The following is a 144,179-nucleotide window of genomic DNA, read 5'->3' on the forward strand; positions in this document are numbered from 1 at the left end:
AGTAACACAATAGGAAGGACTATTTCTGCTTTGTATTATGCTCAGTCTCTTTTTTCCTCAGCAGCTGGGATAACTAACTTGTGATAGAAAGATATATGCACTTATTTCACTGGCTTCACATGTGTCTGACACAACCAGATCACCAGATTTGTCCTTGAATTCAGAGAGTGACTTTGAAAACAGACTTTGGAAATATGGGTCTAGCTCTGGTACAGCTTGAAAAAATGCCATGTTGCAGGGACATTTTGTACTGATGTCAAGTCTGCTTGACATCAGCACGAGAGTGTGAATGCAGCCACAAAGCCTGTTCTCACACCGGGGGTGCATACTGGGAACGTGCTGGAGAGCTGGGGAGCAGCCCTCCTTCTCTGCAGCCTCCCTCTCTGCTGCTGCGGCAGCACTTCTGCCCTGCTGGGGCCCGTGCCAGCCTGCTCTCAGCTGTCACTGCCCTGCCTCCTGCCCTCGGCTCCAAAATTAAACTGACAAATCACCAAAACTAAACATATGTGGCCTGACTTGCAAAATGGAAATAATTGTTTGGATGAAGGATTGCTTCAGCTCTGTGATGTTCAGGGGTGTCTAAGAGTCTGTCTGCTGCAGATGTGAATTTCTTGGGGACGTTCATGCTGAGTGCCGTGGTGCAAGGCTCTAATCCATCAAGCTGAACAGCAGCTTGAGCACAGCTGGACTCTGGACCACCACATAACCCAATGCGTCCTTTCATTTGAGCAACAGCTGAACACAGTCTTGGCTTCTTATTGCACCCTGGCCAAAGCAAAAGGGGCAATCAACTTTCAAAAAAGAGTGAATTTCCCAAAGCTGAAAGTATTTATGAGAAAAATTGACGGTGAGAAAAAGTGACACAGATAAATGTGAGCAATATTTGGAAGTTAAAATCACTTTACCATGTGGTAAAAATATCCCACGTTACCATATGGTCCTAAAACCATTATGCCGCAAAAACATTAGGAACCTATAGATGTAGCTTAAAAAAGCCATGTGGTGTAGAAAAGAGGAGAAAGAGAATAAACACAGAAGGATGGAAGTTATCTACCTAATTTAGACACCTGACTGTTGGCAAATAACAGTAAAGCATCCCTTGAATCAACCTATTTCTCACTGCTTAGTGGGGGAGACACATAGCCACCTCCTTCAGGGGGGTTTATCTATTTACTGCAAATTAGGGGACCCAGATGGACACCCAGCTGGCTCTCACAACTGGAAAAACATTCAGTGGTTAAGTAGGGAGGTTATAGAAGTGAAGATAAAAGCAGTGAGGAAAACAACAAGAGAAGCAGAAGAGAGCAGTGAGAAATTGGTGTCCAGTAAGAATAATAAGGAGGATGTCCTTCCTTCCCATCTGAGTGGTCCTGGCATCCATCTTAAACTTAAAAATGCCTCAGTGCAGTGCTGGACATCTGGAACATAACATCAGTAACAACTCAGACAGGATGCACATAGTTAATAAACTCTGCTGGGCTGTATTTAGATTATACTTAGCATCTTGTATTGATAGGAAACTATTTTCTGTCCAGCATTAAATGAGAGGGACAGTTAAACAGTAACTGCTAACAGATTAAAAATTTGGTCAGTATAGCTTATATCCAAAAGATTGAGGTGCATTGGCACTGGTAGAGCAGGTGTTACTCTTGAGTAAATCTTTGATACTAAGACAGGTTCCAGCACAGAGCCCTAAGGATGAGGCTGGAGCAGTTCTCAGAAGGGGGAGATAAATAGCCAAGCAGCTTTGCTAACACCACATGCCTCTTGTACAAAATGATGGAATACCCACCTCCTCCCTGCAGCCTCCAAGCACACTGTAAGGAACAGAGAAATACCAGGGAAAATCACACAGGCAAAATAGTTTCTGTCCCAAATCATCAGCCCTATTAATCACCTAGGAGCTGTCCCCTTACTTAGCAAAACAAGGGTGTAAGAAGTTACTACATTTTTCAGGGTTTGTAATGGATCCAAGGGATCCATAACTATTTTAGTCCTCTTGATTTCACTTGTGTTTGTTAGCATGCGCTACACTATGCTGCTAGTGCCATATTAGCTAAAGTGGCCTAAGTTCTGTATTTTGGAGGGTGTTCTTTCCTGGATGACCCTGATACTGACTTCTTTCCAAACATTTCTTATGTGCTTCATTGTTTCTCGATTGCTTTTGTGTATGCATGCATTTTCCACATTTGTATATTTGGATTCTGTTTTTTTCTTTGCATCCATTTTTAGAAAGTAAATTTGGATTCTGTTTTGTTCTTTGCATCCATTTTAAAAAAGTAAATATCATGATTAATCCAAACATTTCCATATTCTCAACAGAGACATTTTAATAGTGATTTGAACAATTTTCTCAAGAGAAAAAGCAGAGTTGAGGCTGTTTTATGTTAAAGCTTTCAGACACAGTTGTTTACCTTCTTTTAAGTGTCAGAAATTTATTCTTTAAATAAAGGAGAGCTCCAAAACCCTAATGGGAACTAGAAAAGTACTTAAGTGTACTGTTTAAATGTCACCTGTTTCCATTACACATATCGTAAGGAATCCATGCAGGCTCTGCAGTAGCTGTGGTTTATGTCCTGTGGTGCCACGTCCCGCTGTGACACGGGCACAGAGGCTCCAGAGTGCACAGGAGCTCCCATGGTGCTCTCTAGAGGCAAGGACGACATGTCTTCTAAATTACATGTGCCTGAGGACCACAACTGTGTGTTCCAGATATCCTCAGCAGGCAGCCTGATAACAGGCTGCTGACAAAATAAGAAGCAGAAGGTGCCTTTAAAGAACACGTACTCCAGTTCAGAATGGCCCTCAGGTGTTGCTTCATGAACTGGAACAGGTAGAAAACAGCTGATGATGGGGACAGAATTTTCTGGACCTTGCCAGTACAATACTACTTCGCCTCACGGCTAGGATCTGTTCAGTCCAAAATGTTGTGAGACACAGGTGTGATCCAGGGAGGGAGAGATACAGGATAGACCTTTCTGAAAACCTGAAAAAGGTGTTCATGGATCTGCTGGGATACCCCCAGGAATGGTCCCCCTCTGGCTGTCCACCAATGTCAAAGATGGGTAGGGAAGTCTAAAGTGATTAAACACCAAATTTTAGGTGTCCAAATTAAGTGCTTAAATGTAGGTGAGATGATTCTGGACAAGGGCAACCTTACTGCAAAATGCAGGCAGTTACCTAACTTTTCCCAGCAGATATAAGGAATAATTTGATAATAAACCCATAAGCAACAGGAAGCAGCACTTTCCTGTACCTCTTCAGCTGTGAGCAGAGTACTGAGCAGGGCTGTCTGTAGATCTTTGCTGGTCAGGGCTCCCATCTCCAGACTGGTAGGCCCTTTCACAGTCTTGATGGCTTCCAGGCCATTTTGCATGGCACATTAACTAAGAAGCAGATTCTCATGCTTTTATTCTTGATGAGAGATGCCATTCTTCACACACAGCCCCATGGAGTTATCTGAAATAATTTTTGTTGACAACAGCCTCAGTAAGCATATTATTTCTGCATGTGGAAACTGCAATGAAATAAGAGGGTGTTTTTATCTCCTGACTCTGAGACAGGCATCAGCCTTGGAAACTCCATGTACCATTTGATTTTTGCATTTCCTTGTTGTATGTGACTCTTCTTTGGCTTAGGAAAAAGGTGCCAATCCTGATTCCAGCATCTTCTTTGCTTCTGCTTGGGCCTGTGGGCTGGAGAAGGGGCTGCTGGCTGTGTGTTTGCTATAACATCATCTGCCTGATGATACAGATCAAAACCTCTTGACTTCCCTAGCATTTTACAAACTCATTCTCTCAGAGTCCTGCCCCTTGGGATGTCAAGAGTGGCAGGTTAGTGACAGACTCTGGGTTTTTTCTTTTAATCTGTCAGTATTGTGATAAGTTATTTTAAAAACACAGTTCTGGCAAACGGTAAATTTGCCAGAAAGTATGATCCCACACTATCTTGGAATTAAGCATAAAGTTAATTCACTAGAGGACTCCACTTGGAAAAATATTTGTCTGGTTAGGACTTCTGTAATCAGAGGGCAAGATGCCACTATGCCTCCTGCATCCCAGGGCACATCATGTTCCTCCAAAATACGCAGTCTATATTTAGTGACCCCCTGCAGCCCGAGGGAGTTGAACCCTGCCCATAGACAGCTGACTGAGAAGTGCAAGGCAGGGAGCCCTCGGGGTGACCCGGGGTGATGTGCTTGCTCTTGGTGTGGGCAGTACTCGACCAGGGCAAGCACAAGCAGTGAGGTGTGGAACAACAGCCCTGGTGGCCTTCAAACCCTCAGTGCAGGACAAGTGATGGGCACTGGGAACCTAATTGCTTCTCTTGGCTTTAAAGGGTTTGTCTTCTATTTACATGTGTGTCAGGGCTGCTTTATTGAATTCCTGATGTCAGCTTGGGGCCAGACAGCAGCTTTGGCTGGGGGTGGGCTCCTGATAGCCTGTTTGGTACCTCCTGTACTTTATTCCTCCCCTTCCTTAGCACTGCCTCCTGAGGATGAGCTGCCTGCAGGAAGCTGCACTGGGGATGCAGGGCAGCCACTGAGCAGTGACACATGAGGCCCCGCTCATCGAGGGTGGATAGGACAGAGCTGTGCTGCTTTGGCACCCTTCTCAGGGAAAAACCTCTCCATTCACCCCACAGGTTTTAATAGGCAAAGAAACGACACCCATGTGAAAAATAGCTGCTCACAGTGGGGTAAGCACAGCTGGCTGCAGTGAGTCACTTCTCACACCTGTGTGCCTCTGCTGACTTTCATGGAGAGCGTTCAGATTTACAGCCGTGCTGTGGAACAGAGCTAGTATGTCTTTATCTCTTCCCGGGTGTAATCAGCCCTAGCCACTGAAGTCTCTGCAGCAAATCCTCTGGATGAGATGAGATGAACCATAGCTTGGGGCTGGTGATGACCAGCAGTGTCAGTTGATGCAACTTTTTCTGTGGAAACCGATTGTACCTCCTCAATTCCCCAGCCTGTTCCAAAAATAATTTAAGAAAATATAAAACCTAAGCTGCTTGAATGGCAGAAAAAGCTACAAGCACACTCCACCCCCCCACCCCCCCAAAAAATAAGAAATACCTGAGATCTTTGGCACACCCACAGCTGCCACCACTGAAAGAGCAGGCTTTAAACCAAACACCTTAGGCAAAACTCTCACATAAAACTGACCTAAGCAAGTGGCATAAAGCCCTAAGGAACCTGCCCAAAAGAAACAAAATTACAGCTCTAATAACTACATAAACTTTACCTAAGGTGTTTTTAAAATCTTCCCCTTCCTTGTTTCTTGAACATGATTGGCTAAAAGACTCGCTGATACAATAATTACTGAAAAATAGCCTGTTATATTGCTGTCTAATACAAAGTGACAAACAGAAACACACAGGAGGTGATGAAGTCACCCACAGTTGGTCACAAACAAGTCCTCCACGTTGAGCAAAGGACAAGTTAGGGATCCAGCAAAATCCTCCACCCAGAGTCCACAGGGACAGGTGGCTGCCAAAATGCCAAACAGCAAAAGAACCAGTTTCTTTTGTTCTACAACATGACCAGGAGCACACAGCGCTCCAGGAGCAGAGATCTTGTCCCAGACTACACACTTTTTATGTGCTGGGTTAGCATAAGCTGCTTTGAGTGAAAACAAACACCAAGATAGGTATGTTCTCGCTAGAAAACAGCCAAGGAAGAAGTCAAGGAATGGCTGGATTTTGGTTGCGATTTTTAGTTTTATTAAATCAAACAGGGTCCTACTACAGGCTTGCTTTGTTCCCACAGTGCCCTCATCATGTGCATGTCACTAAAACTTACCAAGCAAAGATAAAGTCTGATGGCAAGGAGGCTTTACAGAATGTTTTTCGTGTAACCATATCCCTGGAAATGCCTTTCTGTTCAGATCAAAGTCCTGCCTTGACCTGCAGGGGTGAATAATGAGAGACAGGGGAGTATTTTTAACTCAGCAGCTGGAGCTGTGGGTTCATCCCAGAGAGATGCCCAGAGCAACCAGTCTATAAAAGGGATGGGAGAAGCAGCCTGGCCTTGAGCTCATAGGGCTGGGGGCCATGACCTGGGTCTGCAGAATTCCCTCAGCCCCTCCCCAAACAGTGACACCACTGCAGCAATGGGAAGGGGATGCTAATCTTTAGACAGGAGCTGAATGAAAGACCAAAGTGAGAAGGCACTGGGGAGGTGACATAAATTGTTATAGAGGTGACATACATTTCATTTCTGACAAAGAAAACACACTTGTGTGTGATACACACTTGGAGAGGTGACTTGGGGTCCCAGCACCACTGCTGGTTTGGAATCAACCACCCACGCTGCTGCAGTGACTCACACCTGATTTGAGAAAGACAGATACCTAAACACAAACTTCCAATTTCATGTTTAAACATCTAAGTATGTCACCCAGAAAAGCTCCTTTTGAGCTGCCTGTTACAAAGCATCCCAGAAAACCAGTTTAAGTGCCGTTGGTATGAAGTGTGAAATTAGTGTGAAGTTAAGGGTCTAATTGTTGGCACCCAAGTTATGAAAATCTAACTTTCCCTGGTCTAATCCATAAGGTAAAATTATTATTTTCAGCTTTTGTGAGATTTCTCTCCTGATGTAGCTACATCTGAGTAGTGTCATGTATTTCATTCAATCTGTGAGAGAATTTGCAATGGGAGCTAAATGTTACTTCCTAATAATACTAAACTGAAATGCTAGGAGCACTTTAGAAAATAAATGTTATGAATAGGAGAGGAGAAAACAAAGAATAGGGGAAAGAGTGGATGTATTTATAACAAAGCAAAAATTGAGACAATACACAATGTATTGTACTGTTTTTATTATTAATGGGACAAATCAAATGAAATGCAGATTTGCTTTCCAAGGAGCTCACTGTGTGAGTCTAGGAGTGCTTACAAGTGCATGCATTTCTCATTCCCTGATGTCCTGGAGGTTTGGGAATTGGTTGATTTATGGCCACTGACTCAAGCTGCAATTCTCTTTCATGGGTTTTATTTCAGGGATATGGGCAACACTAAATTCAGTGTGGTCATAAATCGTGTGCTGGTAATTCAGTGACAAGTGGTGATGCTTTGTCAGCCCTCATCAGGACTAGCATGGTCCCCACACACACTGTACCTGCAGCCCTGCTTGCACTCTCCACCCTCTCTCAGAGGGTAAAGCAAGTGTCCTGGGGAGGCAGCCCTTCTGGAACAGGGAGGGCACAGCTGTGCTCACAACAGAGCTGTTTTTTCATGAAGAAATGCTTGATTACAATATTGTTCTCACTTAACATGAGAAATTAAGATCCTTTGACGTGAGAGATATCCTAAGCACGGTTGCCCAGCTGCCCCCAGTAAAGCAGGAAACAGCAATTTTATTCTAAGGGATCTGACTGCAGTATTCATTTTAAAAGTCTTTCTGCCCTTAGGAAAAAGCTGCAACACCTTCCTTACCATACTCATCTAGCCCCATGCCCAATTGTTCCAATGCCCTGTCAGAAAAAATCCTTCTCTAGAATAATGACAGAGCAAATGACTGTGGCCAAAAGAGGGATCCCATCCAGAAAACATATCCTGGAGATCTGTCATGGACTCCATGAGGTCTGCTCACCTTTCGTGTTTAGTTTGAAAGACATTCAGCTGTGATGCACTGGGGGGCAGGGGGAAGCAGTGATGTGTTCAAAAAACTTTAAATGAAAGGGTGATGTAAAATGGGCCTAAGCATCAGAGGCTCAGCCTGATGAAGGTGTCTCATCCTTAGCAATCCAAAGTACACATCCCATGCCTTGTGCCCTGCTGTGATGGGCATGGTGCCACAGGTCCCCCACACAACCCACCCACATGAAACAGAGAGGGGTTTGCTCTTTGGAGATGCCTCATTATCTTGGAAATTTATATTTAATTATCTTAACAATCAATTAATTAATTGTCTTAAAGTTGCCTTTACTAAAGAGGAATCTAACTTTTGTCAGTTCACATTAGATGAGATAAATGTCCCTTGATGTGTTTAGCTCAGATAAACATATTGCAAGCTCCAAAGTGTTAATATTTACAGTAAGCCGAGAATGCGAGGCTGAGACAACAATCACTGCAAAAGTTTTAAGCATGGTCACACAAAGGTACTGAGCTATAAACAGAGCATCAGACTCCCCCACTTGAGGTTGATTTGGATTAGAAAGTTTTGAGGAGATAATATTTCTTTTTGTCTTAAAAAATAGAAGAACCAACACACAACAAATTTCTTCTCTTTGATGAGATGTAAGATTACATTCCTTTCAACTTCACATTTTATGATATGCTGTCACAGCAAAGGGGTGATGAATGTCCTGTATCCAAACTCTTTCCAGCTGTTGATAAAACCATGCTGACCAGTGTCTTGCCCTGGCAGAATGCTGTAGGCAGCCTCTGCAGCCAGATTTAGAGCAAAGTAGCTGCTGCCTTTGTTCAGCTCAGGAGGGCAGTTTTACTGATGGGCTTTGCTGGGGCACACAGAGAACTGACTGAATTCAACCTAACCCACCAGTTCTCTGGAGCTGGGGTTCACCTATTTTTTAAATCCGGATAGTTCATATATTTCTTTAGCACTCTTCCTTCATGTCTTTCTTTGAAAGCATAAGCAGACCCAAAATAATGCCCTGCACCACCCTCTCCTGATGGCTGCTGGCTCCCAAGGTCACAGAGGAGATGGGTTCTGCAGCCATTCATTTGATGCAACTGGAGAAGAAGGAGCAGAATGACTTTTCATTGCAGTCCCCTGTTGCACAGGGCTGTGTGAAGGAGCTGTGGCGGGCAAGAGAGAGCAGTGACACCACTGTGCACAACGGGCTGTGTTGACTGGCTGCTTTTCCAGGTGCAGGGCCAGTGTCTAGTGGCACAGGCAGTGAGCAGAGGAGTAGGAGCAGAGGCTGCCCGGGGAGGCACTGCCTTGTGCACTGCTGGAACTATTGAACTAAACAGGTCAGAGGAATATATTGGGAGCAGTGGTTGCTCCCCTAGGGCAAGTGGGATGAACTAGCAGGAGGCAGAGCCTATACCCAGAAAATATATCTCTAATAAAATACCTCATGGGATCCAGAACACAATGTTTCTGAGATCACTAATACGTCTTTCTTCTCCACTAGTGCCATTGCAGCTGGGGGTAATGAATATGTCTACTTAAGTAAATAAGTATGTTTGATTTTATTAAAGACTGCAGAACTGGAAACATGAGATGGAAAGTGCTGCAGTGTCTTCAGTTTAACTCTTCCCTTTAAATGTACCAGATCCCATTTATGCTGTTAACAGGGAAAAAAAAATAATAAAAAAAAGAAGCCAAATTATTTATTGTTCTTTGAGTCTGTCTGCCAACAGTGATACCATGTTTCTTTTCCACACTTTTGGAATGATGCTGTCCTTACTTCACCAATCACAGCTGTTTTTCCAGGCTGTGCAGGATTCACAGATGTCGACATGCAGGTCACATGCATTTCAATGACTCAAGGCTCATCTCCAAATAAGTAACTGCTGGCTGGAGACACTTAGTTTAAAGTAATAGAAGTCTGAAATTCTGTAAAATATATCAGGAGCTTGAGCAAGACTGACACATAGCACAGCCATAAGACAATTCCTCCCATCACTTGGAAACCAAAGCTGGCTGTATGCTGAAATTTCTATACTAATTCTTTAAGTATTTTTGAACAGCAATCATACTTGCGTTTTTTTTTCTTGCAGTTCACTAATGTGTGCATGCACATTGGTTGTGTCCTGACCCCCCTCTGGTGAGCTTGACATCTCCACTGTTGGGTGATGGAGATCTTTCACTTCTCTGTTTTGATAAATTATTTCTGACAGGGAAAATCTGAAGTCATTGTATCGCAAATGCATTCCCCTGGGCCTCTTCTAAAGAGCAGTGGCAGAGTGGAGAGTCTGAAGTACATCTAAGTGATTGCTGCCTGCTGAAATTTATTCAGAGTTCTCTGGTCTGGAGAAGAGGTTCAATATGTCATGAGAACGAGATGTTCAGTTCTTACTGAGCTTTTGGCCTGGTCAGTAATAATTTAAAAACTCTGTCATCCTGTATATAACCTTATCTAGTCAACCTGCCAAGGCATGTGTGCTGTGCTTATTACACTCTGGTATTAGAGTGCTCTGGCTGAGAAAATAATTGCCAGGAGAGCCTCAGAGTGCAGGGCAGGATATATTGGAAGAGACAATATCTTCTATTAGACCTATAGACAGAAATTATTAAATGTGGACAGGCCACCCTTTCCTTGGAGCTGAAATAGGGTGGGGGTTTTCCCATCTTTTCTCTGGTGACACCTTCTGCTCTCCCAGATACTTTTTTCTAACTGCCTGACGGATCAGCATAGCCAGACTCCACCCAGAACAGTTGCTCTGGACTTCTATTGTATTCTTTTGCTGTGCCTGTCCTAAAGAAAGCACTGGTTTCTTCAAGGCTTGTCTTCTCCAGCTGTGTAAAGATGGTGTTAGCATTGCCTTGATTTGCCTCAGAAGGGGAAGATCCTTCAGGCCAGAGATCAGCCCAGGGCATAGAGAGGAGTAAGAAATTAAAGTCACAATATATAGCAATATGCTGTCCACTGGCTTGACCTGTTACAGTGATTTTGCCTCTACTTGCAGAGCTCTTGACCTTGTAGATAGCAGCAGGTTGCTCTTTACAGCTGGCACAGGGCAACCTCACCAGCAAGGAGCACCCACAGGCTCCTGGATGGGGAGCAGCCCAGTGTGGTCATCCCATCCTGCTGTCCCTGAGGAAGCTGTCTCGTGTCTGCAGGCAGCAGTGACACCTGTGTGCCCCCATGAGCCATCCCACCAAGCACCCACATCCATGGGAGCTTGCACTGGGAGTAAGAGACGGGTTTATTTCAGTAACCAGGTTGTGCAAACAATTCCTTTAAGAATTCCTCTTCTTCTTGTCACTTCTCAGGGTGTTTAATTATTCTCTCTCAGCTTTTCTTTAGACTTTATATGCACGGTTTTTCTTACTGATTCAGACATGCATGCCAGGATGAGCTATTAGAACATCAGCAGGAGCTGTAATCTGGGTATAGCTGTATTCATGTAAATGTAATAATAAATTACACCATTATAGTGCAGTGTAATGCAGTGCACTTACACCACCATGCCAAGTAGATGCCATTAAATATCAGATGCCTCCTTCAGCCACAGCTTATCCCTGCCCTCACAGTTACATAGGAAAGTCTTGCCCAGACTGATGCAGCTGAGATAGTAATGAAAATTCATACACAGCCTGTGCAGACAGGTTGTGCTTTGACAAGGATAAATTATTTTATCTGGGCAGAACAGGCAGCAAAGACAGGAGAGAGTCTGACCCACCTGCTGTAGGTCCAGCATGTATACTGCTAGCAGTGCACTAGCAGGGTGCTCTTTACACTCTCGTGGCCAGGGAGTGAGCCTCCTTTGAATGAATTTGCTTAGAGCACTACAAAGTTACAGTTCTTTCAGAAATATGTCTTCTGGTGCAGTGATGGAGCAACGCTCGTGTGCTAGCACACATCACCTGGCAAGCAGCATTCATCCCATTGTTTGGGAGTTCCAGCATGGCACAGGCTCCTCTGTGAGCAGCAGAAATTACTGGAAGGACTTTGTTTTCTATGTAAATGCTCATGAAAATTCATACACACGTATGCATCAGATGGCAACACTTCTATTTACTGCAGTGGGTATTGCATGCCTTGCAGGTTCCTGTTACTATTCCCTTGGAGGTGGAAGTCCAGTCCGTCGGTGTTTTAGGCCAATAAAAAAGACATTGGTTCCCTATTTCTTTATCCAACCTCTGTCTTTCTTTGAGCATCTGTTTCCTAAATGTATCCCTCTTGTTCAGCACTGGAAACTGGTTCAAAAATAGGTAGGAGGTTTGATAGTTGGATTTCACCCAGGGCTCTAATTTCAGGGAAAAAAATTGAATAGAGGCTTGAAGGTGTGGGCTGCTTCTAACTAGAACAGAGTTTAGGGGAGATATGCCCAAAATCTGATGATGCCTCTATCTGGGAGAGGAAGGATGGCTCTAGTGAAGCTGTGGGAATTGTGCAAGATGGATTGCCTCTCGCACATGTGTTTTTGTAAACTTAACAGGATGCTTTGCCTCACTTTCCCATCTTTACATCAAACCTTGCTGGATAGGACGTAACATCAAACATGCATTGCCCAGATACTGCAGGACTTTGTTCATCACTGTTGGCAAAGCACATGGAGGAGCAAGTGTTCCAGGCATGCATAGACAAATCTTGATGTCAAGTGATGATTTTGGCAGAAAACATGAACTGCACCACTCTTGGTACAACCCCTTGTGCACATCAAGTCCTGCTTCCCCTTCCACGTTGTTGCAGCCAGGCATGCCAAGACTCAGTGCAATTCTTTATGGACTGCCAAAGAAACAAATTATTATGCATTACAAAATGAAACTGGCATTTTAAATCTAAAACATATGACATCATCATTACATGTGGAACGAGTACCATCAAATCACATGCCACCTCATAAATATTCAGGCTGGTGGGGCAAAAGAAATGAGTGGTGGATTGCTGGACAGCAATGTTCCCCAGGGTGTACTGCTTCATAAAAGGCTTTTAAGCAATATAGGAAGTGTACATACAGCTCATGCTGAATAACCCATGAGGAGCTGACTCTACAGTGCTTGCAGATTTGCCTGGGAGGCTTTAAGAGGGACCTTTTTGCATCAGAACACTGGGATGGCTGTGTGCATCCAGCACAAGGCCCATAGGAGGGGACAAAGGCCAAGTAGCCATTAGCAGGGACAGAAATCTTCTGGCTCAAAATCTCACAGGAGTGCATTGCTGCTCAGCATCAGCCTGCTGACCTGATGGTACATGTGGGAGTTTGTGAAAGCACCTGTTTGCTGCCCCTTCCCTGAAGCATCCTGCAGAACATGGAGGAATTGTCCCCAAAATTACCACTTGTAGTACTTGCTGGAAGAGAATGGGGCTTCATGTCTGCCTTGTCAAGACCCCAGAAAACTGATGTACAAGCTGGAAATTGTGGTTTAGTTTTGTTAAATCAGCCCTTAGTGCAACCTCCTTGCAAAGCAGCTTCCAGATATTTTAAAACTAACCTGAATAAACTTAGCATTTTATTAAAATATGATTCACCAGTTTTTATGGGATTTTTTTGGTAGCATTGGAAAAAAATTAATTTTCAGAGAAAGAACTCATCCAGAATTCAAAATGGCTTGGTACATTAGAAATTTAATCCTCCCATTATCTCCCTGCACAACCTTTGTGAGAAACTCTATTTAAATCCAATTTACATATTTCTAAGAATAGACTATTCTGCTCTTAGTATCCATCCATCCTGAATTTATTATGAGTTCAACAAATATTTGCCTTTTTTTTCTGAATGTGAAAATGATTTGAATTCAGACAAATCTCACAGCATAACTGGAAGCTAAGCTTACAGAAGATTTGGAAAGCATACTTATTATAAGGCACTTCAAAATTCCTCCTAAGGGCCATGACAGGGCTCTTCCAGCATTTTTGATATCACCTGTGTATCAAATATATATCAAATATGCTGCAGTAATAACCGTTCCCTGATTTTTATACTTTACTTGTGGAGGACTGTTCTCCCAAACTTAGAGCTAACAAATAGAGCAGAGTGCTTGAAGAGAGGATGAATCAGGGTTTTCTTTGCTACTGAAAAATTCCATTGATCTTCTGCTACAAGCTGTGGCAGGGAATGGCTCCCCTAATAGTTCCAAAGAGAGGCATGGAGAAGATGTGTGTGCCCCCTGCAAGAGGCAGGGTGTTCCAGCTGGGCACCTCACTGCAGAGACCTGGCAGAGCTGTCACAGCCACAGCACTCCCACATTGGTTCTGTCTCCAAAGGGGAAGGCAGAAAAGCTTTCCAATGAACAAAGCTGCACAGTGTCTGCAGCCCAACATCCTCACACCAGGTGGGTGGTGTGTTTCCAACAGCTTGGATGTTGGATGGGAGTGGAGATAGGAAAGTTTGAGCTAAAATTTAATGCCAGAAAAAATGTTTGATTTCATCATGAATGATCTTGCTGGAATTTTGCAGACACTTTTGCTGTCTCTGTGTTGTTATAGGACAAGGAGTTGTGGTACCTGATTCTGCAATGGTGGGCAGGAGACTCCTGTATGAGTCCCTGCTTAGACAGGAGTTTAATGTAGTTCTGAGGGATGTGCTTATCTGTGGAGTTAAATAAATCGGGCACCCAGCTGTATAGTGGGGCTGCAGGGGATGCTGTGGGGTCAGTCCTCAAGGCATTGCTCCTTAAACAAGTTCCTCCGAGGCTAATTGCCAGAAAGGGCTGCAGCACACAGCAGAAGGTCCCTCAGACAGAAACACTGGGAGCATGAGAGCTGGCTGGGATGTGCCATCTCTTGCACAGCCATGGGCAGGAGAATAGCAATTTTCATCTCACTTCTTACAAACAGCAGATCTTCAGTGCAACCATTATCTGGATAGCGTGACCTGCAGAGGGTCAAACACCAGAAGGCAGGAACAAGAACCTGCTATTCATAGTTTTATGACACTTAGAGCCAGCCCGTGGCTGGGCAGCAGATCCATGCTGTTTGGACAGCCGGGGCTGGGAGCAGGGCACAGGGCAGCCTGCACCAGCCCTGGCCTGTGAATACTTCTGCCCCACCCCGACAGGACCTCTGCCTTTCTAGAAATGAACACTCAGGAGCAATTAACAAACATAAGGGATTAAGGTGCACAGCAACAAGTGACAAGCAATGAACTCGCTTCTAGAAATCATTACAAGACAAAACAATTAAGCTTTTTTCATTTACATTTTGCCTTTCAATTTACATTCGGTTGGCTTACAAATGTAGGAAGAGTCCCACCTCCTGATACTTTTTTTTTTTAAATTAAAACCTTTTCTCCTCTTCTGCAACTGTACAACAAACCTCTGAAGAGGGAGAATGACTGTAGATACTAAGGGGCAATAGATTGCTACAATGAGAGAGGGCCGTCCGTGTAAATGCACAAACTGTGGTAAAGGGAGCAAAATAACAAAGACTTTTACCTCTTCTTTGCTTTCATTTATATTGAGCTACAGCTTTATTTCTGGCAAGGGACAGTAAGTACTTTACAGGCAGAGATGCAGTAATTTTAAAATTGACAGTGCCCTTGTGAGTACTTACTTGTATTTCTAATAAATCTACTTAGGACAAGTCAAGAGAAAGGCGGTGACTTTTTTGTAAATATGGCTTTTTGCTATTCTCTCAGACTTCTGGGTTCTATTATTTTCCTTGCAAGGCAAAGGGCAGAATGGCTTTTCCCCTCTCTACTGGTAGAACAGACAGAAACTGAAACTGAAGTGGCATGTAAAGAAAATTATTAAATAGAACAGAATAATACATATTAAATTGCCATCACCTTTAACAAGGACAGGGAGGATTACAGAGGTTAATAAGGATGTATTTTAGAGTGTCTCCTTATCCTGAGTTCTACTCATTGTCAGTGCAAATGTTGTTTAACTCAAGTAGGAGGAGCACAGCCGTTTTTGATTGCACTTGATGAGAAGAAGCAACCAGAGAAATATAAGAAACAATAAGATATATCCTATGCCACAGTTCTGCTCACCTACTTTTTTGTTACTCTCTCTCATGAGCATTTTCCACCATTTGTTTCTTAAGTTACATCTTATTTAGGAATATAAGGCCATATAAGCAAACTTGCTTACCTGCAGTTTAGATTTTGACTTCCTCCTCTTCCCTGCCCATGGGCACTTGGAGGTTGCTCAGTTCAGGCAGGCTGGGTGTGTGATTTATAGGGGCTTCCCAGGCTGTCACCTCCTTGTTGACGTACCGGAGCTGGCGAGCCACAGCTGCACCAGGGTTAAGCTGCTGTAACCAAGCACTGAGCACATCTCAGCCTGTCTCTGCTCAGGGGAAAGGAGGACATTTGGTGAGAGGACTCGTGCCCCAGGAATCTTGTTCCTGTGTGACAGCTTTGGGTGAAGCCTCCTGCAACATCTTACTGAGGCACGTGGCTTTTTGGGGAAGGGGAGCACACACATGACTGTGGGTGATATCCACAAGTATCACAATGCTGATGAACCTCTTGGCAGCTCACACCAGGACCTGGCTAACCCTGCCCTCAGCTGGCTCAGGGCTGGGGTAACAGGTGAGGGGCAGGGATGATGACCTGGGAAAAAAACTCCCATTGCAACAAGGGGAGTGAAGCTCTCCCAGCACTTGGGAAACATCTCTGCATTGCTGCTGGTGCCAAGTGAGCACCCTCTGAAGGATGGTGTCTGCACACTGTCACTGGGGAAGTTGGCAATGCCTTATCCTGCATATAAACACCATTACTGTGCAAAGGAACACCACCAGTCTGCCCCTCCATACAGACACAGCATGCAACACTCTCTGCTCGTGAGGCTCTTTATTTCCAGGGAAACAGAGAGTGTCTGTGAAAATCAAGGTACAGGGTGAGGCTGTGGCTTCGTGCTCTGGCTGAGTCACTGCAACCTGTGACAAGAGGGACAAGTCTGGCTCCCTGGCCCCACTGCAGTCTGTTCCTTGCTGTGAGAGAGGGGAGCACAGAGGAGCAGAGGAGAAAGGACTGCTGGGCTATTAACAGGTTTTACACTTCAGCATCCACACATCTTGGTAACACAGCATGATGGGTACTAGTAGAAATAAAGTACACTTCTGTCTGTGGCAAAATTTACTGCAATACTTGTAATATTTCCATTTGGCAGTGACGACATCACACATACTTAGTATGGAAAATGTGCTTTTCCCCCAAATTATTCCATTACATACTGGTCTATGGACTGCCTGACCAATTAATACCAGTGGAAGTCTGCAAGTTGCATTTATAAACTCCTTATTTTTTTAAGCTGCTACTATGTTCTTAAAAAATACAAAAATCTCTAGGAGTACATGTGATGCTGAATTGTCATGGCTTGAAGGGACCCACCTACCACTATCAAAGATTTAAATTATTCATACCTGCTTCAAGATATGTTTTTAATCACAGAATAATTTGGGTTGGAAAGAACTTTTTAAGGCCAGCTAGTCCAATCCACCCTGAATGAGCAGGAACATCTTCAGGTTGATCAGGTTCTTCAGAGCCCAATCCAACCTCATCTTCAAAGTTTCCAAGGATTTGGAAAAGTTTTCCAAGGATCTGCAATCTCTCTGGTCTGTTTGTCACACAAGTTTTTTTTTCACAGAGGATGACACAAGCATACAGTGAGTCCCTTCTTTGGACATCCCTACCTGAAATAAAGGAAATTTGCCTTTTTGTTTTCAGATAGGACAATTTAAAAACATGCTAGTTTGAGGTAAGAGATCCTAAGGAAATCTTGATTAGGATGGGTTATGTTTGTTAGACAGCAATGGAAACTTGTCCTGTTCCTGGATATTAATATACTAACAGGCCCAATTCTTCTGAATTATAGAATGTTTATTAGCTGGTTTTGCTTGTTTTCTTTTAATAAAAACGGATTTAAAAGTAAAATATATTGGTCTAGTGGTGCATTGCTGCTGATTCCAGTGGGTAAAAGAGTGTACCTGGGGTTCAATAGCTTCATCAGGTGTTTTTCAGGTGTAAAGTCTTCTCAAAAGTGATTATGCCAACTCCACAACTTACAAGATTTCCATTCTTTCATCATCAAGGGATATATCTGCTTGTCACTTCCATGCCTCAGGGCACCAGAATAATTTTTCATGGTAGAACTGGATGTTTCACACTAGGATGCATACAAGACAAACCTCAAAATGAACTCTAGCAATGCATGATTCATCCCAAAACATCTCATCAGTGAAATGAATAATGAGGAACTCCTGGTACACAAGAGTTCTCTTAGTGATGGCATGTTGCCTAGAAAGAGCAGTTTCCAAAACAGTTGTGAACTTAAAACTCCAGAGTATGAATATTCCTTTGAGATGCTAAATTAACTACAAATATGATAGTCTTTGCTTTTCCCCTTGATTTAGCTTCAATATTGACCTTCATTCTAGAATAGGGGACCAGGTGTACAAAGGGGTGAATATTTTAATTCAGAATGAACTACTCAAGGAAAAACCATATTTTTTAAATCCTGTCATTTGGTTAATGTTGCAGAATATTATTAATTAATATCCTAAGTTAAAGATGAATTCATCACCAAGAAAAATTAATCAAAAGGAATTTAAGCTGCTATGCTATTTTTCAAATCTCAGTTGTTTTGTGCTATTCCAAAATCAGTATGTTGCTTAGCTCCAGAGCTGGATGAAGACTCTTGGGGAATGGCATGAGCTTGTTTGGAGCTGGCTGTTTTGAGCGTTTTACAACTTTCATATTCAATTATCTGTATTTCTGGTAGCCAAGAGCCAGCCACACTTCAAATTGTGATTATTTGTCTGAATCCGAAAGCTTTTTAAATTATATTTGTTTTAGTCACTAGGTATCTGGAAATGCTGCAGAAGGTGTTATGGTACATTTTTGTCCAAAGGGGCTTGCAAAATCCCTTAGCTTAACCTGTCAGCTGGCACACAGCAATGGGCTGAGTATTCAGAGCTGAGTAGTCTCTGCTCAGGACAATGGTTGCTTTACCCACCCGTGGTCAGAGGTCAGCTGGGTAGGATCATTTTCATTATGCTCTATGACATACATGACATTTTCTTATATCCTTTTCTGCAAAACCCAAAAAGGGTTTGCAGAAGCAAAAGCATTTTTGCTTCTGCATAGGGCTGCTTAGCAGACCTCTCAGTCTGCCTTTCTCTCTGAATTTGCCTCTGAAAGGTGTACTGGCAAGTAGCCTGCTGTCAGAAAAGACAAATCACTGCGAAGTTGATGAATAAGAAATGTGAGTTAAACCAATTGATTTGATTTATCCTGCTTATCACAGTGGCTGCTACTTTGGGGCTGACTTTAGACATGACTCATATTGTACTTGCAAAATACCTGCCTTGAAAATATTTTGATAGGTATCTCAAGTAATTGGCAACATTTCTGCTAATGTTATATTCTGCGAGTGCCAGCTAGCCTTTACAAACACAGTTCAGGGCAGGTAGAGAGGAAAAAGAGAATTTGGACTAATTTTGCCAAAGCTGAAATACATGACAGGAGCTGACACAAACCCACTGATCTGCCTGACCAGATTCTTGTCGTGCTCTGCCTTGCCAGGACATCTTGTCCTACAGGAACCCAGTCTTGCATGAGGTGGGGGGCATTTTGACAGTTAACAAATGGCTGATTAACATGAGCTACCTACCTAATTAATCATGAGCCTCAAATTAAATGACTGAGGGACTGATTCAGGTCAGGAGCTGTGAAACTAAATGAAGGTTATTGGGGTTACGGGTGCTGATTTGCAGTGGAAACTGTTCATCACCGGAGGCTGGAAATCAGTCTGGTGTTTGAGATCCAAGCGCATCACTTTGCCAGTTAGAACAGTTTTTCCAGGCAAACAAATAAAAATTAAAAATGTGATGATGAGGATGGTCTGCAAACAGTTATCACTGGTGTCCAGTGAACTGAGCTACTGCATCTGTGTCCCTGGAACGATGCTGACTGATGTTCCATCAAGATCTGATGCTCTGACCTTCAGTAATCTTCATTATCCTATTTTACAACCTTGGCTGGTGTTTTGCAGCTCCTTGAGCCTAATGAGACAATTGTTAGCTGTGAGGGGCTGACTGCAGGCAGCACACCCAAGGGGCACTGTGCCATGGCAGCCTGCAGCCATGGCCAGCTATCTCACCCCTTTGCTCTTCCCAGGCAGGTTCTTTTGCTGGTGTCTGAATTTCGTAAGTGAAAAAAGGAAAATAAAATGTCTGGTCTGATATTTGGTAATCTGTTGGCCATGCAGAAAATGATGAGGAGTTGAAAACATGTCAATATGCAGATCTTACCACAGTGTGAGTGTATGGCTGGAAAACTGTTTCTGTTTTTCATAATCATTTCTCTCAAGTGTCCTCAGCCTTCCAACATCTCAGTTGTTTAGGAATCATAATATGTGAGTTGCTTGGGTGACCAAAATCTGCCTGAACCCCTATATCCAGCTGACTGGGAGACTCCACATTTCAGAACATGGATCAGTCCTGGAAAGAAACATTGGCTGAATGTGACATGGCTTCCCTGCCATGGACTCCAACAAGGTGCTCACAGTAAGCTGGGAGCCATGTACACAGACCACCTCTGTGTGAGGAGATGGAATTGAACTATTGCAGTACACGCTGGTTGTAGGGTTTGATACTCTTGACAATATTTGGCATCATTCCACTGTTTAAGATGACATGGGTCATCTTAAATGCTACAGGCATGAGGAGATGTGTCCTTGGGGACGGAATGAGGTACATCAGCCAGGTGTGCACTGTGGAAGGAATTGTGCTCTGGAAAGGAGTAAGAGACAATCTAGCAGAGTTCCTACCATGAGATCACTGCTCCTTCCCTGTTTCATTACAGCTCAGACAAACCTGCAGGAAAAGACCCACTCTGTTGTGCTGCCCAGTCCCTCTGCTTGCAGTGGTTTCGATGCATGTGGGATTTTGTCCATCCTCTTTGAGAGCTCTTCTGGACTTATCCTGGACCTAGAGTTCTTTATCCTGCTGCCATTGTGTGCCTGACCTCCATGCCATCCTCCACACACTTCTCTGTTCTGGTGAGAAAGCATCAGCCTCATTTGAGAAATGGGGACAGAGATCAAGTATCATCACAAGACACTGAAAAATCTCTCAAAGGGTGGGGCACTGAGTGCAGGAAAATACTGGAGACTCAGGTATGACCTAAATCATTGGACTTTTGTTAGATTCTGCTCTGTGCTCAGAAATGAGGCGTTAAACTCGTTAGGAAAAGGCATTAACCATTAGCTTCACTGAAGTTTCTAGGAGCTTTATTCAAGATTTCACTGGAACCAAAAACTTATCCAGCAAGATCAGTAATAACCAGAATCTCTGTGTAAAATGGATCCTAAAGCATAGTTAGATATATCTTATACAGCAATTGCACGATTCTCTTAATTTATATTGGATTTTAAAAGCACAGCTGGATTTGTGAAGACAAAATCCTGAAGTGCCTACATAGGCACAATGGTACAATGCCAGGTGGCATTGTGATCCTGCAGCATGTTAACACAGCTAACCTCATAATCTATATCCCCAGATGCATCACACACCCTGCCAGACTCCTGTCTTATTATTCTGTCTCAAAATCACTGCCATTTCATTATTGAAAGGTTGAATTTTCAAATAAATTTGGCAGATAGCAGATAGCATTTTTTCCTGACAGATTCAAAACTAGTTGCACATGTCCTTTCCCCATAAAAAAAAAAAAAAAAAAAAGCAAGTCACTGAACTTTTTCCCAGAAACAATTAAAAAAAAATATTTGGTAATATTTTCTACCATGAACTGTTAGACTATAAGGTACAATGAATAGAACACTTAATCTTGGGAACAGAGGGCATGAGCAGCTCCCCTAGTGCTGGACTGGACCTTCATGTTCTTTTATGCAGGTTTAGAGCTCTAAATTCTGATTTGGTGATTGTATGCTGGAAGGTTTCAGCATGTGGCCTGAAAAGACTTCACCAGAACTCTTCTCTCTCTGATTTTCTGAATTGATGTCATTCTGCTCCTTCTTAATTAATCTGACCTGTTGTGCTGTGCTACCGTTTTTGCAGTTAGGGCTTTAACTGCTATTTGAAGTGTGATGAATCATTTATCTTTTCCTGGAAATGTACTTGAATCTTCCACAGAATTGTCTTCAGTCCATCTTGTCCCTTCCTGTCCAAAAACCGGCATATGTTTCTGCTGTGCTCTTCAGCTGGAAAGTGTTGCTGAGTTCAGAACTGACTTGATCTGAGCAGTTCTAACTGCTTATAATGCTTAGAGTTGTTATAACACAATGTTCTTTTGAAAAATAATTGTTTTCCCTGCTTTGTCTAAGAAGACATGCAGTGATACCAGGAAAAGTGTGAGCTCCTTGCTCCGGGTGTTTGTCCTGCCAGAGTGTTTCAGCCGGGCAGGCTGAGGGCCTGTGGCAGCAGGTTTTGCACGAGCATGGCACAGATGGTCCTGATCCAAGGCGCTTACCAGCTAATTGCCTTGTCTCTGTGCTCATTAGCGTGTGGGCACTTTTCCCAGCCCGCGGTGCCGGGCTGTACGTGTGCCTGGCCAGCTGATCCACATAATCACAGCGGCGCTTCCCTGCTTCCTCAGCGCCGCCGCCCGCAATGCTGGACTGCAGCCACCAACCTCCAGAGCCGCCTTCGCAGCTCCTCCGTTGTCCCAGGGTCATCTCCTGCACATGAAGCTGCCACACAGAGCTCCTCCAGCCCTGACTTCTGCCAGCTTCTCCTCCTGGGACCGGTGACTCCGGCAGCCACAAGGATGGACTCTGCTGCACTTGTCAACAGCAAGAAACACTTGAGGACTTACCTGACAGCATGCAGATTAACCATGGAAGTGTTCTCTGCTGTTACTGCCCCAAAAACATTAATGTTTCTTCAAGTGGTGGTAGCATCACATAATAACTGAACATGTACTTACCTAAAAAGGCACTTCTTTTCCCATTTGAAGAGAATTGTTTCCCAAGACTCTCTTGCCCTCCTTTTATGGCTTCCTCTTGCTAAGATGGCTGTCCTATTTCTCTCTTGTTTTTCACACTTCTGATTTGCTTTCTCTGAAAAATATCTGCAAGTAGTTAAATGGTGCTAATATATATCCACCAAGGGATGCTGTAAAATCTTTAAATGGTGATCGGGTGTTTGGCAGGCAGAAGGTGAATTGCTCTGTCTTTCCATGATCTCACATGTCGCATAAGGGTGAACAAGGAATTTTCTAAACTGCAAAGTCCCAGTGCTGCTGTCATTCAGCAAATGTTTGAGGCACACACACTGAACAGCTCCTATTTTTACTGGAAATATTTCACTACAGCAAAAGGGAGTTGAAAACCAAAATACCATCCTGTTTCTCAGCCCCAGAGGTGGAACACTCCAGGTCAGGGTTGAGCAGCTCTGGAGGATGCTATGGCTGGAGAAGTTTGCACTGCTGTCCTGGGAGAATGAAATTCACTCCTAAATACAGGAATCTTTAGGATATGGTTAGCACCAAGGTCTTATGACTTCCTTTTTTACTGACTTGTTCCTCCCTGCAGGAACAGAAGCTATCATTCTTCAGTGCCTTCATTCTGAAAAATCACGTTAATAGTATGTAGAAATAAACACACACTCTGTGTGTGTTAGACCAGGAAGATACTGCCACACAGACTGTCGTGCCCTTGCTGTCACCCAAGCTCTCTAGCCTCCCCAGGACCAATAAACAAGAAAAAGTGACACACAGCTAACTTTCCCAGTCTTTCCAGTTTTAGCCACTTCTGTACAGAGATTTATCTTCTGTTTTCACCTGTTCTGAAATAAACTAGCAAGGAGTGAGGACAGAATGGCTGTATTTCAGTGCTTGAGTCTGGAACAGCTTCATGTTGATGCTGAGCACATGTTTATGTTAATAATAATGACATGTAAGTCTCATTCCTACAGAGGACCATTTCCAAATTAATCCCATGCATACAAAACCAAGGGAATAACTCATCATACATAGGCCACTAAGATGATAAGCGAGATGGAGCACCTTTCCTATGAGGAAAGGCTGAGAAAATGGTGATTCTTCAGCCTGGAATAGAGTAGACTCTGGGGAGATCTCATTGTAGCCTTCCAGTACCTAAAGGGGGCCTACAAGAAAGATTGAGAGAGGCTATTTACATGAGCATGTAGTGACAGGGAAAAAGGAAATTTCTTCAAACTGAGAGTGGGTTTAGATTAGATATTAGGAAGAAATTCATTACTGTGAGAGTGGTGAGCACAGGTTGCCCAGAGAAGATGCCCCATCCCTGGAAGTGTTCAAAGCCAGGTTGGATGGGGCTTTGAGCAACCTGGTCTAGTGGAAGGTGTCCCTGACCATGGCAGTGGGGTTGGAACTAGATGGTCTTTCAGGTCCCTTCCAACCCAAACCATTCTATGATTCTTTGAGGGGATTAAGGATGCATGTATCTGTGCAGAAGCAGGACTGTGGCTCACAGACAGCAGGACATGTTGCAGTAGCACGCTGTGTGGTGATGCTGAACCTCTGTGTGCCACCCTGAGCCTGTGCAGGCCCTGTGGAGCTCCTCAGGTGTGGTTTTGCTGCACAGAGAACAACCTGCCCCGAGGTTCATGCAGCATTTGCATCCAGCATTGCAGGAGTGACAGCCCAGCCAGCTGATCTCCCACTGGAGATGGCTACATCCCAGAGTGCAGCTTCCCCACCACCAAAGGAAAGCTTTCACCTGCTTCCAAAAAGCTCTGTCCTGGGCCAATCTACTACACCTTTATTGTCCCTGTGGAGCTGCACCTGCTTCAGCAGTTTCTGTAGCTGTGCAGGGCAGAAGCTGGAACTGGGGAAGCTTTCTGATAAATCTTTGCTTGCTGTGCTGAAGAAGGATTGAGAAAGGGGCACAACAGATCAACAGGTTGATTCCTGGGGCTTGCCTGAAAGTGATTCCTCAGAAGGAAGGAGAAAAAAAAAAAACTTACTTGGTCCTTTTTTTTTAATGTAATCTGGTACATAGCAGCCCAAGTTACCAGCATCTCATATTGTGGGTTGCTTCATCCACGCTAAATATCACCTCTTTTCACAATCTGTCCTGACATATTTCTCTCAGATTATCTCATTTTACTGTGTACAAATGCATCTGTGGCTTTACCTAAAATTAAAAAGGAATTATGATAAAAATGGGTTATTCATGCCAAAGCAACAAGAAAGTAAAGCTTTTTCTTAATGTCTAAGCACAACATTCTCCATAAGTGTCTTTGGTACTAGAAAACCAGTTTATTCAAGTTAAATATTAAATGTGGGTCATGATTCATCAAAAGACATTCATATCTTCCAGTCCATGACTGTCTCTATAGATGTCTAGTGAAAAAACATCAGGATGTGCTGAAACCTTTCTGAAAACTTGCATAATTTGGGAATAAGTGCCTTTTGTGCCCTTGCTGCTTGAGTCTAAAAAATCTGGAAACATGGATCACAGTTTTTAGCTTTGGAAATTGGTTTCTGCATGGATGTCTTTAGCAGGCAAGGTAGAGAAAACTTTGAAGGAGTGGATGCACAGTTGCAGTGGCCAGCAGCTATAGTAGCCCCACACTACACAATCTGTAGTATCACTGACACACTCTGCCAAACCCCCACGCTGCAGCGTTTCCAAGGAGACATTAGACCATGTTAGTGTCTCGTAGGAGTTTGAAACCCACTCCATCTGATATAGTATTTAATATTTCCATTAATAGAGCTTGGTGAAACTACCAATTTCTGGTTGAGCTTCTCTCAGGTCAGAGGCCAATAGCTCCCCTTGCGCATGAAAGGGAGTTTTGGTGTTCACATATGAAAAAAATGTGGGAGAAAGTAGAAAAGAGAACTTGGATATACTTTGAGGTTAGAGAGGGAACTTGCAGTGAAATTCCCAAGCCAACTCATTGGTTTGCAAGGGGTTAGAAATGAGAGCAGGGACTGTCAGAAAACTCAGGGAAACAAATGAAAAAATAGAAACATTTTGTGCTTTGTAACACTTCAGTAATCATGTGTTTTGGAGGAAAATGCATTAAAAGCTGAGTTTTGCTACTTAAAATTCACATTGTTTTCTTTCTCTACAGGGACATCACATCGAATAGTCATGAGCACAGAATATATAAGTGACATGCCCAGGGCAGACTAGAAAAGCACACTCCTCCCCTGGGCCCATGGGGAGAGATGAGTGGAGCAGCACTGCTCACCTTTGTGCTCTGAGATACTCATTTGTTTTCCCATCTATTCTTGCTCTCCAAAGAATCTGACTGTGTCAATAAGAGTTTCACTAGTAAGGCAGTAATGAAATACTTACTTTGGCCTGGATTTTGACCCTGAACCCCTATAAAATACCAATGAGATCTCAGAACTCTTCTTATCCATTGTTACATTACCTCCCTGGGGATCAGACTGGCACAAAAGTGGTAGTCAGCTATATTTTGCAGCCAGAGACATTTAATTTTACAGCTTTCTAATTAGAAGGATGATTAAAAATTTTTCAAGACAAGGTCAGAGAAACATCCGTCAGGGACAGTCTGGATGTCTTGCAGCCAGTCTCAGTGTGGGGTTTGGATCGTGTGATGTCCCAAGGCACTTTGCAGCCCTCTGCTTTCACACCTTCTGGTCTGAGCGGTTGGACGGCTGCAGCCGGCTCAGCCCTGGATGCAGCACCCTGCCTCAGCTGCTGTGCCGTGTGAGGCTTTTGCTGACAGGGAAGACGGGAGCCTCTCCAGGTGTGAGAACATTAAAAGCAAATATAATCTTCCATTTTAAGTGGCAGAGCCGAATGCCGTTCCATCCTTGCCCGAATCACTCACGTGTCACCTCACCGACATTAATTTTACTCTCACTTCATGCTGGAGAGCTGCACTGGGTTATGGATGATGGCTGAAGAATGTTACTGTCCTTAGTAAAGCCTTGGGGCTGCAAGGCTGTTTTCCAGCCTTGTGAGAGGCTCACTGTTGCTACCCAAGGAGAGATGTGGGTCAGACCTAATGAACGTGCTTACTGAATTAGTGGACAAGAGAGAAACAGTACAGGTCATCCAGCTGCCAGGGGTGCATTTAATACTGCATTGCACAACAGATTGATTTGCAAGGTCAGAAAGCATGTCATAGAATAGGCAAGAAAATGTTGAAAGGGATTAAAAAATGGCTTAAGGGCAGAGAAAAGGCAAAGTCATTAATGAGGAATTTTTTTATTATCATATGCCTCTGTTTTTTTTTTTTCTTTTGTGCCAGTTCTCTTGTGGAAGATACTTGGAAAACAGTGAAGGGGAAGGATGGTCTAGCCTGGCAGAATGGCAAAGGATGCAAATGCAGAGTTGAGGTGCCTTCTAGCATCCTCCTTTTTGTCCTCAGGAACTGGGTACCAGTTTGCATCAGATTCAGATTGAACCCAAAAGCAGAAGTTGATGAACAGAAAAGTCAGGCTGCTTCTGTGGGAACCCAGCCTCCTGCCTGCACACACAGCAGGACTGAGTTTTCCCCCTTTGCTTTCACATCTTCTCCCCAAGGTCCCCTATGGTTTGAAAAAAGTATATTTAAGTCCTGGGTTTCAATTAACAAAACAGATAAATCTTTTTCCCAGTAATGCCCAAGATCTTGTCTTTGCCACTTGGATGGCCAGGCCAAGCAGTGCTGAAGTGCTGGAACATGGAGAGACTTCAGAATGACCCTACACAGCTCCAGATCCTTTGCTTTGCAAGAGTCTCTAAAAAATTTGTTAAAATGGGTCACTACAGCTACCTGAGCTGTAGCCCTCTTTAAGTTCTGAGACCTTCTTGGCTTGAGGCAAAAAGGTGAAAGTGTAGGTTCCTGACACCAATTTCATATTAATTTCTGTATGAAGTGACTAGAAAACATGGCTGTGATGGCATTGCTTTTGGAAACTTAGGCCTTTTTTCCCCTGCTTCTTCCTGGTTTTCAGATTTAACACATTTTCTTTTTTCAGCTCTATGCTAATTAACATCAAACGTAATGAGATAGAATAATTTAAAAAATAACTTAAATGAGCCAAGAGTTATAAAAATAACAAATCCTGTGGGTAGCATCCAAAAGATTTTCTATCATGCTGACTGATTAGAAGACTCACTGAATTGTCTGTATGGAAATCTTTTGTCACCAAACCCTAGCATTCAGAAATTTTGAGATTTTAAAATTAACAGATTGACATCACTTCTATTTGCTTTTTGACTGATTTTGTAACTTCTACACTGCAGGCTCCTTTGTTTTGATATGAGGATTTTTTTTTCTGAAAAGTCAAGGAAAAGGAGCTTTTTTAATTCTTAAAGGAAAGCTGAGATTCTCTGATGTTCACTGGGTTTCAAAAACAGTGGTCTTAAAATATTGCAGATGTTGGGCATGTCAAAAAGGCTATAAGGAACTGTAGGAGTAATTATTTTCAATATGAAGAAAATACACAGATTTCAGTTTCAAAAATTTTCTTTTTAAGTGTTAAGACATTTTTGTCAGAAATTGGACTGACTGTGTGCTGTTGGGTTTTCACTAGGCTGGTGCTGAAAGGTGGACAGCCTGGTTGGAAAAGCAGGCCACACAACATGATTTTTTAAAGGTTGCATCCTGGAGGATTTAAGTTCTTCATTCCTAAAATTACTGGAAAGGGTCTGATTCAGGTATACCCATCACTGTTTGTCACACACACTGGGATGGTGCCCCATTTGTTTGGGTACAAGAAGTGTTTCCACCTCCATCCCACTCCACATCTCAGTTGAACACTTCCTGCAAGCCAGGGCTGGAGTCTCTCAGTAGCTACACACATGGGGCCAGGAGATGGATCCCAGGGAGATCTGGATCCCCAGGGAAGATGACACCACGTTCTGCTGGCAGTGCTACATCGTGGGGGCTGGAGCCCTTGCAGCACTGCTTCCTGGGGCAGAGGACTGAAGCTCTGCGTGGCTGTTGCCTCTGGGGAAAGGGATGTCAGGAGCACCGATGCTGCAGCACACATTTCAGGAGACCAGGTCTGCTCAAGGCCCTGCTAACTGCAACCAATACCTTGGGTATTAAGCGGAACTGGGAGACAACCAGTTTATCTGCCAGCTTCTTCCCTCTAGCTGAAGACATGTGTGATAAGCCATGGTGAAGAGTTCATCATCCCCATTTCAGAGGGTCTACTTAAGGCAGGGTCTGACTTGAGCAGACAGGCAATGCCTGCAAGCTCAGGAGACAAGAAAAAGTGACACAGGAGGGACAGAGCTGCATCCTCATTGCTGGTATCAAGCATGGCTGTGGCCATAGCTGAGCTTTCTATATAATAGTGTTGTTTAGAAACTGTGCTCAGGCCAGGCTCTCCTTGATTAAGAACAGCCAGATGGACACCATAAATCAGCTGGAAAACTCTGGGCCAAACTCCATGCTTGCACTGATTCAAACAGCCCCATTTAATGTCACAAATGGGATCTGTGGAAAAGAAGCCCAGAGCAGAATTTGGCCTTAAATGTTTGTTTAGATTAAGAAATTTGGACAGCAAAAGCCCACTTATATTCTGGCTAGCAGGGTAGGTATCAGAGCACTCAAACAGTGGGAAGCCCAGACAGATGGTTACATGAATCACAGAGAGGCAGGTCTGATTATCTTGATATTTTCTGTGAGATAAAGCAGGGGGATGCAGTGCCATATGGTGGAATATGGCTGAGGGACTCTCAGCAGCTGGGCAGGATGTGAGCACTTTCCAAGGCAAGTTGAAGAGTTCTCAGAGGGTCAGACAAGGGAAAGGAGGCTTTCTGGGACATCCAGGAGATGCTGAGCCACTGGAGCAGCAGTGTCCTGAGAAAAGGATGAGAGAATAAAACCAGACAGGTTGGTCAGTGCAAAAGCACCACAGCATGGAGGGAAACAGAGAGGAAAAAGTTAAATTGGGAGGGTGAAGAAAGAAGGAAAGAAGTTTTGCACGGAGGAAGAAGGAAGCCAGTGGCATTTTTGGGGCTGAGTGCCTACAGAAAGGGCAAAGGGAACAGAAGAGCAGTGCTGCTGATGTTCTCTGTCTCCAGAGGCTGCTGTTGTTTTGCTGAACCTCACAGTTAATTCTTACAGGCCTCCCTAGAATATAACGGCCAGTGCATCTTATCCTAAGGACTGCAGCAAAAAGGAAATTGAATAGAAGAAGTGGATTTCCACATACATCTTAAAAAAATGAGCTTGTGCACAGTCTTTTGGACTCACTTTCATGAGCTGAAAGTGGCTGGTTCTTCCTGATTTTGCTGAAAGTGGCTGGGATTGCTGGTTCAAGGCTTTCTGTTTTGCTTGTAGCAAATCTATTTGCAGAATATCCCATTTTAAAACAATATGCTACCTAAAAGCAAGGAAATTTACTCCTCTGAGGTAATCAAAGGATACAGTGGGTTTATTTTTTTGAGCTCAAGTAACAAGAACTCTCTGGCAGACAGTGCTTAGGGGCCTGCAGGTGCACCAGGACAGTGAGTGCCTTTCACACAGAGAGTGTCAAGAAGATGACACAGTGCGGCAGGACCTACCAGAAATAGCTCTCCACATCAGTAGCAAATCCAGAGCATACTGCTTAAAAACATACTGAAGAGGTCAAAAAGATTTTAGCTGCAACTCATTGGAAAACCAAGGGTGCAAGGGGCTGATCCAAGGTCTGGATGCCCAAGAGTAGAGGCAGGGGCAGGGACATGTGTGGTGCTGTATCTCAGCTTGACCACTTTTTCTCAGAGAAGATGATTTGGGTTTGTTTTTGTTTGTTTTTTTTCTAGTGGCTGGCAGGCAAATCTCACATGTTCAAATTGGGGAAGTGACATAGATGTTGTTTGGATCTGGTCAGGAAAATGAGGAATGAGTTTTCTTTTGTTTGGGTTCCGTGGTTTGCTTGAAGCTGGCTGCATGTTTAGCAAACCTCAGAAGTAAGGTTAGATAGATCAGTGAGCAAGTGGAGAAGTACTGGGGAGGAAGTGTGCAAGGGCTGTCTGGAAGACCACATGGGCTGGCTGGACCAAAGATACCTCATGGCTGGCTGGATCACAGGCTGGGCGAACCAAAGCTCATGTCCCGCAGTGCTGAATCTGGCTGAGGTCACGAAACCCACAGGACACAGTCTGTGAGCCCTGGTGATGCTGCAGCAGGGGCCCCCTGCCTCCAGGCTTTTCAGCACCGGGAGCCAGCCCAGCCTGGCAGGACAAACTGGAAAGGCAGCATTGGAAACCACTTTAAGGAGCAAAGTATCAATAACTTGAATTGTAAGAAAACAGCAGACTAGATGACTTGCTGGAAGTAAAATAGGACAAAGAGTTTCAAACCAGGTGCCTAACTTTACTTATCCAGCATGCAGCTAATTGCTCTGATTTATTAACATTAGCTGATATCCAGCAGTACAATTCCAGAGGGAAGCCATATTTCACACCTTTTTTATAACTGTAGGCATCTCAAAAAGCTACTGGTAGTACATGTGCAGGCAGTGCAGGGACAATTTTTAGAGTGAATTACATGCTGTGCTGTTTTATTCTAAGAATAGGAAAGGGACTGTATGTTTTTTCAGCCAAGTCATTGCCCCATAGAAGGGATGATTGTCTCTTGCATACTAAGGAAATAGCAAATGTCTCTTTTTTTTTCTGTCAGAAGATCAAATAGATTGCACAACAGAGGAACTGGACCCTTTGCATGGAGAAGTAGCAGTGTGAAGTAAGTGACAGCGTTTTGAGTCAGCAGACAGCTTCATCAAGAAATACAGAGTGTATTTGCAGGGATGTAAAAGTGCCAGTGTGTGGGCAGCCTCTTATCAGAGGCAGGTAATACAAGAGGCCCAGGGGAATGGAAGTAGTGAGGGGCAACCTTATTATGCTCCCAGGGTGGGGCTCATGTCATGACACATGATGTGAAAAGTAGGAATGATTAACTGTGGATGTAAAAAAGCAGGATTTAGGGTGAGAAAAGGGAATTTATTTCAGATTTAGTGTCTGAGGCACTTTCACAGAATGGCTCTGGCAATTTGTTAGCCAGATCAACATATTATTTCTTACTTCGGAAATGTTCATCTCTGCTTGACACGCTGACACAGGGATGGATGTCAGTGGAGACAAGAAAAAGGACGACTTTGCCTTATCTGGCCTCTTTTGCAAATGTCTTCACTTTCAGCAGTTTATAGCTTCCATCTTGTCCACATAATTCAGAAACATCTCCAGACAAATCCTGACTTCAGAGGCCAAGCCACAAAATCCCTTGCCAGTCATGACCCAGTATGCAGCAGAGCTGTGAACCGTCCTCTGCTGTTGCTATTGCCAGCAAAGGCGCAGTGAGAGGCGGAGTTCTCCTCCCAGGAATCCTCTGAGCTCAGAGACAGGCATTTGAGGGATTTTGGCACACTCCCAGCTGATAGGGTCTTCATGCAAACCAGCTGTCTGCATGTGCTGTGCAAAGCCAAACTCTGGGCAGCAGGACTGAAACGGTTTCTTGGAAAGTGATGCGGACTTGCTACTTCCCTGGAGCTGCTATGACTGCAGTGCAGCACCATGTGTGCACGGATCAAATGGCAATTACCAAGTTTCAAAGCAGAGGTCATGGTCATTAATGCCAGTGACCCTTTCTGGCCACAAACAATGCAGTAAATAACAACATCCATCCAGCCTGTGTGTGGAGCACGAAAAGCACAGTCCCAGGTTTGATCTTGAGGATGCTCAGCCTTACCTGGGGACTGTAGCAGCCCTTTCCCAGTCGCGCTGCTCTCCTGCTTGTACCACCCATGTGCTGGACTCATCTGTCCTGTGGAGATAAAGTTGTGTGGGTTTATGAAGATCATACAGTTTGGATTTTATGACTGCAGACATCTCCTGTCTCTCCAGCTGCAGGAGGGCAGGATACATGCTCTCTTCCCAGCGGAAAGCAGAGACCACCTGCTTGGCTGCTGTTGTAGCTGCCTGTGGACAGGCTGAGCAGGAGGAACATGCAAGGGCTTTCTGAGAGGGTAGGGCAAGGGCTTGCACTCTTGGACAGTGCTGCCCCACAGGCAGCCAGAGCCCTTGGCTGAAAACTGCAGTATGAAACCAGAGCAGGCAGGAAAATAATTGACAGGAAAATGATTAATCCATCCAGGTGTCTGTGCACATGAATGTGTGTACATGTGGCAGAGGAAAGTGCAGAGCCAGAAATGCATAGAAGCAAACCCTCCAGGACAAGGACAGATTATAGTGCCTTTTGATTTACTCCAAAGGAGACCTTCCCATTATGTCATGGGGGAAAGCAACATGTTATTATTGCTTTATGGTGATCAAGGTAAAAATTTGTTGATCTGCCACTCTTTTGATTCAGAAAGCCTGAGCTGGTGTAGTGTGATACTGAGTTTGGACAGATGAGGAGAGGGAAGATGAGCAATGCATGAACATGCTGTGCTACGGAGCAGTCACACTTAGAAAGGACAAGGGAAGCATTCCTTTATTTTCTGATGGTGGGAAGTGGGAAGCTTGCTATAGACAGGCACAGACAGAGGTGTCATTTGCAATCACCTTTCCCATAGATAACAACAATCATAAACAACTGGAAAATATGTGTTTCGTTAGGTTTACACACAATTACTGTCTATTTTCCACAAAATTACTGCCTATTTTCTTTTCTACATTTGCATATTCATTCCAAATCCTTTCATACACAATTTAAAACATATAAAAGAAAATCTCCCTCAAAATTCTTTGTTTTTACATAAGAAGCTAAACTGTCAATAATAATCACCTTTTCCAAAAACAGCTTAAGCAGCAGAAAACTTGTGGAAGGGCATGGAATTTACTTTTTTTGTTGTTTGAGTCACAGTCTTATTTAATAAAAAATTTCTAGAGTATTTGTTTTCTATAAATATGTTTTGGTTGTTACCTTGTGAGATTATTTCCCCCAACAGCCATCACTAAGGTGGGAAGGGGCAGACCCACAGCATCCCTAGTTAGGGCTGTTCCTGCAGGTCTCCAGGGCTGGTGACCACAGTGTTGCTGGGAAGGTGCAAAGGACACTTGAGACTCCCATCTACTGAAGTGCTTGTGAGATACTGTACCAGAATTCTTGATGACTTGACTCTTTCTGAATATTAACCAAGACAATGTGTCAGAAGATGCATGGTTTTCCACAGCTTCTACCCATGTAGCTGTATTTTATTAGTGAGGCTGTATTTTAGTAAGTTTTTAACTAAAGTGATGTTCAGAACCTGAAAGATTTTAAACCTTGGCTTATTTGAGATGTTTTTTACATTTTTAATAATGAATTTAGTGAGACAGATTTCCCTCAAACTTGAGCCTGATTATCCCCAGTTACTTCTTCTACCCTGGACATTGCCCCTTCCATTTTCAGCTGGGAACCACTGTTTCCCATTTGGCTGCTTCTGATGGTACCATGTGAGCTGAACTAATTTATCTAAGTGTTATGATTTCAGAACAGAAAATAGTATTGAGTTAATTTAGAGGCTGAGTTAAGTTAAGATAAATTATCTTCAGCAGTTTTTTGGAGGATAATTTAATTTAGAGACAGGATCTGAATTCTCCATCCCTGAGGTATTGAAAAGTAGCATCTCTCTCGCAGGTGACTCACTGCACGTCTCAGCCAAGCCCCAAGTCTGCCTGTCCAGGCATGTGGCATGGTGATCAGTGTCACATTTGGCTTCTGTGGAAGTGCAGCAGACTCAGTCAAAAATACTGCTGGGGCAAACTTACAAAAATGCAGAATTGCAGATAGTTGCTAACCTTGCCCTCAGGACAACTGATATAAAATAGTGGTTTAGAGCTTGTCTTTAGCAAAAATCCCACAATGAGGAAAAGAAACAAACTGCTCCTGCCTTGACATTTGGTATGATTATTGCTGCCATGCTCTACAACATGGGTCTCACCTTTCCAAATCAAGTGGACACCACAAACTCTGAATCAAGTAACATTATCTCTGACGTTTTGGCTATTATAGTACCAGACCAAGTAGTTACAGCTTGTCTCTGCTGAGGAGAAAGTCACAAGTGGAATTTGGTGTCATTAAAACAATTTCTTTCTCCTTAAAACAAACCCTGTTCAATATGGTGATTTAGTTCAACCTATCTCTTGTCCTTACCACCTGACGCTCAGAGATGCCTAGTCAGCTTTTGGCTAGCAAAATAAACTTCTCTAACAAGTCCCACCAGTGTTCTCATTCTATCAAGGCAAAAATAGAGACTCTAGATAAAGAATTTCAACTTCAGACATATCAGAAATTTGAGCCACCCCCTTCCAAACAACAAGTTAATTTGCACATTATATACTGAATACACATCATTCATTTCTTCAAGGAAACATATCTGTAATATTTCCAAAGGCAAAAAATGTATACATATATATGCCATCAGGCTCATAGAAACCTGGAACTGTAATGTATTAACCTGTCCTTGTCAGTTCTCTATCATGTGTATATGAGCTAATTTTGAAGCCTGCTCTCCTTGCAGTCGGTAATAACATATGCAGAAGTAGCTGAGTACACCCACAGTAATCACAAAATCTGCAAAGAGAAAATTCTTTAGTAGAGATAATATATTTAAACCTTAGGAACCTCCATGCTTATGTACTCTACATTTTCAGAGACACAACTATACCTAAGAAGGGCCAGAAAGGTATAAAGGTTAAGGTTGAAAGTGGAGTTATCAAATTTGGACTAGTTTTTTCCAGTGTGTCAACATCCAAACGCTTCCTGTTTGTCACCCTTTTTTCCTTCTTGTAGGGAATATGTGTAAATAACTTAAAGAATGGAAGTAAATGGGAAAATTGAGAGAAACCGTTGCATCAAATCTCTCCCAAATCTCTCTCACATCCCCCCTTTTCATATCCCATGTACTGTGTTTTCAAATTGGTCAAGACTTGGTTTAGTAATTAAAAGCTACGCCTCTCTCCTAAATTTTGATGAGCTATGGTGTGGTGGCAAACCAGCTCTGTGTATAGAAAGTTCTTGAAACCATTATTGTGTTGGCATTGTTCATGCATTTTACAAGTATTAGGTCTGCAATGCAAGTTATGAGAGAAATATTTTTTTGTTTGGAAAGTAATAAACATCTGGGGGAAAGGATGACCTTCTCACTGAGAACTAATGACAAAATAAACAAACAGCCTAAACCACATGGAAAAATAACATAGCTCCCTTGCATATGTGCTGTATTATAGGAAGTGTAAATGCATAAAAAAATGACTGGTCAGGTATGAAACAAGTGTGTGTGTGTGTGTGTGTGTGTCTCCCTTCCCTTCACAATAATACAACATTAGGACTGAAAATATGATCATGAAATATCAACAGAGCAGTGGAATCATGTGCAATAAGCCACATCTGTTTCTAAATGAAAGATCTTGCCAAACAGTCTTGATTACATTTTATGATGGCGTTTTACTATTACTGGACAAAAGCAATGACGAAAAGGAAATATTCTGGGATTTTAGGGAAGCAAATGATAGGGTGTCTCACACCAAAGAATAATAATCAAAACTGGCCTGGAAATTAACATTGTCACATGAATTAAAAACTGGATGGAAAGGTACAAACACAGAGCTATGAAGCATAACAAAACATTTAGTAGAGAAGCCTCATGATCAGCCAGCCTTCAATTCATTCTGCAGAAAAGCAGGACAGGCTAACAGCCAGAATCAGTGGTAGCCAAGCTGCAGGTCAGGGTGATGTACAACCCAGAACAAAATCTCTGGCCTACAGCCTGATTTCTGCTGTCAACTAGCCTCAAAGTCCTCCAGACACAGGCAGTATGTAAGCACCACTGAGAACAAATGACTAATGCTAGCAATTATTCAGAAAGATGAACGAACAACAAATAAGGGTGAAACAAGGGAAAACAATTTGGTTTACACCTGGGAAAATATGCCTTGCTATGGGTAACTGTAGAAAGCAAAGAGGGAGAAGTGATACTGTGGCAAGAAAATTTTGAGATCAGACAAATGAAGAGTTCTTAGAGGTTTTTGGATTCCACCATCCTTGTCATCCCTCATGCAGGGAAGCTAAGACACCAGTGACTTTTTATCAGCCACAATTGCTCATCTGAGCTGTACTTCAATTCTCATTTTACATTTATTGCCATCCTATGAAATCTTCTACAGTGTTGTGAGAGTATTTTGCTTCAGTAACTCTATGGTCCCACTCATAAATGAACATTACAACTTTACTGGTAAGCATCATATGAAAATGCTGACCACAGCTGATATAATGCTACAGTTTACAGGGACTGTGTAAAATGACAGTGCTTTATGCAGAGAGCTGAGTGGCTTGTGGACCAAGAAAGCTCCTGGTTCAGATTAATTCCCACTTGAGAACAGCAACAACTAGTAGACAAAATGATACTCACTCCAAATTAATCAATATATAGAACAGAAAGAAAATAACTTTTTTAATGAAAATTCTACCATAATGTCATTTAGATATTAATTTAGCAGCAGGGTATTATTATTCCCTAACATGGTATTTATTTTACTGACAGATTTGATAGTATTCAAAGCCCTGACTAAAAGAAGGAACTCTCAGTGATGATTGTTAGCTTTCTGGTGTGACTCTCTGGAAGAGCAAATAATTTGTTTTCCCCATTGCCATGCTCATAGCTCATTACCTAACACTCTTACGACAATTATAGTTCAATCCATATATGCCCACTAGGCAATAAAGCGGCCAAAGCAGTCAAGCTCACCTTATTTCCTGCAGTCTTTAAGACACGAAGCTTGAAGAAATACTTTTTTGGGTTGGGGTAGGCAGCAGCTGTAGGCAGAGCTGAAAACACTCATCCTCTTTGCTGAGGGCCATTCGGTCTATAGCAAGAAACACAGGATAGCCATCCCAGACTAGAGGGGATGGATGCAAGGGGAGACAAGGATGGAGCATGCTGGTGTTGTGGGATAGCCAGGGCTGCCTGGTGGGCTGAAATACCACCAGCAGTGCTCTGTTTTCAGAGAATTTGAAAGAGGAAGAGGCAGGCAGCTGCAATATTCTGGAATACTGATGTCTACAAGTGACATCAATCTGTGGGACAGTGTCAGGGGCTATGGTCTAAGAGACTGGTTTTATGTCACAACTTAAAGAACTGACGTTATACTTTCAGCTGCAGACTTAAGAGGCACAGGAGCAGCTCTCATGCCCTGTGTGCCACCCCACCACTTCACAAAGCACCCACCACATTTCCCAGCAAAGTCCTGCAAGGCTGTGGCACAGCTTTGCATTGGAGTGATGGCCTCCTCCCCTGGCCCAGCTCTGGGAAGGGGTCTTAAAGGAAAGGCATCTTTTGGGTGGGTATGGAGCCTTTTATACTGCTGGGGTGGTCTGGAGGGGCTGGTGGCAGATGGGAAGCAGCAGGGCTGTGCTGCTTTGGGATCCACATGGTGGAGCAGCCAGGGCTCTGGAATTTGCAGTGTAAACTATGCATGAGGTGTGATGCAGGACTTTTATTTTTCTGCCAATGGAAACTTCTGAAATAATGAGAAAGGGAGAGCTCTTGCACTGATGTAATTCCAAGGGTTTCAACTGGTAACACTGATGATTTGCAACCACATATCAACCTCCTTTCCAGCACCAGCTCCTTCTCAGACAGGGTGCTACCCCAGAGGTTTCATTAACCCCTGTTAAGGAAAGATGATTTACAAGCATCTTGAGTATGAATGCAAAGGTGGAGGGTTCCTGGACTGTTTTTAATGGGTTTGCATTCAGGTGCAGGAAAAGGAAAGGTAAGCTAGGAAAGGCCTGGAATGCTGATGAATCTGTGGGTGAAATAAACTTCCTCTAGCAGCTTTGTACTTTTCCTTACTGATCCAGTGAGGTAACTGTAAAATTAGGGTATCCAAAGAAAATTGCAACACATTAAATAAAGTACAAAACAACAATATATTATAGAATAAGTGGATCACGTGACATCAGTGTCAGCTCAACTTTTGAAACCAGCAGAATTGTCCTGGAGGCATAAAAATAGGTGTCATTATTTCATACTGCAAAACACTGGAAATCCTGCAAAACCTAGAGTGTACATTTTTATACATTTTAATTTCAGTTCAATTGAAACAGATTTTTTGCTGCCTTGGTTACTGAAATTGGCCTGGTAAGCACAAGACTCGGCCAAACCCCATAATTCACTCATTTTTCTTGACAGGCCTCTCAGGATCAACAGTTTCCACTGACCTGTAAGTCTTCGAGCCAAAAGAAAATCTCTTCAGTGCAGAAATTAATCTGTGAACCTTGAACAGCAGCAGAATCAAAATGATAGCCCTATGATAACTACTTCAGATTTATTTTTAATAAATGCCAGTACTCTCCTTGACAGTAATTTTAAGCTGTTTTTTTAAATGTATTTTTTATTTTCATGACCAAGTATACATCCCTACAGGCATCCTTACAGGCAACTATGTTTTGACAACTACAAATACATAAGATGTGACGCTGGTAGGCTTGCCATGTTCCCCATGTTCCATGAAAATGGTCCAGGACCACCTAACAGTGATTATCTATGCTACATGCTTTATTTCTCAGAAATGACATTAGCTTATATCCCAGTTGCATTAAAATAATTATAATGCGTTTCTATATTGAAGTTGTGTGCAAAATGTTGTAATGTGTGGCACTGCTGTATTGCTGATGCTGCCCAAACCCACGTTAGAGAGTTCCCTTGAGAGAAAACCCCCTATGAGATATAGATCATCTAAGTACAACATTTAAATAGAGTCATGGGGGGAAAAAAGCCATGCTCCTTTAAGAAAAATCATGGCTTCCAGTGAAGTAATTTGAAAATGCAACACCCCTGACGTCTCTGCGTCCCCCCTCACTGCATGTGGCTTTTCTTGACTCAACAGCTCTGTGGCTGCCAGGTCTGAGCATCTTCTTCTTCTCCATCTATTTCCACCCCTTCCAGTCCTCTCTGCTGTTACTCTGGCCCAAATCCTCTGCATTCATGGCAATGAACATTTTCACTCTTCCAGCTATCTGAAGGAATCTTTCTTCCAAAATGTGTTAACCATTTTTTCATATTTTGGGTTTCCCACTTTGTGATCTAAAAAGTTTAATTTTTAACAAAACTTATGAAAAAGTCTTTTGTTGGAACTCAAAATGTCTCTCAGACATTTTTAGAGGTTCCAGGCCTTGGTCAGAAGCATTTTAGACCCTGACAGGCAGCTGGAAACAGCTGTGATTTTGAGTTTGAGCCATGGAATGAGTTACCAACTTTGGAGGTGGAACAAGCAGTCACAAAAGGTTAGATAGTATAGTAAAAGTAGTTACAAAACAGAGGGGAAATTTTTTTAGTATTGTACAGGGGGGTTTTAACACTTGTACAGGGGGATTTTTACTTTGTACATGGGGGTCAAAAGTTCTAAGATGGAGGAAAGTGGGCTGATCCTGTTCTTCCTCCTTCTTTTTCCTTGCCTCCATGTTTTTGGTGATGCTGGCACTCACAGATTGGTTTAGAGTAGAAAAGTGTTTTGTAATATTGGTAGTAGGTATTGGGGGAAAACTATAAACATGTAATACGTAATATATCATATAAAAGATAGCAGCAGCCCTGGGCGGGGGGAGAGAAGAAGAAGACAGCAGATAGAGAGGATGTCAGTGTGTGTGTGCCTCTGCCTGGGCCACTGACCAAGCAGCCGCAGCCCAAGAAGACAATCTTTGAGATAACTAACAATAAACTGCCTTGAGACCGAACAGCAAAAGCCTGCGCAGTTTTTCTTTGGCAGCACAGGTTGGAGGAGAAATTTCACCACCATATGAGACCCCAAAATAAGGCCGGGGTTCTCACAGTCTTGTTTTGAAGGATCTGGCATTAATGGCAGAGACATTGAAACCCACTGACCTTTAAGGTCTCTCCCAGCCCAAACCATTCTATGGTTCTATAACAGTAACAACTCTTTATTTTTCCTCAAGCTGGAATCCTAAAATACTTCAAGCCTACTATTGTCCTGCAGCTTAGCTTTCCACCCAAATGTGTGCACCTCAGTAGTGATAACCTTTCTGTCAATTTAAAAGCAATAACCATTTAGCTTTGCTTGATAACCAGGGCCCATATCCTGCTGATTCAGGAGAAATGCTGGGTCACAGCTTTCATATTAAGTGTGATAGGAATATCTGTTGGAATCTCATCTAGACTTAAACTACCCAAATATTTTAATAGCTTTGCATATATTTTCTGAGTTCAAGAGTTATAATGTCACTTAGGATGTGTAAAATGAATGTATTTTACTTTGCTAAATGGCTTTCCATATCATGGAGAATAACAAATATTTTTGTAAAATATTAAGGATTGACTGCCAACCTCCCTGTACCTCTCCCCACAGCTACACCTGTCTTCAGTTAATAAAAAAACAAGGAAACATTTGGGTTGGAAGTGGGGTGTGAAAGGAAGAGAAACATGTGCACATCATCCTTACAAACAAAACATATCCTGCTTTGGAAATGATGATTTAGAAAGGAAATGTACCAAAATGGAAAGAATTCAGAAAACAAGATGGATCGGAGGATCAGGAATCATGGACTGCAAGGAAAGCTGAAGGATTTGGTATTGTTTAGTCTAGAAATAAAGGTTGTGGGGACATAGTGTCCAAATATGTAGAAGGTAGCTCTGAGGAGGAAAGAATAAACTCAGTTCATATCCCCTGGGGTTAGGACATGTTGTCATAGGCTTAACTGAGGAGGAGATGGATTCATCAGGGAAATAGTTCCCAGCTGAGGTGATAACGAAGAGACAGACTCACAAGGGAGGCTGCACATGCCCATCGCCCCTCATTTCTAAGAACAAGTAATTGAGGAAAGACAGAGGGAAAGCTGCCTGCTGATGAGGTTAGGTGATCTTCTTAAGTGCTTCCTAAGTCTGTTTCTTACAATTACCATGTTGGAGTTGGGACCAGCTTGGATACACTCTGAAACTGTTGGTTTTTTCCCTTAAAATATTAGAATAATCTAAGTAGCAGTTGTGAGGCAGAGTGACTGTGGTAGGAGCCTAGCAGAGATTTTGAGCACTCTGCCTTGCTCCTACGAGCCTCCCCTTTCTAGAAATTACACGCTCTTACAGTGCAGTAAAAGTCAAATTCCATTTGGAGGTCGACAGTCCTTATTGTCCATATCAGACAGAAGATCCAGGAATTTCATCCCTCACTGTATTTGGTTTGTGTGGTAAGGTTTTGGTATTTTGTGTGTGAAGGCTACAGGGGTGGCCTTTGTGAGAAGCTGCCAGGAGCTTTCCCCATTTCCAAAAGAACCGATGCCAGCCGGCTCCAAGACAGACCCACCACTGGCTGAGGATGAGCCCATCAGCGACAGAGAAGAGTAATGGAGTGGCTCTTCAAGCATCTAACATCCAACCAGGGTCAACCCACCCCACTTGTGTAACAGAGCATTTAATCTCTAAAATGCTGAGGGTGCTGTTATGGCCAAGACAGGCGGGAGAGCCAAGACCTTGCTCAGTGGAATGCAGTGAACTCTGGGCTCTCACCTTGGCTTACAGAGGCTGAAGATATGTACATCAGCTTATATGGAGTAATTCAACACTCTTTAAGAAAAATAGAGCTGTTTCCTTTTGGATCCCAAGTGAGTGGGAGGATGTCTAGTTCATTTTTTATTCATTTGAATCACTTTTGAAAGTATCTTAGTCTTGCAGTGAAAAATTTTGCAGTGTGTTATGAAAGGACACCTAAAAATCTTGTCCATAATTTTTCTTTAATGTCTGTCATTCACAGCTTGGCAGTCCCACAAGCTATTAGGAAAAGGTAGTCCTCGGTGGTGAATGGAAAATGGTAAATCCAGAATTTACTATTCTGGATCAGAAGTACAATACAATCCATCAGCATGTTAAATACACAAAATGACAAAAAAATACAGCCCATAGGGTTCTTAAACACACTCAAAGTAAAAAACTGTCTGGGTTGTGAATTAGAGAGACAGAGAAAGTGATGCCTGAAATGGATACAGAGCAAGGAAGATAATGTGACAATTTTTATGGATGAGTGTATGTTACACTCGAAAGGGTCCCTGTCTTCCCTTATGTTTCCCAAAGAGCCAATGTCAACAGTCCACTTTCTGCTTGCAATAAATTTAAGTCCCATCAGTCATAAAACAAAGATGGCCTATTCTTAGTGAACCTCAATAACTTCCCATTCTAGTTACTATAAATATTTCTGTTATGAATGCATAATTCTCACCAGTCCCTTGCATGCCAACCTGACTCATGTTACCTAATTTTTCACTCTGTGCCTCAAACCACTGAAGTGGGGATTTGGCTGTCTATGTGGCCAGTGGTTTGTGGAGCTCCAGGGAGTCTGTTGGCAACACCTGGCTGTAACACAAAAAATAGTGCAAGTTATTTATGATCTGTATGCTGATAACCATGTTTCTCAACTGTAATTTTGGGACAAGCATCTGAAAACACCCTCCTCCAGCAAATTTTAGGTGATAGAATGTCTTTTCTCAACAATATCTTAAATATGAATAGAAAGAAACCCTGATGCTGAGAATCGCTTCGAGTGCTGAGGACCGTGGGCTTTCCAGGACTCAGGTAGTGTAATGGGCACATTGAGAGTCAATAAGGCTCAAGCTTATACTGAAGAGATGTGTGTTCTGCCCATGTCTAAACACTTAGTAGAAGTTTTCTAAGATCAGTCTCCTTTGTCTTAATGGCACCTAGCTTTTGTACTCACGATTAAACTGCAGTTCCGGTTGTGTGTGTTCCCACCACTACCCACCGACCTGAGAGCAAAGTTAAATGGCTCTAGGCACAAGCGCTCAGATTAAGTTTGGAAATGTTGCACACAAAGGGAAGAGATTAGGCCTTATCTAAAATGAAATGCTATCCTTTCATGTCTGATACTTTGCTCCTTCGTGAGGTCCTTGTGGATGAATATCGAGTTACAGACTTTCAACTTTGCCTCGCAATTTGCAATTGAAAGACTGAACGCTGGACAAGGACAGCAAGAAAATCTTCAGTGCAGAGAAACAAAAAATAAAAAATCTTATGAGGGTATTAGTGTGAATGAAAGATATAAGGCATTAAAAATGAGAAGGAAGATATAGGAAAAACAGGGAAAATGTGTATGGTAGGAAAATTCAAATGTCACTTGCTTCTGGGAGGTGTTGATATTGGGCCGTACACACATCAAGATACTTATGCCAGCCATATTTGCTCACAAGCATAGTACTGGTTTAACTACACTGATTAAAAAAATCAAACTTAATTAAATCACAGCAATGTTTGCATGCAGAAAGCATGCAGTTCTTCAAAGGCAAACTTCTCTTTGATGTGCTGGACTGAATTTCACAGAGCATAAGACTGAAGGGAATATTAAGAATTGGTAGAACCATTGGCTGCTTCGTTCATAAGGCTGGGACATAAAAGTCTTCCCTCATATCTGGGCATTAGGCGTAACCATGGGAGGATGGCCCTAGATGACCACAGTGGTGGTCCCACGTGGAGCACCCCACGCTCAGACTCTCCCTGTGCTGTGCTGTGCCTGTTCCTACACTGAGCTGTCAGCTGGGCTCCCCATTCAGCTCTACACTCGTGCCTGCTGCTGGAAACATGCCACATACTGCAAACTTGGACTCCATATTCACATGGGATCACCTGTACTTCTGGGGTAGAGAGAGAGGGTAGGTCTCTGTTTATTTGACAGCCTTTGGCAGAACAGCCCAAGTGAGGTGTTTCCCAGCCCTTAAGGAGCCTTGAGGCAGAGCATCTGGCACAAAAGGCCCTGTAAACTTTACTGCTTGGGAAGGGACAGAATATGGTGCTTCCTGTTAACATGATACTATCTGCACAAAACATTAATAACTGCAGTGGCCTGAACCCCAGAATGTTCATGAATTCCACTTAACAGCTACTCACATAGCATTTAGCAGTTTTATTAGCACTTTGCTATCAAAACAGAAGGGCAGGACTTGGTACCTGGGCTACCTTCTACCCAAACCCTTTGAGACCAGAGCACAGAGGATGCTCAAAGTTTACCACAACATTTTTGGGAAAGAAGCAGCACTAAACACCATGAGGATGAGCAACGAAGGATTCACGTTGTAGGGCAAATATCTGCCTCTAAAAGCTCCCATGCCGAGTTCCAGCATCCATTCCATTAATCTGTGTTCTCCAAGTTTTCATTTCAGCTCAGCTTTTTTCTTCTGAGTAGCTCCAATCTGTCCAGGATATGGTCCTATTTTTAGCTGTTCACAATGCACAAGCAGCACAAGATTCTAGGTACTGGGATATTAAAACAGAAAGTCATTGGATCAGATCTCATTGAAATACAACTGCCCCTGGAGTTTCCAATTCAGCTCAACTTCATGTATTTAATTGCATGGGGCACTTGTGCGGTTCATAAAATTAGTGCTCAGGCAACTGTGCACTTTTGGGGCAGGTTTGATAGAATCATGTATTTTTAGTGCAGGTTAAGTACTGTTCATTCATTTATAGCCTCACATAGTTCCTCAGATATCATAATTTCCTTGGAACGGAATGTCTGCTAGTTGCTAATGTGCTTGGAAAGCTCATAAAACCCAGAGGTAGCACCAGCCTGTGTATCTTGCATTTGCTAACAGCTCACTGTGGGTTTCTCTGATGTGGCAGATTTAGAGGGGTCATATTTCCACCTGGACGAGTTTGCCCATGAATAATTCTCCCATCTTGTGTACAAACATGATATTCCTACAACACCCATATATTTCTCTGTCCCAATTCTCCGTGTCTCTCTGGTATTTTTCTTCTCAGCACCCCGTGGTCAAGGCAACAGAAGGAAAATCTTTTTATGAACATGCATATTATTTTCTGAGCCTTCTATGTCTTCTTTGAGGGGGGTAGGGCTCAAGCAAGATTTTAGCTGGTGGTGATAATGATGCAGTTTAAGGATGATTTGGTGCAATTATACACCTTGTCTTTTCATTGTTCCGACCAACACAGGCCAGAAATACCCAGGCTGATGTTAAAACCCTCACAGCATGAGAAACAGCACCCAGTAGGTGCCTCACAGCCTGGGCAATGTCACAGTGTGCCTGCTTTGTACTGTGGGGTGGCTTAGGCAGGAATGGCCCTGTCCTCATGCCTGGCCTCACACCAGCCCATGTGGGATTTTTTTCATCCTTGGACAAACACTGAGGGAGAGATGGTGATTTTCCCACTGGGAGACTCTGCAGAGAGGCAGGTCAACCATCAGGCTGAGGCAGTTCTGGGAATTCTGCACAGGCTGCAATTGCATCTTGTCCCCAGCCTTGATCACGCCCCCAGTTTTCAAAGTTCTCTCAAAATCCAAATGAAAATCAACAAAGCCCTGATCTACCAGAAAGAAACTGTTGGTTAAACTCTGAACAATCTTTTGGGAAACGCTGTTTTTCCTGTTTCCCATTTTTGACAGTTCTTAGCGGGTTCATTTATTTTTACCCTTTGAGATTAATCACAATAAGGCATGAGACCCACTTGCTGCTCATGTCACATCAGGCAAGGTGCCCCAGGCTGCCTGGAGATTGCTCCTGTACACTGCATGCTTCCTCCTGGTCATTTCTGCTCCAGCAAGGGGAAGGGAGGCTTGTAAAACCCTGCTCCCTCCCAGTCACTCCTGCCAGTTTACACCTCCTGCACTAAACTATCTGTCCACTCTTCTGGCAGAGAAGGTTAAGGAAAGGTACGGAAACATTGGCTCCAGAGAACTGAAGCTAACAAATGGCTCCAGAGAAGAACTGAAGCTAACATGTTGGCTGTATGTTTGCATATGTAAACATATTTGTACTTCGAAGAGAAGAAAGCTTCTCCATCTTGGTCCTAAAACAGCAAGATTTTGATCTATTTGCCTCTGTGAGTAGGTGAAAGAGTCAATATTCAATGAAGAGCATAGGAAATGCGCTCATGGTAGTAGATAAAAGAACACCTCTATGCACGTGCAAGCATTTCGGAAAGCTTATGCAACGTTTCCTTTTCAAATAAACAGATATGTAAAGCCCTGTTTCCAAAATGTCACTGAGAATATCACTTGCAAATGTTTTTGGAAAGGAGGTTGCCAAATTGCTAAATATATTCTGTGCTTTGAATAGGCATTTTGTACTGTTTCCTTTCTACTCTGATAAATCTTTTCTTAGCCCTCCCACAGAAACTAGACCTGCCTGGGGATGGTATCCTTCTGGGTTGGGTGCTTGTCCCCATGTTATAGAGCTGGGTGCTGTGCCAGGGGAAGCCTATGACCCTGCTTGTGACCCTCTTGATGCCAACCCCTTGCAGGACTGCCAGGGTGGAAGAGGACGAAGGAGGAGAAACAGGGACATGACCAAAAGGATGGGAGCAGAAGGGCAGAAGCTGTGGGAGCACAAGAACAAGGTCTGCACTGTGTGGGGATGGGTGCTCACAGCTGGCCTGATGCTGGCCTGCGCCAAGGCCCAGAGGTGCAGAAATTAGCTGACATCACAGTTTTCAGAGACTCATGCTTTAAAAATTCAGAAGACTTTTTTATATACTACTTTGCCTCAGTGATGAATGGCCATCTGTCTGTAAATTAGTACAGATACCAAGAATGCATCATTTCAAGGTTTCTACACTTCAGCTGAAAAACCTTACACATACAACGAAGAGGAAATGGTGCAACTCCCGACACATTAGCACACACTGCATACAAACCTCTGCCCTACTCATCCACTGCTTTCCCAAAGGTATCAGGGGCAGCCTGCTGGACTTTCTGAAATCAGACACAGTGTCATCCAAGAGCTATTTCCAGGTGGCAATAGGTATCTATGATTTTCTTTTTATTAATCAGTCATACAGTAAGGAGTAAAAGTCAGGTCAGATCCACAAAACCCCAGTGCTTCTGAGGAGGCAGAACTCATACTGCATTCCAGACTTAAATATTTCATCTTTCCTTACTTACATGATTCCACCAACTTGCGAAAATGAAGGTACAAGGAGAGGTCAGATGCCCACATCAATCTCAACAAAGAGATCACTGAAGTAGTATTACATGGACATGCTGAGCCTAAATAATGCATCCAAGATAGCTACATAACATGGAACCAAATTAATCATTTACTATTTTAGTCACATATGGCCAGAGCCACCACCACCAAGCTGCAGAAACAGCACATCCATATGTGTCTCCAGGAGAACCAGCCTGGGTTATCCAGATGTAAAGTAATCTTGTTAAAGCTGAATCTCTTCCCAATCCAATTCACCACAAGGATGCAAAAACTCTTCTTGCAGAAGACAAATGGTAGTTTCAAAAAGCTCTACATGAGATGGTAGGGCCTTTCTTTTTCTTTTGTGATTAACGTGCGAGAAAATGCATGTACAATCTGTAACAGCTAGAAAGGCTGGAGATAAAAATGTCCCTCACAACACGTAGGAAGGGTTAGAAAGAACCTCCTGGGCGATCAGGAGTAGCCGCTCACTGTTGAAGACACCACGTTTAATGAAGGCACACAGTAATGTACCAATATGACAGCTGAATCAAGCCAACACCATTTGGAGCACTACACCTTCTGCTCCTGGCTGGAAGGGATCCTCCAGAACCTCCTCCTCTTAGGATCATTACGATCAGTACGCTTTCTTCCCTTCTCCAGCTGAGATTTATTTATAGCCTACTTACAACCATTTGTTCTTGAGCCAGCACCATCCATTAGTGGAACTAGTGGCTCCTCCTCCTTATTGCTCATGGCTTTCTGGAGCACGACGGCACCCCCTTGGCCTCCCCCAGCGCACTGGGAGACTGTGGTACCCTGCTCCCTTGTCCTCTGCACCAGGACGCCCACACCTGCACCCACCTCACCGCCTGCTCCTCAGACGGGCACCCTCCGGCGGGAGGGCTCTGGGGAGAAACCTGCGCGGCGCTGCCCCGGCTGCTGCAGGGACATACGGGGGACCACGGTTCTGGCACGGCACAGCGCCCGCCCCGCTGCCGGGACCCCCCAGCAGCTCCCGGTGCTCCGAGCCCGCAGCAGCCACCACAGCGCCCGCGGCACTTCTGGGGCCCAGCGGCACGCACCCAGCGCCCTGCCTCCCGGCAGCCCTGCCCCGCAGCCCTGCCCCACAGCACCCGGCACCCGCAGCCCTGCCCCACAGCCCTGCCTCCCGGCAGCTCTGCCCCGCAGCCCTGCCCCGCAGCACCCGGCACCCGCAGCCCTGCCCCGCAGCACCCGGCACCCGCAGCCCTGCCCCGCAGCTCTGCCCCGCAGCACCCGGCACCCGCAGCTCTGCCCCGCAGCACCCGGCACCCGCAGCCCTGCCCCGCAGCACCCGGCACCCGCAGCCCTGCCCCGCAGCTCTGCCCCGCAGCACCCGGCACCCGCGGCCCCCGACCCCGCCGCGCGCACACGCGCGGGACCGGAGCGCGCGCACTGCCGCCCACCGCCGTCCCCCCCGCCGCGCCCCGCGGAGGCCGCGCATGCGCGCCGCCGCCCTCCCGCAGCGGGAACCCCCGCAGGGCGCGGGCCCGGAGCGGCGGAGGGGGCGTGGCCTCCGAGGGCGGGTCCCGCGGGGCGTGTCCCGCGCGCGGGGGGCGTGGCGCGGCGCGGCGCGCCCTGTCCATGGTGCGGGCGGCGGCGCGGCTGTCCCCCCGGCGGGAGCGCGGCGGTGCGGGGCTGTATGGACGTGATGTCCCCGCAACAGGAGCACCTCGGCCCGGGCCGCTCGTCCTCGGTGAGCGGCGAGAGCAGGGGCTTCGCCGCCGCCGACAGCAAGAAGGTGAGGCCGCCCCCGGAGACCACACGGGAAAGCGCCCCCCGATCCTTGTCCGTGTCCCGGAGCTTCCCGCGGCGGGCACCGCAGGTCAGCGCGGCCCCACCGCTCCGCCGCGCCATCTCCCTGGGTCCTGTACGCCGGCGTCGGAACCGGGGTCGGGGGAGCCGCCGGCGGAGCCGGGGCTGTCGGCGGGAAGGGCTCGTGCACGGGCTCCCCGGGGAGCTGGGAGTGCGGCGGTGCCCGGTGTGGCCGAGGGGCTTCTGGCGGGTGGGTAACCCGGGGCCCTCAGGGGGTGGCTGCACGCATGTCCCGGGAGCGCAGGGAGGCTGCTGCCTGGATGTCCGGGGTAGGTACGGAGCACAGCTCGGGAAGGGTTTGCTGGGTGCTGTTCGGTGCAGACACACAGCTTTGCTGCATGGATTTCCCGGTGATCTGGTGCGGAGGGTGCTGCTGCATGGATGTGCTGGATCGACAAGGGGGTTTGCTACATGCATTTCGTGGGGAAACCTAAAGGGCGTTCTGCTGTATGGATTTCTAGAGGTTTTGCTCGGTGGGTATCAGAGGGAGCTGGGGAAAGGTTTACAGAGCGGTTATCCAGGGGACCGAAGAGGGATCTGCTACATGTGTGCCTGGAGAGAGCGAGGGAAGGGCTCGGTAGAGATGAGGGTGTTTGTTGGCTGCTCTCGCACGTGCTTTGTGCAAGAGAAATATAAGAAGCTCCCTGAAGAAGCACCTTGTGAAAGTGTGTACAATTGATAGCAGAAGAACCTCATCCCATCTTCAAAACTGGTTGTAAAATCTGATGTCTCAAATTGCTTTTCAGCATCTGACACAATGAAGTGCAAAATGCTTTCTTCTGCATACAGCCAAGCACTTGTTTCTGCCTTTTACTTAAAGCGAGCTGTGATAACCAGATCCTTCCTGCTGTATAAAACAGGAATTCTTCTTTTCTCTCGGGTTTAGCAAGTGCTGAAGTGTTTTTATATCCAAAGTAGAGCTGGTACCTTGCTGCCTTGCAGATTTTGCTTCACAATAACATTTGAATCTATTCACTGCCTTGTCTTTAGAGGTGCACTTCAGACGGCTGCCAAATAGGCTGGCAGGATTAGAATGACTGGCCAGGTTTCAGTGTCCCTTAGTAAATCTGTCCACCTGGTGACAATTTAGGATGGTAGTAAAGTCTGAGCTTGTGTCCAATCCTGTGGCTAAGCAGTCTCTGGGATTTTGCTGGCCGTGGCACAGGAGTGCTGATGTGTCTCTTTGGACTGGGAGGTGATGCTGTGTGTTTCCATGTGTTGTGTCCATGTGTGCTGTGTCTCATCAAGCCACATAGTGCTCCAGCCTGACTGCAGCCCTGGGGACCTCTTCTAATGGCAGCTACTGTCAGTGGTGGAATGGTTGCCTGGAGAGAGTTTCACCAAGATTTCTACTACACTTTGCTGCAGTTAATACCTGATTGGTTTCTGAACTGGGCATGTGATACACCTACACAAGGTGATGGAGTACCTTCTGCTGCCCAGCTGGGCAAAATGATGGAATAGATACTCACCCTTTCCAAGTGCTGTGATCTAATTTGAGTTGGCTACATGTGCAGCTTTGATTTTTATCAAACATTTATTTCATTTTTACTGAAGACAGAATACCATGTACCTTCCAACCTGGCAGAGCACTGATGTTAGGCACCCGCCTGAAATGAGAAGTTATGTTCAAGTACTGCGAAGATGAACATTTTTATTGTGCAAGTTCCACTTCATTATTCAGCATTCTAAGGACAAATATTAATGGTAGCACTTGTGTTTCCTATTCTTGCTCCAAAGAGCCCACAGTTAAAGGAATGCAGACCTTGTTTTTGCCAACACTGACAAGAGAGCAGGGATATTACTTTTTACGGATCTTGGCAGCCCTTTTGGAATTCCTCAGCGTGGAGGCACATGCAGTGGGGGTACAGATGGAGATCCTCCTGTGGAGAAGCAGCTTGAGACCTTGGCTGGGCCCTGCAGCATATGGCAGCTTTGTACACCATGCACAGCCAACACAGGCAGCCACCAACATCCAGCCAGCGACTCAGCTGCTTGTCCACAGTTGTGGTGCTTCCTTGAGACTGCTAGCATGTCACCTCTTTTTGTCTCTCTGGGGAAGAAGATTCCTACTTTTATCCATGTCCAGGAAAGGAGTATTCCAAATTCTGCCTGAAGCTGGATCTCAGTGACAGTTGAAATATTTCTTTTACAGTTTGTGTCCTTTGGACTCTATATACCTCTATATACTTCTGTGTTGTCTTCCACTCAGTGCCAAAGCATCATTTTTACACAATACAGAAAGTTGGTTTTGGTAACAGGGAGCTTACCTTGTTTGTATTGGTTGCATACAGTGAAATGGAAGAATGTGTTGGCAAGAAATCAGTTTTGATACTGGTGACACAGCATGTCAAGTTAAATAATTTCGTTGCAAATATGTATTTAACATTAACTGTTTTGCTTTCTGCCAAAAGTTACCCCTAAATATGTGATGCTAGGCGACCAGTGGACCTTTCTCCCTTTTCATTATCATGACTATGTTTTCCCAAATTAGCTGAGATTTGCTGCATTGTTCTATGGTTTTCTGAACTCCTACTTCATCTTCCTCTTGGCTGTCAAAACAAAGCTGAAGGATCATGTGTTTGATCACACCACAGAACCAGAATAGGGACAGAAAATGTCTAGGGATTTTTTAATGTATTTTATGTGACCATTTAAACTAATATCCTGGAAACATTTCTGTGCCTATTCTTGGCATGCAAAATAATTTGCGCTGCTAACCTGCCTCACAGTCTGTGGGAGGTTCTCTCTGTTAAGTGCTTACAATGCTCTGCTAAAAGGTGACATTGAAGTGCAGTGTTTTAGTTCCTGCTTTTGGAAAATTCTGGGCTAGTTTCCCTCCTTTACTGGACTTACTGGAGTTACTATGTGTGATTGACCTACAGAGAAGTTTTGTATTGACTGTTTAGCTTAGAAACCAATACCAGTAAATTGATGCAACTCTGAAGTAGATTGCAGTAGCATGAGTAAAAGTGATTCTACTGATAGAGCTAATTTCTACAAATTTGTCAAAATAAACTATGCAGCAGAGATGTCTTTTATGCCAATGTAACTGTGTCAGCAGTAGCAGCTGGGTCATTTAACCATATTTATAAGTTCCTGATGTGTCACTTCTCTCTTCTCAGAGGGGCTAGATTCCAACCAACCCTGAAGATTTTATGCAAAACAATACCTGGTAGCATAAGGAGTCAGTCCTAGGATTTTTGCTGCCTCCTTGAAGATTTCAAGTAACTGCTTAAAATGTTTTGGAGGCTCAGCAGTTTTTAATATTTACACCTACAAAGTGTGCAAAAATGTAACTATTTTGAATACTAATCAAAGTAGCATTTATGGTTTGAGACTTGAAATCTGGCAATTCTGTCACTGTAAATATGTGTTTCTTTGTGATTCTGATCACAAGTGCAGCAACAGTTTACTGGCAGGGAAAAGGGAGTTATAGTGTTCCTCAACAGTGTATTAAATGGATAAATTCAAGCAAATTAATGGCATTGGAAGAGTAATCATGCATAATCTTCATCCCTTGTTTTACTCTGAAAAGGTGAATCAAGTATGAATTTACCATTATATTTTATGATACCTGGATCTCATGCCAATATATGTATGTTTTTTTAAGATAAATCTTCTTAAGCAGAGATTTCTTCTTCCAGCAAGACTGTCCTGTTTACTATGGTCCTGGCTGAGGATCTGGTGGGTTGGTTCTAGAATCACACCTGGTAGTGCTGGAAATTTTGGGCACATAGGAGCACTTCTCGCACTATTTAGTGGAGTGAAGAACAATTCCTATCATCCTGCAGACATATCCTGTAGCCATTTTGTCTCTGATGAGGACTGAAAAAGCCCCTACTTTAATGAAAACACTTGCAAAGTGGGTCATTAGGTTAAAATCACCTTGGTGGGCTTGCTGGCTTGTGGTAGCTTCCTGTGTTGTGTGCCTCCTGGTGCTGATTTAATTCCAAACTAGTGTTAGCAATTCTTCATTTCTCTGTCCATGAGAGAAACTGAAAATTATGCAGAAAACAATGTGTCTAGTTCTTGAGTCTCCTGTTCCTGGGAATTCTGTCTGCACCTCCTGGTTGCAGTAGGAAAGAGAGGGGCACGATAGGTCATGTGGGATGTAATACTCAAGAACCACAAATAATAAATTATTGCCTCTTTACTTAATGTTGCTTGAAGTATGCATATGGAATGGGGGGAATCTCCTCTCTCTGTCATCTGTAAAGTGCTCCTGAGAAAGTCTGCATGTACAGAAACTGGGGCAGAATTTTATCCATGTGTTAACCTTCATGCTTTGTGGCAAGCTCGAAAGGAAACTTTGGGCTTCAACAAGACCACCACAAACTGAGTCACTGGTCTGAGCAGTGCCCTGACTCACTGTAGGACCCACAAGCAGCATACTCAATGTTCTCCTTCTCTAGGATGCATTTACTAATCTTTCACATCTTCATCTTGTGATGTAGATGAGTGGAATCTTTTGAAGACATCCTTAGCAGTGCTTCCAAACATTTGTATCTTTTGGGAGGTATGGTGAAACATGTTTTGCTCTTAGCTTCTTTTATCCATTTTTCTTTCTGCTCTGAGATAGCCTTCAGTCTTTGTTGTGCTCTCTAGCAGCAGCTGTTTGTTCCATGATGATGTGCTTTTGGTTCCACTGTATTGATAGCTCTTTTCTCTTGTGCCCCTGCAATTGTTTTCTCTGCAATTTTCCATCCAAAAATGGCTTTCTATCTAAGAAGGTCCTTGTAAGTAAAAGTATTCTGCCAGCATAAACAAAAGCACATAGTTTTGTCACCTGCTCTGCCTTTATGGTAAATGGTCTCTCTGTGGGATCTACGTCTCTGCTGCTTGAGCCAGCAGTTCAAATGCAGTCATCTTCTCACCCTGTTTATGAGGGCTCAAGAATGCTATGGGTCAGCATAGGTCCATTTCTTGCTTTAACAAAGTATAAGAATTCTTGTTATTTTTGGTACTTTTTGACAACTCTAGTCTGTAAGTCTAACAAATACTGCATTATAATATGTAGGAAAATATAATCTATTACCTCTCATAAGTGGCCAGTCATACAGGGGCAAGAGCGATGCCCAGTTGTCCTGCAAAATTGACTGCTATATGCTGAGGGTTGTTGTGATTTTTCTGATTTTTCAGGCATTTAGCTGAACTTTGCCTCATAGTTTCTGGTAAGGATTTGTTGTCTGTGCTTTGGTTCATATCTAGCTAAACCAGGAGTGTGTGCCACATATATGTTTTGTTGCTCAGACAACAAGAGCAGAGTTTGCATGGGTGAAATCCCTCGCTGTTATTAACTTAAATACGTTTAGAGAGTAGGATTTGTTAAAATCAGACTTCCTTTCATTAGAAAAATAAAGCAGTGAAAGGGAGAGCTTAGCCACTTGAAAGCAATCCTCAGCTGGAGGCATTGGCACATCTGAGGGTTGTCCCTGTCATCCAGTTAAATGACCCAGGCAGATGTCCCAGCCTTGACCCATTTCTGGAGTGAACCTGTAAATCAGGAGCCTGAAATCCTTCAGTGTCTGGGGAGGCTTTAACAAGGTTATCTGCACATTGCTGAGGAGGCATTTCTGCTGTGTTTACCTGTCACTCAGGAACTAAGTAAATTTTTCAACTGTTTTGTGTGTCTGTTCTTAAACAGACATCAGGTAACATTTTCTCATCCTAAGTTCAAACCACTGCAAGAAGACAGTTTTCCCTGTGTTGCTGAGCATATACATTTTTCTGTTCTCTGTCTTTTGCTCAAATAGCAAGGAGAGGATTGATGATGATTAATTTTTTTGGCCACCTTACTTTTCTTTTACAGTCAGTGGAGAAAAACTTATTCAGACAAGATGAGCCATGCCCTAAATTGTCCTTTTCTCTCTGTCAGCTATAAAAGGAGAACAGGGCAGACAGCTCAGGTGTGTGAGTCAGAGGCTGGGGAGAGGAATCTTCCTGCATGTGTCTCACCATGGCATGGCTCAGGTAGCACAACCTGGCAATGTGGGCAGTGTGCTCCCAGGGAATCACTGCACACAGTCCCTATCTTAGCCTGCCTGCTCTGACCAGTAGCTGCAGCAGGGTATCCACTTAGTGCATAGATTTTAACTTCTCAAGACACTTGAAAATATTACAAACGCTCTATATGTATTACTTAAGTTACTTGTCATCACAAAATAAATTGTAAGTACCGTTCATTTTTTTTCATACATTTTTTATTTAATTCACACTCTGCCATTCTCTTTAGAAGCATGATATAGTAAAGCTATATACTTTACTTCCAGGTTTTTTTGATTTTACCACATGTTACCTTTTCCACAGTGGAAATCAATATTGTGACTTGGCAATATATTAATTTATATACATTTCATATAGTACCATCATCCACCTCAACTGCGAGGCAAAATTAGTTGAATGCTGTCATCCAGGAATAGATTTTTCCTCCAGCTGATGACTTGGGAGATACTTGTGCAAGTTTTACTGTAATCCATAGGGATTCTGGTTCCTAAGGAGATACAGCATATTTTCAGTGATGTTTTGCAACCTTTCTGTCCTCAGCATGGTGGGCTGGTCTGCTCATAAACCACCTACCATCACAGTTTACAAAACAGTGTGTCAGATTGTAGGTCTGATTGATATCTGGTGTAAATTTGTTCTTTTCCAGTCTACAGGACTATGACTTTTTTATACCAGGTAAGAAACTGGCCAAATACTACCACCAGTCCAACAACTGAAAATGCAAAACCTTTTTGTTTCTGTTAAAAAGTCAAGACAACCACAACCAGAAATGCAGAAAGTATGAAGTTGAACCTGAATCGGTGGGGAAGGGGCACCAACTCAAGCTTTTGGATGTGAGGAAGACAGAAATAGTTCTAGTTTGTCCTGACTGATACAAGATTATCATCTTTGCATCTGGAACACTGTAAACATTCATTATAAATACTGATTTTATGATACATTTCACATGCGTGTGAGTCAGCCAGCAAGTATGAGAATTTCTGTCTGTGTTGACCTTTCTAATATTTACATGAAAAAATGGAAGGTAATGATGTGGGACACATGTTGAGAAATGCTTCTCTGCGTCCCATGCTTAGATAATTGGTCAGTGCATCTCCTTTTCCTCCCAAACATCTGCTCTCACAACAGCTGTTCAGGATATATCTCCTCTTCTCCACATTGCCATCCTTGCACATAATAAAAGCAATAAAAATGAGGATAGCAAGCAACTAGATCCAACTCAATGAAAAGTGAATTTATCCTCTACCTTCTCAAAGTTAATCAAGTCAAGTTGTCATGATGGTCACTTATTTTCTCTTCCCAAATTCTGTACATAGAAAAATAAAAATAAAACACCCCTTTCTGCCTGTAATCAATGTCTCTGTGTAATGTGTTTATTTGCATACAGCTGACCTGACTCACTTGAGTGCTGTGAAAATTTTCCTTTTCTCATCTGTGATCTTTTTATGTTTTGGGGCTACATTTTTTCTGTTAAAGTCTGCTTAGTAGCTGTGCTAAGAGTTTGCCCAGAGAGGCTGTGGAATCTCATCCTTGGAGGTAACACATACCTGCACTGGAGGTGGCCCAGAGTGGCCTGCTTGAATGGGTCTTGCTGTCAGCATGTTCAGAGGGGCTGGGTCACAGACCTGCTGGGATCCCCTCTGACTGGGATTATCTCTGCCAGCTATTTCAGCTCTTGCTAAACTCGTTGTAGTCTAGACTTTATTTTGGTCTTCAGACATTTGAGTCAAGACTAGAATCTTGCTGGCACAGGTGTTATTCAGCACTGCTAATCCAAGCATGAAAAAAAAAAATCTGTAATTGCCATAGATTTTCAAATACTGCAGATTTTTTTTTCCCTAGCGGCTTTCTTTTCAGACCTGAAGATCTCTTTGAAAATGTAACCAAACTTCCACTGCATTTGCAGGAGCTGAGATGCTCCAGTTTTTACCCCCAAAAGCTACCTGCCCAGTAATGTGTAAATTGCAGTAAATTTCCCACTAGGAATTGATGCTTTATATAAACTCCTGAAATCTGCCTGTTGTGTGACATATGTGGCTGGTCTTCTGTAGTATGTTACACTGCATTGTTACACAGATTATTTTTTGTCTTTGTATTTAAAGGTATGCTACTTCTAAAAACTCTAATAGCTTTTCAGATTTGCGAGCAGTAAGACAAACAGATATTGTTCACTAGAACAATTTACCTTATTTAATAATTTTAAAAATACCTATTAAAAATGGGCATCTCTTTTATTAGTAATCTTTTATTGTTCAGTTATAGTCCAATTGGAGACAGCTAAATGTTCCCAGATTTAATTTATCAGTCTTGAGAGGGTTATTTTTTGATAAAATAGGGAGGAGGAGATAATTTTTAAAGGCGAATTGAAATTACACAATTGATTTTATAACAATTGCTGCACAATAGCTGTAACTGAGTGACAAAACAAACAAGCATGCTCTATGTCAATAAAGAGGATGAAAAAAAGACACAATAACAGATGGACTGCAGTGAGTAAAATAAATGCACTTGTCACAAGCAAGTAAAATATGTAGAGTTCAGTTTCTCCGAGGGGAGCACACTGTGCACCTGCCCAAACAGAATGTGTGCCACATCCAGCACATACATTGGCAGAAGAATCAGTTGTTCTGACTGTCCTGACATATTTGTCCTGGTAGTCAGTGGTTATTTTTGGTATGAGGGAAGAGAGTCATGCTTTGTGATTAGCTGAGAATAGGGATTTCATGACTGTCAGAGGTTCACCTGTTTGTGGGCTCTCAGTGATGGCCAGGGCGCTGTAAGGTACCATTGCATCATTGGATATTCTCCGGTCAGGGTCTCAGGAGGAGTTTGACCCTGGTTCTTTTGTTCACCAGTTTATTCTGAAAAATATTTGAGATAAATAAGATAACAGTCACCCTTCTGGTGGAGGGTCAGTGAGAGGAGAGGTCATGCACCTTGGCAGCAGGCTGCACAACCGGTTCAAGACAGCCCTCCAGGGTTATGGCCAGGACTACTCAGTCCTGCTGGCTGCAGGAGGGAGACTGAATGCATTGTGGTAAATGCATTTGCATTCAGCAAAATGTGTGTTTTTGTCTCCTGTGGGTGCTTTTGAAAATTTCTACCTCTGGGGAAAACAGTAGTATTTATTTGCTCAGTATTTTTATTGTAGCATTCAACTTCACTGACTGGAAATCCATGATCTCTTGTTAGCTACTGACATTTTCATCTCTTCCTTGTGCTTTCTTTTTTTATTTTCCCTGTAGTGTTCTCTGTCTTTGAGGGTCTCCTTTTTCTCATTCTCTTCCTAGTTCTGTGCTAACAGCTGTCTTCCCTCTCTCTGTTTTATTTTTCTCATACATAATCAGCAATGAAAAAAAATGTCATTGTTGACTACTGAGGGGCAAGATATGGTCCACATTGAGTAGCAGGATAGGAAACTGCTCTCATCTCTAAAGATTTGTTAAAAAAGGGTAGCTTAATATAATGCATAAGGTCAGGCGGGTAGAATCCAAACTTTAATTTATAGTAGATGACAGGTGTGACACAGAAATGTATGAAGCATTTGAAATTTAAACTACCACCTGGATATCTGATAAATTTAAAGTACAATAAATTACTACAGGACAATAAAGTGGGTGAGGACCAGCTCTAGGTGTTTATTTCATGTGTGCAGGGTACCTCAAGTATCTGTGTATGGACATTAATTTTCAGCTTTTCTTTTCACTGGCTTTCTGGTAATGCTACTGCTTTTCTTACCATATTTTCCCCCTCCAGGGGGAATTTCCCTGTGATTTTTTTCCCCCTCCAGGGTTGCTGAGGGCAATAACTTAGCCTTTTTCCCATGGCCTGTAATTGGAGTCTGGCTGTGCCCAGTCTGTATGTGTGCAGTTACTGTTCTGAATCTCACCTGTGATTTAATTTTCTTTCTTTTTCCAATCAGAAGATGAAGAGTTTGGCCCAAAGACGCCAGTCTGCACCATCTTTGATCTTTGTCAAAGCACTCAGCAGATCTAGATCGGCCTCAAGGTGAGTCAGTGACTTTTGCTGGCTGTACTGTTTTGCAGTTTCTCAGCCCAAAACTTGAAATGTTTTTGAATTATTGTCCACACCAGGTTGTTGGACATAATTCAGGCTCCTCGGTAGCTGCACAGCTATATAGGCTGCTGAAAGATGTGACAAAACCAGCCCAGGCACCTGGTGGTCTCCTAGAGGGCCTTTCCCCAGGGCTGCCACACTGAACTGTTTACCTGGCTGGGTGGGCAGGGCTGCTCTGCAATTTGTAACTGGACATGCGACATTTGGGCTGCTCAGCTGTGAACAGCTTGTGACTGGCTGTGATTGCCTCCTGTGGAGATGGCATGGGCAGAAGGTGATGAATGCGTGCTGCCTTGGACACTGCCACAGTGTTGGGCATAACTCAGGATTGTTCACTGTAGAATTGCACAATTTAATTTGAGCTAAGTTTCTTCTGTCATTGCCTGCTGCATGGCACAGGCTGTCCAGGGCACTGGAAGTGCCTGCTGATTCAGGATAATGCTGTGGACCAGGATCTAGGGATTACAGCCTTCCCCTGTCCAGTATTAGCACTTGTGGGGCTGAATTTGTGGGTGTTAAGCATTCAGCCTTTTTTGACCTTGTCTTCTTTCAGAACTGGCTATCCCCCTTCCCTCCCTCTCTCACTCCCTCTCTCCCTCCTCCAATGTAAAGCTGCCATAGAAATGGAAGTTTCTGTGGAGCTTGTTCCCTGTCCAGCCCCAGCCCTGACCTGCCATTTGAACCACTCTGCATACATAACTTTTTTCTCCCTGCACTACAGTTCATTAGACTTTAAACTTACAAAACGTGTTTATCGAGAAGTGAGCCATCTGGTCGGCTGTTAATGCTTCCAGCTGTGTATTGCTCTTTATGAAGAAATGTTATTGAGGGAAATAAAAGTATGGCTTGGTAAGGAATATTTTTTCCTACTCTGTGGTGCATTAAGTAATCAGTACGTGAGCTTTGGAAAGTTTTTTGTCTTTGATCTAATTAATACCTGGTTTAACATCCTGCAGATTCCCACAGTATTTCAGAAACCTGTGAAAGTATTCTGTGAAAAAATCAGAGTTGCAAACCAGGAAAGTCAAATTTCATTTGCTTGCTGGTATTCAGACAATATTTTTCTTCAATTCTGCTTTTTAAATTTATTTTTTAAAAAATTTAAATGCTTTTTATTGCCTGCTCCATGAGTATCAGAAATCAGAAATAGTTGGAGAGACACCGAGCGTAATACACACTACATTTTCACCTAAGAATTTTATGCTTTCTTAAGTGTCTTGCTTGTGTAGCCCAGATCAGAATTATTTTCAAATATAGTGTGTGAAGGATTCTTTCGTAAGACAAGTTGCAGAAACTGTGTGGTGGAGGGACATAAGAGGGGAATGCATTTCCTTGTTCTGCAGTAAGCAATGCCTATCCTACACAACAACTGATGGATGCGGCCTCAGTCATGTCTGTCCTCTGCCTGTGGCATGCAACAATTTAGCTGCTTTCTGTTTTCACCTGAAGTCTGTGGCCTTTATGAGCGGTATTGGGTGAAGCCTGAGGACTCTGAAGTCAGAGCTGGCAATTTTGTAGCTTCAGAGTCTTTCAGTTTAGAGTGTGACACTTTGGATGGTGTTTATTATTGTTCACAGGAGCAGCAATTCTCACCTGTGCCTGACTTCCTTGTTTGGCTGTGCAAAGCACATTCCTCTTCATCACCAAACTGATGGATAAGTTTGATCTTTCCACTTGGTTTGCTGTGTAAATGCTTAACACTGGTGAAGTGCTTTCTCTGAAGGAGAGCTGAACAGCAACAAAATGACTTCTCATATTTTCTAATCTCCTCCAAATGTTTTACCTCAGACCTGTCTCTGCTCTTAGTTCTTATAGACACAGCCAGTCTGCAAAATCTATCATTCTTCTCTGGCCGTGAACCTTAATACTGCAACTCCATAACACTTACTTGTTAATGGTTGATTAATGATTTGTAGATAATAAAGCTCCTATCTGAAGTTAACAAACATCTGTGAGGGATTTATTGGAATACTCTCACCTCAGCAGCTGGCTCACCTCAATATTTGTTGAAATTAATGAACAAGTGCAAAGTTTAAAAGGGCAGGAAATACTTAGAAGCCTAGTCAGTTTGTATTTTTATACCACTTTATATGTCAGGTGTCCCTGGTTTATACACAGAGCACTTTCATAAAATGTAGTGGCACTTTGGACAGACTTACTCTGGGGCATTTTAAAGTTTATTAATGCTATTTATTCAAAGAAACCATTGTGACATCTGGAGATGGCTATTTAGCATTCAGAGGACTAAGGGTTTTGATGGTAGTGTTATAGCTCTGATGACACATGGATGTGAACAAGACAAGATGATCTATCTGGAAAAACCAGTGCTTGTTTGTGACATTGTCCTGAAAGAGAAGCAAGTCTGAAAGTCTTGTGTGCTTAAAATCTTGTCATCTTTTTCTTCATCTGTATCATTGGGTTTAATGAACATTCAGTTTTCATTACAAATTTTCCCTGCCTTGTCAATCCTATAGAAGGAGTCATGTGATATTTAGCCTGTTGAATTCTGGGATGGCTGTGTGGCATGGTAGTGCACAGAAGGGAAAGCTTGCTGTAATCCATGCCTCATTTGACTTGTACATGCCAGCAGAAGAGAAACATAGTAAATAGTACAAATATTATAGTGGAATTTGGGCCCTTACATCCAAGAGATGAAGATATGCAGACCACCATTGCCACATTGTTCTTTTTTCTCTTCCTTTTTTCCCTGTACAGGTTCTTTTTCATCACAAAATTGTGATGAATAGCCATGGAAAGACTCTTCACATCATCAGATGTACTCTTCAAAAGCACTTTGAGCAAGGTTATTGTAGAAATACATTGAAAAAGTAAGCTTTTGGTATTTTTCTTGGCTCATATTCAGGTGCAGAAAAAATAAATTTGATTGTTAACTCCATTAATGTGTAGGAAATCAGCAAAGGATTTGGGTTAGTTATATTTGTCCATGGATTTGTTCCACAGTTGTAATCTTTGTCTTACTTTTTCTTGGTGTCTTTCAGTGAAACTTGCACAACTTAATGATACAGTTCAGTGCAATACAAATTACATGCTTGAAACAGAAATATCTGAGGCCTGGATATAAAGCATGGGGTATTGTCATCCCAAATAATTGATACAGAATAATAAAGACTTGTTTCAAGTAAAATTTTCAGCTTTTGTTCTGCTGTCTCTCAAATCAATTTTGTGACAAAACACAAGTTTTTCCTTCACATTGGTGGTCTTCTGCTTGCATTTCTAATATTTCACAGGGACAGCCAAACTCTGTGCTGCAGCTGCCAGCAGCTTCCCCTTTTCTATTGCACACCTCTACATACCTTTGAAAGTGATAATTTTACATGCTGAAACCAAGTAATATAATTTCATAATTTCTGAGTCTGGAAGACTATTTATAAATCTGTGTCTCTACACATTAAAGGTGTTGAAAATGTAACAAATCTTTTTTACAGTAGGAAGAGTGTTTATGATATTATTTTGGTGTAAGCTGGAACATAGGCTGTTTAAAAAAAAATCCCAAAGGATATTTTTTAGAAAGTTTTATGACTAAATCCCTAAAGAACCTGAAAAGGAAGTTCCTAAAATGTTACCTCTACTCAATTTTGTTATGTGGCTTTTACGGTTGGAGAAGTGGAAGGTAAAAACTGAAGATTCAACAAGTTTCCGAGGTGTTTCCTCCCCTTGTTTGCATAGAAATAATGTTATGCCATTCACAGAGAGGCTGTTCTTCCTTCTTCCAGTGCACAGTGATTCTGGCATGTCATCTTCTAGGGGTCCCGTGCCAGAGGCTAAATATCCCAGATAACGAAGATCATATGTGTAATCTAGTAATACATTCCACTTGGCACGAGTCAAATACAGAGTGTTCCCAGAGTCTTGGACATTGTGTTTCCAGGGTTTTAGTCGGAAGAAATGTGGATGATCCAAGCTATGGGACTAGAAGAAGACAAAAATAGAGACTTTTAATAAATGTAAATTGCCAGAAGGCCTTAACTGTCTTTTTTCACAGGGAAGGTGAGTTGTTGGTGTTTCAGGCAAAACTGATGGCAGGGACAAAGGGGATGAAAGTTCATTGCACGTAACCAGCTTGTTCTATAGATATTTCAGCTGCGATGATTTTGCTGGTTCTTCAGTCATTTCCATGCTGGTGAATAATTTAGCCTTGCAGTGTAATCCATCTCTGTGTGGCTGGTGAGGCAGTGGGGAGGGAGCACGGGCCCGGGCCACACGCCATGGCCGTTTCTGCCGCCGGCGCAGGATGAGGCCCTGATGCAGAAGCTCTCCTGCCCGCTCACATGTCTGCCCATGCGGAGGTGGGTGTTGCTCTTGCACAGCCCCCAGGCACCATGGCAGCGTTTGCTGGAGCTGTGGACGGCACCTCCCTGGCAGCGGCTGCCCGTGCCAGGCGGAGGAGCGGCACCCTGGGCCAGGGCCGCCACGGCCCGGCCGGCCATGGTGCCACTGCGGGGACCGGCTGAGGGGCGGCCCTGGGCAGCTGGGGCAGGCAGTGCCTCGCCAGGGGGTCTGCAGGGCCAAGAGGGGCAAAGGCCGTGCCCTGTGTGCCTGCCAGCTCCCTGGTGTGCCTTCCACATTGGTCAGTGGGAGCTTGCCTCTGGAGCAGCTGCACGCCGCCAGCGGGGAGAGCTGGGCTCAGAGGCAGAGCGGGAGTTGGCGTGGACAGGTACGATCCCAGCTGCTCCAGCTAGTCATCAAACAGGAGGGAAAATCCTCTTCCTAGAGACTCAGTCAGCAAGGCAAATGAAGGTGCCTTTGCTTCTGGATTTAATTCTTAGATTTCATTCAGCCTCGAAATCAGGATTTTTTTTCTGAGATTTTTTATTTCGTGAAAAGTTTTGATGTTTTAACACTTTGTGCTTGATCAGAACAGGCAGAAATCTCTGTATGAGAACTGTCCTGGATTTCTCCCCTCAATATGTCATATTTCCCTGTGTAAGGTAAACATATATGAATTTGTAGAAAAATAGTAATTTTTAACAAATTGCTATTTTGTATTTAATTCTCTTCCTTTTTAATGGAAGTATAATTAAAACAACTTGTGATGATATTCTACAAGTTGTCCGTTTCTAGTATATCTAATTCATGCTTGATTAAAGCTAATTATAACAGTGGAGTATTGCTTCCTTAAACCATGTGTTTGAACACAAAAGTTACTTTTACATAATAATAGCTGAGGATAAAACTTTATTAGCTGTTAACACGGTGAACTTTCTGAGGCCTCAGATGGCCTTTTAACTCAGAGACTGGCAATCCTGCCCCTGTTGTGTTTTTTCTGTTTTGTTTTGTGTGAGTGTATGTGTGCATATGTTTGTTTTTGATAAAACCCCTCAGTTCTTAATTTACGACCTACAAACTGGCTTTTAGTGATGTTTGTACATCTGGAGACCGAAATGAGCTGCAGCTTTCAGAGATATACTGCTTTTTTATTAAAAGGAAAGGACGAGAGCTAAGAAGAAGGAAGGCTTGGAAGCAGGATTTTGGAGGGATTGGAGTTTAAACAAGGGATTAATTTTACAATAAACGACTAAAGTTTAACACCAGCACCTTAAGCCAATTCCCTTTTGGAGAGAGTTATGGCAGTGTGAAGACAAAGAGGGGCAGTGCTCGTCAGAATGAGTGCAGGGCTCTGCTTGTCCAGATGTCTCAGTGTCCACATGTGCTTTTGGCTGCAGCCCATTTAAAGTACTTTTTGGATTAGGCCTTGAGGTCTGGCAGAATGCAGCTGTTGTCCAGCCATTGTGTATCACTGATTTTAGACAATAAAATCTCTGCCAAGTGACAACCTGGCCAAGCAGTTTGGGCAACAGCATACCTGAGGAAATCACAGACCAACTTGCTTAGTCTGGTTTGTGATCATTTATCTTGTGTAAACAAGCAGAAAGGCTCTAATGACGTGCAGGCTGATGTGCAGCCTCTGGTGCTCCCCCCTCAGACAGGGACCAGCGTTTAATACCCATTGGTCTCTCCATGGCATTGCTTCCCCTGGTCCAGCTGCGTCCTCGTGGTGCACAAAGCTGCTGGTGAGGGGTATTAATCACATTGTGGGAATAACAGTCTGTATTTAGGTATCTTCTGTGCCCACTCTTTAGTGTTTGAGTACTGGGGGCTAGATCAAATAAAGGATAATAAGCCTCAGGGGGAACACTCTAAATCCATGACAGAAAGACAGCATCTCAGAGGCTTCCTGACCTCTCAAGTGCCTCTGTTGTTTAGACATTGTCCTGCTGACCAGACAGCTTACCAAACACCTGGATTTTTGCTTTTGCACATCCCAGTACAGCATAACTGTTGGCAACACTGAACAGGTAATTATCATCAAAAGGCACAGAGATGTGGGCAATCCTCTAACAGCTTTTTTCCCCCAGCTCAGATCACTAGTGGAGTAGGAACCTCTGACTAATCTGCCTGAGTAGCTCTGTGAAAAACTTGTTGAATAAATAGGTGGGCAGTGAGTTATGGGAGAGCCAACAGGTGTGTGTGGCTCCATGCATGTTCATAAGGAATCTGGGTCACTACACTTGCCATAGCTGTCAGAAGCAGGCATATTAAATAACCTCTTCACTGTAATAGGATAATTCCTGTGCTGTAGTACAAGTATCAAAATATAATTCAAAGCCCTGGAGGCAAAGCAAAGCCAGATTTGTTCCTGTTACAACTGGACGGATGAAGTGACAGTCCTGTGTTCCATGTTGACACCCATATTGGTCATCTGTCTCAGATAAGTGGTTCTTACAAACTGCAGCCAATGCAGGGGCTGAGCAGATCCTCTCTTCATGTGTGTGGTGAGGCTTTGTGGAGCTCACCCCACTGTGTCCCACAGTTTGTAGACTCATGGGATGGCTTGTGTTGGAAGAGACCTTGAAGATTATCTGCTAAGCTCCCTGCCGTGGACAGGGACACCTTCCACTAGAGCAGGTTGCTCAGGGCCCCATCCAACCTGGCCTTGAACTCTGCCAGGGATGGGGTATCTGCAACTTCCCTGGTCAATCTGTGCCAGTGCACAATCACAGTATAGAATTCTTCCTAAAATCTATTCTAAACCTACCTATCTGAATTACTTCTTCAATAATGGGAAAATCAGAGCCTAGAGGGGAAGGGCTGTTGGGCAGTGAAACTCTGAGAGACCATGAGCAGCCCCTCTGGTATTATGCAGTGATTGAGTGAGGTGACTGACAGGCAGTAAACCCAGGCAGTCAGCTAGAAAATGCCATTTCCTTGTTGAAAGGACATGGTCACACAAGTGCCTTACTCTTACCAATCTGCAGCCTGTGTGACACAGAGCTGGGGATGTTAGGGTCAGCAGAAACACGTAGGCTCACTGATAGCCATCATGATGGTCCAGAAGGGATTTCTAAAGGTGTCCACACCGATCTTGATACCTCATGTGCACATCAGCTTTAAATTACCTGTTTGTGTAGAGATCTGCAGAATGTCCTAGCTATTTTTTGTAACTCAGAATTCCTGGCTGTTACATGACCTGTGCTGAGCTCTTGTAATACACTTTACAAGAAGATATATGAAAACATGTTTTGAATAAAAGTTCAGTTTCATCTATGAGGTAAGACAAAGTCAATGGAATTGAGTCGGGCTTTTAAATGTTCCAGTTATGGTTAAGTGGGATTAATTCTCCTAATTGCAATTACTGCTTCTCAAAAAAGTTAAGGTAGGACAAAAACTGTATCTCTTCAACCAACTAAAATAATATTGGGTCTTCTAGTGGGACTGAGATCCCAGAGTGCTCCTTTGTATGCCTTCTCAGAACAGGTAGGAAGAAGCTTGTTTAGTAGTAGCAAAGGTAGCCCAAAACCCCAGACATCCATGGTGCAGAACTGTAGAGCTGGAGTATGAGGTTTTGGCCTTTTATTTCCCCTCAGTTCATCCTACTATTTTTTTTTTCTTTATTATCACTTTTCTTCCAAAGGTCACTTTTTTTGGTGGCTTTTTTTTTTTTTTTTTTTTTTTTTTTTTTTTTTTCTTGATTTGAACAGTAAATCTCTGGGCAGACACTGCCTGTAATGTCATTTCCCTGGTGCTACTGCAAAGAGAAAGTAACTCAAGGTGGTGCTGCTATGTTGATCAGTAAAATTGAGTGGGAACTCCAGTGCAGAACAGAAGATTGATTCTTCCAAAGGCCAAAAAGCTCTTATTGACTTCTGCATGTGAATGTGTCCTCTCCCAAATTTCTCTTTTGCTTACGGGGCCATAGACCAAAACCCCTTGAACTTGTTGACTGACTGGAGAACACCCACACTGCAAGAGATTTTCAGTAGGATTTACATCACTTGCCCTAAATTGTTTTCTGGTGGAAATAGGTAAAATACGACCAAAACATATGGTGCTAATTTATACCAATAGAAAATTTTGCCCTTGTGTTAAATTTTCAGAGTAAACACCTTGCAGCTGTTTATTAAAATAAAACAAAAAAGCTTTGGAAGCAAACCAAACCACAAGTGTTTCCTGTCTCCAGCCTCCACACTACTAGCATGCTTGCTCTGCAGAGAATAGTGTCCTTTTGGCTATGTAAAAATTACTTAAGTGCAGCTTTGTTTACAGTTAAGCTGCCAAGCTTCCATCCTGAAAAGTGTGAGGATTTTGTTTTAATGATGCATTTTACCCTACAGCTATGTGATATTTTACTGCCAGACTGCAGAAAAGTAGTTTATGTGCCTCAGCACCTGAAACATTTAGTGCAAACCACCTTATTCTCTATAGTAATTTTTATTGTTTCATAAGGTTTTGACATTATGCAGAGATGATACAAGACAATTTTTAGAATCCTGTTATAATTTAAGTTGGAATATTTTTCTCAATATATATTGCATTAAAATGTGCACACTCAGTTTTACAAGCAGAGGACTGATATCCAATTTCATAAATATAAGTTTTAACCTTAATTTCTGCTCTGAAATGTAAATTTGCCTATTTATCTGAGTAAAGCTCGCTCCCAGTCTCAATTAATATATATCTTCCTTCCATTGTCCATGCTCGTGCTTGCCCTGACAGTGCAGGAGAGTGGGTTACAGCACATTTTGATGGGAAGTCTTTGCCACTGCTGGGACTCACTGCTTGATCTTGGGTATAATATTCTGAGGTCCAGCTGCTTGCCTGTGTAGAATGAGGACAGCCCTGTGCTGGAAGCTGTGAACTGAGGCTGCCAGGTCAGTTACGTGCTCCAGGTCAGAGGACTCCCTATGAGATCCAGAGGCACCGCCCATAAAGGAAAATTCAGGTGTGAGGTGACTGCCCCATATTGTTCAAATACATTACTTTCTTCAAATACATTACTTGTAATAAAGAAGTTGCAACCAATAAAGAGCACTTGTAAAGTAGAATCAGGCAGGCATTGTGAATCTTAGCAACAAATGCTCTTTGAAAAACCAAGCAGATCTCACTTGTTTGATGGTACAAAAGCTGTGTACCCGCAACGGTGATGGCCTAGGGGACTTTAAAGGAGTGCTGCAGAAAATAGACTTGCTATTTCTGGAATGCTGCACTGTCTTCACAAAGTGCTGCTTTAACTGCATAAGTTTTACCAAAGATAACAGCATGCAAACATGCCCAGCATCCTCAGAATGAAGCTCCCTTGGCATAGCAGGGATCAATTGACAGCAGGTTTTCAGAAATGGGTTGGCAGCCCATGTGATTAAGAGAGTTTCATGCTTGTTTATTAAAGTCCCTTCTATAAATAGTCCGTGTAAGTTTACAACTGCCTACTAGCTTTGTGCTGGCCCACATCTTACCTACCACCTTCCTGGAAAACACTCCTACCCTCCAAGCTCATATTTTTTGGGCTTTCGCCCTCCAAGACTGATTATTATTTATTACAATGAAGTGCCATACAAATGTAGATGAAGTGCATATTCAGGATCATGAAGATTTGAAGTGGGCAGGTCTGAGCACATGGGCGACTCACCGAGGGCACTGGTTGTGGTTTGGAGGCAGTGACAGAAAGGAGCAGTTAGCACCTTTAAAAATGTAGAGGATTTTATATCTCTATCTCTATATATATCTATAGCTATATATATCTGCCTGTCTAAGTAGGGCTCTGAGCTGCAGATTGCTCCGTGTGGGTGAGCCTTGTCTGTGTTACCTCGTTGTGGCAATGGGAGCTGTGAATGCTCGTCCCTGAGGCCAGGAGGGCTTTGTGCTGAACAGGCAGTGGATATGGAGCAGGCTAGACTGAGCAAGTAATGGGAAATGGGCATGGCTGTTGACATCCCTGTTTTCAGCTCCTTTCTCCATCTATAGATAGTTTGTGCCAAGCCAGAACTGTCACAAGGATATCTCCAGATAGATAGCATTATTGCAGAATACCGTGTTGTATCTCCCTGTTTCTTCCCTTTTCCATCTACAGCTGGGAATTATCAAGAACTTGATCAAGAACTTTCAGCTCAGTGATCAAGAACATTTGAGGGAATGATCAAGAACTTACACAGGGCTTTGCTTGTTCCTCTACTGTTTTGCAAATCCCCTTGCTGACAGCAGGAGGTAGGTCTGCAAATAGGTGTAGTGCAGTTGTAGCCTCCTTTCTCTTCATAGCTGTTCTAGCCTGAGGAGTGATTCTTCAAGCCATATGTTTTAATAAGCTGCCAGCATAATAGAAACTAAATTAATCAGGAGCGTGAACAGGACTATCTCCATTGTCCTATGCTCAGGCCCAAGCATAAGCAGTTGTTTTCAGTGTACAAGAAAACTCTTCTTTCATTCAGTTTTTCACTCTTCTCCTTAGCATACAGAACAGAATTATATGTTTTGTGTGATTATTTTGGCAAAGTCTGAGATAATTTTGTCAAGTTGGCTGTAATACAGTTCAAGTCACATCCAGGTTACCATTTATGATGAAATTCAATGTGTGTTGAAGTCCTGAAACCTTAACATTGCCCTTTGTTGCAACATTGGCCTTTGGTGCACTATAAGGAGTGCTGCAAGGTGAGTCAGTATTCACTACTGAGTTAAAGATTTGGTTGGGTTTTTTGTTCCACCTTATCTCACCTTATTTGGTGAGCTCTTGCACACTGAATTGGAACTATTTGCTTTTGGTTACTTAAAGAATTGTTCTCACTACCTGAGTAGGTTAATTATCTTGAATGCAAAACACCCTCTAGCCACAGGATAGGTAACATGTCTGAGTGTTAACTGCTCTCCAGCAGTAAACCATCTTGGCTTCCATGCTCAGGTTAGCAGGTCCTGCATCATTAGCTAGAAAACATAGAAGCCCTCTATTAAACTCGTGTTTATACCTACAGGACATATTTGTGAAATGAGTGTAGGCCAAGTTGTTCACTGTAAGAGGAATTTGGAAAGGTATTTTGTATGTGTTAGACACACCAAATGCAACTTCACACATGACTGGGCTGGTTCAGGTTTCAGCCTTTTGGACTGGTCTGCTGATGAAAAGGTAAATTTCTCACCTAGATCTTGAGAAGGACTTCAGAGGATAAAAAGAGAAATGGCATTTTTTTTCAATAGGTATCAGTTGTGCAGAGAGCGCTGGTGCTGCATCGTAAGAGGAAATCGACTTCCGTGGCTGCAGAGAGATCATCAGTGGAGAAAGTTCTGGCAGAGAACAATAACCAAAACAATGGAGTGAGGTTTAGGGAGGAGCATGAGCAGTCTGCAGCAGTTCATTCCAGCTTAGCTACCTTGGAACAGGTTGTTCCCTTGAGGCATCTTAGAGCTTAATCTAAACCAATGATAGGCTGAAGTAATGATCAGCTGAAATCAGGGGAAAGCTTCCTATTGGAATAAATAACATTTGGATCATGGATTTAGTAAGCACTTAGCATAGACGTTCAGCTCTCCTTCAAAACATATTTTCTTTCATTGTTTTCAGTATAAACAGAGAATAAAGCTGACATCTCCATTAACACCAAGAATAAACATTTTCTGGGTAATGATATTCAGCTTTATTGAAAACCCCAAGGAAGCTCTTCAGGGGGAAGAAGTATTTTTTGTGTTTCTGTGGTTTCTGGTAAATACTGGATCAATGAAGTGAGCTCTGATGTTTGCTTTCACACCGAATGCAACCAGGATGTGTTTTTCAGTATGTGGCTGACTACTGTAGATTTCACCCTCATATGTTTCACCTACAAAATTGGTCTTTTAAGTAATAGTGCCTTTTGAATAGGCACAAAACTACTATTTTGATTAATTTGAAAAACAAGAGGTATAAAAATTTATGTTCTGGAAACATCCAGAGAGAAGTCTTCAATTATCTTTCGTCTAATTTCATCCAGCGCAGTGATTTTAGTATTTTCCTGAAGAGCTCAAGAATATCTCTGTAGATATCCTCCAATTACAAAATTTTCTTCCTAGTTAAAATCCCACATGGAAATTTCAGACCCTCCAAAATAGTACTCTTAGAGCAAAATGTCCACTTAAAACTAGAGTTTTATAATGGCAATGCTGTTGAAACATCAGTGTCAGCCTTGCTTCCTCACAAAATAGAACATGACTGATTTCTGGCTCTACAGGATCCCCATCTAACCGTATCTTTCAGGAATCAGTTCACAGTTCCTTCTTAACAAACCTGGATAACAGCTTTTTTTTCTGCCAAAATGGAAAGATGTTACTGTGTGGGTTTTTACATTTGCTAATCATAAAGTGATTTTTAGGAACATACAGGAAAGGCAGAGAGAGACCTACATCACTGATTATCATTTTTTATTTATATCAGAAATCATGTTGATCTGACTTTGGTCTAATTTTATTGAAATTAATTTTCAAAAAATCAGTATTTATGTACTTAGCACCCTTTCAGAATTAGACCCATCTAATGGCCAGAAAAATCATTGAGCCATTAAAAACTGAACTGCAAAAATACCTCTCTCATATAAATCCCTATGCCTGAGGATATTGCTGATCTGCATTTTCAATGTAACAACACTTGGGTTTCATTCATGTCTTGTAACAAAGGAACATTAATTGAGAGGATCAAAAGCCTTCTTTCCAAAAGACATTTTTGTCACTGCTGACATGAATTTCCTCCATGCTCCTTGTTCCTGGGGTGCTAGAATATTCTGGCTAAAGTAATAGCTTTGATTTTTTTTTTTCCACTTTGAAGAGAATATTGGCACTTTTTTTTTTATAAGGCTTATCAGGTAAGGTCTAATATTAGTGTATGTTAGACTGCTTATTAGAGTTCAGCTGACAGATGTGCTTAAAAGGCACTGGCTCAAAAGACACTTCAATTTGCTTGACCCTTCTGGCATTACTAAACCTACTACACCTTCATTTGTGTACCAACATGGCAAAGATTTCCTTGGTTTAATTTGAGAGGCTCCTGGGTTTATGAATAATGATGTAGAAAACATACAGATGGGAATTATCAAACAGAATTATCTATATGGAGACATAAAAACCAGACCTTATGATAGCAAGAATGCTTACAGCAGTGTAACATGAAAAGGGTTTTCCTCACATTGGTTGTTACTGGGTGAGTGTATTCCTGATTTAATCTTTGAAGTAAAAGCCATGCATGGCCTTCATGCAGGTGGACTCATCAGCATTCTGAATTCAGCTTGAGTTTCTGTGCCAAGTGCTGCTAGGGAGTTAATGAATTGGAGTCCCAGTTATCTAACACTCATTGATGAACTGGTGAGGTGGCAATTTGTAGTCCCATGGGAGTGGCAGGGTAGGAGAGGTGCTTGTTGTTCCCCTGGCTCCTGTTGCTAGCCACACAGTGTGTATCCCTGTTACGCTGGACCAAAATTCCTCCCTCTGCTTTAACCTCCACACTCCTGGACACCCCTTCTGCATAGGAATGACCAAATAACTTAGGTTTGCATTATTCATTCTGTAAGTCATTCATCTTCTTTCTCTCTTACCTGAAGGAGTAGGTAATGAAAGACAAGATTAAGACACAGTTTAAGACAAAACAAGTTGAGGAATTCTTTTAAAAACTGAAGATTCTCAGCTGAGTCTCAAAGGGGACTCCAAGGCCCTTCCCAGCAGGTAGGGATCCTTGCCAGCTCCTTATACATCAGTGAAAGTGTGTCCTGCAAATGTAGGCCAATCTTAGAGTTTATCCTTTCTCTCCCAGCTGTCAGGATTTCCTAAATAACTTTCTGTATAATCCAGCCACAAGTATCAAGGAGAGGAGGGTCATGAGTCATCCAGGCTCTAAGAGAGATACAAGGTTTATGACCTTCTCTGAAGGTTTCCTGTGCTTGCTGTTGTTTTCTTTCATTCGCACCCCCCACCCCACCCCACCCCCCCCCCCCCCAGTTTGTTTTGTGACTCTCACCATATAAGCTCCATTTCTTCTCCCAGAAAAGTCATTAGGTGTTTTTCATCCATTCCAGTGAGGAATAAACTGGAATTGAAAAGTTGTTCACTTCAGCCTGCTCTTGCCAAGCTGATCCTGACAAGTGTTAGCTTAATTTTTTAACAAGAAAAAAATAAGTAAATATATTTGAATAAAAATTGACCTGATTTGTTTTGCCAGAGGGGAGTGGTTCATTTGGAGGCATCGCTTAGGGAAGCAAATAATTGCAAATTTGGATTTTAAAATCATGAGTAAAGATACTGATGGTATCTGGATTTAATCCAGAAATTCATTATTTAAGGTACACCAGGGTACAGGAGACCCATGTTCAGTTCTCTCAGCTTAGTGTGAGAACTTGAGGCCATGCCTCTGGCTTTCCAAGGGAGAGCCTGACCTGCTACAAGCTTCTAGGGAACCCTAGAGAAGGAGTGTCCTCCTCTCAGACCCTCATATTCATTTGGTTTGGCTCCATATAAATGGTAATTTGTTACAGCAAGGCTCAAAATGTAGGGATAACCTGGGGCAGGGACACGGCAATATCCTGTCTGGGTGAGTAAGCTGACCATCATGCTAGAGAAAATCTATTTCTGCTTCACTAACTATTCATGTGCTTTATGTAGAACAGTTAGATCAGGAGAGTTTGAGAGAATCATGTCTCCACCCTGTGCTGCAACTTATTCAATACCTCCTTAGAAAAGATCAGTGTCTTCTAGGAGAGAGCCCCCACAGGCTTGGATTTGGATCACCCAGCAGCCTCAGATGAGCATAACTGTGTTCCAGCCACACAACCAAACCCTGCAGCAGGAGCTTTTTCAGTGCTTGTGGGTTGTGTCCTGGGACAGAGAAAGGCTGAGCAGCCTTCTCATGTTGCATCTAGTATGTGGTGTGTCTCTACCAAGGTTCAGTAACACCTTATATTTGTCATTGTTTCTCAATCATTTCTATAAATGGCTTTTAACCCTGAGTATGAGTCCTATTCTGATCAAGGCGGGTGTGCAGTTCTCTGTTCATTACGCGTTATGTGTCCTCTCTCTATTTGGAGAGCCTTGGAGATGAAATATTTTCTCTAAGACTTCAATACAAAGGGAAACAAATACGAATGGCAAAAAATGGGGAGGGCTGTGTCTATATTATTGTCCTTTGCTAAGTACTACTCATGCTAAATGCTACAGCTTTTACAGCTTGGGCTGTAAAAGTTCAGTGAGGACAGTCCCTAAAAGATTTTGTGTCAGAATCTGATTGCTGAATTATCCTGTAAGTGCCTCTCACCTTTCACTAAAATGTGGTCAAATAAATTACTTTATGGCAGTAGATATGGGAAGTCACTGCTTGGTTCTCACTCTCAGCCAAGTAGCTGATTTGCTTTCCTTGATTCCGTTTCTTTTATGTCCTTTTGCAGGGAAGGCTGCTTGTCTCCCATCAGCCCAGAGTCATGGCCCCTTGTGCAGTCTTTCATATGCCACAACCGAATGTTCATCCTGGACGGCCACGTGCAGCTGAAGACGAGTCTGCAAACCCAGGAGAGACACCTTTTCCTCTTCACAGACCTTCTGGTTGTTGCCAAGTCCAAGTGAGTAAGGCCCCTCAGGCACTGCTCCTGCAGAGCAGACCTTTTCTTCAGTGGAACATGGCATGGATTTCCATAATGCTTTTATAGTAGCTAATCTTCCCTAAATCATAAGGAAACATTTTATTTTGACCTCTCCAGGGTACTTTGAAAGCTTTATAGCCATAAAGGAATTTCACGATGCAACATTTTATGGAAGTATTAGATATTCTTTGATGTATTTCTTGTTTTCTGTTGTCTTCTCCACTTTGGGAGTGCAGGGTCACAAAAGACTCATTGGCGCTCAGCTATGTCCAATGTTCAACTTCTTGTTTTAGACAGGTCATCTTCAGTCCTGTGGGGTTTGGATAACACCAGTGGTTGTGTTGTAGAGGGATTAGAGGCTTTAACCTTTACCTGGAAGTCTCTTTGATACACATCGGGGATGAGCAGCTATATAAAAATAGAGATTGCAGGCAGCACTGTGGTGTCTGTCTCTGTAGGTTGTCCTGTGCCAGAAGGAGCATGGGGAAGGGGAAGCCATGCTGAGCAGTCTGGGTAGTGTTCATGTGTAATCAGGCTTGCTGTTGAACTCTGATTATTCACTCTACCATTCACAATTAAATCACATTTACAAGCTGTCGAGCATGCCAGCTTCATGTGGCATTTGTGGTTTAAGGCGGTTTTAGAGGATGCTTTCACTTGTTGTTATGGGTTATGGAGAAATAATAATAAAAATTCCTGATGTAGCTTCACTCTCTGTTAGGCACTGTGTTGTGGTTTCACAGGGTGGGCAGTCTCAATGTGAATCCTGGGCTTTTGCAATGTGTCCTTTTGCTTAAGCAATTGTTTCAGGGGCTTCTGGGAAAATCCAGAAGAAATTTGTGTTTTCTGTAGAAATCCGAGCTGTATCTGTTTGAATCACACATAATAAACATAACCCCCCCCAGCTGAACTCCCTCACTTGATGTGGTGTGACAACACAGAGGACATTTTACACAAAACATGTTCCGCTATGGGTGGGTAGAGAACGTTAGGATGTTTAGGGGAAATCGTGTTCTACTAGCACTAGCAGTAACCACATTGTTACTGAACTGATTTTTGCTTATTGCTGGTTTAAGGTGGAATTCACCTCACCTAATTTCAGCTGTAAAGTTAAATACTTGCAGCTTAACATAGGTTTCTGGGTTCCTTTTACAGTCACTGAGGCAAAACCAGCTCCTTACTGTGGCGAACTCACCTGTGCTGAAAGAGCATTGATGGTGGGTGAGGGGAGTCATGCTCTGACGAGTCTCTCTCTCTGTCCACTGGCTATTCAGTGGGCATGCTGCACTAGCTTAGCTCCCTAAGTGTAGAAGAGTACAGTCAGGAGAGATAAAGCCCCCCCTCCCTGGTCAGCCTGGTGAGCACAAGCTGTGTTACAGCCCTGAGCTGCACATTACTGCAGGTTTGGCTGGGTCCCAGTGGGACTATTTGCATAGGAAAGCACTAGTTGGTGTAACTGCACAAAAATCTGGTCCCCAGGGAGTAATAACAGCTCCTACAGCATGTGATTTAATGTGGTGAAGAGAAACAATGTTCAAAAAAGGTGGAAGAGAACAATTTGTGCTTTTGCATGTGAAAAAGGGAGGGGGGAGCAAGTTTTTTCTGAAATGGCAAAAATAGTATTTTGAGTGATTTTACTTCATGTATTTTGAAGAACTATTTGTGATGTTCTCTCTACAGCTGCCCTGTCAGCAATTAAAGCATCAGAGCTGTCACTAATGAATACTACTTAAAAATCAGCATTTTTAAAACTGTCTCACACTAAAATGCCAATGCTGATTCCTAGAAGGAAAACCCAAGTGTGTGCATTGCTATGTGGCCGTGACTGTTGATTGCTATTGGCTTTTTAATCGCTGGTGCAGAGCCAAAGCAGTAAGACTAGGACAGAATTAGCGATACCTTTGAATCTGAATTAACCTCAGAATTATTCCTTGTGAATAATTCTGTCTTAAGCAGTTTTTCAGCTTGGGGCATATGAGCCCCTACGGTATCTTCAGTCCAGCTGGGCCTCTTGTGGGTGGGAGCTCAGCTGCAGGTGACCAGTCACTGTACAAATGGAGCTCATGTACAATCAGGCTTTGTATGACCAGCAAATGGGTACAGGTTTTTGCTAAAGAGAACAAGTATCTTGTGTCCTCTGAGCTTGCTGAGTAAACTGCTTGTACAGGGCTGAGCTCCTACTTAAAGGAAACAAACTGGCATTGCTCCCATTGGAATTTGTGAAGGGTAAGTCAGTCCTCTCCATAACAGGTCCATGTATGACTTTGGACAAGGGGCCTCTGGGTTCATTTTTTTGCTATTATTTTGCTAATAATATCTGAAATACAAACTCATTTTCCTATGATGCATTATACTAGTTTATAAAAAAAAAGAATGGTACTCACATGCTGTGCTCCTCTGGTGCCTTCACTACCTTCATGTGAGGATTATGAATTTATTGAAAGAGTTTTTCTAACTAAGCCAAAATCAAGTATGTAAAATGTTGTTCTCTTTTTTATATATTGATTAGATTTCTTACAGAGAGTGTATGTTTTTATTTGGCAAAGTAAATATTTCAATGACCTGTTAGTTTTGTGATGAAGGTACATTTTTGTGTAGGAGACACAGAAAAATGGTTTCCTTTTTCTCCTTTGTGATGTGCACCTGTGTACATATACGTGCCTTTTAAGGGTATTTTCCTGAAGTGGTTGGACATAGAAATCAATGTCTGAGTTCATACATGGAATTATGGCAGCAGTCTCACAGTAGGTCCATAAAGGCTTTTGTCAGATAATTCAGTTAAGGAGATTAACAAATCTGGAGAGAAATTAATCTTCCATCTGTTATTGGCTGCAAGGTATCCAATTGTAAGCAAAAGGAACTGTGTGTACTTTGTAGAGGTGGCATAATTTGGGGTGTGCCAGTATCCACAGCATTGATCTTCATGATTTTCCTGTTGATTTCAGTTGATTTGGAATCTGCCTGGTATTCACAGTAATGTTTGCTAGAAATATACAATACTCATTATATTGTTATTCTACCCATTTTTTAGATGTTCTGTCATGCTGCTTCCTTAGTCAGCAATATATTAATTTCTAAAGGTAATGCTTTGGCATTTAAACAGAAGACCCATGTTTCACAAATGCTAAGAATCCATGGATTGCATAAATAACATGGCAGATGGGGATAAAATTATACTTTGGGCTCTTTAGATGTTAATGGAGGCTACTGTTTCAGCATCTCTGGAAACCAGGCCCCTTGAATGCTGATAATAGCTGAAAGCTGTGACTAGGCATGGCAAAAAGGGAAGAATATACATCAAGCATAACTGGAGAGCATCCTTGTGTTTCTGCCAACACCCTGCTGACACCTGCTACTAGCACTGTAGGGATGTGGCTTTATGGACTGTAAATATTTAAAAAAATGAAACAGCACATAGAGTGTTCAATGTGTACCGGGCAATGGCAAAAAGAAGTTGAGGAGAAAGGGAGGGTCAACAGATTGATTTGGCAGAGTCAGACCAGGCATCCATTTATTAACATCTACATTAGAATTCACAGCTGTATTTTTTTGTAAATCTACATTTTCACAATTCATTCCATGGTCAGTCAGAATTCAGTTACTTTTGTATTCTTGACACACCTTACTTGTTGCATCATAAACTGATTTGGTAACAAGCATGTTACCTGTACTTTAAGTTTCTCTTTAATTGGGATGGAAAATGCCATAAAGAGAAGAGAAATGTTCAGCTGATCAGGAGACACCATAGCCTTAGGTTTGATAAGTACTGATGGTTCTTTCTTGACCTTCCTCTGAATGTGCTGCTCTATCCCACCACACCTGTTAGCACAATGTCAGCTGGAAAACTCAGACCAGCCAGGTTCATCTCTGTCCTCTAAAGCTATGAGGGTCAAGTGCTTTCATGTTTCAGACTGTGTTAGTTCAGTCTGTCCCAAATCAAATACCTTGTAAACAAGGCTAATCTCAGAGAAGGTAGTCTCTGTGTGCCAAAGCCCTAAGAAACTGCTCACCTGGCATATTTTTTTATAGAGCACTAATCACCATGGTGCCCAGCACTGTCCCCATCCACATTTGCAACACAGTGATGAGCTGATGTGCTCTTAGTTTCAGGGGGGGATCTTTTCCTCCAGCCTTTCCCTGCTGGCCCAGGAGAACCACAGCTCAGGTAACTCTGCGGAGCTTGAAGTGGGTGGCTCTGGCAGTGCTGCAGAGCTGGATTGGCTTTGGGAGTTTTTACTTGTTTCTCACATACCCTAGCACTTGCTAATCCTACAAAAGAAGGATACTTATAAAGGGAAATCTATTGGAAGAAAGGAGTTGAAGTTAAAAACGTGAAATTCTGTAAATTTGTCCTTTACTCAGTTGTTTAGTAGCATAAAACATACGAAGGACCAAGTTTTTAGGAATTTGGAAAATTATGTATCTTCCTTATAGATGAGTAAATATTTTTAGAATGCAGAAGGTCTTGGCTCATTCTCCGAGTGATGTGTTTTTAAAGCTACTATGTAGAAAGTTTGTGAAGGCTGTGTGGCGACCTGTGCTGTAGTTAACAAAAATGGCAATTTTTTGCTTGTGTTTTCTTCAGGTTTGCTTCATTGGCCCTGGCCTAGTTGTCACTATTTAAACTCATCATCATTTTTGACTCTGAGACTAAGCAATAGAACTGTATTGTGAACTCCTCAAGCATTAAAGTCACTGAAAGGAGAGTCAAATACAACTGGCAACCTTTTCCTCATAGCAAGATTTGGAGGGCAACTCTAGACATGGACAGCTTTCCCCCGATAAGGGGGATGTACAGGGATGCCAGAAGCAATCTCTTTATTCCACAAATAAGAGATTGTTGATCCCATTTAAATGAAAAATTGTTTTTATATGCAACCCAATAAAACATTTTCTTTAACTGAAGCAGAAGTGCTTCTTCTGTCAGCTCCAATGCAAGCCTCTCATGTGCCTGAAGGAAGAAAAACTCTAGCTGTTAAATCTGCTGTCTGTGTTTTCATGTGTGTGACACACCTGTGAATTCCCACCTGCAGGTCACACTCTCATTTCAAACTGAAGTGCCAAGCACGTCTCTGTGAGATGTGGACAGCATTTTGTACAGAAGAAGTGTGTGAGGGCAGCACAGACCCAGACCGCTCCTTTGTTTTGGGCTGGCCCACCACAAACTGTGTGGCAAATTTCAGGTAAGAATTGAAATATATTTTATTTAACAAGTTATGCAAATGTTTCTAGGGTGACAGGTCATGAGACTATCACAGATTTATTTCAGCACCAGTGAATGTGGGGAGCAGGACTTGCTGATTCTCAAACCAATTCCTTCCACTGCTCTGAGCAACTTGCCCTCCATTACTGCGTCTTCCATCTCATTTTAAAAATTGAGAAAATACATTATTTGACAAAGCACTTTCTGTGCTGCAAACTTGCTCAGTGGAAATTACCTTTTTTTTTGGTATATCTCAGCAAACACCTTGGCTAATTACTAAGATGAACTACAAATATTAAACAGCCAAGCTAATGAAAGGATCAAAAACACTCTTGTATGACAATTTTAAACAGAAGGCCATGTATTGGAAGTAGCAGGAAACTTACATTGAAATACTGACCTTTGTCCTATTTCTCTTTTTTATTTAATTGTGCCAGAGAAAATGTCAAAATTCCTCTTAAAGCAGAATCTCTGAATTTTAATATCAAGTAAAAAAAAATTTGTCTGTCTTTGCAGCATTGACTGTAAGACACATAAGGGCTGCAGAGGTAATTTCAGTGATTAGGATAATTTTAGTCTCAGCGGGAGGGCTCTTTCAGCACTCTGGATGAGGGAGGGCACCATCCCCCTGAAATCCCAGCTGCTTTGCCTGAGTCTTAGGAATTGCATTTCCTTCTTTATCAACACAGAGCAAAAGCTGGAGTATCTGGCTTAATTTCTATGTCCCATTGTCCATACCTAAGGACAATGTTGTCTACAAATTACACTCTCCTGAGCTGGTTGTGCTGTTTATGTTTTTTACACTTAATAGTCCTGAGACAGCTGAAATTTTCTGTTGGTTTTCAGTTGAAATCTTGCCAATAAACAGGAGCTTTGATCTTAAGACAGTATGTGATCCTTTATAGATAAGTGAAAGTCGTTGAATAGGAAAGCTTCAGTCAAAAAGAGCCAGAGATTTTACAGAAGTGAAATTATTTGATGTCGGGAGGTACACAGAAAAATCTAAAGGGCCATGCATGAGTGCACAGATGTCTGTCCACCAGAACTGGACTAACCAAATCAGAATCATATTTTTTACATTTATAAAGTGCATTTCTCTCACAGCATCATTGAGTAGGCTTGTAGTTCCCTAAATGCCTGCTGTGTAAATTTGAAAAACTTGATTTGCAAAAGCAGCAGCGGGAAGAGCAGTTACATCTGGGATAGGATTTAAATCAAGAAATTTGAAGCAGAATTAGGTTAGATTCCTTGAACTGTCATATTATTAGCTATATTTTACTGGACAGCTTTTTATCCTTCCAAGTATACACATGAGATAAAGATAAATGAGATAAGCCTCCAAATGTCCAAAGTTTAACCCTACTGAGTACAGTGGGCTTTTATGTACTTCGTGATGTACTGATAAAACAAGTAATAAATAAGAATTAGAGTGGAAAGAAATCCATGTACCTGAGGAAATACCTTTAAACTTTTGAATTAAGTGGTTTTTTTTCAAGAGCCCTTCTCTTCTATTTGGACATTACTTTCAGAGTTCAACACATTTCCTATGAAATTCACTGGTGAAGCTTTACCTTCTGTGGCAAAAATGGTAACTGGGCCTTTTGATCTCCCTGGGAGGCTTTTCAGTTTGCAGGGAAGCAGACTTTTCATTCAAATCTGGATATACCTTTTTGTTTTTGTAGGTATTTATGAAATTGCAACCAAGAAAAGGTCCATTCCATTGTGGTTTGTAGAAGGACTGTTTTGGTATTAGAATGATGGCTAATTTGTCCTGTTTTTCCTTTAATTCTTTTAGGTCTGCAGAACAAAAGGAAACATGGCTGTCTTGTTTGCAAAGGTACTTTATTATATGGTCTTTAAAGGCACTGGAAAGTGTCCTGGTCTAGACCAGTGATTCCGAAGCTGTGGGTGCTTATGCCATCATGATAGATAAGATCTTTCAAATATTAAGGAAAAAAAATCCCATGTCTTCTCCCTCAAAAGATGTTGTGTGCTTTATGCAACAATCCCTGTGCAAGGAAGGAATTGCTTCTCTGTACTCAGGAGAAAACTGGAGCAATTCCTATCACACATTGTTCCTTCCCAACAGAGCAGCAGGAGCATCTGCCACCATGGCTCGAGTTGAGCCTGGAGCTCTTTCCATGGTGATGGCATTCAAGCAAGCCCAGCTCAGAAACCTCTGCTCTAACCTGTGTGCTGCTCAAGGCTGGCTGTATTTTGTTCTGAAAAAACATGCCCAGTGCTGGAGGGTAAGGTCGAGGGTTTGCATAAATAGAGCTGTCTTATTTTATTGAGTGTTTGGACAGAAAACTACTAGTGGTGGTTCTGTTTTCTGATCACCCAGTTCTTCTGGTTGAGGCTTGTGTCTTTACCTGATTCTTCAGGGTACCTGGGTTGTTTAAATCATCCTTGCTGGGATGATTTCCAGTTCACTGTTCTCCTGTTTAGTCCTTTGAACTAGTCTGTACTGATGTAACTGATTCCAGTAGGAGTCTGTAGTGCAGACTCAGGCATCACAATGATGTGTAGTTTTAGCTTGATTTTTTTCCATTTCTTTCTCTGCTGCTTACTCTGATTTCTGCAATGAAATTCAGTACAAGAGGGCATTACTGCAGGCCACAGTCAGCCTCCATTCCAGATACTGCTGAATGCTTTCTTGTCCTCAGAGGTCTTTCTACTGCAGTACATCTGCAAACAATCTCCTTACCAAGTTACTTAATGCTTGATTGCTGTATAAATCTATATCTTGCTATTTATGTGTGCAATATTAAAAATTTACTTGTTTTGTACTTGTTTTGTACTTGTTTTGTCAGTCGAATAAGAGAAGAGAAGGAAAAAGACAATCCTAAAAGTATTCCTCTGACGATAATTGCAAAGGACATGGGAACCTGTGCATACGTAAGTGTTCTTGAGCTAAACAGAGGTCTAAATCCACATCACCTATGAGTGCTATTCACCTGCATCCTTTGGATATTGAGAGGTTTCCTCTGGTTTGCAATCTCCTTTAAGGATTCAGGCCCTAGAAAAGGCATGGCATAGATAGACCAAAATGTTTGTTCTGTCTCTTTAATACACAAATTCTGTTTTAAGGGCAGTGTGCTTGGTAAGAAATACTGGTTCTGGCACATGAACTAAAGACTGAAAAAGTGTGAGGTCCCAAGAAACACCTCTAGTATAATTTATGCATAAGCATCTCCAGAAATGTCAATGCTCCCTTTTTTCTTTTTGCTTGTGAAACTTACCTAACCCCACAGCTGCCTTCATTAAATTCTGAAAAGTTGCAATTGTTTTATTGTTTATGATAATCTTAAGTCAGTAAAGCAGTGTATAAGAACACCCTGAAGTTGCCTTAAGCATGTTAATCATCAAATAATTGATACTGTTGAATTTATAGGCACAGAGTAGATGGTAAGGGAAGGTCATGCAGAGTGAGTTGTACCTTTTTGACTATATAATTTTTAACCAATTTAAGCTAAATTCTTGTATGTAGCCAGTTCCATAGGGATATCCTAGCATTCCCTAGCATTTGGTGATAATCAATCCATTCTTCTTCTGCTTTTTGTCTTTTCTTTCTAACTGTGCTTGTGACATCTGTATTTCCAGTTCAGAATCCTAAGGATTATGGGCAAGGGCATAAGATATTTTCACAGAAGTTAGATTTCACTGTCTTTGTCCAATAATGACTCTCCACTTAGAATTTTATATTTGCATAAATGTAAGCATAAAGGAGTTTGCCTTTTTCTTTTTTTTTTTTTCCCAGAAAATTATTATTAAGGTAAACAATGACAGAATTGTCAGGTTGCTAAGGCAAAAGTTAATAAGCAATACTAATAATTGTGACAGTTCAAATGCCCTGCAGATCAAGGTCTACTCAGGTGTAAAAGTGTATAAATCATACATGCACTCAGGTGTTGCAGTCTTGTGCCTGGGTTTGTTGGGGCAGTGTCTTTTCTCCTTAGCTATAATTAGCTCTTGTGCATATATGGTCTCTTGATACTGACAGTCCTAGGAGTGACACACTGGAGATATTATCAGTAATAAAGCAGAGAGGAACAGATGGAAATGTTGTGATGCACATAGTTCTTATGGTGCTGTGGCTCCTGTGCTACAGCAGCTGCAGATACCCAAGAATTATTTCATTTTTGGACAGTAGGGAAGGCCGAACACAAGGTACAAACTATATTCTAGCCAAGGGCAAAACTTATGCAAATGTGCTGACCTACTCCTGAGAGCCAGATGTCATTGCTTCAGGCAAATGTTAAATTTTTTATGGTATGAGCGTTCAGATCTGTCCTGAAGCAAGATCCACAGTGTTCTCACTACTTTCCTTTCATTGCCATGGCAGCTTGTTACTGTCAGGGTCTTACACAAAGGTACAGCTCAGATCTTTTTTAAATACAAAATGTCAGGGGTTTGTTTCACCTGAACGTCTTATAGCCAACATAAAACTGACATGCTACACAAGGTGTCAGGGTATTGCAGACTGTCTTGAGACTGGCAGTAAACATCTACCCCCATCTCTGCTGCCTTCTGTTCTTTAAGGTGGGCCTGGGTGGTTTGTTGCAGTGGGCTTGCCTTGATTCTGCCAAGGCTTTAGTCTGAACATGAGCCAGCTGCAATCACAAGCTGTGTAGTCCTGGTGGCAGAGCCAAGCCAGCCTGTAACGGGGGCTCTGTGACCTGTGCTGGTGAGCGGGAGTTGGCTGGGAAGCGAGGCTGGCGTGGGTGTGGTGCTGCAAGCACTGGAGCAGCCCATGGAGCTGAGGTACAGAGCACTGCCCAGCAGGACATGAGCCACGCTGGTGCCAGGCTGCAGGTGCTGAAATCTCCCTCTGGAAAGACAGCTGTGGGAAGTGGCACTTTGGCTGGCACAAAGCTTGGCACTTTGTGCAGGTCGCTGTAGCTGGTTAGAAAGCGGCGTCTCTGCTGCTTCATGCTTTTCCAAACTGCCTATCAGCAGATTCTGGAGGATACTGGAAAGGTCGTGTTTTAACTGGATGGAACATTACCAAGAGGAAGTGCTTCTGGTACTAAGCCAAATCTAGCTTTGAGAAATCTATATAGAATGTGGGAAAGGTTATGGGGATGAACGGCCTGTGTACAATACTTTCTTACCATGGAGATCTTCAGTTGAAAAGGACAGAAACTAACAATTGATGTTTCACTGAAAAAAAAACTCCCTGAAATGTTTCATTTTTCAAAGGAAACTTCCATGCTTTTAAATTAATCAAACCATTATGTTTCTCTTATGCAGTGTCTAAAAGTGCAGTTAGTGGTTCTGACTTCTTGCATATTTTAATGTGGAAGTCATGTCCCAGTAATTGTAATACTCTCTCTTCTGATTGAGCTGTTGGGGAAGCAGGAAGCAAATACAGAAAGTATGTGACAAAGCAGAGGAATCAAACCTTGGTCTCAAACAGCTTGACCTTTATCTATGTAGTATAATTTATTTGTCAAGCAAAATCTTAACAGGATATTCTCATTTTTTCTAAGAATGAATTATGCAGAGCTGCTGCACTTCAGATACTCTATGCAAATCCAAACTTTTAATGTGACTTTCCCCTTCTCTTTTTTTCTGTTCACAGTCAAAAACCCTAAGTGTAACCAATGTTGATACAGCAAATGATGTAATTCTGATGGCCCTACAGCAGCTGGGAATTAATGTAAGTCCTTGCACCAATTTAATGAGTCTTTCTTTGTAATTACTTTTAACAATCGGATCTTCCCTTGCACTTTTTCCAAGTTTTAGGATATGAACATTAATTAAATCCTTTAACATAGTAGTTCAGAGGCGTAGAAATGCAGCAGAAGTGCCTTGTTAACATATAGACTCTAGAGATTATCAAGTGCCTTAAACGTTTTAAGTAAGCCTCTCATCCCTGTAAGAGATCAGTCATTTTTCAAGTTGCTTTTAAATCTCTTTTGCTGATGCCTAAGAGAAGATATCTTGACACAAGAATTGAAAGTTTGATCGAGCTCCTTTTGCATGCTTCAGTGTGAACAAGAAGCCTACTGGTCTGCCTGTTATGTGCAGACATGCATGATCAGCTGTATCCCCAGACTGCACTGCTCTCAAGTGTCCCAGTCAGGTACTCCAAATATCCATGAACCTTTGGAGTTATGAGATACACAAATATAACTAACTGATTGTCTGGAATCTGAATGCTCCCAATTTAAACAGTGTCCTGAAACTGTTTTGGAAAAAAGCTTTTACAGAACTTATGATAAGGCAGGGGAGTTACCAGATAGATGCAGTGATCCCTGCTAGATCAAGTACTGCCTCAACTGGCTTCCTTTGTCCTAAACCAAACTAGATAGTTCCTCAGGTGTGGCAGAGGATCAGTGCCAGGGATAAGAATTCTAGCTCTCTCACTGTGTTTCACAGCATGGCTCCAACAGTGCCAGTGATCATATAGAAGCTCCTGGATGACAGCTTTTTAACTGGTCTATGAGCTTGCTGTTTGGGTAACAGGATTTTTTAAAATGTTTTACTCATGATGCATATGTTGGTCTCATTGCATGGAATCTGACAAGTCTTTCCTTACCACACCCCTGAGTGTGAAGAGTCAAGTATGATGAGCAAAATGGCACTGTTATACTTCCCTGGGGCTTCTGGAGACTCAGAACAAAAGTTGGAGTAACCTAAGAATTTTCCTTCCCCAGCATCCATTATCCCTGATTTACACAGGCTTTTAATGCAGGAGTCTATTCTGCTAGCTTGGCATTTCCCAGGCACAGCAATTTGTGTCTACCCATCTTGTTATGGCTCAGACATCTCATATACACCAGGGCTGGGGCCCTGGCTCAGAATCCAATAGTCCATTTAATTAAGGAATCTCTGGAGTCGACAGAGGGATTGCAAGGTGAAAAGGATAAAAGGTGAATTAAAATTCGAATTTTAATTGCAGATTGTCTCCTGCACTTTGCACCAAAAATCAGGAGACCTAAGTGCTATTATAACTGCAAGTATTTATTGTGATGTGCTTAATTTTTACCCATTTTATGGGTGTCATTTGTGCTTCCTCACTTTGTATACAGAAAAAAGAGGAAAATGGTAATATTTAAAGAGAATACTTTGAGATTAGCAGGACAAGGAGTAGGTTGGGTTTCAGCATTGTGTTCTTTTGTATGTATCACAATCAACCTTTTCTTCCTCTTTACATTTTTATTTCAAATAGAAAAAGAATGAAAGCCATCTGAAAGATGTAACATCTTGCCTGCGGAATTATTTGCCCAGCTAATATACTACATTTTTTTGCTGCTTCTTTATAGCAGAAAGCCTTTTTTTTTTTCATTAGAGGTGTATCATAAGTTTAGCAATAAAATCAAACAAGCTAAATAAATTAAGCTGTAGCCTACATATCAATCAAACATCCACTCCCCTGCTAGGATTGTTCTGGCTGTAAAGAAGCTCTGCCTTACGTGCTGTATCAAGGTTTTTTATTTCTGTCCGCAGAGAACCACTTGAAAGGAGCTCCATGACTTTTCAATGGCAGTTATAAAAACTACATTTCACATATTGTGTGATTAATAGGGCTATTACTTTGGCTGAGTTCACTCTGGTTTAACACGTCAGGGTTTTTTCTTCTGTGGTTTCTCTGGTAAAATGACAGCTCGTGCAAAATGGCATTGATCATCTGTTCCAAATTATCAAGTGGGGCAGAAGGAAGGGCCTGGGGTTTCCCAGCTCTGTAAGTACACTTGCTGACTTTTCTGGGACAGTCACATTTACCCTGACAAATGGCCTCATAAAGCCATAAAGGACAGCATTTGCAGTCAGAGATGAAAAGTCTGCCTCCTGGAACCACGCTTACTGGCCTTTCCCTTCCCTGTTTCCCTTCACAGCAATGAACCCTTTCATATTTGTCTGTCAAAGGAAAAGCAAATACCCTTTCTTGTGCTCTTCAGCTGTATTTATTTGCTCCTGGCTGCTTGCCCTGAGGCATCAGAGATGTCTCCAAAGCCTATTTATTTTTCTTCTGCCCCCTGCTAGCTGACTTAACAGCAGTGCTAATATGGGCCAGAAAGCTCTGTCAGTCAGAGAGCAAACTGCAAAGGCTTTGTTGGGTGTATCAGCATTACATCAGGTGCATGCAGCAAGTAGGAAGAGTCTCAAAAGCCTTAGGAACACTGGGTGAAGGTCCAGAAAATGCAAAATAGTAGGCAAGTCTGTTTGAAAGGAGGTAGGAATTAACTCTGGATCTAAATAAATGTTGTCATGAGGTATTTAACACTTGTTATAGCCAGAAAACTTTTAGATTTTTAACTAGCCTGATTTAGTAGTGTCACCAAAAAGATATTTAAGGTAAAATAGATCACTTTTAATGAACTGTATTTATCCACGTTTTCTTCTGTACATTTCTGCTGAAGGCAACATTTAGAATTCACTTTAATTTGATTTGATTTAAAACAGAGATTTTCACAGCTTTTCCCACCCAAAAATTATCACATTCCCCAGTTTTTGAAAATTGTCTCTTTTGATGTAAATTTATCCTCTCTGCTGTACATTTTAAAGAGGCCTCAGTAGTCTTAAAACATCATCCAGCAGTCCCAAGCCCTTCCACACGTAAGAGCTGCACAAAAAGGCTGACAGCAGCCTTACAGCAAGATTTTGGGGCAGCACTGAGAGCCATGAGCCTGGGGCTGTCATCCTTGCCTCAGCATCATTAGGGTGGGCTCAGATCTCAGGTGAAGGCTCTCCTGCCCTGTCAGTCACAGGATGCTGTTGGCTCACCAGCCTGAGCTCCTCCTGCTTAGGGATGTAGAAAATCTGTGGAATGCGTGGAGCAGAGTAGTGAAATGGGCATCCATCCCTCTGCTGCCAGGAGGCACTCCAGTCTGAGGGACAGAATTGGAGGCAAGTCTCCCCCTTTTTCTTCAGAAATGATGGGCTCCAGCACCTCTCACTGCTCAGGGCTAAACCCAGGTCACATAAACCACAAAGCACATGACAGACACACTGAAGGAATTTTGCTGGTGGCAGACTTGGGTACTGCAAATCTGCACCTTTGACCCTGCTGGCAAGGTGCAGATTATCCTTTGATTGTGAGAAACTTTATTTGAGAACCTGTCCTTAATGGCTGACAAACTGATTCTTAATATTGGTTTTAAAGGGCTCTGAAAAAGACTACAAGCTATGGGTGATTTCAGGAAGAGAACATGCTCCTTACCCTCTTATTGGTAAGTTGTTGACACTGCTTTGTTTTTCAAGACTCACTCAGTTACTACTGCTGTAGAAAGCAAGAAATAGAGAGAAGACTGAAATTCAGTTTCCTCTTTTGTTTTTCCTGTTTTTTCTCTTACTTCTCTATCACGTGAGTTTGCCTATCTGGGAATCTAGTGAAATGGTCATCCTTTGTTTTGAAGAGCAATTGTCTGCTTGTGTCACTAAGGTTGAAAAAGTTCATTTATTTCTGCCCCAGTTTTGCTGCATGAGCCCCAGTGTTTGTGCAGAGTTGGCCTCTTTAGTCACCTCCTCTTCTGGAGGTTGTCCAGCTTTCCCATGTTTCTTCCTACATCTCCATAGCATTGTCCCCTCCCCAGCAAAACTCAGCAGAGTTTTGAGAAGTGATCTTTCCTTTCGCAACTCAAGCTAACTGATTCAAGGGGTCTTTTCCAATCCTGTAATTCTCATTCTGGCTGATAGTTCCCTTATTGATTTTCTAAAATGCTTTTCAGAACATTTCAGGACCAGGAATCAGCACAAATCCTAGAAGTGATTGGATGGAGTGATTTGATTTTGGCCCATGAGTCACTAAGAACAAATCCCTTTCCGTTAGTGAGAACATTTTCCTGTAGAAACCCAGCATTACTTGTGTTGTATGAGTTTGCAGATGATTAGAGAAGAAAAACTTGTGGATTTTCTGTTTTTTTCCCTTCAAATCTAATCCCAGTAAATCTTAGCATTCCTTCTCAAAGCAGTCCTAGTTACAAATGCTTCACTGGAGTCAGATAACATTAATATTTATAAAATGTCTAACTTGTGTACCTTATAGAAAGTGCAAATTGTTTTGCCTTTGAAACATACCAGACTTTGGGTTTCTGACCATTATTGTGTATCTTCATCAGATAGAACCAGAGAATTCAGAAATGGGAAAGGCCTTTCTAATTGACTCACTCTCAATGCAAATTCAAGTTGCCATCCTTGGAAAAGAAGAATCTGACTTGAAAGTGATGCTGTTCTTGATACTTATGCAAAGGTTTATTAGATAAGGCAAAATTTTATTATAGATGCACATCAGAAGCAGGGTTTGACTGTGTCATAGCTTCATACTATAATCTCAAATAACATCTATTCTCATAGTTTTCAAGTCTAACTGCAAGCTAACTAAAACATCTTAGCATTGCATCCACATTTAATATATTTAATCCACCAGGTCTTTAGACAAGTCGGAAAAGCATCTTTCCGGTGGCATTTGTGAAAGCTCCTCCAGAAATGAATTGCCTCTGTGTAGTCCCCAAAGATGCTGGTTAAAGCCAAGCATAGCTCATTTGCATCAGCCCTGTGATTAATGTTTCCTTCCTGTTTCAGCCTCAGATAGGAACCATAATTGTGTCTCACTTGACTGAGTTGATGGCTGTTGGACTTAACGTGTTGAGGGAGGAAATATCACTTCCACACTGGAATTTTTTGGTTTTGCATGCTCATCAGAAATTTGACGTGAGTGATCCCAAAATCTCATTTTTCTCCAGAATCATGTGAGCAAGCAGTACCTAAACTTTCAGTGCCACAATAAAAGCAGTAGAAAGACTAAACACTGAATTCAGAAATGGTCACTTTAATGTTTTTCTGATGGTCTTTTATGTGATACAGCTGTAATAGATCGGATTTTACTTTTACATCTGTTTAACTACACCAAACATGGTAACTCCCTATCTGCCAGTGTATGATTTATGCCAGTGCAAATATGGAGAAAAGCATAAATTCTTAGATTACTGAGAAAGTGCTGCGGGCCAGCAAGCAAAAATCTGCTTTTCCTTCAGGGCAGATGGAGTTTTGCAAGTCTCCAGTCAATCCAACAGAGATTATTACGATTTCTCTTTGAACAGGACATGAATATCCCTTTGGAATTAAAATGAGCCACATTCGTGATGCTATGCCCCACGGATCAAAGCACTGTGCCTGCCCCAGGCAGCTTCAGGGCCCTTTCTTGACGGAGCAGCTGCCCCAGGAGCTGCAGTGCCAGTTTGTGCTGAAGCCCAGCCAGGTGGCCGTGTGCCAGCAGCTGAACGGTACGTGGTCCTCGCACCCCCATCTCTCCCCACAGCCTGGCCACCTGGCTCTGCTGCAGAAGGCAAATGTGCCAGGCTGGGGGCATAGCAGGAAGCACAGGGGGGCGTGCAGGTGTATCTTCCAGCTGCTCGGGGCATTTTGCAGTGTAGCTCTCACTGATCTGAGTGTGCTGTTGTATGTGTGTCATCTTTGTAAGTTACATTTTGACAAGCTGCCTGTCAAGTGATTGTTCTAAAGTCAGCAAAAGAAAGACAGAATCTCTCCCCTGCAATTTTTGTGAGTCTGTTGGCTGAGCTTTTCTCTGCAGCCATTGCTGTGGCCTGTAACAAGGCAGGATGGTTTCACGGTTCAAGAGTCAAGGCTTGACTTTGGCACAGAATTCCCACGCAACATTTGGCAGCATCCTTCATCTCAATAAGGTACTTAGGACTACACACCTACCTCACTGGGACTCTCAAGTGGCAAAGTCTAGGCAGGTACTTGGGTACCTAGATGAGGTGAACTATCGGAACTTTATTTCAGTGCTCTTTGAGTAAAATAAAGAAGGTAGTATTTTCTTCTGCCTTTGGCTTTAATGCTATAAAAATATGAGCACCTGCTCTCTGTTTTGTACTCTGTTGTGAACAACACAATGACTGCTCTCTGCTCATGATAAAACAAATAAGGAGATAGTGACAGGGTTGGGAAATTAGACTTAAGGCAAGGATACCTCCCATGGTGTGTTTTTGTTGCTCTTAACACTAGTGTTCTCAGCTGAATTAGGAACTCTGCCCTATTTCACCATTAATAACCGTATAATATAAAAAATAACATTCACACTGTTATTTTGGGCACTCCCCAATACTTAAAATCTCCCACAATATATTAATAGAATCCATTTGTAATGGTTTTAGAAATTAAATACAGTGAAGCTATACCAGAGTCCATTACAAATTATTCTGGAAATTGATTATATTTTATATAAATTAATTTCCTTTCCACATGCATTTATCCACCCCCTTCCCAGTAATTTGTATCATATATTACTTCATGGCATATTTTAAGAATGAGGCAATCTAGCAAAGGGGTGTAATTAGGTTTACAGGCCCGGCTTTGGCAGCTGATGTTGACTGGCAAAAGAAAATAGAAATGCAAATCAGGCCTGTAGAGTTCTAATGCAGATGTGTTATCATCAGTGCTGTGCAAGCTGCAGGAGTGGAGTGAGCCTGGCTTGGGGCAGCAGAAGCCTGGGGCAGCCTGCAGGTCATGCACAGGGACTGCACTAAATAGGAGAAAGAGGCTCTCAGTCCATTCAGCTTTCCTTCTTTCATCAGACAAAACCTCTTAAAGTGATGTATAGGTGTAACTGCTTACAAAGCAGGTTAGCTCACATACAGCACTGTTCTTTGTGCTTTTCCTAACTGTTTTGGGTTTGGGAAATGACAGAAATTACCTGCATGTAAGCCAAGGCTATGATCTGGCTTTTGAGCTTCAAATCAGCAAGCCAAAATCTGTGTTGGGTACCCTCTGGGCACACTGCCACAAACAGAGTAAATTCAGTATCTGTAACCCCACATTTCACTGTCACATGCTGTGCTGTCCTCCCTGCCATCACTTCCCTGCAGCGGGATACCACTGTGCTGGAGATGCTGTCCCTGCTGGAGGCAGCAAGGAGCAGCTACCCAGCTCCACCAGTGTGCACCACGGTGAGACAGCAGTGCAGGTGCTGACAGGCAGGCATGACTGACAGCTGGCCCTCATGGCAAGTAAGTGGCTGTGTGACACCAAATGCAGTGGTGTAATTGCATCAACTGTCCTGGCAGGATGGTTAAAAGAGTACAGGAGAATTTTCTATGTGGAAGAAATGGAGTGTTTCTGTTGCCTCTGCTGTAGCCTTTCAGCATGTAACAGGAATGGTCACCTACCAATTAAACATGGCCATTAAATTATGCCTGTGAGCACATTGTTAAATAGAGCTGAAGATTTATTTAGAAGTTTCCAGTTGGTTTCAAGGAGACAAAATGCCATTTCCATGGCTAGGACACTAACTATGAATAGACATTCCCTTCATGTAAAATATGAGCAGAAGAGGTGGCTGTTGTGAGCTCTGACCAAAGTTTTCCAACAAACTGGTATTAGTTTTTTTCTGATTCTGGCTTAGAATAATCCACCAAAGCAAGGCCATGAGGTCTTTGTGTGGAAATACTTCTGCAGAGCAATAATTGGCATATGTCTGGGCTGAGAGGGGTCTGGCCTTCTAGTATTATAGTTTTGCACAGGTTCAAGGAAAGAAAGTGTACACCCACCCCTTCTCATCTCCTCTTCAGCTTCAGACTTGTGAACAGCCTTAAAAAAAATGAGTTTTCCTGGTTTGAAGTGCATGTTAGTTTTTGAGGGACAGGGAATTTCATTGCCACACATGAGTTGTTAGTTTCTGCCCTGGTATGCTGAAGAACACTGGCTAAGATTTCCTTCTTGTCCCAGGAGAGAGCTGCAGTTTGTTGCAATGACCCCTTGTTCAAATTCTCAGTTTGAGACATGGCTGTTAAGGGAGGAACCATCAATAAGAGACTGAGAGGAGTTCCTAATTTGAAGACTCTTTTTTAAAATTCACTTCTGCTATTCCTTTTTCTCCAAAATAGCATATTAATTTTTGCTTCCAGAGATCTACAGGGTTTACCGAAAAAACCACCAATGTGTATTTGCTGTTGTGTCACTAGAACGCTGGCAAACCTTCATTTGTAAAGCAAACGTTATTCAGGTGCTACTATCAGCTCATCTAAAGGAAAAAATTTCATTTTGAAAGTTACAGGTCAGTTATGGTCTCCCAAAACATGATGTGTCAAGCCTTAGACACTGCCACACTTACATTTCTTGAAGCTTTAGACTGCTTAAAATTTATATCCTCATTATTTTTATGAAAAGCATTTTTCTTCAGGCTTTCACATTCATATGTTCACATTTTGAGTTAAACTATAACTTTTCATTCTGTAAGCATCTAATGAAAAGACTTCCACCCATTCCCAAAGGGAGCATGATCTGGAATGGAATGACGTATAATGAAAATCACTCTTTGAGCTAAAAACCAAATTCTAATAAAGTATATAAGAGAAATGTATTGGAGAAAAACCAAATTCCAATAAAGTATAGGAGAGAAAACGTATTGTACCACAATCCTTAATTCTGCAAGCCTTGCTTCTGGCCTCCAAAACAGTAGAAAGTAAAATGTTTGTGAGAACCAGCTAATTAAAATGTGTATGGGGTTGGCAAGCAACTAAATCAATGCTGATTGCCTTTGAAAACATTTCAGAAAGGAAAAATATATCAGAATAAGTTTTTCCCAGTTAGCACTTCTGTCATAAACAGTCTGCACTCCTTTTCCTTATAGCAGTAACCCATGCTGTTAAGAAGGCTTCACAGTGGCTGATGTTGAGAAAGGCCATATAAAAACCCCTTTTTTGTGTCCCAGTACTTTTATTTCCTTCTTTCCACATTTCAAATGAGTGTTTCAGTTACTACGCCTGTGTCAATATCGGATGAGATCTGTTCCAGTGGAGACAAGCAGAACCCATCAGTGTTCTGGCAGCATGCTGCAATGCCATCTGGAAGGCATTGATTAAAGGGCAGGCACCGTGCCTGGGCCACGGTCAGCAAATGCTTGGAGTGAGGACACTGATGATGCTCTTGCCTTGTGGAGAAGAGAGCAAAGACAGTGCCTTTTCTTGGCCTGAAAATGCCCCAGCCCATTAGTTGACTCTGGTGGTATTTGTGGGGAGAGTCTCCCACATTATCAGGAGAGCTAGGATCACCTTGGACAGCATGCTGAGGTGAGGGCAGTGGATTTGCCGCTGTGGGTGGAAAATGAGTTATTTAGCATAGTGCAGCTCTGTGTGAAGTCAGCAAGGCTGAGGTTTGCCAACCTGCATTTGGTGGAGAGTGCTGACACTGCTCCAGCAGTGCAGGGCAGATCCTGGTGATCTCCTTTGGGGCATGAGTGAGGCAACACATTCTACACACACACACACACACACACAAACACACACACACACACACACACACAGAGGTATGTACATGGTGGATTAGGCTTAGCTGGATGCAAGGAGTTGGTTGAGTTCATGACATTTTTTCCTTTGAAACCATAGCAACCACCAAAACTCAAACACTGGAACTAGAATTGAAATGCATTTCTCATAATAAACACCTTTCTCTTTCCCCAGACTTAAGCCAAAAGTCATTTAAAAGGAAAAGATCTATCATAAATTGGGCTTTTTGGCGTGGCCCAGGCAGTCACTTGGACAACGCACCCCTCTCCTCAACATCTGCTGCTCCTGGGAAGCTCTTTGGCCTCTTACTAACAGCCATCTGTGAGGATGACAACCTGCCCAAACCTCTCTTGGTGAGTCCCAGGCTCAGGGTTGGGTCTTACAGTGGTGGAATTTCTCTGTGTGGTAAATGAGGAAATGTTTGTAAATGGGACACTGAAATTACTCAAGCGAAGAAACCAGAAAGGTTTCCATAGGGAAACCTCATTTGTGATTGCAAGAACTTTGGTTTTGAACATATACTGTGGTCAGCCCCAGTTAATAACAGCTTGGGAAATGCATGTGATCAGTCTGCTGCTCTGGGCTATTTCTCCTTTATAGCCCATGCTGTAAGGCTGGTTTCCTAATCCTCACTTACACAGTGTAAATAAATGCCACATTCACACATACTTTTTAAACCACTCCCAACATCTTTGTAAAATCCCCACATCCATAAATGTCTCATCTACTGTCCCATATAGGCAGCCCACGCATGCATAAAAATGCCACCTGCCCATAATTAGGCAATTTCAGAGCCTTTCTTGAAGTCATTCCAGGCCAGGCAAGCACTCCCGAGTCCTCATTTTTGGTCTGACAGCACCACTGCAAAAAATAGGTGGGAATGTGGAGGCTACAGTAGCATCTTTTCATCCTGTCTTGAGGGAGCTCTGGTGCTGTGGGTGCTCTGAAAACCAGCTTAGAACCACGAGAAAGGTTGTCCTAGAGCCCATTCCTAGGCGTAATTAGGGGCATGTATGTATGTGGCATTTTTGGTCATTATAAGGCCCTGTTGTCAGTACAGCAGATGAAGTGTTTACAGTGTGGGAATGAGCCCTGCAGGATTGGGCCCTTCATCCTAACAGCCTGACTTCTGGCTGGGAGAAATTGCCAGAAACCCGCTGAAGTCAGTGAGCTCATACTAGATTACAAGAAGAGATGTTATGTCTCCTAAGCTGGTGCTTGATGTGCTGCTTTACCACTGCCTGAATAGTGAATCATACCAGGATCTTGAAACATCCTTAATAGTGTCTTAATAGGTCTTTAAATAGTGTTTGCTTTTGAAGGAGAAGTGTGCATTTTCATTATTTAGGTTATTTAAATAAGCTCTCCAGAGATGGACTCCGTATGGCTATGATCACCTGATCTCTCCTCTCTGTTTAAGAGATGAGCCAATGCTGCATTTCAGAAGTTTATCCAAAACTTAAATAATAGTAAATTTTTATTTGAAAAAAATCCCCAAAGTTACTAAGCATAGAATCACAACTTGATAGACTTTGTGCTTTGAATTTTAAACACTTTGTTTATACCACAAAATATAACTTTCTTCTGAATTCATGCAGCATCTCTGGACAATAGAAGGCTGGGGGACTGAATGGGATTTACCTGCAAGAGAAAGAAAAGATCTGGGATGAATGCTGCAGGCATGCTGGATAACTGCTTCAGAGCTTCCAGCTTGCTTTCACAGCTGAAGGGCTCTCCTAGCCATTGCAAAAGATCTTTGTAAAGTGCTCTTTTAGTCATTGCTAAAAGAGATAGTGAATTGTCTTGCACCATAGCTTCATTCTTGTAATTTCATCTTGGCATGGTTAGTTTGATAGGGGCTTACCCTTTTTATCTTGTGAATACTTTGTTCAAAATGTATTTTCAAAGTGTTTGTTCATGTGTTAACATCCTGTGCTGTGGGATTCAGCCTGTTTTGATGGGAGAGCTCTAAGTTCCTGCAAAGAGAATGAAAATGCTGGCATGAGTCCTGCTGCCATGAAGGTGCTCCTCCAAAGCATCTGCACTTCCATGAATTCTTGATCTTGGACTTCTGCAAGAGTGAGAAAGAAACATTAAATAATAAAACCAAAAGTAATAGCTTCCATTAGACTTAATTTGCTCTGCTGTATGGCAGGAAGACCTACCTTACAGCCCAGACTAGGAAAGTCCCCAAACTCCATTCCTTGTCCATTACTGTTCACTAATTCAGTTTAATGATGATGGACCAGTGTCCCAGGACCCTCCCTCCATGTCCCTTTTCTTGCCATCATTTTTAATAGCTTGGTTCTCAGGCCACTGTGTGCATACAGATAATCCCAGAGACTGTCTGCATGTGTTTCCCCTTCTAAAAACATACACATGACACATTCTACATTGCATGGAGCAGGCCTGCAAGAGTCTGACCTGCATGTCTGAGAGATGGCCCTCAGGAGACTGCAGAGAACTAAGCATCTGGCAAATATCCTGAACATGTTATCTCAGGAGAAGTTTCTGCCTTTCCTTTTCTCCTTGTTTTCCTCTTACTATTTAACAGAAAAAATCAGTCCCTGCTGTTATTTTAAAAGCTAGACAGGAATCTGCTTGTTTTCCCTTCTCTGTAATAAGCTGTCTACTTGTTTAATCGTATGCAACCTCACTGGCTTCAGGGAAGCCACAAGCTGTGCTTTATCCCCTTTGGAGTGACCTCCCAAGCAGGAGCACCTTGCCTCAGAGTTGGTTCTGCTGACAGCCCTGAGCTGCTTGCAGAGTCTGATACCACTCACAAGCAGCAAAGGGGTAAAAACCTGACTCTGATCTGCTGTAGAAGTGCAGATGTATATTAACAAACAAAGCACATTCTAGTTTAGATAAAATTCTCTTTTTTTCAGGTAACAACAGTGAAACAGAATTCTGTCTGTGGTTGGTGATAATATTAACTACAAAGATGAGCAGTGAGGGTCTCATATCTTTCTGCAAAGCAATGTCTGGCAGAGGCCACTGTCAAATGCAAAGCTTTGAATTAGACAAACCACTCTCCTTTTCCCATACCAAATTAAATTACTTAGCTGAAACTTTCATTGTTGCTGGTTCATGAAGGAGTGGCAGCACAGTATTTCTGAGGGGATGGTTTCCAAAATGAGAGCTACAAATCACAACTTTGCAGTGCAGTTTGGCATGGTTTGGAAGATGAACCTTGACTTGTGTTTGATTTCTGATATTTTTTAGGACTAAAATGTTTTCAGCTGTGGCAAAAATGGCAAAACTACTTTTTAGTGGCACTGGACAATAAAATATATTTATGATAAATCCTCTTTGCCTTTCTAATTTTTTTAGGACATGCTTTCCCTACTTTACCAAGAAGGGCCTTCCACTAAGGGTATTTTCAGACGCTCTGGAAGTGCAAAAACGTTCAAAGAGCTGAAGGAGAAGCTTGATTTAGGCACTGAGGTGGACCTGGCCCGTGAATCCATATTTGTGACAGCATCTTTGTTTAAGGTATGTGAAGAATATTCCTATCTCTCTTCTTGAGTGAGAGCAGCACAGATCCTGTGCTCAACAAGGGAGGGCTTTTCTCCAGGGACAGGCCCAAAGAGGAATGAATTAACAGGAGTAGAGTGGCACATGAACCTTGTGAGGATCTCCACAGGAGGCTACTACTGAATTAGGATGAGGAAGAGGAGTAGCCAGCTTGTTTTGCTGACACCTTTCCTGAGGTCTGTGCTACAGCCTGGTCCTGTTACTCTGCATATGAAATACTAAAAGGCATGTATGCAGACCAGTCTCTTGACACACCAGTACTACCCTACACTGCAAATCCTAATGAGTTTATAGTGTTGCCATAAATATCTGGATTATTTTTTCCATGCATTATATAGTCTTGTATGTCAAAACCAATGTTCCTTGTGCAAAAAAAGCATCATAGCTTCCCTTACCATACTTATTTTGGGAAGCTAAGATTTGACCTTCCTAAACTGCAACAATTTCCATGCCCATGGTTGGGATGTTAGGAAAGAGAAGTAGCAGGACTATCAATGACTAGTTTAAGTACTCCACTGATTCAGGGAAGGAAGGTAGTGATGCTTTGGAGTACTTATGGTCTGAAGGTATTTGAGCTTGTCAGCTGAGGAGAAGAAACAGAGACTACAGATGAAGTGAAGTGATAAGTAAAGACAGACATTATGTAACATCAAAATAGCTGGTCTCACTGCAGATCTTTTAGTTCAGCAATATCAGATGAAGCATTCAAATACCTCTGTTTTGGCAGGAAAGGGTAGAGAAAGGCTGGAAAATAATCACTTTCAGCATAAGCTAAAGTGCCTCTATCTCAGATAATTTTCTTCTGGTTTTGGTGGTTGTGTGTAACAATATACTTGCCAGAGAGTGCTGTCCTATTGATACATCCTCTTGTATCTGTGTATCTTATTCCTACTCCTTCACATGCCCCAGAACAGCTGCTCACATGTTTTGTTCCTCTTTTCTCTTGATAAGGATTTTCTTCGCAACATCCCAGGCAGTATTTTATCATCCCAGCTGTGTGATAAGTGGGTCTCTGTGCTGGATCAAGGAAATAATGAAGAGAAGATAAAAAGCATCCAAAGGTAGTTATTTATATTCTCTACATTATTTTCTTATAAATTTATATCCCAGAGTGCAGAATCACAAATTTTTAACTTGCAATTATATTTTTTTTTAACAAGAACAAGAACAAGAACATCTCTTTGATGCCCTCCCTGGTTTAATTAGCGGACCATGTTACCCTGTTTCTGCATTTTCATTATTTGACTTGTGTATATCTATGGAAAGTGGTCACTAATGTGAAGAATTCTGTTTTTATATGTTTTCAGGTTAATAGAACACCTCCCCAGAGCTAATGTTGTTCTCTTACGTTACATCTTTGGAGTACTGCATGGGATAGAAATGCGATCTGAAGAGAACCAGATGAATGCATTTAATCTAGCTGTCTGCATTGCACCTAGCCTGCTCTGGCCTCCTGTATCCTCCACTCCTGATATAGAAAGTGAATTTATTAAAAAGGTAAGAAACACTTCAGTGTAGCAGCAAACCAAACCACCCTTCATCCCATTCAACCAGGCTGTCGGTTGCAAACATGGGAACACCCAGTATCTCTTCAGTTCAGGAATTATCCTCTTATCAGGGCTCCAGCAACATTCATCAATCCATTGTCATAACCTTCCTGGAAGAAGGGGAGAGAGGTCATAAAGCAATGCCCAGTGTATCAGCAAAATGCTTCTCTCATCAAGAAGATCTCTGGTTGTGGTGACCTTGGTGCAGGAAAGAGTAGAATGGAAAAGATGTTTACAAGGATGTGTACCAGGACAGTTTATCAGGCCCAGGAGACAGAGAGATTAGTTTCTGGCTGCCTTCATGGATGACAGTTTGCTCCTGTTCCTCATCTGTATGGTGAGCTTGTCCTGAGTTGAGTAATAGAAGATCTGACATCTCTCTCTCCTATTGCTTTGTTGCAGATTTCTAGTCTGGTACAGTTCCTCATTGAAAATTGCTGCAGGATTTTTGGAGATGAAATTACCTCTCTCTTTGGAGAAATACTGATGACATGCAAGAGAGAGAACAGCTCAGGTAATGCAGTTTGGTGTTTTGATCCCATTAAGACAGATAAACTCAGCCAGGCAAAAGACTACTATATTCCATGGAAGAATGCTGTTCCTTCTTCATGTGGTTTTCCCAGATACTTCTGTTCTTTTTCCACTCAATTCCCCAAAGAATTGGTCATAGTCACAAATTCAGCTTACCACAGACCTGGATCATATCATAAAATTCTTTCACAAAGACTCTTGCTCCTATACCGGTCTCTGAACCACTATGGTTAAAAACGGAGGGAGGGGAAACAAAGAATAAAGAAAGAAAAAAACCTCTCAAATCTAGAATTTTTGCATCAGCCTGTGTTTTCCCAAAATATCAGGTCAGTGATCAAGAATGGTCATAATACAGCTGTCACACCATTACATTAGGGTTGAAAGTGTCTATTCACTATCAAAAGAGACAGATCTCCAGAGTTTTAATGGGACATCCAGATTTTGCTGCTAGCACAGAAAAACCTTGGAACTGGTGACTGAAAGTGTTTGGCAGACTACTTGACAGAGGTTTCCAAATTATCATTAATGCTTTTTTTCTCTCCAACCCTCTAATTTTGACTGGAGTTTTGTGTCTCTCCTTAAAGTATTTCCAAAGCAGCATTTTTGTAAAATACATTTTGTCACAGGTGGCCTGTACTGAAAATGGTAATGGCACTTGTGTCAGCATGTCTGACTGACTGTGTGTGGCTGTTTCAAACTCCTCATGCTCTGCCTTCAGTGAGATTGGGTGAAATTTGGCCTGCCCCCTTCCCAGGAGTGAAGCACATAAGATCTGCTGTGCTAGGATGTGGTGGCAGTGAGAGCTCAGACCCACGACAGGTCACAGCAGCTGAATGAGCTTTCAGGCAGGCACTGAGGCATGGTGACTGCCTGTGCATGAACCGTGTCTGCTGCAAATGTGAGATAAGGCAGCTTAGCCTAACCCAGAGCAAAAGAAATTTAATGTAATTCCAGTTATTGCTGGTACAGGATAGAGGCCAGGTGTGCACTGTGCAGTGCAAATGAGGTAGCTGTTTAAGCTGACCCTAAAACTTCACAGTGTTGCTCTTAAAAATATTGTATTTTCTGAAAGAAGTAGAGGTAAGAAGAATGCTCTGTTCTCTTCATTTGTCTAAAAGAAGGAAAGAAAGGTTAAATGTTGCTTTCAATATCCAATAATGAAAATAAAAAAATAAATAATTACCATATATGTATGTGTGTATGTAAATTATTGTTTACAGCTGGATTAGCCACTATCCACTTAAAAGAATCAAACCAAAGCAAAATCACAACAAAAACCCCCTAACCCTTATTTGTGTCATTATCATGTATTTCTTGACTGTACAGTAGCTTAGTACTCACTTCAGCTTCTTCAGTTCAAAATTAAGAGAGTAATTTTTTATGAAATTATTATTACTTTTGCTTGAAGGATCTTTACAGGGCAAATGCTCCTAATTTTCCTTAAAGGATATTTGCCAGGGGAAAAAAAAAAAAAAAAAAAGAAGCTGTTTGTCAAAAGAGTCGTTCAGTCACTGATGTGTTAACGCTTGGTTTGTCCTTGCAGATGTTGCTTCTCTCCATCAGAATGACTCTTCCTATGACAGCCTGGAAAATGAGGCGAATGATGAAGCTGACTCTTCCTCCAGTGACTGGATTAAAACCCATGATCTGGATAACAGAAGCAGGGAGTCTGTCTTCACTCTGAGCGATGGCGATTCGGAGCAGACGGAGGTGGACGAAATCCAAAGCCAAACCAAACTGAAACAGTTGGCAATTTCTGCCGACATGCACCCACAGTTTTCCATACAAGAAAGCTCAAATGAGTCTCCCTACTCCAGTGGTTTCCCCTCAGCAGCTACCTCGGGTGCTCCCAAGACTGTGAGGAGGCACCGGCGCTCCTCCGAGCCCGCAGTTGGCCTCCAGAGCTCCGGTTCCGCCCGCACCGATGCTGGGCGCGAGAAGGCAGCGCGCAAAGCCAGCTGTGACGTTGTCCTGTCTCACGAAGATGAGGAGTGTCTCTGCCTGCGCCGGTCGTTGCAGGCAGAAAGGCAAAAGCTCGGCAATCAGAGCTTGCTTGTAGGGATTAACGTTGGTAAAAGTGACGACACAAACAAAAACACTGAAAGGAAAGACCTGTCTCATTGTCTCCTTCCTCCAACGCCAGAGGGATTAAATATTTGCTCAGGATTTAGCTCTTTTAGCCAGTCTTCTTCTGGGACATCTCCATCTGTGTCGTCAATTTGCTCCCTGGACAGTGCTTTCTCCCAGTTTTCAGACCAGGCTCTGTTTACCTTAAGTGAAAACTCCTCCCCTTTTGATAGCGCTTTCCAGTTGCTAAAGAAACACGAGGACACTGCTGCTGCTGTGGCTGATGACTGTTTTCTTCCACCCACCACACTGCCACCATCTCCACAACCTACTGACACTGGGGCTGAGAGGTGCTTGGTGGGGCCCAGCAGCAGGTCAGCACCCCTGAAACCTACTGATGGAGCTGATGGCTGTTTCATTAAGCCTGACCTTCAGCCATTGCCTCTGAAAGTCACTGGGAGAGACAGACTTCATGATCAAAGAGGAGGTCTAGAAAAGCATTACAGCAATCCAAAGTTTGAAGAGACTGACCAAAGCTTTTTGCAGAGGAATCTTAATGCTTAAAATAAACACCATAAAGAAAATGCCTTTGGTGTTGATGTGTGTTCATTTTAAGTTTAACATCCAGATTGTTCAAATTTAATTGAGCAGTCTCTGGATTCACAGGTTTTCTTTTTTTAGGAAACTGAATAATGTTCCAATATAAAGCTTTGCAGGAACATTGCAGGAATAATAAAAATTGCTGAGAAGCAAGGAAACAGAAATCTCCTGAAAATCTGGAAGGGACCCAGGAGGTAACTAAGGCCAGTGTCCTCTTCCCTGACCCTGCGAGGGCAGCGGGCTGCCTGCTGGGCCTCTCTCCTTGACCACTTGAGTGTTGAGCCTTGCAGATGTGAGTCCCAGTCCTTTGTGCTTTTGATGTAGCGTGCAAAGTCAGCATAGCTTCCATAACTGTGGTATTATACTACTGTTCTGAAACTGATAAATATGACCTTCATTGTCCTCTAAGGAGTGTGTTGTTTTCTGTATGTTTATACAGTATGTTCAATAGGTGTAGTTATTTCTTTCATGCTGCAAAAGAAAGAAAAAAGTAAGGTCAAAAATGTGTAAAGGGAAACACTGAATCTTGTAACTAACACCTTGCAACTCTATGTTTCATTTATTGTGCTTTGTTGGCTGTTCTGTTCATGTTTAAGTTGTGAATAGTTTCTTAAAATTGCTGTAAATGGCATTATGTATTATTGCAAGCAGAACACATGTAATTTTATTATGCAACATCTAAAACATAAAACCACAGAATGGATTGGGTTGGAAAGGTCCTTAAAGATCATCCAGTTCCAACCTCCTGCCATAGAGACAGGGATACTTCCCACTAGACCAGGATGCTCAGAGCCCTATCCAACACAGCCTTGAGTACTTCCAGGGATGGGGCATCCACAGCTTCTTGGGGCAACCTGTTCTAGTGCTTCACCACTCTCTGAGTAGAATTTCCTCCTAATCTAATCCTGCTCTCCTATAGTTTAGAACCTTGCCCTTTGTCCTGCTGCTATCTGCCCTTATAAAAAGTCAGCTCCCTTCTTTTTATAAGCCCCCTTAAAGTACTGGAAGGCCTAAATGACGTCTTCCTGAAGCCTCCGCTTCTCTAGGCTTAACAATCCCAACTCTCTCAACATTTCCTCACAGAAGAATTTTCCACTTCTCTAATGTTCTTTATTGTCCTTCTCTGTGCTTGCTCCAACGAGTCCATGCTCTTCCTGTGCTGGGACCCCAGAGCTGATGCAGCCCTGCAGGTGGGGTCTGAGCAGAGCAGAGGGGCAGAATCCCCTCCCTGGCCCTGCTGCCCACCAGTGGATGCAGCCCGGGACACATTTGATCTTCCTGGGCTGTGGGAGCACGTTGACAGCTCATGCCCAGCCTCTCATCCTCCAGCACCTGCAAATCCTGCAGGGCTGCTCTCAGTGAGTTCTTCTCCCAGTCTGTACCTGTATCTGGGCTTGTCCTTAATCAGGACAAGGTGCAGCACCTTGCACTTAGACTTTTTGAACCTCCTGAGGTTCTCATGGGCCCACTTCTCAAGTTTGTCCAGGTGGCATGCCGTCCTTCTGTTGTATCAGCTGCACCTCTCAGCATCCTGTTACCTTCCAACCTGCCGAGGGTGCACTCAGTCTCACTGTCTGTGTCCTACATCATATAATATATTGGAGTAATGCATTATCTAAATGCTTTGAGTTTGTATAATATATCCTGTTAAATTTTGCTATTATATATGTTCTGAAAAAAATGTGTATTTTTGTATTTGCAAAAAACTGCTGCTAATTTTACAAGTTCCGTTTTGTTGTTACGGCACTGGTATTGATGTGTATGCATTCAATGCTATATATTAAATATTATTTGTTATGTCATAAATTCAGTTGATATTTTGTGGATTTTTTTTACCTGTCAGTTCTACAAGCTATTGCTGAAGCAGAATTCCCAATGATACCACTGAAAATCTTGTGTGAGAAAGGACTGAAACATTTTTCTTCCACTTTGGGTGGCATCATTCCTACTGCATGTCATCATCCTGTTGAATTTTGTAAATTCTAGTAGTTCTCTTTGTCTAGTGGTAGGAGGATGTTTTCAGCTAATGGGATTCAATCAACAATATGGAGGTGAAGAGAGATCTCATGGGATAATACCTATTAGGATTGGGAACAAGGAAAGGAGTGGAGTAAACTAATGAATGAGAACAAGATTTATTATTTAATATTATCAGTCTTCTTTTTCATATTCAGCTATTTTAATGAAAACAGTAGTATGCAGAATCTGATCTGTAATAGTCACCTTCTAAAGGTAAAATCTTTTGTATGCATTTTGAGACCTGGCATCTAACAGCCCTACATATACACCTACTTCAAAACAAACAAAGAAGACTGATTGACGTGATGCTATTTTGAAATAAAACAGCTACTCTGCATTTCCATTTCTTTTCAAAACAGTAAAAAGCGTATTGCCATGATGCCAAGTTTACATTGAGTAGCAAATACTGATTCATTTCATCAACAATAAAGCTTTAGAAAATCTCTAGTCTCTGCAACATACATTTTCTGTCCTGCAGATGGTATCTTCCTGCAAGTCATTTATCTCTGCTGTTTGAAGAAAGAGTATATCGAAGTGTGCTTCGATGTAAAGTGAGTTATGTGTCTGCTTTTGAGCTGTAGCTAATGGTGGAGTGATTTCAGCTTTAAATGTATGGTAGACGAGCTGGATATAGACCCAGCACAATTTGAAATGCAGACATACACCCTTCTGCTGCACGAGGCATGTTCTGTGACAATCACAAAAAAGAGCACTAATGGGGAAAATCACTGCAACACCTCTGGGCTGCAAGCACACAGTGAAGGAATTAAATGCTGCTGAGACCCAAAATGGGTCTTAATAATACTGAACCTTTTTAGAGTGTCAGATGCTACTAAGCACTGCAGTAAGCATCCCCCGGCTCTGCTGTGGGTCTCCTCCATGGGCTCCAGGTGGATCTCTGCATTCCTGTGGATCTCCATGGGCTGCAGGGGCACAGCTTCCTCACCATAGTCTGCTCCAAGGGCTGCAGGGGAATCACAGCTCTGGTACCTGGAGCACCTCCTGCCCTCCCCTGCACCGAGCTGGGTGTCTGCAGAGCCATCCCTTTCACATACTCTCACTCCTCTCTCCAGCTGCCACTGTGCATTTTTTTCACCTTTCTTTAGCCCTGTTATCCCAGCTGCTGTTATCCCAGCTGCTGGGCTCGGCCATGACCAGCAGTGGGACCATCTTGGAGTGGGCTGGCTGGCATTGGCCCAGTTGGATACAGCGAAGCTTCTGACAGCATTTCACACACACACACACACACACACACACACACACACACACACACACATACACACACACACCCCCACATCCACACACCCCCACATTCTTCTGTAGCACCCTGCTAACAAAACCCTGCCATATGCATCCAATACATTCTGTGAGAAGGTGGTGGGCTAGAGGTGGCCCTGAGTACTGAGCCTCCTCTTCTGCACTGAGTGTCCCACACACATCCTGCTCCCTGTGGGTCACCTGTCTCCATAAACTCCATGTAAGCCTGTCTCCATAAACTAGGGTGGCTGCTTTGGAAGAGCTGCTCAAGCTTTTGTGACAAATGGTAGGTGAGATATTTCCCAAATGCTTACTTCTTTTGTGAAGTACCAAAACCTCACAGAAAAAAAACATAAAATAAAAAGATGACTGAGTTAGGGAAGAAACAGTGGCTGTGACTTCTCATTTACTGCTGTCAAAGACAGAAAATGAAGCAAACTGACAAATTACCTCACTACTTGGACTTTCTGTCCCACATGGGTTAATGTCCTCATTGTTAATGAGCATCCTGCCTCTGCTTCACAAGTGCTAGCCATCATTCCTTTCAAGTAATTTCAGAGATTACTATAATGTGAATTTAGAGCAATTTGTTCTCAGCCTGCTTTCAAGGTTTCTTGAGTTTTTTTGTTTGGTGTTTTTTTGTTTTGTTTTGTTTTGTTTTGTTTTGTTTTGTTTTGTTTTGTTTTGTTTTTGTGGGCCCTTCCATTCTTCATCATTCTCACAGCCCAATTCAGGAAGCAGGAAGACAGGTGCCATCCAATCCTTGTATAAACGAGTTTGTAGAGTTCAAACTAAACGGATTATAGATGAAGAAATGAAGCATGACCTTTAAGCTGAAGGTGTCTCTCTATCCAAAACTCTGAATCACTGAATTTCTGTTGAGCTGTTGTTTCACACCCTTTCACACCCACATATGTGGTGCCAGGACCTGGTAGTTGACATCTCATTTCCAGATTTGTTCATGATCTACACTATGAAATCTGGCAATTTGTTTTCCTCCTCTGCTGCCTGTTTTGCACCACTTGTCTTTTCTCAAAGTATCCTGGTGTGCTGGGTCACAGTGGTGGTCAGTGTTTCCTCCCATCTTAAACATTAAGTGTTCACCCATGCACAAGCAGACATGGGGGGCTGGGAGGTGGCTGGTGCTTTTGGGGACCACATTCAGGCTGTTGCAGAGAGTGATGAGGTCTCCCCTGAGCCTCCTTTTCTCCAGGCTGAACCCCCAGCTCCCTCAGCTGCTCCTCACAGGAATTGTGCTCCAGACCCTTCCCCAGCTCCGTTGCCCCTCTCTGGACACGCTCCAGCCCCTCAATGTCTTTCTTGCAGTGAGGGGCCCAGAACTGAACACAGGGTTGGAGGTGTGGCCTCAGCAGTGCTGAGCACAGGGGGACGGTCACTGCCCTGCTCCTGCTGGCCACACCAGAGCTGACCCAGGCCAGGATGCCATCGGCCTTCTTGGCCACCTGGGCACACCCTGGCTCATGTTCAGCTGCTGTTGTCCAGCACCCCCAGGTCCTTTTCCACCAGGCATCTTCCCAGCCACTGCCCCCAGCCTGCAGCTCTGCCTGGGGTTGTTGTGACCCCAGGGCAGGACCTGGCACTTGGCCTTGCTGAACATCTGCAATTGGCCCTGGCCCTTCGATCCAGCCTGTCCAGGTCCCACCTCAGGCCCTTCCTGCCCTCCAGCAGATCAACACTTCCACCCAGCTTGGTGTCATCTGCAAACTGAGGGGGTCTCAATTCCTTCACCTAGATCATTGATAAAGGTATTAAACAGAGCTGACTGCAAAACTGATTCCTGAGGAGCATCTCTGACCAGCCATCTGTTGGATTTATCTCTATTCCCTTCCACTCTCTGGCCCCACACATCCAGCCAGCAGAGTTTTCACTCAGCAAAGAGTTCACCTGTCCAAGCCATGAGCAGGCTGTGTGCTCCAGGTGAATGCTTCAGGTGGCAGCGTTGAAGGCTTGTGTCAAAGACAGGTAGCTCATGTCCAGAGGACAGACAGCAATGTTCATCACAGCTGAGAAATTTAGTTAAAAGCAGCTGCTCAGACAATTAAATAAATATAATATTTTGGAAAAATTATTACAGAATCAAGTATCACAGAATATGCTGAATTGGAAGGGATCCACAAGAATCGAGTCCAACGCTTAACCCTGCACAGCACCATCCCCAAGAGTCATGCCATGTGCCCAAGAGTATTAATGATGATGTCATAAATAACCCAGAAAAGGTCTATGAAATCAGCAAAAGCCATAGTCTTACACCAAATCTTCAGGCTATCCCAATAAACATAGATTAGAAGCAGAGACTATGATACATTTTCCCTCAGTATTTAAGCAGCTCTCCATATCCTGTGTTTGGAATACCTGAACATGCCCAAGGACATAGCCTCAGTCTGGACTCCAGTGGCCATCCTCAAGCACTCTCATCTGGAGGGAGAGCCAAGGCAAAAGCCACACTGAGGTTTTTCCCTCTGCAGGGTCTGATGTGGGAAGAGGCAGAGCAAGGGGCTGCACCGAGCCAAATCTTTGGCATTTGGGTGAGGGTCCTGCGCTCCTGCCAAGTGTGAGAGGCACTGGAGCACGATGTCTGCCGGCTGAGCAGAGCCTCACATCAGCAGCAGGGGAAGGCAGCCAGCTCTCCCTTTCACAGACATGCTTTCATGATTTCACTTGCTCCCAAGATCAGTTACCAACATCTCTGTATTGAGGCCACTTCAAGCTAAACTGATTGACCCACTGGTGTCCAAAGGGGAAGATTCTTTGGTTAAAGGTGTTGAATATTTCTGTTAAAGCATGGTTGCCACACAAGGCCTAAAGGTTTTGGGCATCATTTGTGTTTTATAAATTTGTACAATGCGGTCTGTCATTTTTCCTTGATAGTAGGTTTGCTCCAGGCCCTATTTTGTTGGTTTCATTGAGGCTTCACTGAAAATGTCAGCAGTTCCTCGAGGACAAGTACTCGGTAGCTGCTGCCAGTTTCATTAAGTTAAATATTTCAGAATTTAGCCATTCTGTGACCCCGCATGGGAGAAGTGTTTCCAGTAGAGGAATTATTTCTCTGCACTTGATCCTCATGTCACAAACTATTTCTGTCAATGTGCTACCAATCTGCTCTCAGGCTCAGCAATAATTCTGATATGACCATTGAAGGCAAGGCTCTCCTGCTCCTCCTCCTCCTCCTCTTGGCTTTTTAGAGTTTCCACAGGGTTCCCAGCTGCCCCAGAGGCTGGGATAGGGGGAGGGTGGAGGTGGGGGGGCTGGGTGGTCTGCCAGGCAGGGAGAGAAGGGACCGGAATGTGCTGCCAGCATGCACAGGTGAGGCTACACCATCCCAGCTGAGAGTTTAGACAATGACCTGACAGTAAGGGCTGGTAAAACAGTGACCTGTCTTTAAAGAAAGTGGAGAGTGGCCCACCAGTGACTGAAGCCTGGACTGAATAGGATCCCCACAGGAATCAAAGGGCAATGCTGGCTGTAGGATCCTAGTCACTCCACCTACACCAAGGGAACCCCATCCCATTCTCGTGGACTGTCAGAGGAGAGTGGTCTGCTCAGGGCTCTCGGTGAACCCCACCAAGGCATTAGTGGGATCCTGCAGGAACAGGAGGTTCATGGGGGGCTGTGGGGGAAAAGTGTTTGAGGATGCTGGATGGGCAACCTCTTAGGAGATGTTCCAAGTGGGCTACAGCACTGTGCCAGGCTTATTGTGGGAAGTTTAGGGTAAGGATCAAAAGCAAGGACAGGGAGGGATTAAGATAGACAGGGGAGGAACCAGCATGAAAAAAATAGAGGGAAAAGAGGATTAAAGGGGCTGGTGTGGGTAACAGCTGGCTGGTCAGAACACAACCCTCTGACCCAGCCCTGTACCTCATTGCCACAGCCTGCCCTAGTCTTATCAAATATTCAGTTGTAATGATGTAACTAATAATGTGTTACTACTAATAATTATTGTTTCATTCTCTCAGTTGACTTTCTATGTGAGCACATGCTCTTCTCTGAGTCCATGTGAGAGACCAGCACCAACCTTCAAACCAGACAAATGAGCAGCTGCAACTGAGCCAAGTGCCAGCAGCTGGAATGAGATCATAATCTTCAGAGACTGGAGGGTGCCAATGCCAGCAATGGGGGAATTGGGGCCAGCTCTGGGGCACACAGAGTAGCCAATGCCAGATATTGGAGAGACCCATGTTCCATGTGTGTGTGCATATTTGCCTGGTGGATGTCAATCCTGATGAGCTGGAAGGAGCAGTACCTGTCACGTGTGCTGCTCACGTGTGTGCCAGCACTGTGTGCAAGTGGCTGCCCCACAACAGAGAGAACAGTTTTGAACAAGAAGGGGGGGTTAAAATGCCAAGTGCTCCATGGACAGCTTGTGCAGATGTAGTGAAAATTGCTTTGAAAGGACCTAGTGCAGGAGAGGGATGAACTCCCCAAATCCAGTCAAAGCCACCAAGGGGTCAGTGCCATTTGCTACAGGGAGCAGCCCATGTGCAGCCTGACCTTGAGAAGGCAACAGCAGCTCTGTTAATGCTACAACTTAAATATTTTCCCTGAAGAAATGTTTTTACCTGAAACACCACTGGAAGTTCCCTCAGCTGGGGAACTTAGTTCCCTCCCAGAGCTGGGAGCCTGACTGGGTGGGGGTGGCAGGAAGGAGACAGGGCTGAGATTATTTGTTTTATTGGCACAACTGCTCAGGAAAAGGACATCTGACACCAAGTCCACAGGTGTCCATGACTTGAGGAACCTGAGGTGAGCAGGCAGACAAGGAAGTTCATAGCCCAAGGTCATCTTTCCAAGAAGGACTTGGTCTCTACAGATGGCTGAAAGATGGTCTTCATTGCTCAGGCTCAGCTGAATACTTCCATGCCATTGCTATCCCTCTACTGAATGTCCAAATACTTGCAGAAATATGCAGCATCTAAATGATGTCATGCTTTTCATCCAGAGATAGATGAGGACCCTGGAAGATCACCTTCAGCAGAGTTCCTGGGCTTGGGCTTAGCTTCTATGTGTAAATAGTCCCAGAGAAATCCAATAAAATTGCTTATGCACTTAAATTCCTTACTGGGCTGGAGCTGTGCCTATTTTTTGAATGAATTAGAAACCATACCAGATGTTCCTGTTTTATGGAAAAAAAAATGATTCCTATGAAGCTTCAATTTACAATTTTAATTTATATTACAGAGGTCTATGTATTATTTGATAGAGACTTCCAAAATATTCTTTTATGGTGTAAGAAATAATAAAAAGTATTCAATACTTATGCATCATGTCTAGATATAATAATAAAAAAAAATTATGAAAACAGGATTTTTCCAATAAAATGTTTGGCAAAGCTAAAGTCTGAATTTTTTCCATTTTTTTATCTTGGGATATGAATTTACTGTCAACCTGTCTGAAGTGTGTAAATTCAACAACATGGTAATTGGTTTATTATGCAGAAACTGGAGGCTTGGACTTTGCCAAGAGTTTTTACTGTGAAAATTCTTCACTTTCCTCACATTCAAAAGGCCATAAAAGCCATAATTCTGAAACCAGGTCTCAGTGAACAAAATCTCAGCCCTGCCTCAGGGTGAGGAGACCCACATGATGTGGGTGCAGAGCAGGTCCCACTGTGAAATGGATTGTAAGTCCAGGCTCATCACTCCAAGGTATTTATGGCCTTAATACAGCCCCCATACTTTCCTTTCTGTTAGGAATGCTTAGCTCCCTTCTCATAAAAAGACGAGTTCTCTCAAATCTGATTTTTTTATATGGCTGATGCAGAAGCAGGCCCTAAAACCTAGTAATTTAATAACAAATTTATTTTATTTGGGTTTATTGCAATGAATGGGAGAAGGTGGGATTGGCTGCCAAACTTCCAAAAGCAGTGTGCAACACCTCTCTGCTCTTCAGATCTGTGTCACCAGTTGGCTGTGAAATACCTTCAGGAGGGACAGGGAAAGGACAGTCTTCCAGAGCAGGACAGGGACAAAGGTGGCCAGGAACACTTGGACTCTGGATTCAGGTCCAGAAAAAACATTCATCTGCTCCTCTGTCCTTGAAGCATCCCAGGAGACATTTTGCTGCTTGTATGCAAGAGAAGCAGTTCAGAAACATCTTCTGAATTTTCTGATTTTTTTTCTGAAACCACCCCCCCCCCAAAAAAAAAAAAAAAAAAAAAAAAAAGGTGTATTGAGCTTGCATGGCCAGGCCTGTTTCCTGACTGCACTTTAGGTGTACAGTCCATGCAGGACATAAGAGGGAACTATCTACTCTACCCCAGGCTAGTAAGCAGGTAACAATGGACAAAGAGAAGGCTGAGGTACTCAACAACTTTTTTGCCTCATTCTTCAATGGCAGCATCTCTTCCCACACCTCTCACATGGGTGGACTGCAAGGTGGGGGCTGGGGCAGCAAAGAGATGCCCACTGTAAGAGAAGATCAGGTTCATGACACCTGAGGAACATGAATGTACATAAATCTGTGGAACCTTTTGAGGTGCATCCCCGAGGGAACTGGCTGATGCAGCTGCCAAGCCATTCTCCATGATACTGAAGAAGTCATAGCAGTCAGATGAAATCCTGGTAACTGGAAAAAGGAAAATATTGTACCCAACTTTAAAAATAGTAGAAAGGAGGAGTCTGGGAATTGTCAACTTGTGTGAGAGACTAGATCCCATCTTGAAGAGAAAACCTGTCTCTTGACATGTGGATCATGTAGCTCATAGAAGAGAGACTCCATCACACCTGCAGTCACCAGATCCTGATGCTTCCTGTAGGTCTAGTGACAAAGTGGCTCCAATAACACACTTGTCACCTCCACTGGAAGAACTCACCATGATCCTGTTGTTGTAAGCCCACAGCTTATTTGTTTCTGCCAATCTTTTTGATCCTTTTGATGGCTCTGGAACAACTGAACTCCCCAACATGGAATGTATCAGACCCAGCAGGTCAGGTCTCAGTTCCAGCAGGTGAGTCCTTAGGGAAGAGGACAGCTATTTTACTATGGATTTCCATACATTTGGAAGTCAAAATGAAAACATCCTACATGGGTCAACTGAAAAGGGAATTCAGGAATGGACTGCATTTGGGAAGCCCATTCCTGGCATGGAGAATGCTTGCTCTTGTCATCCTTTGAGCAACACATCCCCACTGAGCCCAGCCCAGGTGTCTGAGCACTTTCCTTGCTTGGTGCTTGGAGGGCCTTTGGGTGATAAAAAACCCCAAAATAATCCATCAGGTTTGAGGCAGCAGGCCAGATTACTTTCATTTATTTTCATCTCAGTAAACGTGATTACAAAATACCAACCCAACAATTACAGATTCAGACTGTTCCCTTGCTGATTTCAGCTTTTTTTAGAGTGGTGTTATTGATTACAAGGAACAGACAAAAACATGCACCTATGATTTCTTTTTCTTTTTTTGGCTTAGCTATTTCCAAAGGAAAATAATTTGCATAGAATGATATTTTTAAAGAAAAACCCAAACAGTTCATACAAAGGTGAGCTTATTTTTTAAAAGAAATAGAGAAAACAACAAAAAACAGCAAGCAGATGTTTTTAAGTTAAAAGCTTGGAAATTATAATTTTCAGTCATATATTTATTTACCACAATATTTAACCTAGAGGTTTTTTGACACTTAGTCCAGGGTTTCAGCTGTTGACTGGGGACTATCCATGTCCACCCAGCTCCTAATAGGGAGCCCCTCCTGGAGAGGCTCCCCAGTGGCCACCAGATCTGGATGGTTCATTGCTCAAGAACTCACAGGCACACGTTAAATACTGAAGTAACCAATGAATGCTCTTAGCAAAATTGCCCAGAGCAGCGACTGCTTCTGGAGGTGGGAAGATGAGGACAGGGCTTCCTTGTGCATCTGCTCCACAATGGGATATCCATGCAGGAAAATCCTCCCTGCAACACTGGGGCTGGTGCCAGCACTGGCTCTGCCCCCCTTCTCCCTCCCTGGGGACAGGCAGTGAGGACATGGGAGAGCAGCACCAGCTGTGGTGGTGGCTTCTGCCTCCTCACAGAGGTGAATGCCTGCATGTTTCCATGCAGAGGAATGCTGCAAAAAGCTTTTTGTGTCCACATCAGATTTTGGCATCTTGGACTTGCTGGTAGCAGTGAGTTCAAGGCTGAGCTCTGCCTGCATGAGAAAAATCTTCTGGGGCTTTGTTCCAAACCTGCTGCCTGCAACAAAATGTTGATGAAGGGTTGGCTGAAACCACAACCAAAGTTTCAAACCTGCCCCCTCCCCAGGCCTAGGGCATCCAAAAGGCCCTGGGATCCACAAGTGGACAGGCCTGAACCTGTTTGCTGCAGGACCTTGCAGAACCTCAAGCAAGCAGGTCACACACAGCCTGGTGCTTTCCTGGAGCAATGGAGCTCGCGCTCTTTGAGCTACCAGAGCTCTTCACTGGTTGAGAGTGCAGGGGTGAGGTTTTCATTTGCCTGAATACCAGGGAGTAGATGCGTTCTGTATGTAACATTGAGCATTATACCAAAAATCAGTCCAGAAGGATGTAGTCTGAATCTCTTATTTGCCGATTTACCATACGAAATTAGTCTTAATTGGAGTCTGGGCTCTTGGTGAGCGCCAGAAAATGCATACGAAAAGCTCCATATGCATATGCATGTGCGTGCATTCATCTGTGTGTGCAGAGGAGGAACATGCTCAGCATTGCTTATTGCCTCCCCCGCCCTTAGCGGCTCGGGGCAGGAGCAGGACCCGATCCTGCCGCCCGTCCCGCGGCTCTCCCGCAATCAGCCAGCGGCGCACAGCGAGCCCGCACTGCCGGCCAGCCGCCCGAATTGTTGCGGGGACACTGCTGGCTGTGGAAAAGGGCATCAGAGGAAGCGGGCTGGGCTCACAGGCAGCGAAAAACAGGACTGTGTTCTTGAGATAATTTATTTGCAATGAATAATTCAGCTAGCTTTAGCTGGGAAGCTGCATTAAATACAGAGCATTAGGCACTCTGAGAGCCCCCAATAAAGGGCGCTATTCACTCCCAGCACAAAGGAATATTATTTACTATCATTAATTAACTTCCACACAAAGCCACAGCCATTTCCTTGGGTTCTGAGAAAGAATAAGAGGAGAATGTGAGCGCAGAGCTGCTGCAGTTTCCCGTTGGTTTCCTCTCAGCAGACGCACACCGCTGCGGGCTGAGCTTTGCTGCCCACGGCATTTTGGCAGCGCCGCCGCTGTGCCGGGGCGCAGCAGGGCGCTCGCTGTGCCGGGGATGCTGAGCGGACCCCGCCGCCGCCGGGCTGCGCCGGCCCGGGGCTGCCTTCGGGAAATGGGTTGAGAGTCTGGATGCTCCATCTACCTTGTGAGAGCATTTTTTTTATTTTAGATTTAATGAACCGCTGTGCTAATTAGTTCTCTGAAGTGTCTGCTTTGAAATACCAAGCTTTAGGATAAGTAGAAATGCAAATTCTTGGCAATTATTATTACTGCTGTAGTAGTAACTAGAGAGCAGCTCTTTGCAAGCAAAAAGGGAGATAGGCAGCTTGTGCCCGGTGGTTACAGAGCTTGTTTTCGTCTGTTACATTGTGCTCTTGGCAGGTGATGTTGTAGATCACACAAAAGGCTGGGTGGAGATTCTTGGTCAAAATATTTTTCTGTTGGAAGACACGGGTTTAAGTTATATTGGAATATTTCATAAATACACATTGATTTTTTAATTTTTTTTCTGTTTTAATGCTGAAGCCCTGTTCTCTTTATCCATGAAAGTCCACATTTTTCCTCTGAGATTTTAGATGAAAAAGGCAAAATAAAATTCTAAGTCAGATCTTGCTTCAATGAATGACATACTTTTAGAAATGTCAAGAAAAGAAGTCAGAAAATTAAGTCTCAAATGGAATTAGAGGTTCCATTTGATTCCATGTGATTTCCCTCTACTTTTTTTATTTACTGAGAAATCTTGAGGGCTTTGAAGCCCAAGCATTCTGCTGGGAGAAAGATGTGGGGTGTCTGAGAGAGGAACAGATCTGTCTGCAATCCTGCAGTGCTGCACCAACCAGCTCAGGCTGAACCTGGAGACAGACCCCTGGCAGAAGGCAGGATGTGGGGTAGAATTGTCTTCACAATGGCTGGTGTGGGGCTGTGTTTTGGATTTGTGCTGAGTAGAGGGCTGATAACACAGAGATGTTTTTGTTGTTGCTGAGCAGGGCTTACACAGAACCAAGGCCTTTTCTGCTTTTGTACTGCCATGCTGGGGAGGGGACTGGGGGGGACACAGCCAGGACAGGTGACCCCAGCTGACCAAAGGGACATTCCAGACCATCTGACATGCTCTGTGCATAAAGTTGGGGGAAGGAGGAAGAGTAGGACATTTGCAGCAATAGTTTTTGTCTTCCCAAGTCACCATTACATGTGGTGGGTCCCTGCTCTCCTGAGGATTGCTGAACACTGCCTGCCCATGGGAAGCAGTGAATTAATCCCTTGTTCTGCTTTGCCTGTGCACATGGCTTTTGCTTTGCCTATTAAAATGTCTTTGTCTCAACCCATGAGTTTTTCCATCTTCTTGAGATTCTCTCCCTGACCCCACTGTTGGGGCAGTGAGTGGCTGTGTGGGGCTTGGCCACTGGCTGGGGTTACACCATGACAGAGACATGCACAGGTGTCATGCCACATGGTCTAGGCAGGAGCCTAAGTGGTTCTCTAGGATTTAGGTGTCTTTAGGTGAAATATAGGTTAAATTCCATTGTAGTTGAGATTTAGAAGGATCAGCACTAGCCATTGCTACCTCTGTTTTACTGTCTGAAGTGCACTGACAGGCAGTTACAACCCTGCTAGACATGACCTTGGTGTGGTGGGATGATGTGGGAGGGGGTTTGTGCACTGCCCATCCCAGAGGCTGCCTGAAGCCAGAGGTGCCTTTGGCAGCTTTGCATCCCACCCATGGGCAGCAGCAGCCAACACTTCCCATGTGCCCCCTGCTTTGGGCTGCCAAGGGGGCTGCTCTGTGTGCATGGCCCTTTGAACCACTCAAGCTGCCCTTCTCTTGGTCTTGCAGAGGTAAGAGCAAGGTGTGGTAGGGAGAGGGAATTTTCACATGGAGAAACCTGGCACAAAGCAGGAGTCGTGTTTTCTCATGTTGGTCCTTTCTGTTCCCATACAAGAGCTCCATCATCTTATCGAGCTTCTGAGACAGGGAACAAGCTGTGATTTTTAAAAGTAATTGCCTGTGGGAGACATTAATTCTATTTTTATTCTTCCCTATAACAAAATCTCTTCAATAATGTCCTCACCACTCATCAGCATTACCCACTAAATACATTTAAATAACACAGTTTCTGTACTACCCTTTTAACTCCCTGCTTGCCTCTTGATATTTGGCCCAAGAAATAAATGCCATATTTGTGTTTCCAACACTATTGTACTTACACACACTGGGGACACCTTCCAAAGATCATTTCCTAAAACAGAAAGATACTCTGTTGTGAAGGGGGCTGTCCTAACCTGGAAAACAAGAAAGTAGCACACACACACTCAACTCAGAGATCAACTGAAAATGGTAAATGCCCATGCTAAAAAAGAGCTTACAAGTCAATTTGAGTTTCAAATTCCATTTGAACAATAAAGATTAGGTAGAGAGGATTCATTAAGCCACTTGGTTGCATAGTCCCGAATAAAACTGGGATTAGCAAATAATTTGAGCATAGAACTCCATTAAATACAAAATGTAGACCTACCCTAAACCACACACCGGCACAGCAAACACATAGTGAGCAGACAGATCTGTCATGAAGCACTGGGCTAGACTTAAGGTGACTGTCAACCTTTATCAAAACTCCCCAAACAATTAAAAAAAAAAAAAAAACAAAGAAAAACAAAACAAAACAAAAAAAACCCCAAAAAACAAACAAACAAAAGAAACCCAGAAAACCAAAAAGTCTGCCTGCAGAGATTAAGGGGAAAGAAATGAGCCATAAAGACTCCACAGATCACCCCTTACCCTGTGTCACTGTTAGGGACCTTGCCAGGCAGAAGTGCCTTGGTGGTCACAGGGCTGTGAGTGTGCCCCAGCCCTGTCCCAGAGCCAGAGGCTCCCATAAGGGGTCAGCAAGGCAGGACAGTGCAGGCAGGGAGTGGGCACACAGCCCTGGGAGCAGAGGTGCACCATATCAAACCCCTTCATGCTGAAACAGCCCAAGATCCACACATGGAGAGATTAAAAGTCAACCTTTCAGCAGGGAGAAATGGACCTAAGGCTTTGAACCTTCTGAGGCACAGCATAGAAGCTCCTTGCCCATGATGAAGATGAAGCACAAAAAAAATCCTTGGATGCAAACCAGGGGTGATTAAAAATGTCTAATCCTTCCACTCTAAATTCCTTAATTTCCCAAGACAAATTATAGCATCTGAATATTTACATACTCTGTGCAAACTGACGGGAAAAGAAAAAGATCCACCCAAAATCATAACAATTTCTCCTCCTTCTGAGTATATCTTGAAAAATGTTGGATAATTACAACCTAGTTGGAAGATCATACTTAAAAATAACTTTTCTTAGACCCATGTTGGGTTTTTTTACCCACAACCTCTCTGGCCTTCCAGGCACCTCCCACCCACTCCATTCTCATCAGCAAAAGCAAGGTCCATAAAATTAGAAATTATTTGGGTAAAAACTAACTGACCATTATCACCACATCTGACTGGGAGAGCTGATAAAGACCCAGAAGAACCCAGTTACCCACAAAAGATGTGCATTCACAGCACTCCACTTCTGGCTCTCAGCTTTTGATTCTCAAGGGATCCAGCTGCTTTCAAAAGGTAAAACTTCAAAGAAAAATTCATGATTACTTCAGATACTAAAAATTATGGACTCCATGAACTTGACTACTTTTTCCAGCTGAGTGGTTTCCTAACAATTATTATTTTTCTTTCTCAGCCTTGATCCCTGAAGAGCTTTCCTAGGATTTTTTTTTTCCTTTTTTTTTTTTTTTTTTTGCTAGAAGAACAGTTTTGCCTTCTAAAGCCACTTGTCCCCATGGTGATTATTCAGCTATTGCCAGAGTAGGACACATTGGGTTCACATATGTCACACCAGAAACACTACACTAAGAATAACCTTTGAACTAACTCTTCAACTGAATCCTTATTCCTGGGATTTATATTTATGAAAAACAGCAATAAAAACCTTTAAAAGTGGTTTAAAGGTTTAAAAGCCCATTGAGAAAATGTCTTGGGCAATATTCCTGGTATCCTGAAGTAAGTTCTTTTTTACTCCTCCTGGAGTAAAAAAAATTGTTAAGGAGAACTGCTTTGTAATGTATCATGAATTATTTAACATATTAAACTAATAAAGTATGTAAAAATATACCAAATTTCAGTAATCAACTTCCTCAAAAAAAAAAAAAAAATCAGGACAAGTTTAGCAGTAAACTTATCAGATACACTGGAAATTTTATGCAACAAACTTACCAGATGCACAAAGTTTATGCAGGTGCCTAATCAAGTGCACTGGGGGCTGAAATCTGTGATCTCTGAACATTCCTTCCAGCCCAAACTGTTCTGAGATTGTGTCATGGACCAGGCAGATAGCTGGGGTTTATACTCTTCTGTCCATCATTTTGAGAAATAATGTAACATTAGAAAAGACCTTTTAGATTCTGTGCTATAGAGAGATATTTTCAGTATTTATCAGACTTGGAAAACATTCTGAACATGCCTACCAGAATTAAATGGTATCATGAGCCAACCAGAACTGATTTTCTGCACGCATTCTAAATTAACTGCTTCACTGAAGAGTATGTGTGAAGAGCAATACAAAAAGAAAAATATTCAGATTCCACACATTTTTTTTTCCCAAGGAAAAAAAAGAATTAGAAAAAAAAAAAAGAATTAGAAAAATTCAGCAGTTAATTTACATTTTCCACGAGAAGATAGAAATGGTAATTGTGAAAATACTGTAGCTTGAAATTCAGTTTGGAAGGTAAAAAGCTCCCAGCCAGGACCTGAAGAAGTTGTCAGCAAAGGGGACCTTTCTCAAAAGCCCTACTACCAAGGCTATGAAAGTAGAAAAAGAGCAGTTTGACATTACAGATGACCTCAGAACCATGGATAACCTGGGAGAAAATGGAGAAGTAGGTCCCAGACTTCTGCTGCTTCATCTTTTCAGAAGAAATGATGGTAATGTTTCTGAGGAGCCCATCCAAGCCAACAGCACGAGCAGAGAGCCGTGCCTGGCAGAGGCAGCGCACGGAGGCCGTGGGGTGGGATGGAGCTGTTGGGATGTGGCTTTTTTGTGCAGCCAGCAATTGTCTCCTGCTCTCTGCTCAGCCACCCAACGCAGCTCCAGCACTTCCAGCAGGAGCTCTGGCAGAAGCCAAACAGCAGAGACCTGAGGTTTTCTGGCGTTGTGTGGCTCTGGGAATATTTACTCCACGAATTCATTTGGGCAGCTCCTCCAATGCTGATCTGTGCAGCAGTGTCATGCTGGGGTCAAACCTCTCCTACAGCTCCTGCGCATGAGTAGGGGACACAGCGAGTGACGAAGCACTGCAGCCAGGAGCTGCTCCTGCACCCTTTCCTTCTTTCCTCTGGCAGCTCCTGCAGAGCTTGTATTTCTACCAACAGTTTACCCCACCAGGATTCCAGGCATCACGGTTCTCTTACTTGGAAAGTAAGATAAAGCTGAACATTTTCATTATTGAAATGAGCAGAGCTCACGTTCAATGCAAATATTGACTTGTGTGGTATAAAAAAAATGTTTGCAGCATACCTGGTGTCTCTCTGACAAAGGAATACTATAAAAAGGACATAAATCGAGCAGAAGAAAACCTAACAGATGTACCCTCTGAGTGAGTGGAAGTCATGAGAAGCTGCAGGCAGTGGAGTGGGAGTCAATAAATCATGGGCTCTCCTGCACAATCAGTGTAGGAAGTAACAGCACAGAGGGTTGGGAACTCAGTGCATGCCACAGTGGGGTCTGGCCAGATGGAGTTTTTTTAATATCTAAATATTCAGTCTGCTCTTGAAGGAATATTGTGGTTTTCACTTTTGAAATATTAATTAATTTAACTTGTGTCAAATGCAAATTGTTTAAACACTTTTGCTAAACCAAAATATACCAGCCTGTTTATTTTGGAGAGATGAGGAGCAAGTGGCAAAGATTGGCAAAGGGTCTTTTCCTTCCCTCAGTGGATTTGGGTCAAGTGTTTACAGATTCATACATGCTGTCAGAGAGCAGTATCCACCCAAATTTTCTAGCACGAATGAACTCCTTAAATAACATGGGTGTCCATCCAGGCTTGAAGGTGACCATGAGTTTACAGCAAAAGGACCTTCCTGTGTATTTTTGAGTGCACTCCAGATTTGAAGGACGTAAAAAATCCCTATTGGTCTGGTAAGTAGCACCTCATTGCAGAAACACAAACCACTGCCTGTGCCTGCACTGGGCACTACGTCAGGTCCTGGGTCACTTGCACTTGCACAGGTTACACTGCAGCTCAAGCTGAGCTGCCTTTTTATTCACTGGCTAAAAGATTTGGGGAAATTATTCTGCCAAAGAGTAAGAATTTCTGGTACCTGAGCCTCAGGGGAATGCTAATGTTACAAGTTTCCTGTGATTAGAGCCATTATGGAGACTCTTCAGCCGGAAGGAAGTAGAAATGGATTAGAAATATTTTATATGGTGGCTTTATGGTAAACCAAGAGCAGCCCAGTGCTGGGCAGTTGGCAGCACCAATTAACCAGTTATATAAGCAGTGAAATACCACAGCAAATATCTGGTGGTTACTCTGTACTTTTACTCTAAGAATTAACTCCTGCTCCCCAGTAATTGGCTTTCTCCCCTTCATTTCTGTGTGCTGCTGATCTCTGATGTCTTGTGTCCCCTTTAAGCATTTTTACCCCCAAAAGTAAATGTTATAGCAGGCAACTCAGAAGCTAGCTATTTCCCAACCTTTTTAACCAAATATTTGATAAAAGGCAAAATAGTAGAGAATAAAAAACCAGTGATGAGGTGTTTAATGAAGGTAATATTTAATGTGAAGCTCCCATTGAATGCTCAGACACAAGCTCTTCAAGCTAGAAAAACATTTTCTGCAAACATCACTTAGCAGAGGGAGATCCCAGACTCCTGATCTTCCCTACCAGGACAACATTCACCCTCAGGGCAGCTCTGCTTTGCTCCCCACACCTCTGCCTCAGAGACTCCTGTTGCTGCCCTCCTCCTTGAAGGACGGCCCAGAAGGGCAGGAGACTTCAAGACAAGGGACATTGATTGCTTTTATTTCTCCATGCCAGGAAAAAACATGTTTTTCCTGATTTTCTGATGCTATTCCAAAAGCTGTGATGATCATAACAACTCAATTAGGCTGGAAGAATAAAACCAAAAAGTGCTGAAATCTGAAGCAGAAACTCTCCTGCTCCAGCCATCCCCTGCTGTGCTCCCTCCTGACAGTCATCAGTCCCTGGAACTGAACCACAGCCTGAACAAGCTTCCCTGTCACTCTGAGCTACCATATTCCTTGTCTCTGTGACACCATTTGTTTTCTTTGATAGCTATTTTCATCCGTTGCTAAACATTCCTCTGAAATGACACCTTCTCCTTTAATCTGCAGCCAAAACCCATTGCTTGCTCCCTTAGTGGGACATGTCTGCCTCTCTCCTGGATCTGAGAAGCTTCAGCTGCATCACTGTGATCATGTGTTTGGTCTTCTCTTTTTCCCCTTCAAAGTTTTCTAGAAAGGGAATGCCCTTCTCCTTCCAAGCCATTCCCATAAAGCCTGTAAGCACTCACCATACCAAAAGCTAGTGCTAGCTTACCTATGCAAAGCAGGGCTGTTCCTTGAAGAAGAGTAAAATGAAAATGAAAATGAGCTGCTAACCTGCCCCTGAGTCTGCTCAGATGCACTTGGATGGAGCAAAAACATCCAGCTTATCTGAATATTTGTTTGATCCAAAACTGTATCCTTAAGAGGCATTTTTCATCAAACACATCTTGAAGGAGGAATGCCATCTGTGGCCTGGTATTTCCTTCAGTGAGATTGCAGACTTCTCCAAACTCGGAGATTTCAGCCCACCAGCTGCCAGTGGCAGTTTGCTGCCAACAGGAGGAAGCAGGTACAGCTGCCACAGGTGCCTGCAGACTTCCCTGGAGTATCTGGAAGAGGTTACTTAACACAGACCAGCATCCCCAGTTGTTACCACTTCTGATGTATAACACATACTCTGCTGCCTGCTGCAGCGCCGGAGAAACCAGGAGCACAGACGTCCCACGCTGAATAGTGTTAGGTTATGTGACTGATGGATCACTGCCCCCAAGACATGGAAGCAGACGCACCGTGACAAGCAGGGGAGCCCCCATGGGCACACCAGAGCCGCCTGAGCCCGCGATGGGGCTGCTCCCAGGGCCGGCCGGGAAGCCACCAGTCCCACCGCAGGGCTCCCGGCAGCTCCCAGCCGAAGGTGCGAGTGCCTGCGGGGCTGGGGCTTACGCCCTAGTGCCGGCACGGCGAGGAGGCACCGCGCTGTGGAAGGGGGTACGCGCAGGGAACACGATGCTGGCTGGACCTGAGCACATGGAAGCACAGGGGCACTGTAAATGCACGGAACTGCCTTTTCCTGGCTGGGCTGGGGTCAAGGGAACTTCCAGAACTGCGAAGGGCAGCCCCGGAGACGCTTGGTCAAGCACAATAAACCAACAGCCTTCTGATGAAGAATTGAAGCTGCAAATGCTAAACCACTGCCGGCTAGAAATGACTTAAAAGACATTTTGAAATGTGTACTAGTTCACATCAAAAACTTCTGCTTAACTCTATAAAAAGCAAGTGGTGACCAGCAGATTAGAAAGTAAATCTCAGGGTTACTTTTAATGTCATCATTTATACTTCTAATGCCCATTTGCCTATGGATGGACCGTGCCTCTCATCACTCTCCTGGCAGTACAACAGGGAGGGAAAGCAGCGAGGCACTGCAGCCCACAGCAGGGCTGTACACGGCCACCCTGAGACGCCACAGCCCCAGCCGCGATGCAGGAAATTCACTTACACATCTTTTCAGATCACTTGAGGAGAAATCATCTCAAGCAGTGGTACTCTTCTCAATGTTTTCTACTATTTAGTAACTCACTGACTCAACTTGAGCATCTCGTCTCCTCCTTTAAAGATTTATTTCTTTCTTCTCCCAAGAAATGAGGATTTTTTGGTATAACATATTGTCCATTGCAAGGGCAAAACATAGGTTGCAGGAAATCTGCCCTACACTCTAGCCTGGACCTGTGAGAAGGGCAAGCACTGCTTCTTCCTGGCAGCTTTTTTGGACACGGCCTTTTCAACTTGTCTCCAACTGGAATGTGAATTGGGTTTGCACTTTGCTGTCTTAAATCCTCTGGAGCCCCCTAGCCAAAAATAATGAACTTTCAAGATTTAGTTTCTGTCTGAGAAGCCACAAACTGCCTACAGAACTTGCCTTTTTCACACTCACAACAGCCTGCAGTCTAGGTGATGGGAACTTCTGCCATAATAAGATGTGGTGGCGTGGGAATAATGCAAGGCACACCTTTCTTTCCCCTTCAGATACCACACAAACACGCCAAATGTCACAGACCCTGCTGGCTTGGGCCTGACTGCAGTTTAGGGTAGCAGAGGGAAAGGACACAGTCTAGAGCCACAGACAAGCTCCCTGACACTCTTGAAAAGGCAGAGGGATGGCTTTGGCCTTTCTCACAAACACAACTCAATCCAAAGAACCTTTTTACCCACCAGTAACAGAAGACATTGCAACCCACCATTCCCTCAATGCTTGTGAAATAAAGGTCTGTACCAGCCCCAGACTTTGAGTATGCTTCTAAAGTTTCGTTTACAACACAAAAGAAACAGTCAATTTTGGTTTGCTCCTTATTTTTTGATGGAGAGAGATGGAAGAAACCCACTGACCCCATCTTTAAACAGAGAAAGGAAATGGTTTTAGAAAGCAAATTACCTGAAATCTTTATTTGAACAGGGAAGTAAACATGTATTCAACTAATTTTGATGCTATAATTGTGTGTTACTGCACAAAAATTCATACTTACACTTTAAAGTGCACCATTAATGGTTAAGTTCCATTTTTCACCTAAAAATATATTCAATAGCTTAGAGAAGAAGAAAAGAAAAATCCACAAAACAAGAGGTGTCAGAAAGAGGTTAAAAATAAGATTTATTTGCAAATAATTTTGACAATAAACTAGTATCTCAGAGCTGTGCATTTTGGGGACTACAAGTCAGTTCCTTTGTGTTCTGAGATTTCCAATTGCATGCAGTATGGGATACCTCTAGAATTCAAAATGAACTTTTAAGTGTCCTTTTTTGCCTTGCTGTGATGAGTGATTCATTCCACAGGCACACTGTAGGAGAGTCAAAGTCTTTGTAATGAGAACCTGTCACACAAAACACACAATGAAACTACCTTGGCTTAGATAGAAAACTCACTTGGGAGCTGTTCCACATTTGTTTAACACAGTGTTAAGCACTTCAAGATTCCCACAAGAAGTACTTGGTGCTTTATGAAAAAAAAACCCCAAATAACCAAATTAAAAAAAAAAACATAAAACCAAGCCAAAAACCCAAGAAGAGCCCAAAACTCAATAAATATCAATATCTATCCCTAAATCTCACAGGTATACTGTAGCCTCATATTTTTTTCTGATATTCAAATGCACAACACATCTGGTTATGACCCAAGTTTCCCCTCTTGAAAGCTGATGAGCTGTGTCATATAAAAAACCCCAAAACCTCAAGATTTAATAGTAATAACTGTATATAAATGAGCTCAGGACAAAGGCAATACAAGATGAGATTTACCTTAATGTCTGACTTTGTGAGGGCAACCTCTCAGTCATGGCCAGTGTCACAGCAGCAAAAGTGGAAGACAGCAGCATCTTTAGAACATTTCTTCAACTTATGCCCACCCTTCTCTCTAACCTTCCTCTCTCTTCCAGACCCCTCACAAAAGCCTGGAAATTTAAATTCTGAAGTCTTAGTTTGAATCAGATTACATTAGAAGTGTACTGTGAAACTCCTACGTGATTAAGTTTTGAGCAGACCACAATTGGTATACCTTGCATTAGGACAAAGTTGAAAGGTAACAGAAGGAAATTAAATAACTAAGAGAGAAAATAAAATAATCTAACCCACATCTATTTTCAATACAGTTCTAGAAAATATTCATTCTTATAACACAGAGGAACTTTTTTCCCTCTTTACAATGCTCAAAATAATCCCAGTATTTGACATCATAAAAATAATTTTTCTCTCTTCCATACGTATAACAATACAAGAAAAAATGTCCACATGGCATTGTTACCAGTTCAAACCATTAATGAATGCACTAGATCATCCAAATGTAAACAAATGTGGTTTGTTTATATATATATATAAATGTCCAAAAAAATCAGAAGTTAATAACTACTGGTGACAACCAGTTCACATAAGTATTTATGTAAAGTTGGAGATAATAGTAGTCTTAGAAACATTATTTTATTTGGGCTACTTTAGAAAGACTAAAACAATATTCAACTGGAATATTGTTTTATCAATTCATTATCAATGCAGACACATCTCACCACAGGGGTTTCCCTACACCTTCTGGAGAACCTAGGCCATTTTTATGAAACAAACTTGGTCATTTTGCATCAACCATTACTGAAGATCCTGCAAGCAAGGCCCAGAATCAAGCAATTTCTTCAAGCTGAACACCCTAGCTAACATCAGACTGCCTCCTGCACCACCTCAAAATTAAAAAGTAATAAAGATTTCAGAACAAATCTGATGTTGGCAAACATTGCCCTGTTCAATCCCAACTCAGTTATATTCAGAGAACAGTAAGAGCTTATGATGGGTAAATTGTAATTCCACTGGGTATGTTCTCCTATTACACAGCTCCAAGGATTCATTCTTCTAAGCCTGGTCTACTGCAGTATTTGTGGTGTAGTCAAATGTAGATATTGTTGAAATTTACTGACATCTTTTTTGGGTCAGGGTTAAGCTGCAGATGCCAACATCCTGCATCAGCCTGTCCTGGTTTCACTTGAGGGAGAGCTGATTTTCTTCCGAGTAGCTGGTACAGTGCTGCTTTGGATTTAGAACCAGAATAATGTTGATAACACAGTGTCTTTTAACGTAAACATGGCTTAGCAACAACTCCATCAAGGCCTTTTCAGAGTCTCACCTCACCTTGTGGGGGTGCACAAAGCCAGGACTGCTGACCCCAATGACAGGGGGAGGTCCCAGACTATATAGTGTCATGCTCAAAATATCAACTGGGGCAGAAGTTGGCCAAGGATCACTGCCCAGAAACTGGCTAGGCATCAGTCATCAGGTGGTGGGTAATCATGTTATGCCTTACTGATTTTACATATTGTGTCATCATTACTGTTGTTTTTCTTTCTGCTTCTGTCCTATTAAACTGTCTTTATCTCAACATATCAGTGTTACTTTTTCCCCTCCAAGTCTTTCCCCCCATCCCAGTTGGAAGGGGGGTGGGCAGTGGTGGGGTGCAAGTGAATGGCTGTGTGGCATTTATCTACCTGCTGGGTTAGACTGTAACACAGCCCCTAGAACTCATGGTTTTAGTAGTATTTTCACAAAATATTTGCCACATCTCATTAAGATTCCAAAGTCTGGAATATTCCTATCCTGAAAATCTACTTTTTGCTGAGGAAGTATCATATTTACTGGGAATTTTAACTAGCTCTGAGCATACCATCTTTAAAGGCAACACTTCAAAAAGACCCCATGCAGTCCTACAAGTTCTCTTCTCCTTCACATTCAGGTCTGACACCTAGAAATGCTCAGAGTCTGTTTTAGGAGAAGTCCTGTACAAGTGATCCAGTATCTAAATGTCATTATATGTTTTGGCAGAATAATGTTATATTAAATCTGTAATACACTTGCTAATGTTTATAATCCAATGATTACTTATAAGAAGTATTATTGCGTTTTAAGCGTAAAAATATAAGAGGTTCTATAAAGAAAATTAAAATAGCATTAATCTAATATTGATAGTCATATAAAATAACTCACAATTATGTAAATTTCCATATTTAATTACACATTTAAAAATAAGTTATAAAAATAATTAAGCTTCTTTAAAACCCCTAGGATATTTTCTTTCAGGAGTTTTTACTCATATCTACTGATTGTCTAGCATCAGCCACAGCTTCTGGTACTCGAACAGTCATATCATTCATTGACTTCTTCAAGCAGATTTGGCAGCCTAAACGTGATCTGTGGGGAAACAGGACATTATTGTTAGTTCCAGCCCACCAGCCATCTAGTAGCATTTACCCCCTTACATCTCCAACACTCAGCCATCCCACACAGACCATGAACTAGGAACAGCCACTCTTGTGCAGGGCCTTAATCCAGCACAGAGTGAACCACGTGCATCAGCACAAGGATCTGTGTGGCAATAGCCAGGATTTACACCCGGAACAGAGCTCAGCACACTGGAAAGTCCCACAACTGAGTACTTCCTGCTCACTGAGACAATGCAGGATATGGGTGACCCTTCCCTTTCCAGTGGATCACTAACAGGTCAGTCCAGTGCAGGGGGAGTGATGCTTGATCTCCCAAGGGACATCTGACACCTCTGAAGAGATGAATCTGAATGAAAGTCTCAGAAAACACAAAGCCTAGCCCCTCCATCCAGAGTTCAATGTTCTCAAACTACAAAACTCAAGACTGGGTGTAAGCCAGAAAAGTAAGAGTGAAAAGACAAGAAACATAGGAAGGAGAAGGATAAAACACTCAAGGCACCAGAGGAGATGTCATCCTTCATTTCTATACCTATCATTCAGCATGAGAAAACCAGATGTACTCAAGCAATTAAAACCAGAAGATTTAATACAACTCTGCAGACATCACAAGCTGTTTTTATTGCTGGGATAACTTTAATTCAATGTCCATGTCTCAGTATTTAAGTATAGAATACTAAAGACATCAGCAAGAATGGGCAATGTTCCATAGCACCAGTCCCTGACAAGACACTAACTAGCTGATAGCCTGTTTCAACAATGTCAAGTTCCCACTCTTTTATCCACCTCTCCATATGCATTTATGTGCATTTGCCTTTTAACTCCAAATGTAATTTCCTATTGCTCAAGAATATAAAATCCTCTTGCATGTTTTCACAGGCAGGTGATATTAACACAGTACTGTAAACAACCCTTACTCCTCACTGTGTTTTTCTAAGTCTTTCACAAGGATGCTCGCACTAATTAAAACCAAGCACCAATCACTTTTTACATCATGCTGTTGATCACCTCCTCTTACCAAGCAGCTTAATACTTCTTGTTGAAAGATTTGGTGGGGGGCAGGGGTGTGGTTTAACCAATTACTTTACAGGGTCTCTGTTCTTATGCTGTTGCACCTCAAAATTTAGTAAACAATTTCTAGATCTAAGTAAACTGCATGAACAGCGAGATCTTTCTTGATCGCAGTGACTTATATGAATAATAGAAGAAATTTTTAGTTTAATTAGTATGAGTAATACTACTTCTATGGACACATTGGTTTGAAAGAAGATCACAGAATACACTAGGACACCCTCTGCAAAGAAACCATCCAGTACACGGACAGCCCATAAAACCTCTAGAGATAACAATGCAAAAGAAACTTGGCTTTTACATTATCTTTTTCTATTTTATGTACATCACCCATTGGCTCAACATGTAAACAAAGTTTCCTGTTGCTGATGGGTTAGAAACAAAAATATTTGCATACTTTTTGCAAGCTGTTTCTCATCTTATTTTTTGCTTTACTATTCTTATTTTAACTCGCCAGGTTTTGCACTCCCCCATCTTACTACTTTCTACTGCTCTGCAGTTGATCAAAACAATTTCATTTTAACCTAATTAATCCTTTATTTTAAAAAATATGAGCTTTCATGGAAGTTGCTGGCTAAAATTTTCCCAAATAGAGAGTCACTGACAAGAATAAGCTGCTATGCTTATACCTATGACAGAGCATAGAAGTGCATCTCCATTACACAACTTTACATCAGCACAGGAGTCCAGGTAACTTGTAGCAACTACCAGACACTTAAGAGCTCTGTCTTTCAGAAGAGTCATCCTCTTACATAAATGTAAGGTCCCTGGCCATATGAAGAACATGTGATGCTAGGAAAGCCTAACAGAAGTACCAAACACCTTCACAGGGTGTAAAACTTCATTTGGTATGAATAACTTGGAGGGGAAAAGAGAAACATTTAAATAGAGAGTTCTGGTTTGCTGCTGTTTTCCAATTCTTCAGTAATATCTCCTTGCTTTAAACCTTTACTTAAAAGGTTTAAGTTTAGCCAAAGAAAAAAGGTTTTCATTAGATCACATACCTCCAGAGCTATTTAGGAATTACTCTGGGTCTCAGCCTAAAAGTTACTCTTTATTATGGTAGATGGCAGGCTTAATAGGCTTATGGTTTTTTTTCTAAACTGAAAATGGGTTTTTGTGAGACGGGAAAAATGATAAAACAAGAGAAGCTACTAGTTTCTTGAAGCTTGACTTCTTTGCCTTTCCAATCTCACATGAATGTACAAATTTGGCTGTAGTGAGAAAGTGTCATGTAGAACTGATGAGTATCCTTTTACTCCTATAAAGAGACAGACAAACTATTTCAAAGTACTTCTTTGCAGAGAAACAAACTCTATACTATACAGACCAGGTATAAAGCCTCTGACATCATTGGAAAGAGTCTCCAAAACTTCAATATGCAGTTTTGTTGAAAAACAAAGGAAAGGGCTTGTGAAACCTCTTAAGGCACAGCTGCCTACTTTTTGTGTGGGCATGTTCTGTGATAACAGCTACTTGTGCACCAGCAAGTACAACAGCCCACCAGGAATGGGTCTGTGATGAGGATTAACACCCTAACTAGAAGATGTGTAGCTGTGTGATGGTGGGGGTGGATGCAGAACAGAGGCTTACTTTTAGAGCACCACTAGTCTAATCCTAATGCCTATCAACAGTCAGAGCACACTTCAGGATCAGTTTCTCACAAAAAGGAATCTGGTTTGTGTGCACAAGGATCACTGTGATATGAGTCAAAGCATAACAAGTATGTACACTGACATATCTCTACACTGTTTGTCCTAGAGAAGGCTTGGAGGAAGGATCTTTGCAAACCTTGGTACATAAATACCAGAGAGGCTGGAGAAGGTAGAGTCTCCATTCTTGAATATATTCAAAAGCTGTCTGAACATTGTGCTGGGCATCAGATCTAGGTGGTCTTGCTTGAGAGGGGTGTTGGACAGGTTGACTTTAAGAGGTCCCCTCCAACCTCAACCCTTCTGTGACTCTGAAAAGTTGACCTGACCAAAACCTACAATACTGACACAAACACATTAATAAAATACATTAACTAGCTACAGACCAAAAAGGGAGTGAAAACAGAAGGGAGGAGAAACAAAAATAAGAAAATCCACACACAGGACAGTGGCAAAGCTTTCATGAAAAGAACTGGGTTTCCTGTCATACTTTAGCACTAACATTTCTGCACCAGACCCCTCTGAAGACCAAGTACTGACACTTTTCAGTCACAAACAATACTGACATCTTTTAATACTAATTCAGACAAACAATGTTTAAACATGGCAGTCCCATTTGTGTAACAAAATCCATCTATTCATTAAAAGCTGATTAAGGTGCTCCAAGAGTATTGGACTGCCCCATCTGCAAACCTTTATTTCCATTCTTTGAAGAAGTAATGTAGGGAAATGTTCTGTTGCCTTACGTTTCTGTGAGGCCATAAGCCAGGTCCAGCATGTCCATCTCTTCATCAGTAATTGCATCTAGTTTCTCAAATATATGGTCTTCAAATATTAAATGACAAGTTGAACAGGCTAGTGTTCCTTCACATGCACCTACAGAAAAATAAATTAAGAAAATAGAAAATCCAAGTTTGAAGCTGCAGCTGAATTTCTGAAGAAATTCTATATGTGTTTGTTCCATACAAGAAGTCTCAGCTGATAAGCAAAATTAATGTTCCATATATTCCCACATTCTTATACCTACTCTGCATTCAACTATTAATAGCATTTCTACAGTTACTATAGCACTAAGACTTACTTAAATGCTAAGTAATTAGTTAAAAAGTGCTACATAATCAGTTAAAAATTCTAAGTAATCAGTTAAAATACTTAACTAATTCCCTTCCCATCATTTAAAGAAAGAATAGCTTTCGACTGTAAGAATGCAAAAGCAGACAATGCTCTCAATCAACACTACTTCATTTATTTCCAGTGTTGATCCTTCTTATCTCTCCCATGGTTTTGAGAAGGTTTTCTCTTGAAGTTCAACAGCAGACACCTGCTACACAAAAACAAGTCAGAAGTACAGGGAGGAGGGATTTTATATTTCTTTTCACTCAACAGAACACTAATTGACAACAATGGTAGTCAGGCTAGAGAGAGAGATGGCCTACACGGATTATGAGATATTCCAGTACAAATCAAGGATCTAACAAGTTGCTGGGGCAGCACAGCAAAAGCACCAACTCCACCTACCTGCTGCAGCAATTAGGTCATCACAACACAGTAAAAGTTTGAACTATAACAAATTTGTCTCTGTCACTGTATTGGCCTGTGCCTTGGGCTGGCACCAAATTCTCCACAATGTAGAAAAAGAAATACCAACTTCAAGAAGAGTGTGACAGCTAAATACTGTGGAGATTACAAACCTTAGGCTCTGATTTAAATTGACAGTAGAAAATCAGATAACACATTAGACAAATCTTCATTTATTTACTTATTTCTAGGGAGAGCAGAAACAAAACGACTGTGACCACATTACCTTTGAAATCATGGAAATAAGAGAAGCAAGGTTGTATGTATAACCACTGCTATGAAAAGAAATAGTGGAACTCATCATTAGACCATGAGAACCACACAGAAAGCAACATGCTGCTACAGAACCAAAAGCATGTATTCAAGGTGAGCATGACCCTGTAATACAAAATTTGATTTTTAAATTATATCATGTCTTCAAATACACATGAGAAAGCAGAGCTTAATAAAAGTGCCAAATAAAATTTGTCCTATTAGCAGCTTAAGGACCGTTTATGTTGGGGAAGTGAGGGAAGGGGTGAGAGGGGAAGGAAAGGACACTGACCAGTCTGTTTGAACAGTGGAAGGTCTTTCCACAACCATAAAACTGGCATTACAAATTGAGTGCAGCTGAATCATTCAATAGATATGTAAGCCTTTACACAAAGATATTTATATTATTGTTAATGCACTGGGATGCCCCCTAGTGATAGAAGTAAATAAGCAGGATTTACATTTTTCTTTTCCCCTCGTTACTTTTTTCTTAAGCAGAGAACATAGATTTTTACTACATTATTTCTCTTCCCTAGTACAATGTTTCATGAGCAAACTGCTATAGAAATGGGATTAGCACATATTGTAATTAAAGACTGTAACAGTATTCCAAATTTTTAGTTTGGCTTTCTTTCATTGACAGCATTGCTTTTTCCCACTTTACCACAATGCTCTAACACAGCTGATACTGACAAGAGAATATCTACTGTAGAATACAAGCAGACCAGCCATAAGCCTAAATGAGTAATTTAAGAAGTGATACATAAAGCTAGTTGCATTACAATTTTTGAGACAATTTTTCTTTCCCAGACATAAAAAATGTTTTAGATATTAAGTATAAGGTTTTATATCTTATCAAAGATTTTGTTACTAGCAGTAAAATTTCTTTGCACTTAATTAAAACACACAACAAATTTCAAACTGTGCTACAATACTCTGCTGCTTTTTTTTTTTGCAATTTCTTCACATGATGCATTCAGTTCTAAAAAATGTACTACCACTTTCTCCTTCAGTTCTATTAATTTTTCAGCTCATGTTCATATAAATACCTTCTCAAGGTATTTAATTGCAATTACCTAATACCTTTGAGCAATGTGGTCTAGTGGTTTGAGCAACAAGGGCTACCAGCTACCAGAAGATACCCATGAAGGGGGGTTTGGAACTGAATGATCTTCAAAGGTCCCTTCCTCCCCAAACCATCCTATGATTCTAACTATAGAAAGTGCAAAAGTTTGAAGAAATATAGAGAAGTTGTAACTTCCTCCTGTTTTGATTTTAAACAGAACTCTTACCAAGTCAGAACTTCACAAGGTCTCGTTTACCCCAGTTCTTTAATAAGAATTAAACTCCTTGCTCTTTCCTCCTTACTGACATGGATTTGGTTGTTTCTTTCACTTTGTACTCCTCTGCTATAGATATGGTGGTGCTACAAAAAGCCTGATAATAAATTGAGAGAGCCTGGCACTACAGAAGTAACCAGGCACTGTTAGAAATACACCAGTTCTGTGCTGCCTTCAGAACAGAACTTTCAGCTCAGAAGAGGTCTGCAGGTAGCATGATTCAGACTCCACTTTGACAGCACTCTGTGCATATTTGCCTCTTTAATACTCAAGCCAAGATCACCTCAAGTATTTTTTTAAAACCTGAACCAAAATATTCTCTGCACCTGCAGGAGGAAAAAAAGGGGAGAAAACCCAAGTGAAGTACAGCTAGGTTTTATATATAAAATATTTATTTACAGTTGGACTCAATGATTTTGAGGGTCTTTTGTAATCTAAATGATATTATAAATATTTATGCATAAAGAGGAACATAATGTTTAGACACTGAATAAAATATTCAGTGAATCTACTTACCAAAACCATCTATGTCTAGATTATTGTCAATAACAACATCCAGCAGTGAATCCCCAGGTTTTCCCTTGGCTGTTAGTTTGTCACCATCACGGTTTATGAAATGAACAGTTATTTTATCTTCTGAGCTGAAAAAGAAAATTATATAATAGAATTAAAGCATCCTATAATTTTTTAGCACTTTAGAATTTATTGAATACTACTAAAACAATACCTGATGCTTCTACTATCAACTCCAAGAAAAGATAAATCTAAGTTACTGGCTTTTAAAAACTATAACAGGTACAGGATTTTACTGCTGTACACTGAACAAAGACCATGAAAAATAAGAAAAAAAAAAACAAACCTTGGTGTTTGTTTTGTCACTACAAGCTATATGGGATCCAGATGTTTTGCCTTTCAGCAAAGTTTATTTTAGGCATAATAGTTGTATTTTTAACAAATAAATGAGCTCATTTTAAATGTTTCTCTCACCACCTATCTGTGAACCCTTCCTTTGGACTTATGAATTTTCTGTTGTTCTCATAATTATAATTTATGATAAGTTCTAAATTTTCCCATTTCTCCTTAGAGTTTTAGGTATTTTACTTTATTAGTTCTGAAATTTAATACTTCTCTCTTCCCACAAATGGAAAGAGTCCAATAACATTCTGCTGTTTTTAGGCACAGATTCTCTGAGGAGTTCATCTTGTAAATATTAATTCTAGTGAAGTACAAGGTTTTTACACTGGTATCAAGGAAGGAAAGTTTTATATTTTTTGCCTTTTCTTTCCAGACAGTTGTTAATTTAAGAAAAAAATTCACTTGCTGTCTTCACAAAAATGTTTTAAGATCAAAGGTTTTAACATTAAAAAATTGATTTTTTGTATTCTATATTATTTTATTTCACACACAATTTAAAGAAAAGCTTTAAATATACTAATAACAAACAGTATGTTCAATTTTAAACAGATTATTTTCTTTCCTATAGTAAGTGAGCAAAACAAAAACTTGTTGGATGGACAGCAAAAAAATCTACTAAAAGAGATGACATATAAATAAAGGAACTAAAAAGCTAATTCAAAAATGTATGTGAAATCCATGTTTAAGAACCACATGCTTCATATTACCCACACTCCTCCTAACTGTGGGCCTTGAGTGATTTATGTCATATGAAAAACATGCAAACTTGAAAATCAAGTTACCCCCAGGAAAATCTAACCTGTACATAAAAAAATCTGAAAGTGACCATACTGAAAAATCACTGAACAAATTAATTTTGTAACTGTAAAATAATGTTTTTAGCAATCCGAGTCCTGGCTTGTTATGAAAGAACAACAAATGTTTGTTGCCATAGACTTCATACACTTACCAGAACTCTTAAGTTCTATTAGCACCAGTGTGCTCCATGATGATTCATTATGATGATATACACATTCAATTCTTTTCCTGTCATCCTTCAGTCCACTCTCCAGAAGGCAGCCACAAGCTACAACTGACTATAAATTCATTTCAAAACTATAATTGATAAAGGGTTGACCTTGCTGACCTGCAGAATGCAACTGAAGCACGTACTATGAAAAAACTCAGAAATCTTGAAGACACATCTTTACAAAATATGATTTATGTTGCAGTCACCTGTGATACCCAAGGACCACTAGCAAACCATTCTGTGGGGGTTTAAGAAACCACTCTGCTTTTCATTTTATTCCTCAGCTATGTTAACACCTCCCACAGCAGAACCAAGGAAACAAGAACCCACTTAGATAAACTAGCACAAAATTCACCGCCTCCTTTGGGAGTTTAAGACAGATGGGTTTAGACTGCATCTGGAAAGGTACTGATTCACATTCTGGGAGCCCAAGCTAACGTCTGACAGTGTAATTATAAACTGCCTCAAAAAGCCCTTCCAGAGCTCAAAGTACACTCTCCTTTGCTGAAATATTTCTGTCAACATGACAAAAACAACTCTGACAGGAGACACAATGCAATATGTACTTGCATTTCTGGGTATGCTTTGCCCGAGGTATAGGCATGGCAAGTATGAAGTATTTATTCCAATATCCTAAACATACTCTTTCTTGTAGGATTAGGCACTCACAAGTACCAAACAGTAAGATGTCATTGGAATCCATTAGATCCCTGCAACTTTTCTAAAGAACAAGTGAACTCCCTCCCAGTTTTCAAAACACACTTGAAACTGTCTTCACCTGTGGTTACACTTGAATCTGATAGAACCCCCACAGTGTCACAAGAGGAACAGTCGCACCCTCGTTCCTTTGTTCCTCATCTCTCCAGCGCTCACACTGTCCTACAGTAACCTCGGTTTGGGAATGCATTGGCTGAAAGCCAAGGTCAATAACCTCACAGATGTCAGAACCAGCAGTCACATCTGACCCTCAGATGGAATTTACACCAGTTTAGAATGGCTGTGTTACTGCAACTTCATGCTGCAATAACACAATCTAGGTTTCATGATCAGATTAAACCAATCTGTTTGCAGTATAAAAATATGGGTTTGAGTGATCACCAGTCCAAATCACCCTGATATCATCCTCATGCCAGTATTACCACAAGTCAACTCCTTTCCTAATGTGGATGAAAATCAATCACAAAAACAAAGTAGACTCAACTGGACCAGAAAGCAAAATTGATAAAAGTGCCACTGCCCACAACAACAACAAGGAAACAGCAATGAGATCCCCTTATCATAGAGGAAATCTGATATTTGCTTCAGCCAGTTGAGGACCTGCATTGTGGCTGCGTGTGCCTCATGGTGCACGCAGCAAGGGGACAGACAGAAGTGTCACCACCAGGTCACTGACTTTTGGTAAAAACTGACAGGGTAATTGATCTTTCAACAGGATCTAATCCACCTTTACTTATAATTGAAACCAACATTTATTTGTGTAAAGTTAGATATAGCCTTCTTAAGTCTTTCAGTAGATCTGGTTTTTTGCTATTGCCACCTTCGATCACTCTTCACTTAGCCAAAATATTTAAAACATCTCTGGTCCTTTACTTGGTGAAAATACTTTCAGAAGTGTATGTATGCAATAATCAGACTAGTCAGACATTCAAAACACACACTAAGTCAATCTTCTCAATGCCTGGGGATACCATTAAAAAATATAAAAATCTCCCCTGCGTGAAACAATATTTAGGCTTTATAAATTTCAAATAACGTGGGTTTTGCCTACCCAGACATTGTTTGCATCAAGATAAACAACTATCCAAATACCAACATGCTGCGAACCAGTCATAGGCAGTTAAGACAAAATATGAACCAGGTCCATGCAAGTATGAATAGCCTCAGGATTATCAGGAAAAACACTATTTATTTTGTGTTATCCGTATGAAGCATAAATATCCCAATTCATGCTCAGATAAATGCTTTTCACCAGATGTAAAATACAAATAACTTCTTCACATGGACCACAGTACTATCAGCATTTTCTATCAAGCTTCACAATGATGCCCTAAATTAGGCATACTGCAAAGGCACAGTGGCAACATACTGCTGTTTGTTGTCCCTCTCATGCAAATAATAGTAAATACTGCAAAAATCTCAACAACTACTTCTTCCCTCTTAAAAGAATTATCCTTTTGAATCTTCAGCTATTACTTCCAAGTTAAGAATCACTTCTTACATTCTTCCAAACAAAATGTAACTTTAATCTGGTATTGCATATGGTAAGACCAGCTCTATTATTCTCAGATATTTTAATAAACAGCAAATCCAATAGCCCTAACTGCCTGAGGAGTTCCATGAATTAAACTATAGTACAGGCCTCAATCAACAGAAGCTATTCATCTGAACTAATCTTTAAAGCATGCAATTATTATGCTGTGCAGCAAAAACATTCTACAGATAACCAGACTGGTATAAAAGAATTCTGAAATAACTATTGTTCACCATGAAATCAAAAGGAAGGATAAGTGATAAAAAAGAAGCAAGAGAAAGGAGGAAATGGAAATGAAAACATAATGCCTGATGCTCCACTGAAGCCCTTGGAAACCTCTGCTCACAGGAACCATCTCAGGTAATGTTTTGTATAGTGATGTCTTCATCCTCTAGACACAAATACAGCTAATGTTACACAGATAAACAATGATGTATCTTTTTACTGAAATAAAACTGGTGGATTATATAAAGGTCAGGAACTGGGTCTCAAATATGATGCCCAGAGAAAAGTAACTTATGCATAAATGGAGAAAACAATAATATACAAGAACTTTCCTTTTCTCCCAACTCACTCAGCCCGGTTATGACACTGAGTATATGAACAACATTGGAAACACTTGTTTGCATAAGCTTTTTTGCTGATGTGCTTGTGAAATGGATGTAAAAAAATTCCATTTTGTATTCAGCCTGTTTGTGAAAGACCCAAGGGGATTACAGGCCTTACATTACTATTAGGTAAGGAAATGCTTTTGCTTTATAGGATTCTTCTTTAAATTATTTTAATAGCCTTTTAAAAAGCTTGTCAACACATTACATCTTTTTTTTTTTTTGTAATCAAAACCTGCAAATTAGGGACCTCTAAATCAACTGATCAGCAGCAGAATCCCTCAGAGAAGAGATCTGACTAGCAACTTACTCATCTCCTATGGTAGTCTTAGGCTGCAAAAGTTAAGTCTCTCTCTCTCTCCCCATATCAAAAGTATCTGCTGGAATAAAGGCAAAGATCACCTACAAGAGAGCGCAAATGCAAACTATTGAGACAGCTTTGATGTCAATAGCACTATCCCAACCTTCTGGAAACAGGCCAGGCTACGCCCCTGATGCTGGGCTACTGATTGTGAGTCCTGTTACAAGTCTAGGAAGCTTCTCTGGCAACCAAGCACATCTGGCTTTTAAAACTTCTGCTTTTTAAATACTGAAAGTTAGCTGTAGACCCTGACCTTTGAAAATACAAACAACAAGCCAGAGCGCAGTGCAAAACAATCTGTGACTACCTGTATAAGGCATCAAAACTACAGCTGTTGACTGTGTAATATTAAATGCCCACAGACGCAATGCATTCTGAAATACCTACTCATACATACAGGTTAGGAGAGGAGGAACTCTGCACATTTAGATCAGACCACAGGATCAATCAGATTGGAAAAGACCTCTGAGATCATCAAGCCCAGGCTATTACCAAACACGACCATGCCACCGAAGTCATGGCACTGTCACATCCCATCCTTCCATGAAGAAAGATGCAAAAGTACTCTTCAGCACAGAAAAACTATACCAAAGGCAAAAGACACTTTAAGTATTAGGATCTCTCTGATATGAACTATACTTCTACCACAAGTCCAGCCAGACTTTCACGGGGAAAAAACCCAAACAAAATCAAACAGACAAAAAGAAACACAAGTGCAACTTTAGTAAGGTCATAACCTCTTAGAAAACCAGTCTATGCACCAGAACCGCCGGTTTGGCATTCCGTAACGTGACAAGCCGTGCCAAGGCGGTTCCGGGCCACACCGCCCCTGAGCCTCACCCGCGCCGGGGGTCGGTGCGGGGCCTCTCCCGAGCCAGCCCGCACCGCCGGCGCGGCCCCACGGGGAACAGCCCGTGGAGCGCCTCGGTGCCACCGCCCGCAGCCGCTGAGGGCCGGAGGAGGCCGGGCCCGTCAGGGGCACGGCGGGAAGGTCACCCCGCACCGGCGGCCCGTGCCACAGGCAGCCGCCAGCCCCGGCTGCGCGCAGCGCCGCGACCGGGTCCGGCCCGGCCGCTCCGGGCAGCCGCCCCGGCGAGCCCGCCCGGCGCCTCCCGGCCGCGACTCCCTTACCTGAGCACCGCCCGGGCAGACAGGCTGAACGGCCGCGCTGCCCTCCCGGCAGCGGCAGCGCCGCTGCAGCCCGGCCTGGGCCCGGCTGCCGGCGAGGTGGCGGAGAAGAGCCAGCGGCGGGAGGAAGCGGCGGCGGCCCGGAAGAGCCGCGCCGGCCCCGGGGCGGCCATGGCGGCGGGACGGGAGCGCTGCGCGCGGCGGCGGCGGGGCGGGGGCAAAGTCCCGCCGCCTACGCCCGCAGCGCGCGCGGCGGCGATTCTCGCAGCCGTTTACGCCGCGCGCGGCCCACCCCCGCCGGCGTGACCGCGGGGTTACGCAAAGTGCGCGGCAGCGCGCGGAGGGGCGGGGCCGGCGCTCTGCCGCCCCGCCCCGTGCCCCCCGGTGCCCTCGGGTGCCCTCGGGTGCCCCCCGGTGCCCTCGGGTGCCCTCGGGTGCCGTCGCGCTCTGCCGCCCCGCCCCGTGCCCCCCCGGTGCCCCCCGGTGCCCTCGGGTGCCGTCGCGCTCTGCCGCCCCGCCCCGGCCCGCAGCCGAGCGCCGGCTCTGCCCTGCCCGGGAGAGCCGAGCCGTGGAGCCCAGCACGTGCTGACGGTCCTCTGCCCGGCTGGGTGCACGGGGGATTCCTCGTCACAGCGAGGACTCGGTGCTGACACGCGCTGGAGTCACACAAAGGTCGTCGCTACTTCCCAAGTGCTCCTTTGGGAGGTCTGGCCTGTGGGGGAGTGAGCTCCAGCTCCAGGCTGGGCAAGTGGTCAGTGCTGCTTGGAACTCTCTTGAAATATATTATAATAATGCGGAACTGCTGGGGAAATGGAGACCTGGCAGCTGAGGAGTCTCAGCTGGCCGCCTCTGCTGTCCGGGCAGGACCATGGAGAAATTCCCAGTTCCTCATTATGTTTCTTAGGACAGAGGATCCAACCTCTAAAACACAGGCATCAGCAAATAGACAGCAGTTCTGCTGTCACAAGGTCTAGCAGGGGGTGAACATTCATGGTGTGTGGCTTAAGTACCAATATGTGCCACAGGAAATTTTGAAACTTCCTGAGAAATCACAAACTACATATGCAGGAATAACTTGTCTCTGGTAGTTTTTGATCAGATGGTTTTGTAGATACCCTTCATTCTACCACACCCTGACTGGAGAGTTCTGAGTGAATAAGGAAGAAATACAACAATTACTTTTTGAAATAGTTCTTTCAAACAGGAATGGAAATTAATGGGGAAAAAGAGGGAATGTTACCTCTGATACACTCGAGATTGCAAAGATTATTTTTAATGTGTTGCATCAGAACAAGATTGAAGAGGGAAATAATATACTGTATAACTTGAACTTCTGTATTTTCTTTAAGGAGAAGAGTGGGTTCTGGTGGAAATGCCCTGCTGGAATTTTCCAGAGCCTCCAGACTGTCTGTCCTTAAACCAAGTGATCCATAGACCACACTGATCTCATTTTCATTGGGTTTCACTCTTTCGTACCACAAGATAATGTGGCTGTGAATAATGCAGTTTATTTCAATGCTGTCACTATGGCATGGGGTTATATATGCATAATCTTGAGGCAGTATACAACTAAATGCGTACAGTTTCAGCATCTAATATTGTAAAGCCAAAAGAGCACATTGCATAATCTAGAGTGACTTTAACCAGAAGGCTGCTCATTGTGAATTAATGGTTAATGCAGGAAATAAGCCTGAAAGGGACCCTCTGTACCTTCTAATGTAAACCTTTGATGTCACATTCAACTCAAGCAACTAAATAAAGAAGTATTTATCCATTTCTTAAAATTTTCTTGCTTGTATTTATTGCACTGAACAACAGTCCCAAAATTTAATTCCTTGCAAGTGGAGAAAGCCTAATTATTCATCAGATTTTGAATAATTTATTTTACTTGTTTAATTCTGAATACAGAAATATTTATGTTAATTTTCCACAGCCAGGGCTGCTCACAAATTAAAACCATTCCTGTTCTTTGTGTTGTTCACCCATCATTTGTTGTACCTCCTCCAGCCTCCTTTTTTTAGCCACTGTTGTTACTAGTCTCCTTCCATAATTCAGGAAACTCTCACTGTTTCTCCTGGTTATCCCACTGAGCCATTTGTGCATATTTATTTTGAATTCCCTGTTGTTAAACACATGTGACTAGTTAGTACATTCACTTCAGGTCTCATAGGGCATCCCCAATAGATAATGAGTTTGAGTGTCCCTAATAGCATGACCCTGATACATCCTAGAATTGTGTTTGATCTTTTTTTCCATGTACAAATTAAATCAGTAGCCTCAAATTAGTGAGCTTTAAATCAGTTGAAGTAGTTAATAATCCAGATGTCCTTTGCTGCTTCTCATTAATGAAGCCATCATTAACAGCAAGAGTCCTTGGCTTGCTCACACTGAACAGAGTGAGGTCTTTGAACTTTGCTTCGGTCTACTTTCATGTGGGGCTTTCACTCATGTTCCATTTTAACAAAAAAGGCCAAGTCCATGAACCTGCTTCCCGCGTGTTGGGTATGTTCCATAGCTCTGTTCTAGCCCTTTGACTGCCGTGGCCCCAAGCACGTTCCCCTTTGCAGAAGTTTAGTTGGCAGAGTCCAAGGTC

The 144,179-nt window shown here is 42.7% G+C and overlaps 2 protein-coding genes across 3 annotated transcripts; one reads left to right on the forward strand and one right to left on the reverse strand.

The window, feature by feature from the left end:
- Positions 1-48,953: 48,953 nt before the first annotated feature.
- On the forward strand, positions 48,954-105,708 carry ARHGAP20 (Rho GTPase activating protein 20). Its single transcript, XM_021525705.2, is given in 16 exon segments — positions 48,954-49,137; positions 59,140-59,225; positions 74,972-75,142; positions 80,197-80,346; positions 82,162-82,203; positions 83,180-83,264; positions 85,951-86,028; positions 89,479-89,545; positions 91,415-91,597; positions 95,795-95,973; positions 98,954-99,115; positions 100,109-100,218; positions 100,465-100,654; positions 101,107-101,218; positions 102,779-103,777; positions 103,780-105,708. Coding segments are annotated over 16 exon segments (2,757 nt in total). The 5' UTR covers positions 48,954-49,038; the 3' UTR covers positions 103,824-105,708.
- Positions 105,709-126,300: 20,592 nt separating this feature from the next.
- FDX1 (ferredoxin 1) lies at positions 126,301-141,779 on the reverse strand. 2 transcript variants are annotated; one of them, XR_002465016.2, is made up of 5 exons: positions 141,590-141,779; positions 135,831-135,955; positions 132,891-133,020; positions 126,969-129,392; positions 126,301-126,544 (listed from the first exon to the last, which is right to left on the reverse strand). XR_002465016.2 is itself a non-coding variant. In XM_021525704.2 (4 exons), exons 1-4 carry the CDS (start codon positions 141,757-141,759, stop codon positions 129,278-129,280), a joined length of 540 nt encoding a protein of 179 aa, XP_021381379.2. In that variant the 5' UTR covers positions 141,760-141,779; the 3' UTR covers positions 126,301-129,277. The 2 variants fall into 2 exon arrangements, 1 of the variants encoding a protein (XP_021381379.2); XM_021525704.2 differs by having other exon boundaries at positions 126,301-129,392.
- Positions 141,780-144,179: the final 2,400 nt, after the last annotated feature.

This window comes from Lonchura striata, chromosome 2 (genome assembly GCF_046129695.1).
Source record: "Lonchura striata isolate bLonStr1 chromosome 2, bLonStr1.mat, whole genome shotgun sequence".
NCBI lineage: Eukaryota > Metazoa > Chordata > Aves > Passeriformes > Estrildidae > Lonchura > Lonchura striata.

Coding starts and splice junctions, on each gene's coding strand:
- FDX1 (XM_021525704.2), bottom strand. CDS start 141,759: ATGGCCGCCCCGGGGCCGGCGCGGCTCTTCCGGGCCGCCGCCGCTTCC. Junction 135,956..141,589: donor TCTGCCCGGGCGGTGCTCAG/GTAAGGGAGTCG, acceptor TTTCTTTTTCAG/CTCAGAAGATAAAATAACTG. Junction 133,021..135,830: donor TCTAGACATAGATGGTTTTG/GTAAGTAGATTC, acceptor ATTTTTCTGTAG/GTGCATGTGAAGGAACACTA.